Source organism: Bos javanicus, chromosome 25 (assembly GCF_032452875.1).
Source record: "Bos javanicus breed banteng chromosome 25, ARS-OSU_banteng_1.0, whole genome shotgun sequence".
NCBI lineage: Eukaryota > Metazoa > Chordata > Mammalia > Artiodactyla > Bovidae > Bos > Bos javanicus.
This window is the reverse complement of record NC_083892.1, coordinates 41,720,105-41,842,576: the sequence shown is the minus strand read 5'-3', so window position 1 is coordinate 41,842,576 and position 122,472 is coordinate 41,720,105. Positions and strand designations below refer to the sequence as shown.

Genomic DNA, 122,472 nt, shown 5'->3' with positions numbered 1-122,472 from the left:
CGAGAGGTGGGACCTACCGACTGCCCCACCCCCTGAGAGGTGGGGCCTACCGACTTCCCCTCCCAACTAGAGGTGGGGCCTATTACTGTCCCGCCCACTGAGAGGTGGGGCCTAGCGGCTTCCCCGCATACCAAGAGGTGGGTCTTCGGTTGCCCCGCCCACCGAGAGGTGGGGCCTACGGCTGCCCCAGGGTCTGGGCCGGGAGCCGTGAGCCTCCCACCCAGGAGGACCCAGGACCCCCGCCTCCAAGACTGGGAGAGGACTCAGCTCCCGCTGGTGCACTGTCTCCCCAAGTCTCTCCTGAGCTGCCACCTGCCAAGGCCCCGTGGGGGTCCCCCACCTCCCGCCCGGCCCCCACCCGGCTCATGTGCCAGGCACACGGGTATGGTGTCAGAGGGGCATCAGCCACCATCTGACCACAGCCCATCCAGGGCCGTGAGGATGGCAACCATCAGGCGCTGGGGTCAGAAGCCAAACCTGGGGAGCTGCCATCAGCGCGTGCACAGGGGGTCTCCTCTCCGGAACCCTGCCCCCATCATCACGCCCAGGACTCTTCACAGAGCTGGGCAAAAGCCCGGCCCTGGCCCTCCCCCAGCGCCCTCTGCCCCAGGGTGGTCTCCTCTGCAGGGGCTTCACTGCCCCCTGGGCACAGAGCTCGCAGGTGTGGACGGAGAGCCCCCGCAGCCCCTCACTGGTCCCTGAGCCCGGGGTGAGCAGGGGCGCAGGGGATAGGGGGGCTGGACCTCAGCTGGGGCCTCAAGCTTGGCCCCCGCATCAGGAGTATTCAGGGCCTCAGAGACGCACAGCCCTGGCCTGATGTGTTACTCCCAGAGTGTGGAGGCCACTGCATGTACGCTGAGCCCTGCGGGAGGACGGCCCTCCCGCAGGTGACCTCAGGCACTGCAGCGCCACCACCGGCCAGCAGGGGCCGCCACGCCACCACAGTCTGTGCCCCGCGGCCTCCGGAGGGAGAGGCCCTTCCCAACCCCAGCTTGTCACGGGGCGGCCGGCCCCCTCCACACGCCAACCCTGACCCCACCCCCACGACGTGGTAAGCCGGAGCCTGGTAACACGGCCTGGCACCTTCAGAAGACTGTTCCCCTGGTTGATGTTCCTATTGTTTCTATAAAAATGATAGATGCTTGTTATAAACACAAAGAAAAACAGCCACGCGCTGTGCAGCGCGCGGAGACAGCCCTGTTTGCTGAGGGCCGGCTCGGAGCCTACTCTACACGGTCCCGGAAGCTCTCCCAGACCCCGGGGCTCGGGGGGCTGTCCTGCTCTGGGGTCCTGCTGCCGCCACATGCTTCCCAAGGACAGAGAGCAGCCACCTAAGACCCCCGCTCCTCCCGAGGGCCTGGGGCGCGCTGTCCAGGACGCAGGGAGGGCAGAGGCCACGGCTTCTCTGCAGCAGGAGTGAGGTCAACGCGCACAGCCTTCAGTTTCCTTTGAAGGCCGTCTACTGAGTAATGAAAACCACCGCGCACCGCAAAGCGCCGCACACAATCACACGTGAGCCACGCGTGTAAAACAGGCAGGGTTCTGTGTCCCCCGGTTTAAGCAGTTCATGGATATGAAACAAACGAGGTTCTCTGTGTCCCCCGGTTTAAGCAGTTCACGGATATAAAACAAGCAGGGTTCTCTGTTGTGTCCCCTGGTTCTAAGCTGCCCGTGCCTGGGGGGCCCGACGTCATCACGAAGGACCCTCCGGGAGGGAGCTGGGGGCCCCGGGTCAGAGAGAGGACGGGGGAGGAGGCAGTCTGGGAGGGAGAAGCCACCAGTTCAGGACGAAGACGGGCCACAGAGCACAGCGCCTCCAGGAGCTGGGAGAGGAGGAAGTGGACTCTGCCCAGCACCTCCGGAAGGAGCCAGCTCGCAGGAGCTACTGAACATGAGGCCTCCAGTCTGCAGCATGACTGTGTTGTTTAAGCCACCGAGTCCATGCTGATCTGTTAGTGGGGAAGGAACCTAACTTGCTTTTTTTTTAACAAAAGCACTGCCTCCCTAAACAGAGTAAAATGTATTCCACCCACCTGTTTTCCTCCACTCGAGTTTCCAGAGCTGTTACAGGGAGCTGGCTTGCTCCTTAAGGTGGGGGGCCCGGCCCTGCGCCCCCAGCTCCCGTCCCAGGAGCTCCATCAGCATCGCTCTTCAGGAAGGTGGCTGCAGGCCCGGGCTGACGGTGGCCGTCAGGCTGCCCTGACATCATCCTAAGGAAGGCGCTTGGAAGACGTTCTGCCAGTTGTCTCAGGGGCCCTCTAGTAACATCACTGGCTCATCGAGACAAGTACACACAACAAGTAAAAGGCATTCTTTACTTGACAAATGACAGGCAACCAAAAACACCTCACGGGAGCTTCGGCAGGACCAGATGAAGCCTCGTATTCTTAGCAACGGTTGCGGGAGCTGCTGCTCCTCCGTGAGGAGCCCATGGTCCACGTGCGGTGTCCTCCGGCCTGGAGCCCCCTCCCGACGCCACCACAGCTGCATTCTCTGTGGGATTTCCAAATGTGTTTCAAAATGCAAATTCACCCAGTCATACATGTACAAAGTTCAACTACAAAGAAATGAGCACTGAACATTTTTTTAATTCTTTATTTTGAAATAACTCCAGACTTCCAAAAGTTGCAGAAGCAGGCCAGAGTTTGCCCGCTTCTCCCGACGACACCCTGTGTGCACGGACATGATACGCTGTGACCGATCCGCAGCCCCAACCAGCAGCCCTTCGCCCGTCCTCGGGGAGGGCACCGTGGGTCCTCACACCAGGCTTGGCCCTCAGGCCGGGCACATCGGTGTGTCCTCAGAGACGGAGGTGATGCGCTCAGAGAAAACAGCAGTGATGCCTCTTCCTTGGGGCAGATCAGGGCAGGTGCCACGGGCAACATCCCAGAGGTTTCGGCTGTTGGTTGAGTGCTTTCTGGGGCGTCCTCCAGAACAGGCAAACCCGTTCCACCTAACACTGCCCACCCACCTCCAGACACACCGATGCCCGGATGGCCCGTCCTTCCACACGGGCCAGGGCTGGGAGGAGGGCTGTCCCCTTCCTGCGCTGGAATGTTTGCTCCACTCGTGACTCCCTCAGCAGGGACTCCCAGGCAGGAACTGATGCTGTGGCCAAACCCTAACAGTGGTTCCTGCTGCTGCCAACCAGGCCACTGGGAGCCCTGTCGCACGCTCCCGACAAGCCCACCAAGGCTTCGGCAACTCCTTACTGTCTGACACAAGGAGATCCAGGGTCAAACGGACTTTCTGGCCCTGGGTCTTCCTGCTGGAGAGAGGCTCAAATCAGTCAGCCATTAGGCAAGCCCCTCACTGCCAGGGGTCCCCCAGGCCCCCAGGCCCCAGAGCAAAGGGATGTCCGTATGAACACAGATGAGTGCATGCACACGCTTCTGCATACACTTCCGTACATCTGCTTCTCTACCCACGGCCCTCTCCCGCCACGCTGCCTTCTGGGCCCCGAGTTCCCTCTCACACCACCTGCAGGGCCATGCAGGGCACACCGTGGTCTCCCCCAGCCCTTCCTGCAGCCACCCAGGGCCCTGCGTCGGGAATAAGCACAGGTGGCCGGGTCACCCCAAAGCTTTACAATTACAAACAATGCTGCAATGAGTAACCCTGTACATGTGAAACGTCACACTGGATACTTCCATGGCTCGCTTTGGTGATAAAAAGCAAGGGTTTTCATAAACTAGCTGGAAGCGTAGACAGAGACGATGCTGCACAGTGACAAAGCACAGACGGAGCGCCGGGGCTGGACCCCCATAGGGCCAGCGGGGCCAGAGCCCCCAGCAGACGGCCGGCCTTGGAGGGAGCGAGGGCAGGGCCTGAGCGAGCACGGCTGCCCGCAGGACCGAGGAAGGGACGCCATGCAGACAACTGGACGTGGCCGGGGAGGCAAGAGGGCTCCCCACAGCTGGCCTGGGCCACCAGGCAGGAGGGGGTCAGGGCACTCACCTGGGTATTCCTGGCACCCCCTCCCACTGGCCACACCGGGACAAAACTCAGCTGACTGGGGGCCAGGGAGGCAGTCACAGGGCAGGTCCAGGGTCTCCACTGAGGTTCTGAACCTACGACAAGGCGCCCCAGAAACACTGCCCTGGGGTCTGCACCCTGGGGTCTGACAGCACTCGGGCCCACGCTGCCCTGACCCCTCACGGCCAAGAAGCGGGGCTGGCTGTAGCCTTGGCCGCTCCTCAGAGGAAAGGCGCCAGAGGGCGCTGTGTGCCCGCCTGACAAGGGCAGACGGCCCGCTCCTCGGTTACAGCAGATGACTTCTTGAAACTAAACATCTGACTCTACAAGTGTCACCCAATACGGTTCAGAAAGACACGTGGTGTTCAGGCATCACCAGAAAAAAATCAAGAAGTCAGATACGTCAAAAGCCAGTTTCCCCTTCCAGGCTTATCCGCTGTTTTTGTTTTAAAAAAAAAAGGGAAAAAAAAGGAGATGAACAGAGTATATGCTGTGAGTACAAAGAGCAGCCCACTTGCTAGGAACGGCTTCCGGACGCCTACGTCGCTTCTCCGTAATGAGCTGGGCTGAACGCTACCAGCACAGAAAGGACACACACAGCCTGTGACGTGAACCCAGCAGCTCACTGGCGCCCACAGTGCCCTCTCGGTGGGCAGACGCCACCTGGCCCCTCACCTCGCCGGGGGCCCTGCCACCCACGCGAACTTAGGGTAAACCTTCACAAGCCTGAGGGAAACAGGGATCCAAAAGGGACACCGCTTTTCCAAAACCCTTCCGGGAGCTTCAGAAGACGACCCGTGTCCTAGCCTCGAGGCACGTCCACCAGGGAGAGGCGTCTGGCATGGTTCCGAGCGGCATCTCGCGGGCACCCCCACAGTCCCCTTCTGAGCCACGGTACCTATGAACACGCTGCTGGGGCGGCAGGAGTCCGGACGACCCCACACAGCTGCGGGCTTCCCCCTGGCACAGCTCAGTTTTTGTCTGACTTCCCATCAATCAAATCTCCAAATCCCAGCTTTTCCAGGGGTTCCTGTGCCATCAGTTGCCTGAAAGGAAAAGTGAGAGCTGTCAGGGTCCACGCGCCGCTCCCTCCTGGAACAGCACCCTCAGACCTCCACCCTGCCGTGCTCCCGTGTGCAGGCCCCTGGGCCCCTGCCCGCCACACCCACAAACCCAGAGGCTTGGCAACAGCCCTTAGGACAACTTCCCCAGAGTCACAAACACCAGTTCACGGAACCTACCTGGCAACAGATTACACTAACCCCCCAGTCACGGAATGCATGAGACACTCCTGAAACCCGAGGAGGCAAATAACGACGAACTCCCACTACACCTTGTCAGGACACGGTTCTTAGAATCGGCCACTCAGACACAACGTGGTTGACAGGGCCAGGGTCCCCAGGTGACGCCCTGACCCCTAGAATCTGAGTGAGATCTGATTCCAGCGCGGCAGCGGGTTGGTATTAAGGCTGCTGAGGAAACAAGGCTGCCCATCAGCCAACTCAGAGAGACCACCTTGGATTATCCAAGGGGACCCAACCTAATCCCAGGATCCTTAAAATCAGAGACCCTTGGCTGCCTCTGCTCAGAAAGAAAAGATGAAAAGAGACGGGAGGACCTGAAGATGCAGCACTGTGGACCGAGAGGGCAGAGGACGGGCCACAGGCCGAGGACAAGCAGCCCGGGAGCGGCAAGGTCAGGACGGGCCCTCCTGGGGGAAGCGCCTGGGCCGCACCTGGTCAGGCCCGGCGCTTTCCCAGAACCAGATGCTCTACACTCCGCACCAGGTCAGGAGGCCCGGCCGACGTGAGGTCTTGGATCCCACGTGGATTCGCTGTGTCTCTGCTGACCGTGCAAGCCCAATGTTAACAGAAGCTGCCGTGAGGAAGCGGAGCCCCGTCCTCAGCAGCAGACACATCCACTCCAGGCCAACGGGGCCCGTGTGAGCCAACTGACAAATTCTACCGAGGTCCAGTTCTTAAAAAGACGCGTGTGAAGTACACAAAAGTAAGGTGTGGGTATCAGCAAAAAGGAAAAAAGCGGAAGGGAAGAAGCTTTTTAAAAGAGTGATGCAGACGAAAGTGGGCAAGATACGGACCAAGTCAGAAACACATACACCCCTCACAACCAAATGCAGCCTGACCAGCCAGTGATGCCGCCTGAATCGTGGAACCCACAGAGCAGCTGATGCATTCCCATCTGCGGGCCTTCCTCAGAGGCCCAGAGGCGAACAGGAAAAAGATGGCCCTTCTGCGGGCCCTGCCAGGAGGGCCTCTCTCACAGCAGGAGTGGCTCTGGAACCAAAGCAGCTGAACACTCCAGGCATCCCTGTGCCGGCCCAGGGATGACCGACTCAGGGATGGTGACCCCAGCTTTGGGGAGGCACAGGGCAGAGACGAGCTCCAAACTCTGTCACCAAGGCTCAGCAGTGCCGAGAAGAGACTCACTGAGTTCAGTCTCGATTTAAGAGTGAGGGAAGCTGCAGATCCGGCCAACACACCATGTAGAGATGTCAGAGCCGGCCCATCGTTAACCCACAACACCTGTGAGCCTGTGTGCCTCAGAGGCAGGAGAAGGGTGCCACCTGGGCCAAGCACCAAGAAGGCCCATCTCCCTCAAAATCCCGAATGTCTGCAGACCCTCCACACACCTGGGGTCCAAGAAGCACAGCGGAGCTTGCCGGGAGGGGAACATCTGAGTCTGTTAAGGCAATACTGAAAACAGGCCCAGAGTGGACTGCTTTTGGTCAGCCTGTCTTCAGACAAGGCCTCTGACGGCCTGGGTTCCTTCGTGAGCAAACAACGGGCTCAAAAGGCAGAAATGAAAGTTTCCACCCAAGCACACAATAACGGGTTACATGTTTTCCTGATGAAGCTTTACAATGGTACTTCTACAGTAAAATCTCAACGGATCAGTTAGAAGAGTTTTTGTTTTGCTTAAAGGTGGGTCTTGTGAACTCCGGGTGAGACGGGAAGACTCACTTGTCTTTCACCGTTTCTCGGGCCCACTGTCTTGCCTGTCAACACTACAAACGGCTCTGAGCGGACGTCGAACAAAACAGCATGTATTTTTATGTTCTGAGAATGTTTAAAGAAATAAGCTCTGTACCCACAAATCTTTTGACTCAGTCAGCGTTTTTATGATGTACGACTGTGAAACCTGAATGACACATCACACATTTGGAAAGAGAAAACTGTGCGGAATGCAATCACGTCCAAGGCTATCACTGGAGAAAAGGTTCCCACGGCTGCCAACAACTCTGAGTACAACTCATCTCCGAAATGCCTCAATTTCACAGGCAGGCAGCCCTTCGGGTCCAAACACAAGGAGAAGCCAGGCCTGGGTGAGGCCTCCTGGGACAAACATCTCAGCTGGAGACACGGTGGGCGGAGAAGACATAAATCACGGCTGGCAGGTACTTGCCTTTCCATCCTGCACTCCAGATACTCTTTTGATTCATTTCTGCACAAAGCATTTTCAAAATTATTGTCCCGGAGACACTTCATGAATTTCTCTTTAAAGCTTTTACATTCACCTGGAACGAAACAGAAAAGTATTTTCTTTTTAAAGTGAAAACAGGACGTGCCCGCCCAGCAACCTTACAGGCGGCCCTCCTCCTCCTCGGGAAACCAGTTTCCTTCAGAAACACTCTGGAAACACAGGAGAAAAGACTTCCCGGGGGAAGAGCGAGGGCAGGAAAAGGGGGGCGTCCAAGCGGCGGCGCCGGGAGCTCCCCGCCGACGTTGCCCTTTGTCTGGAACCTCTCGGTAAAAGACGGGCATATGAAGAACCACTCGAAACCCATTTTCCAAGCCTTAGCTTCCGCGGAGCTGCGGCGACCAGGAGCGCCCTCCGCTTCCGCACCAGACGCCCGCGGAACCGGGCCGCGGGCCCCACACCGCCGAGGATGCGGCTGCCGGCACGTCGGCCCGACCGCAGGCGCCTCCGTGCCCTCTCGCCGGCCGCTGCTGCCCCGGGCCGCGCCGAGCCTCAGAGGCCCCGCGCGCGCCGCGAGGCACCACCGTCCGGCCCAGCGCTGTGCGGGCCCGGCCGGGCAGTCGGGGCCGCCCGCACTCACCGAAGTGATCGAGCGGGAAGCTGCCCTTGTCCGGGGGACGCGGCTGGAAACTCTTGGACCCGAAGTTCATAGCTGTCGACATGATGGCGGCACCCAGACTCTCCCAGCGCGACGCGCGCCGTACGCAGGACGGCCGGCCGATCGCGGAGCAGGCCCCGCGGGAGCGCCGAGCACGTCGAGCGGCGAGCCACCCCTGATGGGCCTGGACTTGGGGGTACAGGGCCCGCCCTCAGCAGCGAGACCCCGCCCCTCGTACCCAGGCCCCGCCCCCGGGCTCCGAAAGGCCGGGACCCTCAGGCACTTGCTCCGCGGCGGGTTTCTTATTATCCTCGAGGCAACACAATGGCAGAGGGTTCAGCCGTCATCTATTTAGGACGAGGAAACGAAGTTCAGAGAGGGTCAGCAACTTGCCCAAGGACACACAGCTTCAATCCACAAGAAGCCCAGAGGGCAGGTGGACGCTCCTGGAAGGCTGCCCCTGGCAGGGGTGAGGGGGGTCTTTGCATCCCCGTGAGGCTGCAGAGGTCTGGGCAGCTTAGAGCAACAGAAATTCCTCCTCTCACAGTTCTGGGGGCCAGTCATCCGAGAGCCGCGTGTCTGCTCCCTGCTGGTGGATTGCCGGCAACTCTGGGTGCCGCCTGGCTTGTGAACGCATCACCCCCTCTGCCTCACCACGGGGCCTCTCCCTGTGTGTCTGTGTCCACACTTCATCCTTCCATGAGGATGTACCCTTATTGGGTTAGGACCCACCCCCATGACCTCACCTTAGCTAATTACATATGCCGTGACCCTGTTCCCAGAAAGGTCACATTCTAAGGTAGGGGCAGCTAGGACTTAAACATGTGAATCCGGGGACACAATTCAGCAGATAAGATAATTAAATATATTATTTAACTTATTATTGTAAACAGTAAAAACTAAAAACAGCAACAGTGAAAACGGGGAAAGGGCTGGGTCGGGGGCCACCAGCTCCCTGCAGCAGGGCTCCTCCCAACCTTGTACCCTGGGCAGAGCTGATGGAGGTGGGTGGCTGCCCGCCCGCCCTCCACCCGGTTGTGATTCTTCCCTGAGCTCCAACCCCCATTCACGCATCCAGTCCACCCAGGTAGCGGTCCCTGACGCCAGCCACGTGCTGCCAGACCCTAGTCATAAGCACACAGGGGGCTCAGGACCACAGAGTCACCAGCTGGCCCCCTGGACAAGCAGTCTCCCCCCAGGCCCAGCACCACTGCCCCCTGCAATGTCGGGGGCTTGCCCACCAGTCCCAGCAGCACTCCCTCCCCACAGGGCCTGGGTCGGATGCCCCTTCTGCAGAAGGCATCCAGTATGCCCTCAGCCACTCGCAAGGCCCCCCGTGGCGCACTGCACTCCTGAGGCGGGATTCCACCCTGTTTGTCGGGAGCCCGCCCAGAGCTCCACCAAAGTCAGCAGACCAACAGGAGGGCCCCGCAGGGCGGGCCCATGGCGGCGCAGGGAAAGCCCAGCCCTGTCGCCTGGGCCTGGGCTGGCCTGGGGCTCTGGGCCCACAGCAAATGCAGGAGGAAGCTGTGCCTGTTCCTCCATCCGTCATATCAACTGTTGACACCACAGCAGCCAGGGGCCCCGGGGTTACTCATTAATGTTCCAGGGCTGTGAACAATAGAAGCGTTTATTACCTCGAAAATAGCACCTTTCCCTGCGACTAGATCCACCACTTAGTGGTGGGAGGGACAGCTCCTCCCCACCCAGGCTGCCACACCTCTCCTCTCTGTGAGGCGGCCCTGGGAGACCCCTGAAGCCCCGAGGCCCAGTGACCAGGAGGTGTCAGCCTGCCAAGCAGTTATTGCTTCATAGGAGATGTTTAGCAGTTCATTAGATGTTTAGGTCAAAAAGCAGGGAATACTGCTTTTGGAAACCCTCTTACATGCTGGGCTGCTTTACTTGGGCTCACAGTGACTGGCACACAGCAGCTGCTCAGTTAGTATCTTTTGAAGAGGGAATTCCCTGGCAGTCCAGTAGTCAGGATTTGATGTTTTCACTGCCTGGGGCCTGGCTTCGATTCCTGCTTGAGGAACTAAGATCCCATAAGCCATGCAGCATAGCCAAAAATTTAATTAATTAGTTAATTAAAAATATTTGGGGAGACTTCTTTGGTGGCCCAGCGGTTAGGAATCCCCCTGCCAATGCAGGGAACATGGCTTCGATCCCCGGTCGGGAAAGGCTCCACATGCCTTGGAGCCCCTGAGCCCACGCTCGAAAGCCTGAGAACTGCAACTACGGAGGCCGGCGGGGCTACAGCCCTGGACCACAAGGAGCCCCTGAGAGAGGAACACGAGCGCTGCAGCAAAGAGTAAGCCCGCTGCTCACCAGAGGGAGCCCGTGCGTGGGACAGACTTGGTGCGGCCAAAAATAAACTGCGAAATGAAGTTACAAATGATTTTTGAAGAATGAATGCAGTTTTCAGGTATTACTATCTTCATGTCACACATAGAGACACACGGAGGGCAAGCCCCTTGCCCAGGGTTACACAGCCCCTGTATGAGTTTTCTTCCACTGTGTAACGAACAGCCCAGACTCACCACTGTGAAACAGCAGTGATCCACTGTGCTCCGAAACGCGGGGAGAAGGCAGGCTGCGTGGAGACGGCCCCATGGGCTATCAGCTGGGGCCGCCACACCTCAGAATAGAGAAGCCCTTCAGGACTGAGCACGCGTGGCTGGATGCTGGGCCTGGGTCTTGGGGGCCTTGGCTCCCGTCCCTGTGGCCCTCCACCCACCTCCTAGGGCTTCCTCCCAGGATGCTGACTGCGTACTGCACAAAGGATCCCAGAAGCAACAGGTGGAAGCCGTATGGCTTCCATGGTCTACCTCAAAAGTCTCAGAACATTGCCTCCACCACGGGCACTATCCCCTACCCAGATTCAAGGGCACAGTCCCCGGCTTGCCATGGCTGAGGGCCAAGTAGATGGAGAGCTTGGGGGCTGGGAGCTGCCACTGGAAGATGCCATCTCAGCCGAGGAGTAGATGGAGGGGCCAAGTGTGGTGTGTGCAACTCCAGAGCCCTCTAGGGAACAACCTGCACCTCAGGCATCAGGCCAGGTGTGACCTGAGCCCCAGGTGACCCCGGCCACTCGGTTCTGACCACACAGTTCCCAGGCTTCTGCTCGAGCACCAGTACGGGGCTGGCAGAACTGCCCCCTGGACTGCAGCTGGGAGGAGGTGAGCCTCGGTGCAGGCGGTCGCCTGGCCGCCAGGAGCAGACACAGGAACGCCACTTGCCTGACAACCCGCACTCCCCACCCCAGCCCAGAACGCCACCAGCAGACCCAAGGGAGAGGAGAATTCATCGGAGTCCTGATGACGTCACCGGGCCCCTGAATCAACCCTGGCCTGAACCTAGATCTTGCTGGTGTTTTGACGTTAATAAATTCTGCTGTCTAAGCATAGTTTTCAAAAGGCTCTCAGACTAACAGGCACGGAGCACACGGCCGAGCTTTATCTTGCCTGTTAACGAGGGAACAGGATGAGACCGCAAGGCTGCTTCAGAGAGAAACGTGCAAACGCCAACAAGCACATCCAGTCAGAGGAGAGAGCACCGGGCAAGCCCACCGAGCAGGCTCAGGACGCACTAACGTCTGACGGGACAGCAGAGCCGAGCCTCTGGGGCGACCTCCTCCGTGAGACAGAAGTCCTCTGTGTGTTTACGGGGGGTCACCTGCATTTGTCCTGTTCTTGGCCGGCTTGGTGGCCTCTGGGCCCAGTCGATCACAGACCACAAATAGAGAGAACCCCCATTTCCTGGGGGACTAAGTGACGCCCAGCAGGCAGTTAGATGGCGACCCCAAAAAGGACCCGTGTGACCCGTCTGCCGTGTTTCTGGAGTGGGCTGATGTTCTGAACTATCCCAAGGCTCCCAAGGCCTCCCGGGGCTGCCCCCACAACGGACATAGCCCGGGGGCGTGGGAAATGCCACCACCACCCAGTCAGCTCCCGAGGCCAGAGGGCAGGGCACCTGCCGAAGATGGCTCCAGGGGGGTCCTTCCTGCCCCCGCTGGCTTCTGTGGTTCCCGGGTCCTTGGCCTGTGGCCGTGGCCCCCACCCTTGCCTCTGTCACCGAACGAGGGGCAAGGTGACTGGGTTAAAGAGCCGCCCTCCAAAGAGGCCCCCGTTCTGAGGCTCTGGGTGCACGTGAATGTCGGAGGAACATCCTTAGATCCAGCACCCTGCTCCAGCCAGTTTGGGTTTTCCCAGGACCTTCCCCGCGGTGCCCCCCTCACTGGACGGGACACAGGCATAGCAGCAGGTCACTCAGCAGGTCACCCCTGGGGCGCGGACCACTGCGCCACCCAGCTGAGCCCACTCCCAGATGCCAGGGGTGGCTCCGTCAGGATGGGTCTTGAGACGGCCTCCCCGCAGCTCAGTCCAGCTCCGGGGCCACGCCTGCTCCCTGTGCACAGCAGCAGCACCAAGACCTGGCTCCCGCCCAGCAGGCCCCTGGGCACGGGCTTCACCAACCCGGAGCGGAGCCCCCGACAGGGATGCGTGCTCCCCTCCAGTCCCGCAGCCACACTGCGCATCCCATGAGCCTGGGCCCCCGGTGCAGCTCCGCGGCCGTGACCCAGGGCTGCCAGGGCCCCCGCCCCACACCGCCCCTGCAGGTCCGCACAAGCTGTCCCCTCCTCACGAACGCCCGTCCTCCTGAGACCCACACTCCAGCTCCAACGCCCGAGGGGATTTGTGCGCAAAGTCACGGCCACATGCCCCCCGCCCGCCCCCACTGGGCTGCGAGGACTTCAGGATCCCTGTAGCACCCATTCCTGCAGCCCTAGCTCCTAGAGAGCCTGGTAATACACAGGAACTCAATACACACACGCTGAATTAACCACCTGAACTGTCCTGGGCAGACAGGCCCTCAGCCTCTGCACCCGGTAGGGACCTTGGGAACAGCTCCTCAGCCCAAAAGACCCAGAGACTGAGTGGTCAGAGAACAGTTACCCTCCTGGCAGCCCCGGGGCTGTGCATCTGGACAGGCTGCCTTGAGGTAGTGAGCACCCATCACAGCAGGTGTGCAAATGGAGGCTGGGAGGGGAAAGGGCCCACAGGCTGCCTTGGCTCTGGGGTGAGTGTCGGGGCGCAGATGTCACCCAGGCCTGTCCCCGGGCCCAGCGGCGGGGAGGCGGATCCCCCTGCCTTGCGTCGGGGCAGGAGGCCCAGCGCAAGCCCAGCTGCTTCTGGGGCCACAGGCCCTGCGGCCCCTGGGAGCTCAATTCCAAAGGGCGCCTCCTCCCTCCCAGCTGGGCCTCCAGGCTTTGGAGCAGAGTGCAGCCCAGACAGACAGGGCTCATAAACCCAGCACCTGCTGCCCCAGCGACCTTGCCTGCAGGCTGGGCTTCTCTGTGCAGCCAACATGCCCTCACGCCCCCGTCCCGGGGAGGCCAGTGACGTCTGCTCGGGGGCCGGGCTCCAATAGCCCCCAAGGGGCACACCGCCACTCTGGCAAGCTTGCTGTCAGGCTCTGGAGCCCTGGCATTCGGGGCGCTGGCCATGTAGACCTGATGCCCGCCCTGGCCCAGGCACAGAGGTGCTGGATGGACGCAGGCGCTGGTGGGCTTGGGGGGCCACAGGGCTCCCGGGGAGGGAGGCTCAGAGCCTGGGGAGGGTGGGGCCCAAGGCCCTGGACCCCTGGTTCTGGTGGGGAGACGGGACAGAAGCAGATCCTGTGGGGGGCAGATGGTCACCGCGCTGTGTCCTCCCAACAAGGCGAGGGCCAAGGAGGCCCCGAGGGCCCAACTGGACGCCGGTCCCCCGGACGGTCCCCCACCCCCTGGCACAGACTGGCCCCCACGATCCTCGCGCGCCTGTCGCTTTAAGCGCCTGGCTGTCCCTGCAAACTGCTCCTTCCACATTCTCGGGGTGGTGGGGTGGCGGGAGGGTGGGGTGCCGGCACGCCCTCCCGTGAGGCCCAGAAGGTGCAGGGCAGGCAGCACCCGGGAGGGGAGCTGCCCGCCACCCGCCAGACTCATGGCCCTGCTGCTCCTGGCGCTGCTGGCGCTGCTGGCGCTCTGGGGGCTGCTCTGCGCCCGGGCCGGTACCCCAGGCCCAGCCCCCCGCTGGCCCCCGGGGCCACGCCCCCTGCCCCTCGTCGGGAACCTCCACTTGCTGCGGGGGGCACAGCAGGACGAGGCGCTGATGCAGGTGGGTCCACGGGGCTCTGGAGGCCGCCGTCTGCGGGCTGGGGCCAGAGCTGCCAGCAGACAGCAGCAGCTGGCCCTACTCCGCCGTGTGATCCACAGAGACTCACTGCCCACCCCCAGGCCTCAGTCTGCCCATCTGCAGAATGGGCAGGGGAGTGGTGAAGCCAGAGGGGACCGGAGGGGCGTGAGGGACCCCAGAGACCTGGGGGTGGGACAGCGGATGGACCCTGCCTCTCCCCACCAGCTCGGCAAACAGTATGGGCCGGTGTTCACTGTACATCTTGGGCACCAGAAGACGGTGGTGCTGACCGGCTACGAGGCGGTGAAGGAGGCCCTGGTGGGCACCGGGCAGGAGCTGGCTGGCCGGCCCCCCATTGCCATCTTCCAGCTCATCAATGGAGGCGGGGGTAGGTGTGTGCGGGAGGAGGGTGCCCGCATGCGTGGGGCCCGCAGGGCCTGTCCCTCTCTGCGGCACGGGTGAGTGCTCCTGGGAGGCCCAGGGGGGCACCAGGGTGCCCGCCTGGCAGGCCCAGAGCAACGGAGGCAGGGCACACCGACGGGCAGGCCCGGCCAGGCAGCTGGAGGTGGGGGCTGGGGTCTTGGGGGGGCCTGAGGGTCCGCCGGGACCCTGCCCCAGGGCCGCTCACCGTCGGGCATGTGCGGCCCGCAGGCGTCTTCTTCTCCTCAGGCCCACGCTGGCGGGCCGCCCGTCAGCTCACCGTACGTGCCCTCCACGGCCTGGGTGTGGGGAGGGCGCCCGTGGCCAACAAGGTCTTGCAGGAGCTGAGGTGCCTCACGGCGCAGCTGGACAGCTACGAAGGTGAGTGGGGGCCTGGGCGCCTCTGCCCCGCGCGTCCCGCAGCCCTGAAGCCGCTCTCCACCCGCAGGCCGGCCCTTCCCGCTGGCCCTGCTCCGCTGGGCTCCCTCCAACATCACCTTCACGCTCCTCTTCGGCCAACGGTTCGACTACCGGGATCCTGTGTTCCTGTCCCTGCTGGGCCTCGTTGATGAGGTCATGGTCCTCCTGGGGAAGCCGAGTGTGCAGGTGAGAGGTCGATGTTCTGGCCTGGGGGGGGGGGTGCAGGGAGCGAGGTGGCGGCAAGGAGAGGCTCCAAGCTTCACCGGCCACGTGACTCCAGGCCAGTGCCCTGCACTCCTGGAAACCAGGGGAGCCGAGGGCAGCGGTCCCCACCTGCCCACCGTCAAATCAGTAATAGACGCATTGCTCACCAGTGCGGGGCGGGGGGGGGGGGCAGCCCTGGGCGGTTCCTCTCGGAAATGGGGCTTGGTTCCCCCAAGTCCCTGAACCTCCTCCAGGGTCAGGAATCGTGAGGACCGGCTCTGATTTCCAAACCCCACGACTGCGTGCATTTCGTTTTTCCCCAGAACTTAAAAATAAAGGAAGTCAGTCGCGCAGTGGTGTCCGACTCTGTGCGATCTCACGGACTGTAGCCCGCCCGGTCCTCTGTCCGTGGAATTCTCCAGGCAAGAATACTGGAGTGGGTGCCGCTCCCTTGTCCAGGGGATCTTCCTGACCCAGGGATAGAACCCGGGTCGCCTGCATTGCAGGCGGATTCCTCACCAACTGAGCCACTAACTTAAAGCGTTCCTAATTTGTAGGCACCATGACTGGTTTTAACTCTTAACTTGCTCGGGCACGTGTGCCCGGGTGGGGGCGGGGCACGTGTGTCTGGTGGCATGGGGCTCACGCGTACTTTCCAGCCCCATCTCTCCAGGACCTGAGGCCCTGGGCGTGGGGTGGAGGCTGCTGGCTTCGGTCCTGATCCTAGTCACCCGCCGAGGCTGGCGGAACCTCAGACTCAGGAACATCGGACTTCCTGCCGAAAGTACCCTGGCCGAGTCCCACCAGGGGGCCCCAGCAGGCCTGAGGCTGGAGGGTCAGGGGCTCCAGGGAGACAGAATGTCCCGTGGCCTCCCATACCTGCACCCTGAGCGATGGCCAGGTCCCGGGGGACAGCGTGTGCAGAGGGCAGCTGACAACCGTGCCAGTCAGGCTGTGCTGTGACCCCCGGCTCACGGCGTCCTGAGCTGAAGCTTTAAGTTGGCAATTTCCCTTTTTTCGCCCCCGAATAACTCAGCGAAGTTAGTGACTTCCAAGGCAGCGGCCAGCCCTGCCTCCCTCTCCCCCTCTCTGGGGGGTGTGGAGGGGGGGTCATGGTGACAGCCGCCTGCTGTGACTTGCAAGGACCCCGGGTGTGTTACCTGTCAGTTGGCCCCTCCTCCGCGCACCCAGGTGGAGGCTTTCCTCCGCGCCCAAGGGCTGCCGGTCCCACGGGGAGGGAGAGGGAGGGTGGCACCTCTGCCAGGAGCCTGGGGCGCTGCCGGTCCGCACAGGTGGCCTCACCTCCGGGCGGATGGCCCGCCCTCAGCCCTCACCACGCGGCCCTGCCCGCCCCCAGCTCTTCAACCTCTACCCGCGGCTCGGGGCCCTCCTCCAGCTGCACCGGCCGGTCCTGCGCAAGATCGAGGAGGTGCGGGCCATCCTGAGGGCCCTCCTGGAGGCGAGGCGGCACCGCACACCCCCGCGAGGGCCAGAGCAGAGCTACCTGGACGCCCTGATCCAGCAGGGCCAGGTGTGGGGGAGACCCGCCCCCGCCCAAGAGGCCGCGGGAGGGGGGAATCTTGGGGCCCCGCCTCAAGGAGAGGGGCTGGGGATGGAGCCGACCGATCCTGGGCCATGCCTCTCCATCCCCTGGCCGGGCCCCTCTGAACCTCGGTCACCTCACCTGAGAAGCGGGGCGGCTGCGAGGCCGCGTGAGCCCGCGACGTAGGAGGCTCCTGTCTTCGACGACTTTCTCGAGCTGGGGGCTGGCTTCTTGGGGGTTCCATGGAGCCTGCCTCCAGCTGAGCGCGGCCCCGCCCACTTCTGCAGGAGAAAGACCCCGAGGGCCTGTTTACCGAGGCCAACGTGGTGGCCTGTGTCCTGGACATGGTCATGGCCGGCACGGAGACCACGGCCGCCACGCTGCAGTGGGCCGCCCTCCTGATGGGCAAGCACCCGCGCGTGCAGAGTGAGCCGGGGGCGCGTCTCCGCCGGACCCTGGGCGCAGGGGGCGGGGCCGGGGTCGCAGCGGGGCGGGGCCCGGGGCGCAGGGCGGGGCCCCGGCATGCTGGCCGTCTGTCTCGCCCGCAGGCCGTGTGCAGGAGGAGCTGGACCGCGTGCTGGGGCCCGCGCGGCTCCCGCGGCCAGAGGACGTGCACGCCCTGCCCTATACTAACGCCGTTCTGCACGAAGTGCAGCGCTTCATCACGCTGCTGCCCCACGCGCCGCGGTGCGCGGTCGCCAACACCCAGCTGGGCCCCTACCTGCTCCCCAAGGTGCGAGGGCCAGGCCCCGCCGCCCCAGACCCTGCCTCCTCTGCTCTCGGCCGCGGTAGATGGGGCTGGGACGGGGTCGCAGGGACACAGACGCTGAGCAGGGCTTCCCGTGCTCCCGGTCTGCGGAGAGCAGCCAGCCCCGCCGCTCACCTGGCGCCCCCACAGGGCACACCCGTGCTGGCCCTACTGAACTCCGTGCTCCTGGACGAGACGCAGTGGAAGACGCCCCGCCAGTTCAACCCGGGCCACTTCCTGGACGCCAATGGGCGCTTCGTCAAGCGGCCGGCCTTCCTGCCTTTCTCCGCAGGTACTGCAGCCCCTGCCAGCGGTGGCCTGGTCCCCGGGGCCTCGGAGCTCAGGGCCCCGCCCTCGGGGCTTCCCCACGGCCTCCGGGACCCACCGGCGCCCCGTCTCCCCGCAGGCCGCCGCGTCTGCGTGGGGGAGAGCCTGGCCAGGTCGGAGCTGTTCCTCCTGTTCGCGGGCCTCCTGCAGAGGTACCGCCTGCTGCCCCCGCCTGGCCTCAGCGTCGCCGCCCTGGACACCACGCCTGCCCCTGCCTTCACCGCGCGGCCATCCGCTCAGGTGCTGTGCGCCATGCCCAGGCTGCAGGGGCACTGACCGCAGAGGCCTGGGCTGTGTGACACACTCCCAGGGCCCTGGGGTTGGGGTCGGGGGGAAGCTGAGTTGCTCTGGCTTGTGGGTGATGGAGACAGGACGGACGGACAGACACGCAGGCCCTCACCAGCCTCTCTGCAGCCACCACGGGCTGTGTGTCCCGGGCCAGGGAGCCTCATCTGGGCACCGTGGGGGATGGGGTGCCCCCCCCACAGCCCGAGGGCCCCTCCCAGCCTGGCTCTCCTCTCCAGCTCCCAGGCCCCACAGCCCAGGGCAGAGCTGGGTCCCCTCCCGCTCCGCCCCCAGACCCTGGGCATTGCTGCTGCCTCTGTCTACACCAGGTCCCCTGCCAGCCCTCCAGGAACCCCTCAACAGGTGCCACACCCCCACATTCCCACAGGCACCTCGGGCTTCCTGCTGGACCCTCTCCCATATTCCCCTCCCCACTGGCCCTCATCCGGTTCCCCAGCAGGGCCCGCGTCACCAGCCAACACGTGCCAGGCACAGGGGTGTCACCTGCCTGAACTTGGGGTGCAGGGAGATAGCCAGGGCTGCTGGGCCCCATGGCGACGTCCACCCAGAGGCCAACCTCGGACCAGCGTTCCCGGCTTGCTCTGCATTGCACCAGGACCCCTGCAAGCCCTACCCTGTTCTCAGGGCTCCTGGGTGCCCTGTGGGCCATGGGCCAGTCAAGGGAGAGCCGCTGCCCAGAGTGGGTCAGCCAGGCTGGGGTGGGGCGGGTCATAGGAGTCTGCAGGGAGGCCTCCTCTGAGAGCTCCTGACCTACAATCCCCCAGGACCCTCCCCACGAGCCAGCTCTTAATCTCTCAGTGGAGGCCGCACTCTGAGGGTCAAGGGGCAGGGAGCGGCATGCAGGAGGTCAGCTGAGATCACAGCCCTGCTGGCCCAACACCACCTCTGCGAGTGGGACACAGGCAATCAAGGCATGGTTTCCGCCCTCCTGGGGCTCAGAGCTCGCCGACTGAACCGACAGGACCGAGGGAGGCATGGGGTCCTGGTTCCCGGCTGGGGCCATAGGGCCTTCCCGTGCTGAGTGTCGGTGACCACACAGGGAGGCTGCCCTCGGGGCGTGAGCTGGTGAGCAGGACAGGGGCGGGGTGAGGAACTGGGTGACAAGGCGCGTTTACCTCCAGAGGTTCAAATGGAACGACCCAGGACACAGTGGTCAGCACACACATCTTGAGGGGAGAGGCGGGGAGGGAGAAGCTTCCTGAGAATCTGGGCAGGGCTGTGGGCGTCGCGGTGGCAGTGGGCCTGGGGAGGGCAGGGTGGGGGGGTCGCCGAGTCCTTCTCTTCTCTGGATTTGTCTCTTTACTTGGCTGGGTTGGGCTTTCGTTGCCCCACTGACCCCAGGCCAGTGCCCTGTGCTCCTGGAAACCAGGGGAGCCGAGGGCAGCGGTCCCCACCTGCCCGCCGTCAAATCAGTAATAGGCGCACTGCTCACCAGTGCGGGGCGGGGCGGGGAGCCCTGGGCGGTTCCTCTCGGAAATGGGGCTTGGTTCCCCCCAGTCCCTGAACCTCCTCCAGGGTCAGGAATCGTGAGGACCGGCTCTGATTTCCAAACCCCACGACTGCGTGCATCTCGTTTTTCCCCAGAACTTAAAAATAAAGCAAGTCGGGCCCACAGTGGTGTCCGACTCTGTGCGATCTCACGGACTGTAGCCCGCCCGGTCCTCTGTCCGTGGAATTCTCCAGGCAAGAATACTGGAGTGGGTGCCGCTCCCTTGTCCAGGGGATCTTCCTGACCCAGGGATAGAACCCGGGTCGCCTGCATTGCAGGCGGATTCCTCACCAACTGAACCACTAACTTAAAGCGTTCCTAATTTGTAGGCACCATGACTGGTTTTAACTCTTAACTTGCTCGGGCACGCGTGCCCGGGTGGGGGCGGGGCACGTGTGTCTGGTGGCATGGGGCTCACGCGTACTTTCCAGCCCCATCTCTCCAGGACCTGAGGCTCTGGGTGTGAGGCGGAGGCTGCTGGCTTCGGTCCTGATCTTAGTCACCCCCCGAGGCTGGCGGAGCCTCAGACTCAGGAACATCGGACTTCCTGCCGAAAGTACCCTGGCTGAGTCCCACCAGGGGGCCCCAGCAGGCCCCAGGCTGGAGGGTCAGGGGCTCCAGGGAGACAGAATGTCCCGTGGCCTCCCATACCTGCACCCTGAGCGATGGCCAGGTCCCGGGGGACAGCATGTGCAGAGGGCAGCTGACAACCGTGCCAGTCAGGCTGTGCTGTGACCCCCGGCTCACGGCGTCCTGAGCTGAAGCTTTAAGTTGGCAATTTCCCTTTTTTCGCCCCCGAATAACTCAGCGAAGTCAGTGACTTCCAGGGCGGCTTCACTTACAGCTCGCGGGGCCTCCATCCCGTCAGGAGGAAACTTGTGGTGGTGCCCTGACTGCTTCGTCAGTGGCTCCAGCGCTCAAGGGCTTAATTGCTGCGAGGCAGGTGGGCTCTTCGTTCCCCTGGCCAGGGATTGCAGCCTCGTCCCCCGCACTGCGGGGTGGAGGCTTCACCACTGGACCGCCGGGCAGTCCTGTGTCCTCTTCCTGTCGGTCTGAAACACCTAGGCATTGGATTCGGGGCTGAGAGAACATGCCTCGCCCTGGGCACAGCGGAGAGATTGGGGGGTGGTGGGCAGAGGCCCCGGACGTGACTGGGAACCACGGTGACCCCAGGGGTGTCCTTGTGTGGTAGAGTTGGGAACCCCGTTTCTGGGCTGAAGCTCTAGTAGGCATGAATCTTTGTGGGGAACAGGTGGGAGGTCCACCTGTGACCTCCATGCCCCGTGGCCCATCTTGGGGGCTTGGTTCCCAGGGCTCAGAGCACCACAGCTTCGTGTCCTGTCACCTCACCCCCGGCCCCAGCACCATGTCCGCAATCGCTGGACGCCGACCACACCCAAGGGCAGAGCACCAGACCCGGTGGACCAACATCCATCCAACTGTCTGAGGCGGCCCGGCCGCTCCCTGAACACGGGCGCTCCACTGGGGACCAAGGACTGGGCAGTGCTAGGTCCCTGCCGGCGCCTGGAAATGCGGGCTGCAGAGCAGATGTCAGCCCCACGGTCAGAAGCTCCACCCGAGGGGCTCCCCCAGACATCACCCCAGGGAGGCCACAGAGCCCACACTCACGACCCTGGGCAGAAAACAAGTCACATGATGAGCCATGGCCCCCAGGGGCCTGTTTTTATTGAAATACAGCCAGGAGTAGGCACGACGGACCCCAGCCTGGCCGTCAGCGAAGGCAGGCAGGTGGCCAAGCAGAGGCACAGGAGGGACCATCAGATGGAGGAGGGGGCCACGCCCCCACGCGGATGGGCCGCAGCTGACAGGAAAGGCCAGCTCTGACCTCTAGGATAGTCCTGGTAGAAAGATAAGACGTTTCCCACAAAAAGCACCGTCCGTGGGAGCCTGTGGGCCACCAGGTCATTTCAGAGTGACCTCGTTCTACTGTGGAGGAGGTAATTCGTCATCCCCTCTAAAGAGTCCCTGGTCGAGGAATCGAGAGAGAGAGAGGCGGGCCCTCCAGGGCGCGGGGCCCTTGCCCTCGCTGGGGTCCACTGGGCCCAGGTGCCCCCAAGCCACCTGCTAGGAGAGCAGCTGCAGCACCTGCCGGGCGCGCTGGGTCCCCCCGGGAGGCAGGGCGCCAGCACCCGCCTCGTCCAGCTCCCGCATCAGCGCCTCCGCCTTCTGCACCGTCAGCTCGCGGGCGCGGCCCCTGAGCCCCTCCAGGTAGGCCAGCAGGGCGGGGAAGTGCTCGTCAGGGACCTGGAAGGGGCGGGAATGTCATCAGGGCCGGCGGGTGGAGCTCGGAGACACCGGGTGTCCAGGCTCCCAGACGGCGGCCCCATTCCCCGCACAGGCTCTCCTTACGCTCCAGGGGCTGGCAGACGTCGGCCCTCTGAAACGCTGCTAACAGTAGGCAGATCATTTTTAGAGAGAGAACTCTCTTGGGACAAAGAGAATCCAGGAAAAAGCTGACAGCGTTCTGGGGTGGAGATGGATGAGGGTGCCCGGTCTCAGGAAGAGGAAGTTTAGGCTGAGACCCAGGAGTCCTGCTCAGCCCCTTCCAACCCCTAGCCACTGCGCGGCTCTTCTAGAAGCAGGAACAAGGGCGGGGCTGAAACAGGGGCTGGGGTCCACCTGAGAAGCGGCTGGCGCCCCACAGACTTCAGAACTCCTCCATGGAAGTCTCCACCCCGTCCCCTGCACGCAGAGGCGGCCCTCGACGTCGCCACCGGTGGAGCCCCTCATAACCGGGATGACTCTGATGCTCGTCACGGTGGATACGACAGCTCCACAGAAACGGATTACAGCCTGTCCAAATTCGGGGGGGTCTAGGCTGATGCGGAGCTCTCAGTCCACGGCGGGGCTGCGGCGGGGCGGGGAGGTGTCAGGAGACAGAGAGGCTCCGGACAGGGTCACTGAGGGGCAGGGAGCGCGAGACACGCGGCAGCTGCCCCAGCTCAAAGCAGCCCCCAGGCACGCGCCCGTCACTGAAGGAATCAGGGGTCAAGCCACTGTGGACCGGCCACGCCCGGCCCACCATGCCGGGCACACAAGTGCCACGCAGCTGCCCTCTGTGAGCACGCGGGGCCGGGCGGGTCAGGTCAGAGAAGAGACGAGGGCAGGTCCCGGGCCAGCGCGGTTCTGCAGAGATGGCGGGACCGTTGCCTGGTGGATGCCCCATCGTCGGAGATGCGCACCGCAGAGGAGCCGTGGCGGGGCAGAGGGGACCGGACCTCCAAGCACACAGACCGCGGCCTTCCTGGAGTGGCAGCCGCTTCCCGCGCTGGGAGCCCGGAGCCCCATGGCTCAGTCCGGCTGCTGGGCAAAGCCGGCAGCCTTCTGTCCCCGACCCCCAGGGGTCCCTCCCTCTGAGCCCAGTTTCATCTCTGGAAGACGGAGGGCTCAGCAGGGTTCTCCCACGCGGCCTCCATGAGCTCCATGATTCCTTGTCCTCCTAACACAGACAGGCCACGGGAAGGGGAGGACTTCCCCGCCCCTGGAGGGAGGCCGAGCCCAGTGTGGCCCAAGCAGGCGCTGCCAGCCGGTCCTTCCCCTCCATCACGGAGAGGCCTGACCGCACCTCAGCCTCCTGGGTGTGCACCAGCCTCCCCTGGCCCCTGACTGTGTACAGGCCTCCCCACCCCTGGGGGAGGAGCCACACACACCTGATCGCGGTCATACATATGCAGCAACAGCCAGGTCTGCCTCGTCTTCTGGAACCTCCAGTCCTCGCGCTTCTGGGCCCAGCTGGGGAGCAAGGACAGGGCGGCTCAGGTCCCGAAGGGGAAACGCCGGCGGCCTCTCCCTGATGAGGGCCAGGGCGTCTGCAGAGGATCCTGCCAGGGAGGGCAGCCGGGGTGGGGGTGGGGGCGCGGAATCGCAGAGGTGTCCGCCAGGTTTCTGCTCGCCTGCTGGGGGCCCTCGGCCGGGATATCAGGCCCAGGGGGGCACAAGGCCACTTTCAGCTCTGCGTGGCCACTGTTTTATGATTCTAACGGGAATACACTGAATTTAACAAACTCGGTCCTTCTTCTAGACACACGGATGAGGCAGGGTCACCCGGATTACCAGGGGGGCAGGCACAGCCTTCCTGACCTGAAGGATGGGAAAGGGGAGACAGGGAGCAGCCAGGACCCCTCGACCTCGAGGGCCATGCGGGGGTCCCCGTGGCCTTGGATGCGCTCGCCCCCGGGTGACCAGGACACTGGGCAGACCCTAGGCCGACCCAGAGCCCAGGGGAGGCCCGAACGCTGGGACGGAGGCCCCGAGGCGGATGGAGGTCTGGGGCGCGGTGCTGCCCGCTGCGTGGGAGGGGCGGAGGGCGACTCCCTGGCTGCAGGACCCCGTAACGCGTGCACCCGAGACAGGGCCCCGCTCAGCCTTCCGCACCCACAGGGGCGCGCGGGCCCGGCTGCGGCCTAGAAGCGGCCCAAGGAAGGGCCACCAGACCAGGGACTCAGCGGTCCCCCACCATCCCCTCGCACTCCTCTGCTGGCACGACTGGGGGTGGGGGAAGGCCCGTGTGGGCCACCCAGAGGGGGCCCCGCTGCCCTGGGACCTCTCCGATGGTGGTGATCAGGGAGCCACCTCTCATCGTCCACCTGGGCCAGTGGAGGGCCCTCCCCTGCGCTTCCCTCCCAGGGGGACACAGTCACACAGAGACACGCGACTCTCGGGTGGAGGGCAAGGTCCCCGCGGCGTAGCGCCCTCTGGCGGGGCCCCCGTGAGCCGCCTTCCCAGCAGGTCCGCGGGAAGGCTGCCCGCCCTCCCCGCCCGCCAGCCCGCTGGCCGCACCCGCTGTGGGGGCCCAGCCCCTTGCATCCCCCACTCTACAGAGTTCTCCTCCCGGAGGGGTTTGCCTCCTGCTACAGCTGATAGGCCTTTAAGAAAAAGAACACCCACCCTGCCCCCAACCTGTGGTTCCACCCACATTGCGCCCTGGCCCATTCACCTCCCCTGAAAACCTCACTTCCCTCCGCGTCTCAGGGATCCTCCTGAGAAGTCAGAGGGTCTGGGGCTCCACCGGCCCTGTCCCCTCACTGCTGGCGTGGACAAGCAGGGTGTCTGCCCAAAGCAATGCCTCCTCCCTGACGGTCAACTCAATGCCCGTGTGGTCAGCGGGGCCCCAGAGGTGGCTCCAGGGTCTTGGGGCATTGAACTGGCTCCAGATGCCCTGTCCTCAGGGAGCATTGGGCACTGGGCTGGGGCCTTGGGAGTGTGGGGCCCCAAAGAAACCCAGAGGCAGCTCGCAGACACACCAGGGCCACGTGAACATCGCCCCAGTGACCCGGGGCCCCCAGTGGGGTAGGACCTGCAGATGAAGGATCTGTGTGATTGCAGTGAGGTCAGAGGTCAGCAGGGAGGAAGCACTGGCTCTTGTGTGCATGTGGGGGGGGCAGTAAGGGCTGAGCCCGACCTCCCAGAGGGGCTGCCGCCCCGTGAGCAGCCCGCACGAGGATGCTCTTTCTTCCCAGACGAGCAGAGGCCAGTTCAGGTGCCACCCATGGGGCAGGGCCCAGGAGTGAGGAGTCTCCTGCGACCACTGGAAGCTGGTCCTCCAGGGATCGAGGGTGGGTCCACTGCCTGCTCCCTGGGACCACCATCTTCAGAGCTGCCCCCAAGTGCCAGTGGGCCCCGAGTCTGTGGCTGCTGCTGCAGGTGGAAGTGCCTGGATGGGACCAGGTGTAAAGGAGGGGCCCGGTCCCAATGGCACCCTCCACCTTGCAGAGAACAGCCCAGGCCCAGGGTCAGGGAAGGCTGCTCCACCAGGTGGCTCCTGCCCCCTGGGCTCCACACGGTCAAGAGTGGTCACTGCAGGGCGAGGACTGGGGGCTGAAGGTGGATTTCCTACAGGCAGCAAGCAAGTCTCAGTGGGGAGCGTGCCCCCGCCCCGCGAGGAATCCCAGCAGGGCCAAGGCTCCCCGCCGCCACTCTGTGCCCGGCTCTGATGGGCTGGGGGAAGGCAGGCCCCAATCTGTCCAACAGGGGCATGTGAGCCCTGCCCAGGCCCAGGCGGGTCCCCAGGCTCCAGCATTCCCCAAAGGAGGGGAAAAGAAAGGGAAGGAGGGGAGGGGAGCGGAGTTGAACGAAATGGCTGCCCTGCAACTGACTCCCAGGGCTCAGCCCTGTCTAGGGATGGGGAGGATTCTGCCCTATACCAAGCCCCAGGGAGCCTGGGCAAAGCAGCTCCTTCTAAGAAGGCGGCTCCAGAATCCCACTGTCTGCACGGCGCCCTTCCTGGCCGACCTCTGGGTTCACTCTGCACACATGCGCAGGCCTGTCTGCCCTCCCAGACCGCCCCAAGGGCCCCCAGCAGCCCTGCTCCTGAACTGGCTCCAGGCCACCAACCCCAGTTCCTGGCTGGGTGTCCAGGATCCCACGAAAGAACAGTTCCTGGAGGGAAGCGTGCAGTGTGTGTGACGGTGGGGGTGGTAACGATGCTGAGGGTGGGAACACCGAAGGACAGAGATGGCTGACATGGTGGTGACAGGGGTGGTGATGGGGTGACGGGGTGGTGATGGGGTGATGGCCGATGGTGGCACTGAGACGCCACCTCCACCATGTGCCCCTGAGCCTTTCAAGGAAACCCTGAGACCACCATCTTGTCCGGTGCTCGCTTGACCTCGTTTTCTTGATGAGATGCAGGCCCAGCGCCCCGACCCCACTCACCTGCACAGGTACTCCAGGGCCAGAGCGGCCCCTGAGCGCTTGACTGCTGGGCTTGGAGCCGCAGCGATGCCCGCCTCCCGCAGCCGCCTCCGTGCTTCTTTCTTCCGCTCCTTCTTCAGCTTCCTCTCCAGGACCCTCTGCTCCTCCGGGGACGGGGACGCGGACCCCTAAAAGTGCAGGGACCGCCGTGAGGGCGTCGGGAGGGGGCAGCACAGGATCTGGGACCCCCAAGGCCCCTCTGCCCCGGACCTGGGGGAGCTGCACGTGCCTGCAAGGACCGCCCCCCAGGCCTGAGGGCAGCAAGAGGGGCGGGGGCGCCAGGGCTGTGATGCAACCCGCCCCACCCCGCACTGCCGGACCTCCCCGGAAGCTGACTCGGCGACTTCAGTGGGGTGCAGGCTCGGAGCCCTGGGCGCTGCCCCTGCACACCCCCATGTTTAGAGCCTGCACCCCAGAAAGTGAGGCGCAGTGGGGCCTCTGGCAGGCAGGGTCCTCCTAGATGCCAACCCCTGACACCCTTTCTGCTCCCACGCCACACCTGCTCCTTCCGGAATCTTCTAAAACAAGAGAGATGCTCTCCCCAGCTGCTCCCGCCTTCTCCTGGAATCAGCTGGGGTTTACCCGCCTGTGTGGAGCTTCAGGGCTGCACCCTGTAACTCCCGGCAGCCCTGATGTGAGACACGCCGCCCACCGGCACAGGAGGTGCCTTCCCTGGGGTGGGGGCAGGTTCCAGAACAGCCGGAGGACAGGACAGCAGGGCCCCGACCTGGCTGCCCCAGGGCGCGTGCACGCTTTAAGAATCACATCCGTGCCTAAAACACCAACACCAGTCACGGCCAGATTCCTGCTGACGGAATAAAATCAGATTTTTACAACAGCACATTCTTCGCTGGAGTAACACTGGCTTGTAACACTATGTGAGTTCCTGCTTCTGAGGACCCTAAGTTGCTTCAGTAGTGTCTTGACTCTGCAACCCTATGGCCTGTACGCGGCCAGGCTCCTCTGTCCATGGGATTCTTGGGCAAGAGCAATGGAGTGGTCCGCCGTGCCCTCCTCCAGGAGATCTTCCCGACCCAGGGACTCATGCATTGGCAGGTTGGTTCTTTACCACTAGCGCCGCCTGGGAAGCACTCACCACTGGCCCTCTGGCTTCCATCTGCCCCCTGGGATTGACCCTCCTACCGCCCCACCCTACCCCTGCCTCCCCAATCTGTAGCCACCACCCTGCCCTCTGCATCCTCCTGCTTGCCTGCTTGTGTCGCAGATCCCACGTGTGTGAAATCACAGAGATTTATTCCAGCACTATGGGCTCCAGGCCCATCTATGCTGTCGCAGATCCAAAGTGCAGCAGGCTGGGGTCTAGGAGATACCCCCAGGCTCATGGAGAAGCCCACACTGAAGGACACAGGAAGCCTGGCCCCTGAGCCACATAGGGGGCATCACACTGGCCACTGAGCCCCAAGTCCCGGGGAAGGTCCTGGGGACGGGCCAACACTCAGCCCCGAGGGAGGCCAGCAGGTCGGGCAGGTCAGGGAAGGGACAGGAGGAGGTCTCCTAGGACATGGGGGCCCCGGCCACCCATCTGATCTCACGGGGTGCTGGCTGCTGCCCCCAGGCCAGAGGAGACGCCCTCATCAGAGACCTGGCGGGAATGGAGCTGGGTGCCCATCCCCGAGGGCTCGTGGGGAGCCCCATGGGCCCCATGATGGCCCGAGGTGCCGCTGTCCCTATGGAGGGCGCGGGAAGGAGGCTGGCAGGGGACTTGGCCCCCACTGCAGAGCAGCAGCAGGATGTGAGCCAGCATGGATCTGGGAGGGCAGGACATGGACCCAGGCACTCCTGGGAGGCCGGGGCAGTGGGGGGCCTGAAGGGTCCAACTGCTCCTCCATCAGTACACACGGAAGGCTGGCACGCTGCCCACACTCAGGTGGCCAAGGGTCCTGGTTACAAATAGGCTTCTTCCAGCCATTCTTCCCTTCCCTCCACCTCGGGGAGCAGAGTCTTCAGCCACAAGGAGGCTGGCAGGCCCAGCACAGATCCAGGAGGGCAGAGGGGTCTGCTAGCTGGGTCAGGGTCCCTTCTCTGTGGCCCTCCTGCACCCTGATCCCGTGCCACGCTCAGGGGAGGCTTTCCGGAGTTCCGTGTGCATGTGGAGATAGCCAGTCAGTGTAGCTCCCTGGGGCCTCTCAGGTCCCACCATGTGGGGTGCCTGGACCACCTCAGCCTCCCAGACCACACACAGGGGTTCCCACCAGAGCCTGGACCCTCTGTCGGCTCTCGTCCAGAGGCGCTGATGTTTGGGAAGGGGGTAGGGAGTCTGCCTCTCCACCCTGAGGGTCCCGGGTCTGAAGAGGGGCCAAGCAAGGGTCAGCTGGGAAGGCCTGAGTGGGGGTTGTGCTGTGGGCCCTCGCCATGTCATGCTGATGGGTTACACCATGGCTTCGGACTGGCACGGGCCTGGCGGGCTCTTCTTCCTTAGACTCTCAAGAGATTCCAAGCTGCCTGGGCCCGCCTCTGGTCTCAAGCCACCCCCCAGGCCTCACGGTGGGGCTGTGGCCCCACTGGGAGTGGGGGTGAGATCTCTCCAGCAACTCTCAGGAGCTGGGGGGCCCTGGGGTGGGCCGACCCGGTGGGGGGACGGCAGTGCCCATCACCCACATGGGCCCCAGAAGCCTCGTGCTGTAAACAGCACAGCCCAGGGGTCCAGCTCCCCTGCCCCGCCAGCACCCGCAGGTGCCTGGACTCGGCTGGGCCAGCAGGACATGCCCCCCCAAGTGGGATTTCGGGGGGAAGGGGGCTGCTCCTGGCTGACCACCGATATAGGGGCAGGGGAGGCTGGGGTGGGGGCCGGCCAGCTGCAAGGCAGCACCCCCACCCACCAGCCCATAACCCACATGCTGTGTCCCGGTGAAACCTCTCCACCAGCCCATAACCTACATGCTCTGTCTGGATGAAACCTCTCAACCAACCCCACACAATCAGTAAACTGGAAAGGTGTGTTAAAAGTCCTTGTCAGTAACATATGAGCCTGAACCAGGTCTGAGCTGTAAGGCGAGACCTCGCCCCGGTGTGAAGGCTGGGGTCACAGTCACAGTGACCCTGGTGTGTTTGTGTGTGTGGGCGGCAGAGTCCAGTCCTCTGCTCGGCTGTCTGCCCACAGGCCGGACAGCACCCCAAAGGGCACAACTCTCCAGAACTGCTCAGAGCCCGGAGTGCTCCTCAACCACGGGTCTCTCTCTGTCCAACAATCGCCAAGGCCAGGAGCCCTGCCTCCTCTCGCAGAGCTCAGGGCTGCAGGCTGGGGGCCTCCCCAGGCCATACAGCCCACTCTTCCTTCCGGTCTGAAGCCGGGCATCCCGGGCAGGAAGCCCGGTCCCTGTCTGCAGCTCCCAGGGGACACTGCTCCACTCTGAGAACTGAACTTTCACCAGATGCGTTACTGCAATTAAAACTCAAAAGGGTAACTCGCAACGTAGAGGAGGAAATGATAACCCACTTGGGTCCTTGCCTGGAAATCCCGGGGACAGAGGAGCCCGGTGGGCCACAGTCCGCGGGGCCTCACCAAGTCAGACACGACTGAGCGACCGAGCGCTACTCGCAGTAGCCAGTTACTTTCCTTTTCCGAAAATAAAGAACGAGAAAGAGTGTTTCCTACGGTACTTTAATAAAACTTTGTATTTTGAAATTATAAAACCTGGACGGCAACAGACGCCACGAGCCCTCCACCCAGCCTCCCTACACACTCACAGCAGAAACACGGGAGATACAGATATTTCAGTTACCCCTAAAAATACAAAATGCTGGTACAAACCGTTGGGTTCTTTACGGGCTCATTCCCCCAAAGCATGATGCTGAGTGACCTTTGCTGATTCAGAAAGTGCTGTTTGCCCTTCTTTTATTTGCAGTGCCCTGGTTAAAACAATTCCAAACAACTTTAGGAAGCACAGGACGCAGGGCTGCCGTGGGTCCTGGCCCTGCAGAGGCGCTGGTGCTGGCGGGAAGCAGACGCGGGCTCTGGCCTCGAGGAGCGCACGGCCGGACCAAGTGAGCTCCTGGAGGACAGGGACAGCGGCTGCCCCGGCTGGGCGGCCCTCGGAGCTGGGCCCTCCATCCGGACGCTGCAGGGCCTTCAGAGGAGGGAACCAGACCAGATTACAGCACACGGCCTCCCTGCGTCATCAACCCATCCGGCGCAGGAACACGAGGGGACACAGTGAGACGTCCCTGCCCCCCGCCCCACAGCCCCCTACCCCGGGGCCGCTCTCATCGACTGGCAACATGTACAGTGGAAGGAAACGCTAAGACCCAGTCAGCCCCGAACCGGCGAGACGGAGCCCGCACTCAGACCCCGCCAGGCCCAGCCCAAGTCTCCAGCTCTGACACCTCACAGGGCCCTGGGCTCTCCCTAGGAAGGGTGTCCCCTTCCCAAGCCCACCCCTGCCCTCCCAGCCTCTTCTGCACAGGGCTCAGACAGTAAGACAAACACATCAGATCCTCTTTACACACACACACAAATCCTGCACAAGACCAGCTCCTCAGTTAGAGGAACAGGGGAGGGTTTCGGGGGTCTCAACATAGCCATGGACTGACGGCCCTCCCAGACAAGCCAGGGCTCTGGGGAGGGTCTTTCACATTAAACTTTTCAAACCCTGCGGCCTTCGCCGAAAGCAGGACCTGCTCTCCACCTGGGTGGGAGACACTGGCCCTTGTCAGAGACCAGCTTCGGAACCAAGGCTCTGAGCCTGGAGACGCACTCAGCGGGCTGGGGGCACCAGGGATCACAGACTTAACTTTCATTCCGCTTCTCTTGTGACCCAAAAATTAAAATGAACGTTTATGTCCACATGCACGAGAAAAGCCAGAAGACACAGGATACACAGACCAGGGTGCCGAAGCCAGGGAGCCGGTGACCAGCCGGACAAGTCCTTTCAAGGCCCCCAGAGCTTCAGCCTGCATGAGCTGGGGGTGGGGCGGCGGTGGGGGGAGGGACCTCCCAAGGCTGTGCTGGGACCACCTTCTGGTTTCCTCTGGCCAGGAGTGGGGTGGTGGTGGTGTCCCAGCCAGAACAGACTGTGAACCCCAACCCGTGTCCAAGGGGAGGCCTGGTATGAACCCCCTGAGACGGAAACCCTGTTTATAAAGATCAGATTCCATTTCCGGAAACAGAAAATCCTAAAATGCTGCAAATGCTACTTCACTCACTCTACCTTTCCAAAGGCCGTCCATCTGCTCCTGCCCGTGAATGGACAAGGGAGCAAAGCCAGGCTAGAGCTTTGGGGGAGGGCTGGGAGGCAGGACCCCCCGCCCCCCACGCTGGGGAGGAGCCGTGGGGGATGGGGGAGCCCTCCGGGACTTGTCACAGGAGAGCCAAGTGCAACGAAAATGCAAACAAGCCCCCCCTCCGCCCACCGGTCAGCCAGTGGGGGCAGTGAGCAGCATGCCCGCTGGCAGGCACATAGGTGGCAGCACCACCCCGCGAGGCCCAGGGCCTGGACACGGGTCACCTGCTGCACCCAGCACCTGCCCCCCAGGGCGCTGCGTGCAGGCCCACATGGTCCCCGGGGATTCGGCAGAGGTGCCGCAGAGCACACAACACGCAGTGTCGGGAAGACCCCCAGCCCTCCCAGGCAGGGCTGAGGCGAGGCCCCATCGTCAGCTCCAAGTCTGGGGGCAACTCCGCCTCCAGAGGCCACGGGCTCCCCGGTGAGCTGGGCCAGCGAGTCCTCTCACAGGGTTTAGCAGGAGCCGCCTGCGTCCACTGACTCACGGGGGAAACCTGGCTCCTCACCCAGGCTTCAGGGCCTTTTAAGGACAGGAGAGGCTGCCTGCCCCCCTTCCTCCCCCACAGCCCCTCCCAGCTACAGGGGGCAGGCATCCTCATGAACCCCCAAACGTCATCGCTTCCCAGAATCTCGGCTAGGCTTCTAGGCTGATCTCACCCATATCCAGGGAGCACGCCGGCATCAGCCGTCCTCTGCAGGAGCTTTGATGTCCATGCGGTGCACTGCCCCGTGGGCCTTCCTCGGCTTTTAGGAACGAGGATAATGTACAACCCTCCCTGAAACCTTCACTACTGGGAGGCCCACACAGGCTTGCAGCCCCGCTGCCCTCTGCTCAGTCAACAGCCTAACTAACGTGGGCCATCCCAGCTATCGGAAGGCAAAGGTCACCCGGGCTCCACTGCCAGTGTTCAAAGAAGCCGCTGCGCTCCGCTGGCCACGGCTCCGCCCGCCTCTGCCCTACAGAGTCCGCTGCCCTTTCATCTTTGTAGACGTGAGGCCCGCGAGGGGTTCAGGCTGCATTTTGCGTTTAACCTGGAAACACTGTTCCGGCAGAACAGTCAGCACCGGTAGAGCTGGGTGAAACGTCAAGCGTCATTCCCAGCTACTCCCGAAAAATCGGCCAAGTTGTTCCTAGTTTGGCAGCCCTGATCTTGTCGTTTAAAGGAAAACCAGACTCATTTTAAGAAATGCGTACAAGACCTCTTCCCCGCGCAGTCGAGGTGGGCCCGAGCACCAGGTTCCCACTGCGACACTGCTTCCCTCAAAGCAAAGCCCCACGTTTCTGCACAGGATCTTCGATCACGTTTTCGCCCCGCGGCGACCCAGCAGGCTCTGGACAGTCCTCCTCAGCGGCTCCCGAGCCCCGGGCCCTTCGGAGAGAAGCCTGCACGACCAGGGCGGAGTGCGGACCCCTCCACCCGGGCCTCTGGGGGGCCCGGTGGCCCTCCAGGCACCAGAATGAGGACTGTTTGGGGAAAAAGACAAAAGAAAGCACGTTACTACCTCATCACTTCGCTTGTTAAATGTAATTTCCCCCATCACTTCAAAACACTAGGGAACTACTGGCTGGCTTTTTTTCTCACTTTCCAAGAATTCTTGAGTGTAACAATGAATTAAAAAAACGTCACAGAGCCAAGTAACCAGTTACTCATACCCAAGCGATTTCGCAAGCAAAGCGGTAAATGCTCCGGCGGGTTCCGCCCCCAGGCCCTGACATTTAACGCTGCGGGGGCGGGCCTCGCGGGGCCATGGAGGCCTCCGGCTACGGAGGCCCGAGTGCAGGGCCCCACGAGGGGGCAGCCCGGGGGGCGCGGTGCAGACGCCGCCTGCCGGCAGAGCGAGAAGACGCGCGGGGTCCCGGAACTCGCGCGGGGGCAGCGGGCCCTAGGCCTCGGCGGCAGGGGTACGGGCCGAGGCGCAGCTCGGGGCCCGGGCCCGCTCCGCGACGAGCGCGCCCAGGCCGGCTGGGCCTCCGCCCCGAGTCCGCGGTCCGCAGGGCGCCGCCCCCGCCCCGCGGGACGAGCCCCCGAACCCCCCACGGCCCCCTCCCGGCCCCGAGCACTGACCTCCGGCTCCCCGGCCGCCAAGTGTAGCCGAGAGCGCGGCGCCTCCTGGCCGCCGCAGCCCCCGCGCACTGCGCATGTCAGGCCGGCCGGGCTCGGCTGGAACCAGATCCAGCCGGCTGGGCGGTGACGCAGGCGCGGCGGGGCGCGAAGGCGGGGCTGCTGGCGCGTGGGCGGTGACGCAAGCGCGGCGGGGCGCGTGGGCGGGGCCGCGGGCGGGCGGGGCCGGTCTACACCGGCTGGCGAGGCCGAGGGCCACAGGCCCGGAGCAACAGTCTAGAGGCCAGCTCCCCTCAGTGCACAGGGGCCCGGCCCCCTGGCGGGGCGCACAGGGGAGCAGGTAGACCACGCGGTGCAGTCACCTCGGACGCACGCGCGCCGACCACAGGCTGGGTCCTGCCCGCGGACTGGAGCGCCACTTCAGCCCCCAGCTTCAGGGAGGCCTTCTTGCCTCACCCACTGAACTCACCCTGGAGTCCTCTGATCAGTGTCTCGACCCCCACACTGTGAGCTGCCCGGGGGTGGGGATGTGTCTGCCCACCACCGGGACTGACAAAAAGCAGGTGCTCAGTGGAGGCTTGCAGAGTCGATGCATGCAGGAACCCTGCCCCCGAGACAACACCGCAGGCCAGCCTTCCTAGTTGCCCGCGTGCGCTCTGGAGGCGGGGCTGGGTCCAGGGGCTGCTCGGGGACCCCCTGGCCTGAGGACACGCTGGCCCTGGCTGCTGAGGGTGCTGGCAGCCTTTCTTCATTCCCCTCGCTGTGCGCTGGCGGGTGTGGGCTTCCCGCTTTGGGCGTAGGTATCCCAGCTTCCCGGCCTGATAAGGATCTCCAAGGTCCAGAGCCAAGACTGCGTTTTCTGTGCTCTTCCTCTGGGCCGTTTCCTCACCACCCAAGGCGGGTCCACACACAGGCGGGCTCGGTGGTGCCGGTGGGGGCAGGATCACAGAGGGCTAGGCCAGAGCTGGGTCGGGGGAGCAGAACAGAGGACTGGGCTTGCCGCTAGCCCAGCCTTGGTGTTAGGAGGTCTCGCCTCGGTGTTAGGAGGTCTCACCTCTGTGATCCTGTTCAATCCCTGGATGCGTGCATCGGTACTCTCGCTTTATGGAGAAGGAAACTGAGGCTTGGAAATGTAAACCACCAGTTTTCATGATCTCCGATTTCGTGGAATGGACTCCATTTGGGGTCTTCTGCACTTCCTGTGTCAGTCCTCTGACCCGAGAACCCCTGATCTGGTCTCCTCCTCCCATGGGCTTGTCCTGGTGACGCGAATGGGCCACCGTGGGAGACTGGGAAAAGACGAGAACAGAACGGGAAGAGCAGAGAGCTGGCCTGGGGTGGGGAGGAGGAGCTGGCCGAGGACACTGCCCCCGGGGACGTGCGGTCTAGGAGGAGCTGTGTGCCCACCCCTCATCTCGCGCCCCCCGTCACCTCCACGTGCACACAGGTCAAGGGTGTGCTGTGGGCCACGTCTGCCTGCTCCCTGTCCAGCCCCTTCGCAGGCCCTCCTCTGCCCAGGGTCCCTGCAGGGCCTCGCAGAGAGCAGGTGAAACTCATCCCCAGCAGGTGCTCCCGGTCGAGCTGCCCCCGGTTGCCCACCCCGAGCCTGCATCAGACAGCACAGGTGTGGCAACACTCACCACCCCGGGGCTCACTGTAGGAACCCTGAGAGAAAGGGGCCTGTGTGGACCAGGTCCAGCTGGTGGAGTGGGATGGCATGGCCGAGAGGCCTGCCTACCGTGTGACTCTGGCAGAAGCACTGGGTCTACCCTGAGGGTCTACCCTCGAACCACCCCTCCAACTTGGCCCAGCAGATCCCAGCCAGGAAGCAGATCCCAGTCAGGAAGCGTGGGTACACGCAGGCCTGGAAGCATTCCACAAATACTTGTTAAGCAACATCTTCACAGCAGATAGTCTAAGTGCTAAGGTTACTGTGGGGACCAGAACAGATGAAAATGCCTGTTACCTCAGACCAAGCTCCAGTCCCCTAGAACCCCCGTATTATACTCCTACCCACCCCAACCCCCTGTGATGGCACTAGGGGGTGGGGCCTTTGGGGGGATGATCAGATGGTGAGGGTGGGGGCCTCCTGAACATCCGGGATGGGTGCCCTCATGAGAGAGACCCATGGAGCTCCTCCCCGCTCCCCGCCATAAGAGTGAGTACACAGCGAGGAGATCTGGGACGAGAGCCCACCAGACGCCAAACCCACCAGTGCCCTGATCTCGGACCTCCAGCCTCCAGAAGTGTGAGAAATAAACCTGCTATTTCTGAGCCACCCAGCCTATGGTATTCTGTGACGGCCTGAACCAAGACACCTGGCTGCAGGGAGGCTGCACTGGAAGGCTATAACGTTAAGAAGGAAAATTAGGTGCAACAGACAGGGAGCGGGTTTATCTTCGTTCTGTAATTTAAAGCAGTTATAGGAGGACACAGGTCAAGGAAAACGGCGTCAGGAAGGTGACACTCAAGACTCGGAGGTGAGGGCACAGTGTGTGGATATTTGGGGGAGAGGTGGCCCAGGCCAGGGGTGCAGCAAGCCCATATCCTGGCAGGGGTAGCGCACAGGGTCCCACGGGAGGCAGAGGAAAAGTCAGGATGGCTAGGGGCATGGGGAGCGGGGGCAGAACAACTCTGCCAAGCTGGAGTTCTAGAAGCGTGAAGGTGCAACCAAACCCTTCCCTCGAGGCAGTAAGAGTAAGCTTTCAAAACCAGGGTGCCAGTGCCCCAAGATCATGGGGCTCATTCTGAGTCATTAAGGAAAGAATAAACACGTCTGACACAGACATCACCAAGCAGACCATCTGGCTGACCTGACTGCGATTTCCCGGGCACGCCACCTCACTGCCTCCCAGAACCAAGCCCCAGTGGAATCCACAGGAAATGCTATAGGGGGGTTGGAACACCCACCGGGACGCCCACAAGCTTCCACAGGCCTGCGCGGAGGCAGGTGGCGGGTGGGAACTGTGAGTGTGGGTGTGAGGGGAGCCCCAGCCCCTGGTGGGGTAGGGGGAGGGGAGCAGAGTCTGCGAGAGGAGGAAGCAAAGTACTTCTGGAGGCTTCTGTGCAGCCGCCCACTAGCCCTGGCCGTCACTAAAGTGACAAGTGATGGCAGGCTTGACTCCAGAAACCTGTGTCCAAGCCCAGATGGGTCCCTGGAATTCTATGAGACATTTAAAGAAGCGTCAACACCAATTACACAATCTCTTCCAGAAAATGGAAGCAAAGAAACCACTTCCCAATTTGCTCTATGAGGCCAATGTTCCCTTGATACCAAATCAGACAAAAATAGTACCAAAAAAAAAAAAAAAGGGAAAGAAAAATATAGATGAAAATCTCATACATACAAATGCAAAAACTGTATTCGGCAAAATATAAAAAGAATTATACACGGTTACCAAGTGGGGCTTATTCCAGAGAATGCAGGCTGGTTTAATATCCAAGAATCAATCTATAAAGCTAAAGAAGACGGATCACATGACCGTGTCCACTGACACGGGAAAGCACATGACACAGTGCGAAACCCGCTCTTGACGTGCATTCTCAGAAAACCAGTAACGAGGGGAGCTTCCTCGACGTGGCAAGTAACACGCAGACTGGCCCCCTCCCCTGGCAGGCTGGGAACAGGGTGAGGAGACCATTCTTCCTGGCCCTATTCGACACAGCTCTGCAAGTTCTAGCCTGTGCGATAAAGCAAGGAAGTGAAGTCATCAAAGGCGCTCAGACTGGAAAGGAAGAAACACAACTGCCTGTCTACAGGCAGGACGACGGCCAACACGGAGGACCCAAGGAGCCTGAACCTCTTTCTCTCCGCATGTCCTATTACTGCTGCAGGCAGGACGACGGCCAACACGGAGGACCCAAGGAGCCTGAACCTCTTCCTCTCCGCATGTCCTATTACCGCAGCGCCATTTGTCATCAGGACTCTCCACTGAAGCTCCTTTTTCCTCCTTTAACTTACTCTTGCACCTCTGTCAAACATCAAGTTGCTGCTACAGGGTAGCTTCTGGGTCGCTATTCAGATACATATCTCTCCCTCCATCAAACCACGCTGTCACTGCTTTTTTGTTTACCACTAATAAAGATTCATTTGGAAATTTCTAAACCTGCCAGAGTGGCACTTGCCAAGCCTTAGGGGCAACCTTAGGGGCACCATCCTTACCAAGCTCCCAGGGGCCACAACAGGCGCCCGCACCCTTCCCCGTCACCTCCCCCTGCTGCCCATCAAGCATGCACACCCACCCTTCAGACCCTGCCAGAGCACCAGAGGGCACTCTCCCTCTAGGAGGCATTACCCCTGGGCCCAAGAGCCAGGCTGGCGGCCCTCTGGCCTCCTGGATGATGGCAGGCAGAGCTGCTTACGTGGGGTTAGGAAAGAGAATGAGGAGGAACAGGCACCAAGGAGGGCTCCCTGGAAAACCCCAACGTTACCACTGGCCCAAGGAGAGGGAAACCAGCCCAGCGCCGGGCGGGTGGGAACAGCGCTGCACTGCCATGGTCACTGTCAGTCCCCGAGCGCTCACGGCTAATGCACAGAAACACAGCTGACTTTGTACGTTGCCTTGCATCCTGAAATCCAGTGCGCAGCTCAGTGACGGACGGCCGTCCATCCTGGGCAGAAGGAGTGGGGCCAATGCGTGGGCAGCCAGCCTGTACAGATGCCCGGCACCCAGCCTCAGTCCTGAGCCCAAGTTTTCCTGTGCAGGGGAGTCTGCCAGCTCCCCTCCCCCAACCACCTTCATTTCGACAGGTCCTAGGGGGCAAAAACGAAGACCCCCACCCACTGTCCCCTAAGGCCTCAGTCAGGATCCTGGCATGGGGAGGACTGCCTTTCCCACGGGAAGCCAGGCTCTCTCCAGCAGGGTCCTTGTGGGGGCCCACCTACCGGGGGAAGGTCCTCTGGACGCGCAGACGGGAACACCTAAGAGCCAGAGAGGCCCCCCACTCCCACCCGGCCGCCACTAGGTGGTCCTGGGGCTCCTGGGAGGGGCCGTGTCTTCCAGACCTAAGAAGCCACAAAGGCCATGCCAGGGCTGCTGGGCATGCAGGGTGCCCATCAGCCTCAGGCCAGACAGAGCGCAGGGGCCAGGAGCCGCTGCTGACTCCTGGGCGCCCCCAGAGCCTCGGCTCAGCGCCTGCTTCGGGCCAGCCAGGGGCCCCCAGGGGCCGGGCCTGGTCAGCGCACTGACCTGTCAGAGCTGCTCGTCTCCCCACCCAGGTCTTCCCCATGGCTGGCGACCCACTGCCACAAGGACGGCGCTGGGGTGAGAAGCAGGTTACTGTAATGGCAACAGGGCCAAGGGGAGGGTCGGGGATCCAGGGTTCTACAGCAGCTGTGACAGAGGGAGAGGTACAGCGTGGGCCCACCCTCGGCGCTTCCCGTGTTAGGAATGGGGAGATCTGCTTCCAGGGAGGACAGAGAGGTGCCGACAGAGGCCGAATGGGACTGGACTTGGGTGAGGGGGTGGCGGCAGGTCATGCAGACCAGGAGTAGTGAGGCAGCTGCACGGACAGGGGGATGACCCAGGACGGCCACACAGACTCCTCGGGCCCAGCCGTTCACTCACGTTTACCCCAGTCCCTCCAGGCTCCCCCGCCCCGGCTTCCTCATCGAAGTCGACTACAATGACCCAGGCCTGAGCAACAAGACATTACAGCAACAGAGCCACAGAGATGTCAAAACACGTGACCTTTCCATAAGTCACACTCAGAACTAACCGGTGAACTTACACACTCCTTGCCCTTGACTCACACGTCACAGAGAATCACACTTCCCCATCGGTGTGCCATTTCTGAAAAGGTGCATCTTCAAAAGGAAGACCCTCCTGCCTCAACAGAGGGGGTGGCCCTGGCATCAGGTGGCCCTCAAGCCCCTGACCAGCAGCCCGGAGCCCCCGGTGTGCAGCCCCCCATGGTCACTGCTGCTGCAGGACAAGCAGGAGGGCCGGCTGCGCCTCCCATCCCACAGCAGAGCGCCGGGCTGCAGTCTCCCTTCATCCACAGTGTGGCGCACACTCAGGGCACCAGCCTTGTAAGTACGGCCTGTGCGGCTACAATGGCAGAGGCCTGGGGTCTAGGAGCACAGGACGGCTCCTCCCAGGCATCACCAGAAACAGTGGGGAGGCCGACTCCACGTGGTTCTCAAAAGTCAACCCTAGATATGTAGCTGGAAACCCCGGGAGCAGGACCAGCTTCCCGCAGCTCTGCCCCCAGGATGGTGCAGCAGCCCAGGCGTGCCTGAGCCCCAGGAGCAGCAGGCAGCAGGCCACAGAGCTGAGCCCCACGGAGCGCGTTGATATTCCCAGCTACAGAACGCTGATCTGAGCCTGGCTGGAGGGTGGGTCCACTCTGAAGATCTCTGACATGCACAAACTCTGCCAGGAGCCTGCGTGGTGGAGGAAGGAAGTCTTTCTCTGCAGATAAGGCAGTGGGGCGACCCAAGGCTTAGAGGGCCTGCTCTCCCCAGTTAGGATCACAGTTCTGCCAGGTGCAGAGCACCCCTGGCATCCTAGGGTCTCTGGCTTGGAATTCTGGGCTCCAAGGCTTTTCAGAAAAGGAGGTAACAACATTCCTTAATCGCATTGCTAGAAGGATCCAAAGGCCTAAGAAAGCAAAGACCACCTGGCTGCAAATTCTGGCTCTTCTCTGCTGTGTGACCTTGGGCACCCTGCCTAAGTTCTGAGCCTCAGTACGATTTAAAAAGAGGAGAGCACTGTCTTCCATCACAGTAAGGCATGGCTCCTCACTTTAACAACTCTAAGATCAACATGCTTCTTACAATGGACAGCATCAGACTGTTTCCTTGTAATGGTCCATAAAGTTCTGGTATACGCAGCACTGATGGAGTTTCAGACTTGGTGAAACGTGGCTCATACACCTTGAAAGGCTGCTCTGAGGGCGCAGAACAGAAACCTGCGCCGCCGGTCCTCCACAGCTGGCGACCCACTGCCACGAGGACGGCGCTGGGGTGAGAAGCAGGTAATGGCAACAGGGCCAAGGGGAGGGTGGGGGCCCCAGGGTTCTACAAGCGGCTGTGACAGAGGGAGAGGCGATCTGGTCCCCTAGCTGACCCCCAGCTTCCCTCTCTGATCCGTGGTCAGGAAGCTGTCCTGTGAAGCCGGGTAATCTGAGGAGGGGGCCTGAGCCCGGCAGGCAGGACCCTGACGCCACCCAGGGCCAGCCTCAGCCGCGATGCTCATTTCCCTGCTCCGTCAGCCCCTGGTCCCACAGAGAACCTGCGTTAGCGCTGCAACCCGCACACCTGGGTTGTCCAAAACCAATGTTCTTACCGCCGGAGCCAGAACGCGTTGCTAGGAGCAGTTACAGCACAAGCCTTATAGCAGAGGAAACGACCTTGTTCTTGTCGCTTTTCCAACACCTAATTAGAGCAGCAGCTACGGAATTAATTAGGCTGCAAACAGTGCACTGTCTCTTTAAATGGTTTTCCTGTGGCCAGTTGTTTATGAAGAAATTCCTCAAGCCAGGAAGTAAGGGGTGAGCGTGGAGCCAGCAAACACACTTGGGGCAGAGGAGCAGGTGCGCCTGGCAGGCCCCGATTACAACCTTCGAGGGCGGGGTGTCTGTCCCCTGCAGATTAGAGCGCGTCTGACTCAGCGAGCCGGCCCGCCTGCGGACCTCAGCCGAGAGCGCGCCGGACCTTCGGCGGCCCGGGAGGCTGTCGGGGTTGGGGGACTCCGGGCGGGGCCCGGGGCAGGGCGGGTTCAGAGCCAGAGCAGAACCAGAGCAGAGCCTGGGGTGGGCGGGTTCGGGGGCGGGGCCAGGGTGGAGCCCGGGGTGGGCGGGGCGGGGCCAGAGCGGAGCCGGGGCGAGAACGGGGCCCGAGGCGGGCTCGGGGGCGGGGCGGGCGCGGCGCGGTCACGTGTGTACACAGGCCCGCGCGGCGTGCGCGCCGTGAGCCCCGCCGCCTCCCGGAGCCCGGAGCTGCCCGCTCCCGCGGCGACTGCGCGGCCCGCGGCCCAGCGAGCCGGTGAGTGGGCGCCGAACTCGGGGTGGGGGCGGTGGGCACACTCGGGGGCTCGGCCCACGCGGGGAGCGGCGCGGGGACGCGGCGGCCGGGGGCTGGTTCTCCGCTCCGGCTCCCGAGTCCCCTCGGCCCCGCCCGGGCGCTGTCCCCTCCCGTGGCTGCCCTCCAGCCGCGCGGCGCCCGGCCGGCCGGGCCGCTGCCCTGCGGTCATTCACCTGTCCGGGCCGCTGAGAGCCGCTAGCCGCGTAGGCGGCTCGGCAGCACCACAGGCTCCTCACATGTCCTGCGGGGGGCTGACCGCCTGCTTCTGGGTCTCGGTGGCTGTAACTTTCGTCCTTTTTATGATTACAAAATCTTGGGAATTTCTGGAACAGCATTTAAATGGAGATATCAAGTGTCCTAGGACACTTGATAAAAACCCCTGCGCCTGGAGGCTCCTTCAAAACTTGAGAAGGCAGTGCCCCAGCCTCAGAGCGCCCATTGACCTGAGACAAGAAACCTAACACCAAGCTAAGGACAGGAGCACGGTGGCTGGGTTCTCTCAGTGGGGCACTGGTCCCGGCCATCTAACCAAGGTTTGGGGGGACAGAGGGTGAGTCGGGACCTGACAGGCTGTCCCTTCATTGCTGGATGCACACTCGCTTGGCAGCCCCAGGCCACCTGCCAACAACCAGTTCCAAATCTTGGCAGAGCAGCGGCTCCCTCCTCCCCACTGTGTCTGCGGCACCTAGTGAGGCTGGCCTCGAGTCCCCAAGCGGCCAGCAGCCTGCTGGCCAGGCCTCTGCAGAAGCCAGAGTGTGGACACAATAACTGACCACGCTTCTGGGCTGCTCACACATAAGGGGGACCAGACACTCTGCCGTTTCAGCTGGGTCTTCACTGGGGCACCGGTCGCCACTGAGAGGAGACAGAGGCCCTGGCAATAACTATGCCCTGGGGACAGCCACAGGCTCCCTGGCCTGCCGGGTCTGGCGCTCCGAACTGTAACCTCTGGTATCTTGCTAAATGAAGAAAGCCTCTAGAGATAACAGGCTTTTAAACATCATAGCTCCCATCTGGTGCACGCATACTGTGCCGAGTCATGGACAGGAAGCTGGGGCCAGGCCCTGCCCTTGACCACTGCTGTCCTGCCGCCGTGGGGGGCACAGAAACACCCAGAGGAGAGACGAGCCCAGCATTAGTCCTGCATTGACTTGGGGCCCATGGAACTCAAAAGCCCCTGGCAGGTGGGTGACGGGAGAAAGGCACGTATGTCCATTGGGTATGAGTGGTGGGGTTTTAGGCTAGGACGTAGAACTGCTTATCAGTGTTTAGTCACCAAGTCGTATCCCACTCTTTGCGACCCCCTGGCTACAACCTGCCAGGCTCCCTCTGTCCATGGGGTTTCCCAGGCAAGAATCCTGGAGTGGGTATCCATTTCCTTCTCCAGGAGACCTTCTCAACCCAGGGATCAAACCTGCATCTCCTGCCTTGACAGGCAGGTTCTTTACTGCTGAGCCGTCAGGAGAGCCCGCAGTCAGTTCAGTCGCTCAGTCCATCACCAGCTCCAGGATTCACTCAGACTCACGTCCATCGAGTCGGTGGTGCCATCCAGCCATCTCATCCTCTGTCGTCCCCTTCTCCTCCTGCCCCCAATCCCTCCCGGCATCAGTCTTTTCCAGTGAGTCAACTCTTCGCATGAGGTGGCCAAAGTACTGGAGTTTCAGCTTTAGCATCACTAGCCCTAAACCTATTATAATGCTTAAACCTATTATATAGTGAAAGAGGGACAAACCTCCAAGGTCCCTGCCAGCAAATACGCATGCGTGACTCCAGGTGGGACGAGGGGCCAGCCACTTTCCAGGGCCTGAGAGGAAGGCGCTCCTTGGGGAGGCGGCAGCCACACCCTCCAGGCCCTGGGATGTCATCTTGGAACCTCAGCAAACAACTTGCTGCCCACCAGGCCGAGTCCTGGGGGTGGGGCTGCAGCCTCTCTGGCGCTTGGGCGGCAGCAGGTGTCCGTGGGGTCTCACAGGTGCTGCAGAACAGGGGGCCTCAGTGTAAGGCGTAAAAAGTGAATTTTCACTCTAATTTGAGATGCTAAAAATACAGTGCTGTCAAGGGGCAGAGTTCAGGTCCCTACTCCACCCCCCAGGGACCTGTGGACAGAACCCCCTACGAGTAAGCAGCAGGACAGGATGCAAAGGGCCAGGTGTCCTGTGCAGTCCCACAGGGGTCTCCTTCCTCCCACACATGTGGTGGGAGGGCAGAGAGCACACAGGAGTTTCCCAGTTTTAATTAGAGCCAAGGAAGCAACTGTTACTATTAGACCAAGTGTAAGGAGCAAAAATAACTGCTGGTTCCTCCCTTGGAAAGACCCACGGGCAGCGATAAGATCTGCGGCTCTGCTCCCAGTGCTCCCCCAGGTAAGAGCACACCAGTTTCAGGCTGGGCAGGGGCCCAACTGGGTGCCAGCGGAGACGGGTCTGTTCTTAGTCTGTTTTCCCCTGATCGAGAGCACTGGAAGGAGCGGTAACCTCAAAATATTAGTCAGGGGACAATAAGAGAAAAAAGCCAAGGAACTAGTGCTCCACAAGCAGAGGAGAACACGGTCCCGAATCCTTCCAGGGGGAGCCTGGGGCCAGGGGCAGGCCAGGACCCGGCCGGCTGCTCCCCTGCCCGCAGCCCTTCCCCACCGGCGGGTGAGCCCGTTCTCTTCCCGGGAGAACCGGAGACGCCACCTGCTTCACGCTCACTGCTCTCTAATTCAGAATCTTAAAAAGCAACAGGCTACGAAAACCAAGACACCCCAAGTGTATAATGAACCGTTGCTTATCGCAGCCCAGGAAGGCACAGCGTCTGATACCAATCAGTATGCGTAAGCGCTCTACGTTGAAAACCGATGAAAATATCAGCTTTTCCGGAGTGTCTGGCTCCTCTAGCTGGATGTTAATTGTAGCTAGAGCCTCTGCCCATTATTGCAAAAGGAAATAAACACTCAGGAGTCATTTTCAAAGCGTTATGATGGCTCCAGAGCACTCAGTTGAAGTCCAGGCAAAGTATACAGTGGGTCTCCAGGACGTCAGGCAGGCAGGCCGGGCCGGTGCCCACCAGGACACACTGCCGTGGCCTCGGGGCCCTGTGCCCAGCTCCCGGTCTGGGCTCTGCCAGCCCTTCTGCCCAGTGGGTCCTCATGTTTGCCTTGGGGAAAGGCCTTTGAGGCCGTCTCACAGGCTGCGGGACACCGGTCACAGAGCTCCCTCTTTGGGGTGCTCTGGGCAGGCGGGAACAAACAGGGTGCAGTGGGATGAGGTCAGTGACCTTGGAGGGGAGTTAGCTGGTGCTTCAGTTGGGCAGGCTGTGTGCACACAGGGCCGCTGGGGAGCCCCTGCCCATCATGGCCCCCGCCCGCCATTGCTCTGCTGAGCTCCTGGCCCCCCTCTTTCCGTGGAGATCACAGGGCTGTAACCCTGCGTTTGGGCAAGGCTTTTCATTGCCTGTGGACATTCACTTTTGAAGGGTTAGTTTATGCAGTTCTAGGCTTTTTTTTTTTTTTTTTTAAAAAGGCCCAAGGAGAAAAGATGCTGACATCTGGCCTCAAAATACTTCCAGCAGCTAACCCAGGCGTGCGGTCCTTGCCGGCAAGGAATGAAAGACAGGGCGCCTGTAAGCAGGGCGCCATCAGGGAGGACCTGCCCGGACCCCGAGGGGCTGGGAGCCCAGCTCAGCAAGCGCAGCTCCAGAGACTCGCTGTCTGTTCCTACAGCAGCCCTGGGGGCCTGGGGCTGCTGAGCTGTGGCAGGACCCCCCGCCCCCCATCCCCGTGAAAATCTGCCCTTGGCCTGGGGCATCTGCACTCTGCCCTCCCTCCCCCGTCTCCTCTCCCCACACGGCAGCTGGCAGAGTCTGAGGGAGGCAGCACAGCAGCGCAAATGTGTGGGAGGCGAGGACCCGCCGTTCCATGCCCAGCACCAGGGAGGGACGCTCACCCCCTCACTCCGTCCTCCCGACAGCCTGACCGGGGACCCAAGCCAGGCAGCTGTGGGCAGGGCGCCCGGGGAGGCTGGTCCTCAGTCCGCGGCCCGCGGATGGGAGCCCTCACCAGGCAGCGTGCGCCCCTCCCAAGGGGAGGTCTGAGTCGGGCCAGGGGGCACGATCGAGCTGCTTCCCCAGAGGACAAGAGCGTAAGAGCAGGCGGCCCTCAGTGCAGCGGGGCTTAGACACGCGCCCCGTGGCCCAATATCCCCCACGGGCACCCAGCCTGCATGCCACCCCCTCCCTGGGGCCTGCCACCAGCCCCCACCGTGTCCCCTGTCCCCATCACCAAAGCGCGGGGGGTTGAGGGGGCGGGGGCTGCCTCACTGCCGCCCTAGCACCCAGCTCAGAGTCCCGGGCACCGAGCAGAGGCTGGCCCGTTGGCTCATCTGCCCCGTGGCCCAGCCGCCCGCCAGCCCCCTCTCCAGGCCGTGTGCTGCACGGCCCATGTCTGCCCAGCGTGCCGGCTTGGGTCAGCGTGGCCGGCGCCCATGCAGACACCACGGAGGACACGTCGCGTCTCGGGAGCTCCTGGTTAAGTCCAGAGCGGAGCAGGGGCCCCTCCCCGATGCCACAGCAGTGCCGCTAGCCTGCACTCACGTCAGGGTCCACCTGGGAGTCAGGTGCCCTCCCCGGGCGGGGCACCCTCTGCTCTGCCAGGCTGGCCGTGCTCCCCTCTTCAGTCCACTGCTGGCCCTAGGCAGGAACCACCCTGGCGCGAGGCTGTGAAGACATCTCCACTCCCTGGAACAAGACCATCCGGAAGTTGGCCGAGTGGCAGTCACCCGGGGCCAGGCAGGGCCACTGCCCCAGGAGCATGATCAGAGAGAACAGACAGAACTCTCAAAGAGTGGGGGGTGCAAATTACCTTCAGGTCAAGTTAATCCCCTTGGGAGAGACCGGATGTGGTGACCGCCGGACTACCTCGACGACCAAGGAGCAAGCCAGGATGCTGGAGCCCACCAGCCCTCCCACCCCAGGCCACACGACGTCAGGGCTGGGCAGTCCTGCTGCTGGCATTGCTGCGAGACCACGGCCACAGGCCTGCACGTGCCAGGCGCGCCCCTGCTCCGTGGACAAAGGCTGGTTGCAGGCCTGGCTGGGCACGCCCGCCACAGAAGAGGGGTGCCCACGGGTGAGGGTCCGAGAGTGAGGGGATATGTCTTCAGCCAGACGCGCACACCTGTATGTTCCCTGGGCCCGGCAGAGGGGGACAGAAGGCCTGGGGGGAGGCGCGGACCTGGCCGGGCAGAGGCAGGGCTGAGGCTGGGCGGGAGGTCAAGGCCCCCCGACGCCCTGTCGGATGATGGGGCCCCGGACAGCACCTGGTGGGCGCTGCTGTAGGGAGGCGTGGAGGAGGGCCCAGAGGTCCGGGAGGCTCCACCAAGCACGGCAGGAAGGCGGCCACGCCGGCCGGGGCGCCTGCAGGCAGGTCTGCTGGTGGGAGAGGCAGGCGGGGTGCATTAGAGGGCAGGCTGGGAGCCAGGAGGCCCGCGCGGCAGTGCGCAGCTCCGACTGGTGTCATCAGGATGGCCCCAGGGCAGGGCGACAGGACCAGAATGGACAAGGCCGCTGGGCCCCTGGCCCCTCCTGCCCCTGGGGCCCTACTGACGACACCCGTCAGAGCTGCAGCGGGTGACGGGCAGCCACAGGCGGTGTCGTCAGCCCTGCTACGCAGGGACAGTGAGGGCCTGTGGTGCCAGGGGGCAGGGCCCAGCCACTGAGGGCCCACCTGGCCTTGCCTCCCGCCCCTGGGAGGGCCAGGACCACAGAGGGCCCTGCCTGGAATCCTGGTCTCTGGCCACCATCCAACTTCCCCTTTCTCAGGAAGGAAGTGAACAGAGCTGGTAACTGGAAAGACAGCCCAGCCCAGCCTAAGCCAGTGTGGAGGGTGGGGCCACCATTGTTCTCAGGCCCCCTCCTCACGGGGCCTAGTGGGAGGGGAGCCTGTTCCCAGACTCCTGCACTCGCAGAGCCAGAGCACAAAGGGAAGTGGGGTGACTCGGAGGCGGCGGGAAGTGGGGGTGGGGATCCACAGGGGCAGCACAGGGACCCGGACATGGAGGGACACCAGCTAGAGGCCTCGCGCTTTGACCAGCTGCCCCGCAGCCGGGATGGGCAGACAGTCCCAAAGTGACCGCTGCTGACGGCAAGTCTGGGGGTGCTGGGCGCAGCTGCTGCTCCGGGTTCCCAAGAGCCCATGGGCGCCACCCACCCCAGCAAGCATCTCAGTGCCTCGTCCCCTCCACATCGGCAGTCTGCCTCCTGCCCTTCTCACCCGCACCCCCAGGCGTGACACCTAGAGGCGAGGGGCCTCTGGGAAGAACACGGGGACAAAAAGCTAAGACAGGCTGAAAGCAAGGAAACCGCCACCTTTAGTGCGTGAGCTGCATCTGAACTCAGCCGTGTCCTCGCCGCGGAGGCCGACAGGACTCGCACAGAGCTGTCTAGTTTTTGGGCAGGGTTTCCAAATTCTGTGTGTACGAGCTGCCAGGACACAGCAGCTCGGGTGGGTTTTTAATCTAAACTCAGCGCTGACCGCTGAGACACAACAGCCCCTCTCGGGTCAACCAAGCTGGCCATTTAAGCACCTGAGCTCTTGAAAAAAGTTCTGAGCTGATTTGCTCCGCGTGACCGCCTCCCAAGGACTGCGCAGGTCTCCAGCGGGGCAGGGCCCCTGCCAGCACGTCCCCCGCTTCCCTCGGCCCAGGAGCCCGTGGGGCCCTTTCCACTGCCCACCCGACATCGCAGAGGGCCACCCTTCCGTCCTCAGCCTACCCTGGCCGAACCTGCCCTCCAGTGTATGGAGACCCCCAGGAGGGGCAGACGCACCAGGAGACCCCCCTGTCGGGCCTCCGGGGAGCCTGTGGGCAGGGTGCCCTTCCCGTGTGCCGGCCCTTCCCGACACAACCCTCAAGGCTCCGAACTGGCTGTAAACAGGAGGCGCAGCTGCTGCCTGCAGAGGACGGGCACCGCGAGAACCAGGCGCCGGCGCATGCGCACCCACGCCTCGCGGAGGAGCACACCGCGCCGGCAAACAGTACCGGAGAGAGTGGGGACAGCCGGCAGAAGCGGAGGGACTGAGGCCCGGGGCCGGGAGCCGGGCGAGGCGGCCGCGCGAGGGCTGGGTCTCGGGCTGGTCAGGCACCGACAGGATGCTCTGTGGACCAGCGTCCCGGCCCAGCACTGCCCAGGCCTCTGCTCAGCGCGCAGGAGCCCGCTGGCCTTCGGGAGGGAAATGGGCAGCGGATCGGTTAGAAGAGGATGGACAAGGGCTCCGAGGACCCCTCAGGCCCGGCCCTGCCTGGGGCTCCTTCCCACACCCTGGACCCCAGGTCTGGGAGAAGGACCCGAGTCCCTGCGGCGGCTGAGAGTAGATGCCCTCCCTGGAGGTGATGAAGCCGGCAGGCAGCTGGTGCTCAGCAGTCCTGCCCCCGGCCTTCGGCTGCTGCCTCAGTGGCTCGTTAAGATACAGACGCCCCCGCCCCTCGAGGCTCCTGCCTGACCCCTTCGTGTCTGGCGGGGGGAGGTGGGGGGAGTCGCAGGCACACACCCTGTAGGCGGGCGCCTGCTCTGTCGCGATGGCTGGCAAACAATCACCTGGGGAGGTCACATGTCATTCCCCCTGTGCCCCCCACGCTAGGCTCGCTCCCGCGGGATTGGGGCCTGGCCACTTAAGGGCAGGCGGGGCCTCCCTCGCCCCTGGACCTGGGAGGCCAAGATCTGCCCCAGAGGGTTGCTGGCCTCGCTCTGAGAGCAGGAGGCCCAATGAGCTCAGGACACATGGCGTGGAGAGTTCCCCCCCGCGGGACTCGCGTTTCTCAAGAAAGTCTGTCCTTCCCTCACCACCAAGACGCCTCCACCCACCAAGGCCCACCCAGACCTTAGCGCCCGCCTGCCCCGACCCTGCCAGGCCGGGAGGCAGAGGACCGGAAGGACGCCAGGCGCACGTGCACACCACCTCCCACCACCTCCGGCCCCTCCCCAGGGCTCCAGCGGCAGCTGGTCTTCAGGACAGGTGTCCCAGTGCCCTGGCACGGCACACCAGCGCTGCCCAGGTGGCGCGAGGGAGGCGGGTTGCTGGGCACAGACGGCGGTGGGGTGGAGGGCGGTGTCATAGGATTCCGCAGTCAGTGCAGGTAAGGAAGGATGCGCCCAGCAGGGCTGCCGCAGCCTCAGGAAGGCTGAGGTTCCCTCGAGAGGGGCCGCCGGGCCAGGCCTTGGGTCCACCCCCAGGCCCCCAGCTCTCCTCTACAGGCCTTTCTCACGTGGCCCAGGCGCCACAAGGTGGCAGCAGGCGCCTTATGGTTCCAGGGCTGTGGGTTTCCCGGCAAACGGTCAAGGAGGCCCAGCGAGGCTTTTAAAGCCCTCACAGCTTCCAGCGATGACGCCTTCGGCCGCAGAAAACATGCACAGCCCCGTTTCCGCCGGCCTCGGGGCCGGGGGACGGGCTGTGGTCGCCAAGGACTCACGCACTGCTCTTCCCACAGCCCGCCATGTGGAGCTGCCCGCTCAACGGCACGGACGGCGAGGACCCGCTGCCCTGCCTGCACGTCCAGAGAGCGCTGTCCGCGCTGTCGCTGCTCTACCTGCTGGGCGGCGTCCCCCTCGGCCTGGGCTACAACGCGCTTCTGCTGCTGGCCAACCTGCACGACCCAGGCAGCATGACCATGCCCGACGTCTACTTTGCCAACATGGCGGCGGCCGGGCTGCTACTCTGCGCCCTGGCGCCCGCGCACCTGCTGGGCCCTGGCGCAGCTGGCGGAGCCGCCTGGGACTTGGGCAGCGAGGTGCACGTCTCGCTGCTGGTGCTGTTCAACGTGGCGGCGCTAGTGACGCTGTACTCCACGGCCCTGCTGGGCCTGGACTGCTACATCGAGCGCGCGCTGCCGCGCACCTACATGTCCAGCGTCTACAACACCCGGCACGTGTGCGGCTTCGTCTGGGGCGGCGCCCTGCTCGCCGGCTTCTCCTCCCTGCTCTTCCACATCTGCAGCCACGTGGCCGCGCGGCTGGTGGAGTGCTCGCGGATGCGGGACGCGGCGGCGGCCGACGCCATCATGCTGCTCGTCGGCTACCTGGTGCCTGGCCTGGCCGCACTCTATGCGCTCGCGCTCCTGGTGCGGGTCCGCAAGGAGGACACGCCGCTCGACCGGGACGCGGGCCGCCCGGACCCCTCGGCGCACAGGCTGCTGGTGGCCACCACGTGCGCGCAGTTCGGGCTCTGGACGCCCCATTACCTGATGCTCCTGGGGCGCACGGTCCTGGCGGCGCGGGGGAAGCCGCTGGCCGGGCACCACGTGGGGACGCTGCTCCTCGCCAAGGGCCTGTGCAGGCTCCTGGCCTTCGCCAGCAGCGCTGTGGTGCCGCTTCTGTACCGCCACATCGACAGGAACTTCCCCGGCAAGCTGCGGCGGCTGGTGAAGAAGCTGCGCCGTGGGCACCAGAACTGCTCCCCAGACCAAGCAGGGGCGCAGCCGGTGACGGCATAGACGCTGCTCCACGGGCACCGCCGGGGTGGGGCGAGCCGCACTGGCCGGAAGCACAACGCGCAGTGACCAGTCCGGTGCCCGAGGCTTGCTCCCTCCTCCCAGGTCAGGCATCCAGGCGACGATGCTGACTCCAGCCCCCGCTCCCTTGCCCCTGGAGACGAGGCAGAAACGGACGCAGCCCCTTGGAGTTCCCCAGGGGCCCGGTGTGAGGATGAGCTGTGTCCTTGGTGCCCGGCCGCCCTCGGGTGTGCTTGCCTCCCGCACCCACCTTTCAGGTCCGCGCCCGCAACAGCCTGCTTCCCCTCGGCCTCAAACAAAGTAATGAAAACCTAACACCAGTATTTATAACTTTGTACTGTTAAAATACTAGCCCTCCCCCCTTCTGTTTATGAGGAGACGTTTGATAGGAAAGTCAGAAGGTATTAAAATGAAGGAAACGCAAACCCACTCAGGTGGCGAGCCTCGCGGCCACGGGGCAAAACAGGGCTGCAGGCTTCTGGGGACACGCAGGCATGGCGGGAGGGGCCGGATGGGGCGTCTGCGGCCGCCAGGTGTGCCCCTGCTGGCGCTGGTCCAGTGAGGGTCTGTCCTGAATGACTCCCGAAAGTGTGCACAAAAGTTGAGTGTCAATAAGGCGAAGGGAGGAAAATGCTCTTAGGATTTCTAACCCCAAAGCCGACGGGCCTGCCCACAGAAAACACGGATCTGGGCAGGAAGGCTCACGGGGCTGCAGAGCCCACCCGCCACCCTTCGCCCTCTCCCACACCCCGCCTTCTGTCAGTGTCAGCTGTTAGGGACGCCGGGGCGCCTCCCTTTCCACTCCCCATGTCTTCACAAAGAAATCACAGCCCCTCACCCCAACCCTGTTGTGAACCCTAAACGCCCTAAAAGCAAAGGTCTGTTTCTGAAGGCTGCAGTCCCTGTAGGACGTCTTTCAGACAAAAGACATACACGATGCTGGGCGCCGCCCCCGCCCGGCTGCTGCCCTAAACACTCGAGGTGTGCTCACTGACCGCCAGCTGCCCCAGGGCCAAGCTGCTCTTCTCGGCGATGTCTGTTGGGGGAACGGCCCCACGTGGCCCCAGTCTCTTGGGAAGTCAAGCCAAGAGTCAGGTGCGTGCTTTTCTACCTGCAGACTGACTTCCCTCCAGGCTGATGGCCCGTACAGAACTACAGACACGCTGGACTCTGGGGCTGCAGTAAGCCTTGGGGGACGGAGCAGCAGGAATCGGTGGTCTCTGGGCGCTCCTGGCAGTGACGAGCACGGATGCCCACCAGCTGCTCCAGGGCCCCAGGGCCTGGTGGGAGCTCTCCTCAAATTCCCAGGGCCTCAGGCGGATGCCCCCCGCTCCCCCAGCATGTCCCCCCATAGGGATCCCAAGACAGCAGCAGCCGTGCTGAGGGGTGATGGGTGCCCTCCTCAGGGTCCCGGAGCCAGTAGAGAGAAGCGGCTCTCCCCCGCACCAGGGGCTCCTTGGAGGAGGGGAGCCCAGGGCGCAGCTCTCTGTCCACTGCCCCACCCCCAGCCCAGCTGGCTCCCCACAGCGCAGGGGGCCTAAACTCACTTTTTATTTCGCTTTCTCAGTGGCTTTGCTTGAAAGCTGGCTGGTCTCTGGGGACCTCTGGGGGAAGGGTGTCATACGGTAGCAGCCACAGGTTTCTGTCCCGCGTCCACCTCTACTGATGACAGAGGATGAGCCGGGGGCTCAGGTGCAGACCCCGCCACTGCTGCTGCTGCGTCCTGAACCCCCCTCTGCCCTGATCGAGGAGCAAGCCCACCTTCGCCTCAGCCACTGGCACCACAACAATCTACTTCCATGGACGCTGGCTTGACGATCTCGTGCTGAACTTCGGTCACTTCCTGCTGCCCGAGTATGTTTGATTCCTAGTACTCCTGCCACAGTTGCTAAAAAAATTGAATGAATTTTGAACCATTTCAATGAGATCAGGCAGGTTCCGGGTTGTATGGCCGTACATAGACTTGAGGCATTTAGAAGAGAATGAGGAGCTATTTGGAAAATGTCAAGGTAGACCCTGCACTCTGTCCTTTTAAAAAACAAAAACCAAAAACAAAAAAACACAACTCTGTTAGTATGTATATATTTTGACTGCTGTTAGTATGTATATATTTTGACTGTGTGGCATGTGGGATCTTAGTTCCCGACCAGGGATTAAACCCACAGCCCCTGCATTGGAAACACAGAGTCTTAACCACTGGACCACCAGGAAGTCCCTGAATGTGGTTTTAATGATATTATTTTTGTCAACAGACAAACACCTACCTTGCCATGCTTCATTACTCAGGATCCCCAAAGGTGAATTTAACCTTGGGTTTATTTCATGAAGGTTATAAAACTTAATGTAAGAAACTGGGTCTTTTACTAATTGTGGCAAATGTTATCAAGAAGTCAGGACTTCGCTGGTAGCACAGTGGATAGGAATCCTCCTGGCAATGCAGGAGACATGGGTTCGATCCCTGGTCGGGACGATCGCACGTGCTTCGGAGCCCGAGTCCGCGGCCACAACTACTGAGCGCCTGCTCTGCGACCGGCGAGCCGGGATTCCCGAGCCTCGTGCTGCGCCTGCTGAAGCCTGTGCGCCTGCAGCCCGTGCTCAGCGACAAGGGAAGGCCCCACGTGAGGGGCCCGTGCACCGCAACCAGGGAGTGGCCCTGCTCACCAACACTAGGGACAAACCTGTGTGCAGCAGCGAAGGCCCAGCGCAGCCAAGACTTAAATAATTTTTTAATTAAAAAACTCAAACATTTGTTTCTTTATAAAAAGGACCTGACAAAGGACAAACCAGGAATAAGTCATTAAGGTGCTAAATTACAAGTTCTTGAAATTAAAATCAGTTGGGAAATGTGGGGGCCTTCTCATTTCTAACCCATTACATCTGCCCAGATGGCTTGAATTTACTGCAGGTGTGTCTTAGAAACTGGGGAAGAAAACCCACACGTTTGAAGATTAAATTACTTGATACGTATTAGCCAATTTCTGGATTCTAATGTGTGTGTTTCTTGGGGTGTGTCACATGTCAGCTAAACAGCACATAGAGGTATAACAAAACAAGTCTTTCCCCTCATGAGTTAAACAAACTCCAGCCTTTTTGGTTACACCGTGGCTCCTCTGTACTGGTCAGGGCTGACCCTGCACCACGCGGGTCTTAAGTCCGACGCGGATAAACCCCGAGCTGTCCGAGGGCCCATGGTGTGTCCACGGGGCTGGTGGTGGGTGGGTCCCACACACCCGCGGGGGCCAGGGCTCCGGGAGGCGGGTGTCTGCTCACACAGACGTGCCTTCCGTCAACACTGCTCGTGCGGGACACAAAACTGGGCACTTCCTTTCCACGTGTAGGTTTCCCAGCTGTTCCATGGGGGAGGGGGGGGCACTGCCAAACCGCCGGCACCCGCCGCCCCGAGAGCCAAGAGGCAGGAAGCCGATGGGATTCCGATTCCAAGCGGGCTAACGGGCGGCTCAGTGACCGCGGGCGCGGAGCGGGCGTGTTCGCGCGGCGCCCTCCGGTGGCCGCCGCGGCCCTCCACCGGCGCGCAAGGCGGCGGCTGCCAGCGCGCGGCGCCGACTCCCGAGGAGGCCTCGCCGCTCACACGTCCCGTCCAGGGGTTTCCTTCAGAAGCCGAGTTGCGCGGACGCCCTGGCCCAGGATCCTCAGGGCCTCGGAGACCACAGCAAATCCTGCCTTTATAAGACAGGCCCCCAGGGCGGGCCGTGGAGGCGCGCCCGGCATGCACATGCACAGCCCAGGGGCACTGAACCCACAGACGGCGCGGCTCTCAGGAGGCAGCCGGCTCCGCGCGGTCTCTGACCCCCAGTCGCCTCAGTAACGCAGCGCACCGCTCGCTGGGCAGAGGAGCAGAGCCCGTCAGGAAGGCCAGGAAGGCAACCGCGGGCGTTATCCCACCCAGGAGGGGCCTGCAGGGGCCGCGCCCTGTGCACCGCACGGCCCGCCCTGCCGCCTCCGCAGCCCCAGGGCCCGGCCCGCCCGGGGGGTGCAGGGCCGCGTCCCGACCCTCCGACCGCCGCCCTCCGCTCTGCCGCCGCCGTGCAGTTGGACGGGGACACGTGCCTCACCCGGGCCCTCAGCCCCCACAGGGGCCCGCAATGGACACACCTGCAGGCAGCAAGGCCCTAAAAAGCCAGTTCTGCCGGCGGGCACAAAAGGGGCAAGGGGCCAGCCAAGAGCAAAGGGCTAGGCCGCCGGGTGCTCCCCCACGCCAGCAGGCTGGTGGGACAAGCGCTGGGCTCAAGGTTACACCCCCGATTGCTGAGGCCCGTCAGAACACACAGCCGGCGACGGCAGTAGAATCTGAGCTGGCGGAGGCCAAAGGGCAGCGCGGTGACAAAGCACTCGCAGGAGAGGGGGCGCCCCCTATAGGCAAGCAGAGGGGACGCAGAACCACCGGGACAAGCGGACAGCAAAGGTTCGTGCTCAGACACGAGGACTGTCAGACAAAACCCAGAGACAAGAGCCCACGGGAGGGGTGGTGGGTAGCTAGCGCCCACGAAAATATCCGCAGCACTCGGGGGCGCCCCCGGCCGGACACGAGCCTCCCCCGCGCAGACGCGGGTCTGGAAGGAAGCAGGGCAGGCCCCAAGAAGCTGGAGAAGACTCAGCAAGCCGGGACGCCGCCCACCCACGCCCCACACAGACCACCAGCCTTCTAGCCCCAGGAAGCAGTCCTGGTGAGCAGGGCCGGCTTCCTAGACCCTCTCAGGGCTATTTCAGGAGCCGCAGTGGAGAGCCACGCAGGGCCCGGGCTGCCGAAGCCCTCAGGGGATCCTGAGGCTGGACCTTGGCAGCCCTTTTGCAAGGCTGAGGGAGGGGCCCCAGAAGGCCCAGTCCTTGGCCTGAAACTGGCACCAGAATAAGCCAGGCGGGCCGTCTCCTCAGGAAATTCTGAGCCTCACGTGAGAGCCTCCGAGCGAGGGTTCGGGCAGGTGGACCGGTGGACAGCACGTGGGAGGGCACTGGAGGCTTCACACACTGACAACGCTTCCCTGAGAACCGGCCAGCCCGCCCTTAAAAACTCAGCCAAGAAGAGGAAACTCATGTTCAAGTGAAAAACCCACCTGCAGGTTCTGATAGCAGCTCTGCCTCTAGAAAACAAACCCAGAGAGGACCCAACAGCACCCAGCCAGCCGAGCGTCCACACTGGGAGTCCCGCGGGGCACGTCCCCCAGCGGCCAGGATGCCGCGCATCCCAGGAGGGTCGCACTTACAGGGCGGATGCCCTCCGACCACGGACCTCACCGCGGGCACACCGGTGAGGTGTGTTTCACATTGAAACACCAGTGACCCGGCGCCGTCGGGGACTCATAGCTCAGCATGGGGGGGTCAGGCCTGCACCAGCGTGCAGCCAACTCAGTGAAAGTCACTCCGTCGTGCCTGACTCTTTGTGACCCCAGGGACTATACAGTCCATTGGATTCTCCAGGCCAGGATACTGGAGTGGGTAGCTTTTCTCTTCTCCAGGGATTTTCCCAACCCAGGGATGGAACCCAGGTCTCCCGCATTGCAGGTGGATTCTTTAGTAGTCAAGCCATAATGGAAACCCAATACTGGAGTGGGTTGCTTATCTCTTTTCCAGAGGATCTTCCCAACCCAGGAATCAAACCGGGGTCTTCTGCATTGCAGGCGGATTCTTTTACCAGCTGAGCCACAGGGAAGCCCCCTCAGCTGAGTAAATCTATGGAGAAAGTGTGGCCAAGGCGTCTGCCTGCTGGGGCGCCCAACTCCAGAGAGTCATGCCCCTGTCTGCCCGGGTTCTCCTGGGGGGCGGGGCGGGGCAGTGGAGCCCAGGGTGTGAGCGGGTGGGAGTTGGGGGGCGGGGAGTGAACAGGTGGGAGGGGGCGCAGGGAACTGTGGGCGGTTTCCTGAAAGCATCTTAGCGTCTCCTGTTACCCTTCCAAACTCGAAGCCGGGACGCGGAAAGCAGCAGGCCTCGGCTGCCCCATCAGGTCCGAGGCCGGAGCCGGGAGGCGCTGTGCGGCCAGGTTCGGCCGCGTGACAGCCGACAGCCGCAGTCGCGGGGCCCTGCCCACACCACCAGCAGAGACCACGGCAGGCCCCGGGGCCAGAAACACCGACTGCTGTGCGACGACCTGGCCTTGACGTTCACGAGGCCTTTTCTCCGATTTGCCTTAGAGACGGGCCAGCTCGCTTCCTCACAGTCTGGTGGTCCGTCTTAATTCTGGCGTTCCTCAGCACCGGGGCGATCGCTCGTGGCCTTGGCCCAAGGGAGCCAACGGGTGCAGACCACCGGCTCCCACGCGCGGGGTGCAGAGCGGCGTCAGGACGCGGGCGTGGCTCGCTGTGGGCCAGAATAAAGCCAGCACGTCGACGCACACACACACCACGCAAAGTGCACACAGGGCGTCGGCGTCACCCACGCGTGTGCGGGCACGTGTGACAGGCACACGCCAGAGCTACAGACAGCGAGGAGGAGAGCCACGGCAAACCCACGGGCGCAGAGGAGAACGCGGCCTGACGCGCGGCCTGTGGTCACCGCGCGCCTCTGCCCCACCTGCCTTTTGGCCTTCGGTGGAAACAATTTCCAACTTTATTGCCTTCAGTTTCCTCTAAACACACAGCAGTGTTCTCTCCCCACTTAAAGCCTGAGAAGCCGGGACATTTACATGGAAACAAGGTGATTTTCCGGCGGGACGGCCTACGCCTGTGCAGTTATTTAAAGTCCTCCCTCCAGGACTCGAGCAGAGCCCCCACCCCGCAGAGAGGCCGCAGGGTCAGAATTTCTGGGTCCAAAGGCGGTGACGCCCTGCCCCAAGCCACTCGCGCTCCGGCCGCCGGTCCCCAAAGGCAGAGGCCGGGTGAGACCAGCAGGACGCTCGATCGGGCTGGAAACGGACGTGCTCGAGCCCCACCCTGGAAACCTTCCGCGGACCCCTCCCCGGCGCACCCGCGGCAGGGCGGGACTCAAAGGCACTTGTCCATCTGTCCAAACGTCAGCGCGGGGGGCGGGGCAGGAGGTGAAGAGGATGCTGGCGGTGGAGGCCTGGGGGTCCCTGTACCCACCCCGCTCCAGTGCTACCTGGCTTGAATCTTCCCGGGACTCATCACTTCCCAGGCCCGCCCAGCCACCTCGAGAACCGGGTAGGGCCCAGAAGCCTGCCTAACTCAGGGCAGCCCGGCCCTCCCCCGCCCAGCGCGCGCGCACCGCCCTCATCGCGTCCAGGTGCGCGCTCAGCTGTGCAGCTCTGCCCCCGGCAGCGGGTCGGCCGCGCCGCGAGCACTGAGGAAGCGCCCGTTCAAGGCTGGGTGTTCACGGTTACAGACGCTCCCCACGCCTCACAGGAGGCCTGCCCGCAGAATACCGACGGGGCTCGACGGCCTGAGGCCTCACGCGGGGCCGGGCCCTCACACTCAGCAGCGGCAGGAGGGGAGACGCCTACCCATTCGCAGCCACAGGAACACGGGGCCTGTGGCCTGGCAGCCCCAGCTCAGTCCCGATGGTGAGCCCGAAGCCCCGGCCCAGGGGCCCCGGTGAGCTCGGGACACACCGGGTGTCAGGGTATCGTGCTCAGGTCGCAAAGGTGGGGCTGAAGGCTGTGTTCCCGCCAGGAGCGAGCGGCTGTGCGGTAGTGACGCGGCTCGGCTATTTCAGGGCCTGAATTTGTGCTTTATTTATTTAACTCGAGAGGAAATTGTACTTTCTCATGACTCATTTCTCTCAAGATGGCGTCTCCAGCATTTCTAGTGTGGAAACCATCCTGTGTGCAGCTGGCCAAAAATAGGTCTAAGATCAAATCAACCCCATTTATGTTATTGGGCCATCCTTTAACAGGCGAGCCTATCAGAAGCACAGCTGGGAAGAACCCTGAATATCAGGATTTTTCCATAAAAAATTCAACACAGTATTCTGCTGAAAATAGGTGCGTGCCTGCTAAGTTGCTTCAGTCATGTCCAATTCTTTGTGACCCCGTGGACTGTAGCCCGCCAGGCTCCTCTGTCCATGAGATTCTCCAGGCAAGAACACTGGAGTGGGTCACCATGCCCTCCTCCAGGGGATCTTCCCGACCCAGGAATCGAACCCATATCCACTGTATTGGCAGGCGGGTTCTTCAACATTAGCGCCACCTGGGAAGCTGCTGAAATGGGAACCTGTCCTAAAACATACACCTGAAGGATGTCAAGTCAGCATCACTCTAACGCCTTGGAGCTCACTCACAGGATGCAGCGCGCAGCGCGGGGCTGGGAGCCCGCCCGCATCCATACTCCCGCTCCTCAGCAGCCCTCCGATTGGGGGAGGCACGCGCGCCGCCCCCAGGCTCACACTGCAGCAGTCTGCCTCATTTGTCCGTCATCCAAAGACCACTCAGACTTCAGTCATACAGCTTCAAAAAAAATCCCAAAAGATAAAAAAAAAAAAAAAAAAAAGACACCAAGAGGAAGACATGAGATGGGTTAGAATGCAGTGTTGATGAAAACCACGGAACTCACGCCCGCCCGCAGATCCTTGGCCCAGAGCTGCGCACCCAGACGCTGGGGCGGCTCTGCCAGCCTCTCCCAGCCGCCAGCAGGTGGAGCGCGTGCTCGGTCGGCACTGGGACGGGTCAGGAAGAGGGGTCTTACGCAGCAGCTGCAGGACCAGCCCTCCAGGGGCTTCGGAGGAGGCGGGGCCGGGGCGGGGGGGGGGGTGGGCGGTAGCGGGGAAGCTGAGCTGGCTCCTCTCCAGTAGGAAATGCTACCCAGCCTGGAACTCACCTGCCTCCTCACTGCTCGCTGGGTTTGCATTTCTGTCTACAAATATCTTGAGAGATTCGTAGGTTAAATTCTCTATGCATAATTCACACACTATTCTCTAAACTTAGGAAATTTAGTGGTTAGTCTTAAAGGCAGTCTCTTGCTAAAACAAGCAACAATATGTAAACTTCGACAAAGAATAATAGTTATTCTCTGAAAGATAAACAAGACCCACTTACAGTCCCTTCAAAGTTAAAAAGAAAGTTTGTATCAGCAGGTGAAGAAAAGCCAGTCAACTGCAAACTTCCAGGCACACGGCTGGTGGGACCCAGCTCAGTGCCGCAGGGCAAGGAAAAGACCGGCACCAAAGGGGTTACAGGCGGACTTGCGGGAGGCCGAGGCCGCCTATAAAGCCTGTGGCCGCCAGGGGCAAGCCTGGCCGGAGGCGGCGGAGGCGGCGGGCGGCCGAGGGCCGGGCGCTGCGGCTTCCTGCTCCTCCCCGCCCCCCGCTGGAGCCCCGCCAAGGCCCTGACCCCACCCCAAGTCCAGAGTCACTGCTGCTCCCCCGCAGGGAGCCCTCGGGAGGCCGGCTGAGCCCCACTCCCAGGGACGGGGCAGGCCTGCTCAGAGCAACGCACGTCGGGTGGCCAGAGGCGGCACAGGTAAGGGGGTCCCAGGCGCCGGGGTGGACAGGGGCCAGGCGGCTGGGTTGGGCGCGCTCGCCTGGGGTGGTGAACAGCGGCCGGGCCAATGTGGACAATCCGGGCACCCACCCTGGGACTTCAATACGGAGGTTCAGCGGGAAGGTTCTTTTGTATCACAGGACAGCGGGGATGGTGAACGGTTTTTGTCCTCTGACGGCCGGCACTTTCCTTTCTCCTTCAGTGAGGTTGCCCACCAGCCTGAGGTTAATTTAATATGTAGACACATAGCTAATAGATCTCCCTGGAAAAGGAAATGGCAACCCACTCCATCGTTCTTGCCTGGAAAATCCCATGAACAGAGGAGTCTGGCGGGCTACAGTCCACGGGGTCGCAAAGAGTCAGACATGACTGAGCCACTTAGCACAACAGATCTCACAAGAACATGGCTAATTTTTCTAGATCTGGACAAGCGGTGGCAATCTGAAACAAGACAAGGCCCCACTGTTTAACACTCACCTTTCTGTCTGTAAATTCATGGCCAGCTTTCATGAGGAAAGTGTGTCAGCAGTTAAGACTCACGCCGGTCTTTTCTCAAGACTAGCACAGAAACAGGAGCAACAGTCAAGGGTGGACGAGCACTCACTCGGGAAAGAGGAGAGCAGGGAGCACCGGGGAGAGGCCGGGCGTGCCCCACGGGCTCTGCTCGCCTTCAACTTCTGGAGATCAGCCCCAAGCTTCCCAAATTCCCACATTAAAAGAACAAAGCAAATAGTCTAAGCAGCTTGGACAAAGAAATTTAAAAACAAGGGCTTTAAACACTACAGATGGGATCCGAGAACAATGGCGTTTATCTGGTTCAAATTGGGATTACCGACCAAAGAGGAATAGAGAACACAGAACCACCAGTAAGATCCAGTTTATCAACCCCAGAAGCAGAGGTTACTGAGTCTCTTTAAAATAACTGACTCCGGGGTCCTGATTTCTCTTTCCTTTCCTTGTTTTTAATGGTGTTTTCAAGCGCTCGCTCAGGAAGTGTCTGTTGCTTTGGCAACACTTTGGAAACGATTCCCAACCATCTCGCAGGTGAGGCGGAAACTCTCCAGGCCGGGTTGCTAGGGCTCCTCCCTCCCACCCTGCTGCCTGGCCGCCCCCCCCAGCCCGGGATGCCCCGGTACCCCAGGCCCTGCCCAGAGGCTCAGGGAGTACATGAGCAGAGCCCGTGTCCAGCTGGGCGCTGGCGGCCACCAGGGCAGGACTGGCAGAAGCAGAGGTCCGGGAGGGTTTCTCTCCCAGCCTCCAGGTCTCAGTGTTTCTAGGCTGCAAGGAGCAGTAAGGAGATACCTTTGGTTTTACAATAACTGACAAAACAGTAAGACAAATTTTAAATTTTAGGTCCTGAAACAATGACCTTTTTTTTTCATTTCATGTTATGAAAACAAGTTCGTGTTCAGCACCCGAACTCAGGATTGGCCAGAACCACTAGATTCCTTCCACCTGTGCAACTGTAAGAGCAAACCCGGCTGCACCTTTGGCGTGTGCTGGGTCCACTCTCTTCCAGAGAGTCACCTTTCCCCTCTCATCCTCCTAAGGCTCCCCACCAACCCCGACACCCCGCCCCGCTCCCTCCCGAGCCGTCTCTGGCGGGCCTCAGGCCCAGGGCCCTGGAGCCTCGGGAGAACCCGAGTGTTTTCTGCGTGTGACTCCCCTGCTCCAGCTCAGGGCCAGCCACCTTCCAGGCCAAGGGGACACACCCAGCCCGCAAGCGCATGTGCTCTCCCGTGCCGGCGCGCCCTGGTGCCCGCTGACCCTCTGCTCTCGCTTCCCAGGTGCCCCAGAGTGAGGGCGTGGGCTTGGCGCGGACACGGACCACAGCCTCTGGCTGCACAGGTGCCCGGGGACCCACTCTGGCCTCACGGTTGCCTGGCTCACTTCCAGGAGCGCCACCTCTTTCTCAAGATGCATTTCCTGCTCAGCACGGGCTTCTGGGAGACGCATAGCGCATCCTGAGAGGCCAGCCACCTCTGGGGGCCCCGGCTGGACATGGAGCTGCTGCCGGGCGCCTACAACAGCACGGCCGCGGGGCTGGAGCTGCCGGGAGTGCTGGCCAACGGCTCGGCGGCGCTCTCGGAGCGGCAGCAGTACGCCATCGGGCTCTTCCTCTCCTGCCTGTACACCATCTTCCTCTTCCCCATCGGCTTCGTGGGCAACCTGCTCATCCTGGTGGTGAACATCCGCTTCCGGGAGAAGATGACCATCCCTGACCTGTACTTCATCAACCTGGCGGCCGCAGACCTCATCCTGGTGGCGGACTCACTCATCGAGGTGTTCAACCTGGACGAGCAGTACTATGACATCGCCGCGCTCTGCACCTTCATGTCTCTCTTCCTGCAGGTCAACATGTACAGCAGCGTCTTCTTCCTCACCTGGATGAGCTTCGACCGCTACCTGGCCCTGGCCAAGGCCGTGCGCTGCGGCCCGTTCCGCACCAAGCCGCGCGCGCGGCTAAGCTGCGGCCTCATCTGGATGGCCTCCGTGTCCGCCACGCTGGTGCCCTTCACGGCCGTCCACCTGCAGCACAGCGAGGACGCGTGCTTCTGCTTCGCGGACGTGCGGGAGGTGCAGTGGCTGGAGGTCACGCTGGGCTTCCTGCTGCCCTTCGCTGTCATCGGCCTCTGCTACTCGCTCATCGTGCGCGTGCTGGTGAGCGCGCAGCGGCACCGCGGCCTGCGCCCGCGGAGGCAGAAGGCACTGCGCATGATCCTGGCCGTGGTGCTGGTCTTCTTCGTGTGCTGGCTGCCCGAGAACGTCTTCATCAGCGTGCACCTGCTCCGGCGCGTGCCGCCAGGGGCCGCGCCCTGCCAGCGCTCCCCCCGCCACGCCCACCCGCTGGCCGGCCACGTGGTCAACCTGGCCGCCTTCTCCAACAGCTGCCTCAACCCGCTCATCTACAGCTTCCTCGGGGAGACCTTCCGCGACAAGCTGCGGCTCTACCTAGAGCAGAAAACCGGCCTGTCGGCCTTGAACCGCCTCTGCCACGCGGCCCTGAAGGCCGTGGTCCCGGACAGCACGGAGCAGGCCGAGGTGAAGCTCAGCAGCACCGTGTAGGGGCCGCAGGGGTGGACGGCGTGCCCCACGCCGCCCTGGGGCATTGTCCGCCGGCCGCTCCCACAGAGCCGCCCCCTGCCTCTGGCACACGCTGGGCCCAGGGCAGACGGTTCTGAAGCCCCTAAGGAGAGCAGAAAGAAGGGCGCTGGGATGAGGCAGCCCTGTTTCCAGGCGGACGTGCCGTAAACCCGCCATCTCGGGACGGAACTCAGGGCTGAGGTGAGCTGGAGGCGTGGGGCGCGCTCCACCGCGGGTGTGCACCACGGCCCTGCGCCTCCCTCCACACCTGGGGGCACTCTGTGCACAGCATCTCCGCACCTCCTGAAGGGTGGGGCGCGGCAGGCATGTGAAGAGCCTGCCTCTGAGACACGGAGGTGACAGTGGTGACGGAGACAGACCCTGTTTGCTAAAGTACAAGAAAGAAAACCTGAAAGCTCAGCCTTTTGTCAATAAAACTGTCGCCAACGCCTCTGAATTCTCCATCTAACGGGTTCCCTGCGGGGGAGGGGGCACTCAGACTCAGCCGCAGAGCCACCCCTTCCTCACAAGAGAAACACCCTGTGTCAGGGGGCCAGCCCCCTGCCAGACGACGCTGTCTGAGCCCTGGATGCCCCCAGCATGTGGAGGGCACCCCTCGTACGCTGCACACTCCGGGCACCAGGATAAGCTTCTCGGAGGGGCCTTCACGGGAATGCTGGACAACATTGAGGTGACAGGAGATGAGCCCGTTTTAATTCTAACAGTTCTTCACGGGTGCAAACCTCCAAAAAGTGTCTTTGTTCCAAGCAAGTACCTGCATTCACCAGGCGCCTCACTGAGGCTCGCTTCCCCTGTGAACGCCCATCTGAGGAGCTGAGCGCTCGTATCGAGCCCCCAACCCTGGCGAGTCCCCGGTGCAGGAGGAGCCCCGGCGTGGGGTGCTTACCTGCTCTGGTCCCAGCTGGGGGGGTGGGCGGGGGCGGGGAGACAGCGTGTTAGAGAACCAGGCCTGTCCCGGCCCCTCCAGCAAACCCAGGAGGTGCACAGGCAGCCTGGACAGTCTGACGGGCAGGTACAGGCAGAGACTCCGACTTAGCCAAAGGGCTCTTCCCGGACTGGTGCTCTCGAGCCCCTTTTCACCCAAGAGCCTGGTGCTCATACCCGCCCTCTCAGAGCGTTTGTCTGACAGCGGAGGCTGATCTAACCATTCTGGCAGGAGAGGCACAAGATAAAATCAAGGCGTTCGATGGCTTTGCTGTTTCCTGGCACCACTGCTCTCCCAGGCGGAAAGGAGCCCAGCGGCGGGGAGCAGCTGGCACAAAGGCCGGTTCAGCACCCAGTGTGACCTCCCAGAGGCCTGGGGCTCCCTAACCTACCCCCAACCCAGGCCCGCGCCCCTGTGGCAGGAGGGCGGCGCTCATGTCAGTAGAAGCTGGGCTGTGCACCCACCCCATCGGAGGGAAAGCGGGGGACCTAAAGCACCCCCTGGCTGGCCCTTTACCCCATGGGTGTGGGGGAGAAACCCTGAGATGATCCTCAACCATTAGGAATCGAGCACATTAATGAAGCGCTGATTCCCAAGGCAGAGCTGCTGCAGCAGAAGCAGACGTGGCGGGGAAGGAAGGGCGGGCGGAGCAGCCACGGGGGTGGGAACTGGGGCTGGGCTTTGGCCCAGCATCTGTGGTGGCAATGAGCTTGGGGTGTGTGGTGTGCTGTGCATACTGGGTGTGAGCACGGGGTGTGGTGTGATGTGCGTGCTGGGTGTGAGCACGGGGTGTGGTGTGCTGTGCATACTGGGTGTGAGCACGGGGTGTGGTGTGATGTGCGTGCTGGGGGTGAGCACGGGGTGTATGGTGTGATGTGTGTGCTGGGGGTGAGCACGGGGTGTATGGTGTGATGTGTGTGCTGGGTGTGAGCACGGGTGTGTGGTGTGCATGCTGGGTGTGAGCACGGGGTGTGTGGTGTGATGTACATGCTGGGGGTGAGCACGGGGCGTGTGGTGTGGAGTGCATGCTTGGTATGAGCATGGGGTGTGTGGTGTGTGCGTGCTGGGGGTGAGCACAGGGCGTGTGGTGTGCTATGCACACTGGGGGTGAGCACAGGGTGTGTGCTGTGGTGTACACGCTGGGTGTGAGCGCGGGGTGTGTGGTATGCATACTGGGGGTGAGCATAGGGCATGTAGTGTGATGTCATGCTGGGTGTGAGCATGGGGCGTGTGGTGTGCTGTGCCTACTAGGGGTGAGCAGAGAGGGTGTGGTGTGATGTCATGCTGGGTGTGAGCACGGGGTGTGTGGTGTGGTGTGCGTGCTGGGGGTGAGCACGGGGCATATGGTGTGTGCGTGCTGGGTGTGAGCATGGGGTGTGTGCTGTGGTGTACACACGGTGTGAACACAGGGTGTGTGGTGTGGTGTGCGTGTTGGGGGTGAGCACGGGGCGTGTGCTGTGGTATGCACGCTGGGTGTGAGCACAGGGTGTGTGGTATGCGTACTGGGGGTGAGCACAGGGCATGTGGTGTGGTGTGCATGCTGGGGGTGAGCACGGGGCGTGTGGTGTGGAGCACGGGGTGTGTGGTGTGTGCGCGCTGCAGGGGTGTGGTAGAGCACGGGGCGTGTGCTGTGCGTGCTGGGGGTGAGCACGGGGTGTGTGCTGTGCTGTGCACACTGGGGCTGAGCACGGGGCGTGTGGTGTGGAGTGTATGTGCTGGGTGTGGGCACCTGATGGGTGTGGAGTGCATGTGTGTGCGCAGTGTGGGCACCTGAGACAGCAGGGCAGCTGCACAGAAGCGCCTCCGCTCAGGTCTCTAAGGCCTCTGAACACCACATCAAGGACAGTGGAGGGCAGGAGGAAGGCAGAGTCGCTGGCCCAGCCCTGCTCCCCACTGAGTGCCCACCAGCCTCCGGGTCAAGGGCATGTGAGTCCCTGAGCCCACCGTGCCCTGTGGCACGTTCTAAGGCCTGCACCCACCAGCAAGCCCGCAGGGAAGGGCTGTGGGGCCAGAAGACGGGGGAGGGGGGTGTCTCAAGGAAGCAGGGGCACCAGCCATCAGAGCAGGACCCGCCCCAGCACCTCAACACCAGCGCTGAGGCCGACACGGCTCCACGCGGCTGGAGAGCCCAGGAAAGGCCTTTCCGTCCTGGGCGGTCCCCGCGCCTATGGGCCCCACCGCAGCCTCACCTGAAACACCCAATTCGGTGCCGTCAGAGAGCCAGCGGCTCTGAGTGGGTCTGGATTTTGCCATTGTCCAGAGGGCGGGGATCTCATCCAGGAGCAAGGGTTTTACAGGCTAAAGAAACACAGAACAAAAGAGGAGGGAACCCTGACTGCGACTCCAAGCCTCGTCAGTGGGTGAAGTCACTCTAAAACTTATCACGAGATCAGCTGCAAGGGAGTCCTGGAGAGTCCAGTCACCACAACGGCGCCGTCCCCGTCAGCCCAGGGACTGGTCGCGCTGCCACCCGGGAGGCATGTGGGCCCCCACAGGCCCCCCGCCCCAGGAGCCTCGGCTCTCTCATGGAGGGCACGATCAGCTCCCACAGCCAACCAGACAGGAGGTTCAGCCCTGCTCAGAACACTCCCTCTGCAGCTGACGGGACAGTTTTCTCTGCTGACTCCACAGTGCAAACCACCCAGAGAGGAGGAAGACCACGGCGGCCACTGTCTCCACTCACAGGTTTCACCCCCGCCCCGCCACCCACTGAACCCACTTATCCGCGGAGTCAGCAGGAGGGTCGAGCGCCCACACACACAGCTGAGGAAGTCAGTGAGGTTGCCCAGGAGGCCGCCACCCTGCCGGACAGCCTGACAACCTCTGCCTGGAGCAATACCTGCAAAAATCGGCCCCTCAAAAACGGGGAACATCGGGAAGAACAGGCCTTCCAGACCAATGTCCCCAGAAGCCTGAGGGAGCGGAGGAGAGTGACAGAGCGGGATCCGCCAGGGTCCTCGCCAACCCAGGGTCTGGCTGGGAAACGCCCATGAATAGTTTTCCAAAAGCAGTGGTGGGAAGCGGGAGGAGACTTCCCTGGCCGCCCAGTGGTTAAGACTCTGTGCTCCTGATGGGGGCTGGAGGGTCAGGTTCGATCCCTGGTTGGGGAACTATCACCCTGCATGCCTCGTGGCCAAAAAAACAGAAGCAGAAGCACCATCATAACAAATTCAATAAAGACTTAAAAATAAAGTGCTGCTAAGTCGCTTCAGTCGTGTCTGACTCTGTGCGACCCCATAGATGGCAGCCCACCAGGCTCCCCCGTCCCTGGGATTCCCCAGGCAAGAACACTGGAGTGGGTTGCCATTGCCTTCTCCAGTGCATGAAAGTGAAAAGTGAAGTGGAGTCGGACCTCGCGACCCCATGGACTGCAGCCTACCAGGCTCCTCCGTCCATGGGATTCTCCAGGCAAGAGTGCTGGAGTGGGGTGCCATTGCCTTCTCCGAAAAATAAAGTGGTCCCCATCCAAAAAGATCTTAAAAAAAAAAAAGCAGCAGCCGGGGGCCGGGGTTGGGGAGGGAGAACCAGGTCAAGATGCCAAAAGGGACAGCCTTCCGGCCTGAGCGGCCGGGGGAGCCACTGCAGGCGTCCCGGAGCCGTCCCCTCTGCTATGAGAGCCCGCTTCTAGTTCAGGCTCTGTATTGTGGGGGCTCTGTGTCACAGCAGTCAGCCTGTACCCTGACACACGTCTGTCCTTAGCCTTAGTCTGTGTCCTGCGTGCTGAGCCCCGGGTCCTGGCACTGAGACACACACCGCAGACCTAGGAACACCCGTCACGCACTCTGCCCTGCCCTGCAGCAGGTGCAGCCTGGCTCCAGCTGCCTTGCGCCTCCAGGCCAGGAGGGCTGCTGGGTGGAGGTGTCCGACTTTGGTGGCCACCGTGCTCAGCCCTGAAGAACAGGCCGGGCCAGGAAAGGCTTGGGACTCAAAGGCAGAGGCAGAGGTCACTGGGAGCCAAGACCTCAACCCCACTTGCCTTCTAACATGTGGCTTCTGAGCAAAAGCTCAGTGGGTTGACACCTGGAGGCTGGGGCCTCGGGGACGTGCAGGTGCGTCCTGCTGCCTCAGGTGTGCATCTGTGGGACGAGCTCCTCCAAGTTCCTCAAGGCGTGCTCCCCGGGGCGGCCCAGCTCAGACAGTCTGGCCTCGGCCAGGAGCCCTCCGCTGACACCAGACGCCATCTCTGCCCCTCGCAGCGGGAGACGTGAGCCCTGTGCCTGGGAAAACCGTCTTCAAAGCAGCAACTGTTTTCCCAGCTGTGAGCGCTCCGTCCTGGGAGCTCTTTTCATTCCACTGCAAAAATACTTTTGAAAGACTGAACAAATATTGGGCCTCATGTGTCCATTCTGGCATTTCAGACCCAAAATTAGAGAACTTTCTCGAGTGCATTATCTGATGGGCCACTGAGTAACATTCTACAGTTAGGAGTGACCCTTCTGATGGAGCTAGCTTCCTGAAACAAACGTGGCGTCAACTCTCGAGAACAATAAGCCAAGGGGCTCCCACGAGCGGGGACGTGGAGGTGGTCTTGGCAGAGACAACAGGATGGGGTGTTCCCCTGCCCCCACGTTCTGCTCTGCACACACCGGGGGCAGGCGTGGTGACACACCACGTCCCAAACAAGCACCCTTGAGCACAGCTCCCCTGAAGCTTTAAAAACCCCAGTTCACAGATGGCCGGGGGTCATGGTGACGTCCAAGTTCAGGAAGGGACTGCGGCCCCCTCCCAAAGCCCGGGCACGGCAGACCCCAGGAAAGTGGGCCCCGGGCTGAGGGTGGGGGACAGGCCGGGGCCTCCAGGAGCGTGGCACAGGGAGGGGCCCTCCTGAGGCAAGGTAGCCGGTGTGCGTTCTGCACGCCTCACGGCCACAGCGTCCGCATGGGGATGGGAGCGGGCCAGGCCCAGTGGGCCGATAAAGCGGGGGGGCTTTGCCTTTAAAGGTTACATCAAGGGCGATGTCAGAAAGGACAGGATACACAGCCTGTCAGATGCACCTCGGAGGGACCGAGAGGGGAAGCGTAGGGGCAGAAGGGCAGAACTGGGCCCTTTGAAACTTGCCTTGATGATTCTGATGCTGTTTATTCAGAAGGCAGACACAGCAGCCCCTCCTGGGACGAGGGGCTCTGCTCCCCACGTCCTGAGACGCAGGGGTGATGAGGGGGAAGTGGGCCTGCAGGGACGGATGGGGCCAGGCCCTGAGGCGCCTCTGGGCACCAGCGGGTGATCTGGACCCCCCAGGAGAAGCCCCCAGGTCCCTCGAGCCCCTCCGTGTCCCAGGTCTGAGCTGGGGGAGGGGACAGCTCTGGGCCCAGTCTTGGCCACCCGCGGCTGGAGGGGCAGGCAGACGGAGGCTGGAACCTTTTAGGCTCAGGCTGGGTTCTGCTCACACTGCAGGGAGCAGGGCTGGGACCGCGGACGGACCAAAGTCGGGAGCCGTGTGGTCAGTGGGAAAGGCGGCGGATGCACAGGCTGGGCGGGAGTGGCCAGACCCAGGACGCCCTCCACCGCAGGGAAGATGGTGTGGCGGCGGCAGAGAGGCTGCTCTGGGGAGAAGGGAACAGGCCCGGAGGCCAAGCTGCTCACTCAGGCGCCCCCGCGAAGCCCCTCCAGGCAGCCCCCAGCCTGGTCTGCGGGAAGCTGAACCCAGTGAACAGCAGTGGTGAGGAGCCGGGTCTCAGGTACACTGGTCCCGGACACAGGCTGCTGGAGGGGACAGAACAGGCCACGGTCCGGTGCTGGGGCTGGGGATCAGGGTCCTCCAGGTCTTACAGCAAGCGAGCAGCCGGTGCTCACGGGAGAACCCCCTTCCCATACTGACCCGGGCACCAGAGGGCCAGCACACGTCGGGGAGGCTGGGCAGCTGGCCGCAGGGCTGTCTAAGGCTCAAAGCCATACAAATAACTTAGCTGGAAAAATATCTGAACTGTTAGGACAAAGCACTCTCAGCAGAGATGTTTTCTCAAATCTATACGGAGACGGTGAGCTGTGCAACAGAGCCGGTAAAAACACCCAGGCAGCTCGCAAGAAAGAAGCCAGGAGCCGCTCAAGGCAGGAAGCAGAGGAAGTGAAATTGCAACAACCACGCGTGACCTTCTCACCTAATCGCACTAGGAAACCTGGAAGGTGTGGTACCGCCCAGGGCTGGCGTGGCGCCTCACACACGGAAAAGATAGAGCGTCCACGCAGGGCGTCGTACCCACCCCGGTGCCAGCCGCAGTCCCCGTGGGCTGGCACGGCTCCTGCCTGGCTGCTTCTGCATGGTCCTATTTCCTTTTTCTGTTTTATCCATTTGTCCATGTATAACTCAGGAAAAATAATAAACACTGCTTTTTTAAATTACATTTTGCTAAGTTATTTTCTGTTGACCACGAGGAAGCAGAGCTCACACACACAGCTCTGCTGACGGGGCGGCAATTCGAGCTTTAGACACCACGTGGGGATGGCGGGCGTGGGGCTGGGAAGAAGGGCAGAGGGCCCAGGGCTGGGGGCACTGGGCGGCTTCCAGCTCCACCCCAAGGCCCAGAGGCAACAACAGACCGAGAGAGCCCATTCAGAGACGCAGGCCCACAGCTCACAGCCAGCCCAACAGACCGCGGGCCCTGGGCGCAGCCCCGAAGACGTCCTGGAAAAGGGCCCGCAATCACACTGCAGGCGGGGCAAGGGCCGCGTCTAGCGTGGACGCAGCAGATGGCGCTGCCAGCAGGCCAGGAAGGTGCGTCACACACCTGCCCGGCAGTTCCAAGGGTTAATAAAGACAACAGCACTCGTTTCTCCAAGCCTGGAAAGCAAGAGTCCGCCCGCTCCTGGGACAAGTCAGGCCATCCTCATCAACGTGAGCACCGCGAGACAGCAAACGCTGGAAGACGCGGAGAAGCCGGCCCAAGCCCCCCGCCAACGATGGACGACAGGGGCGTGGAGGGGGCAGCAGCCTGGACAGCTGCACATGCGTGACCCACACGACCGGCGGTCACATCCAGGTGTTTCCCCCGAGACAGGAACACGCACTCGTGGATGCTCCCAGCACTGCACCAGTGAAAGCCAGGACTCCAGACAAGCTTCCCTGTGGCCCTGGGAGCCGCTGGTCACAGCAGGGCTGGGTTGTGACACCTGCGGTCACATTGCACAGAAACACACGCATACGCGCGTGCACAGCTGGTGGCGTCTGAGCACGCTCATGGGCGGCACTGACGCCACTCCTGGGTGTGACGCCACAGCCCGTTATCAACAGGGGCACTGGGTACAGAGCACTCGTGCCCCCAGTGTCTGCAGCTTCCGACGCGACCTCAGACGGCTGAGGCACCAGCGCACACTGGTCAGAACGGCTGCCGTCGACAAGTCCAGGAACAGCAAGTGCTGGAGCGGGTGTGGACAAGAGGGAGCCCTCCTACACGGCGGGAGTGTAGCCTGGAGCAGCCCCCACAGAGAACAGCGTGGAGGGTCCTTACACTAAACTCAGAGCTGTGGTTTGATCCAGCAAGTCCACGCCTGGGCGTGTGCCTGGAAAAAACTAATCTGAAAAGATACAGGCACCCCAGTGTCCACTGCAGCGCTGTTCACAGCAGCCAAGACAAGGAGCTGACTTTAACGTCCACCAGAAGATGAACGGACAGAGACGGCGCGGCACGGACACACACGGACACTGCGTCCTCACTCAGGCGCGCCCGGCTCTGCGACCCCACGGGCTGCAGCCCGCCAGGCTCCTCTGTCCATGGGATTCTCCAGGCAAGAATACTGGAGTGGGCTGCCGTTTCCTTCTCCAGGGGACTTTCCCAACCCAGGGATAGAACCTGCACTGGCAGGCATATTCTTTACCACGGGCGCCACAGTGGAATACCACTCAGCCATAAAAGAATGAACGACCCCACTGGCAGTAACACGGCTGGGCCTAGACATCACCGTATCCAGCGAGGTCAGAGAGACAAGCACCACACACATCACTCCCACGCGGGCCTAAAACACGACACAGACTTCGCTGTGAAACAGAGAGACTCACAGACAGAGAGAGCAGACCTGCGGCGCCAAGGGGCTGGCGGGAGGGCCGGCCGGGCTGGGGCCTGCAGGCTCCCACGGGGCTGGACAGACAACAGGACCCCGCTGCACAGGCAGCACGGGAGCCCCAGTCACTGTCCTGCGATAAACCACGATGGGGAAGGAGGGGAGAGGGGAGACATGTGTACGCCCAACTCAGCCACTTCGCTGTAAAGCAGAACTGAATACACTGTAAATGAACCATACCTCAGTAAGATTCAAAAATAAAGAAATCTGCAGTCTACTCTGTCAATACCCCAATAAAGCTGCTTTAAAAAAAGCCTACACACACAGTAAGACACAACCACACCCCCAAGAGAGGCCAAGACTGCAAACGCGGTGGACACGGCAAGCACTGGCGAGCACACAGCACTCGGAGACTCTCCCACGACTGGCAGCCGCACAGACTCGTAACACACGCTTCCGGAGATGCTCCCAGTCCTACGAATCCACCAGGAAAAAGAGAAACAGAGGCCCCTGCACACAGCACATCCAGAACAGCCCCGAACTGGCCACAGTCCAAGTGTCGAGACCTCGGTGTGAAGCGGTCACACAGTGTGCGGTGAGTTCAGGGGCAAGGGGGCCGGGGCAGGGGCCGCCCTCAGGGTCTCTGCCCTCAGGATCCGAGGCCCGCAACCCTCTCAGCTCTGGAAGCCCACGGTTTGCAGCCCCCCGCGGCTGACCACCGAGCGCTCTGTGCTCACAGAGCAGGAGACGAGAACAGTGGGAGAGGGAGCTGCTGCTAAGAAAACAGACCGGCAACCCCTCACCCGCACTTGACAACCACCACAAGTCCGCTGCCAGACCAGTGACGTTTCTTGAGGCAAATACCATTGGTATGAAGTCACTTTACTGAGCAAATTCTCAAGGCCAGGAAGTTCACAGCCTCACTTGATGGTTTTATGAAGCACATGTGGGCTTCATGCCCACAGAATTCCTGTCCGATTCTTCCAAGTTAAAAGGAAGGAGCCAAGAGGCCCCACTTTGCCTCCGTCCCCCCAGGCACACGGGAGGTCACAGGAGCCCGCTGCCCCATCACCGGTCAGCGGGGCCCGTGAGGACACGGGGGCCCGGGCTTGGGGGCGCACGGACCGTGCTCGGAGCACAGGTGGGCCTCCCCACCCCCGACGGCCACGTGGGCAGAGGGCCAGCGGGTCAACACACCACCCACACGGCACTGCCCAGAGCGGGGGTGGGGGTGGGGCGCAGTGCCGCTTCAGTCGGGGACCCCGGTGAGGCCTCTCCCCGCCCCAGCCACCTGGGGACCGTACCCAGGACCCAGCCTCTCCGGCCAGCCCCCTTGTGAGACCAGCAACGCCTCACACCTCTGCCCTGGCACCTCAGGCCCCAAGAACCCAAGGTCAAGGCGCTTCTGTCAATGGAAACAGGCTTTGCAAACATCAAGAACTAGTCTTAGTGAGATAAGAGCAGAGGGCTGGGCTGACAGCCCACAGGGCCCCTGACCCCATCCCCAGGCAGCCTGTCGAGACAGTGGCGCGGGGCGGCCAGCTCAGCTTAGGTGCCCGCGACCCTGGTGGCAGGCCGGTACTGGCTCCAGGGCGACAGCTGCCCTGGGGCGTCTCGCCCCAGCCATGTGGCTCAGTGTCTGCGCTGGTATCTCCCCAGGGTGGGGGAGCCGTGGCCTGGAGACCCCTCACCTCCACGCATGTCATGCTGCCTGGACACGTCCTCCTGCCTGTCAAGCCGGAGCACCGTCTGGAAGGGGCTATCCGCCCAGCTCACAGGGAGAGTTAAGAAGCTATGAGAAGGGCAGATGGACCAACCCCAGGACCCATGACTCAAGCACCACCCTTGAAACAGAAAGACCCGCGAAGCATCTACATCACGAGCCCCTCCAGGAGGACCAGGAAGTGGCTGGGACAGGGCAGGGCAGGGCAGGGCCCCACCCGACAGAAGCAGCCAGCCACATGGCCGGCAGACCCAGCACAGGGGTGGGGGGCACTCGTGGCCATGGGCCCTGCTCCCCTATGCCCTGGGTCAATATGGTGACCTGTGCCGACCGGGACTGAGAAGCGGACGGGCCCAGCTGCAGAGACGCCACGCACTGTGGACCGACACAGCAGGGCAGTGGGGACAGAGAAAGGGACGCGCCAGGGACGGCCCGAGCCAGGTACCCCTGGCCCTGCTGCGGGGCACCCCCCTGGGGACCCTCAGCCCTCCCGGCGGGAGCTCAGGGGCCATGCTGTGGGAAGTGACTGCACAGGCACCCGTGGGTCCCCGGAAGGCACTTTCGGGAGCACAGCAGCTCCTCGGGCTCCCAGCAGGGGCGGGCGGGGCAGTACTTTTCCACAGGCTCCCATCACCCACCCCGTGCAGATGGAGGGGTCCCTCCTTTAAAAAGGCGGGGCCCGGCGGCTCCCCGGCTTCCCACGAGAACCAGAGGCCCAGCGGGTGAAGAAGCATTTTGATGAGCAGAACCAGGATGTGGTCTCATGGAAGCAGCATCCGTCTCCTCAGAGGATGACCCTGGAGACCAGCCCGGAGCCGGGCGGGGCGGGGCGAGGGGCTGCCGGAGACACCCCCTCCCCAGCGCCCCCGGGGCCAACGAGGAAGCTGCAGAGCACGGCCCCACGGGACCGCACTCAGCTGCCGGGAGGGAAACGCCAGCTTCTCCCTGCTTTTGTTTTCCAAATCTTTCAATCAACAAGCACTTAAATAACAAAAAAATGATCACTTTTTAAAAAATCACCTGAATTTAAGGATCCTTATTGGTCTTAGGCAGAACTTGTAAACTGTGCCATACTTAGCGGTAAAGAACCTGTCTGCCAATACAGGAAGTGCAAGAAATGCAGGTTTGATCTCTGGGTGAGAAGATCCCCTGGAGGAGGGCACGGCAACCCACGCCAGTGTTCTTGCCTGGAGAATCCCACGGCGGGCTGCAGTCCACGGGGCCGCAGAGCTGGACGCGACTGAGCGATGTACCACACATGCATATTCACCACAAACCCGGCGGCTCCGCGGTGCTGCTAGGGATGAGCAGCCGGCAAGCAGGGACACCAAGAGCGGGAAATCTCAACACAATCACACGTCACAAGCACGGCAGTGTGGTGCTCATTTCAGAGACTAGAAACAGCAGCACTGTATCCTGGAACAGGCCGGAGAAATCCACGTGTCCTGAGTTTCTGCAGGGATTCGGGGCCGGACCCTGAACGGCAGCTGGAATAGCTGGAAAAGCCCAGTCTCCATCGGGGGTCTGGACACCAAGAAGCACTGAAGAAACTGGGCCCCAGCGGCAGAGAAGGCGAGGACGACAAGGACGGGCCTGGGGACACGGCTGGCCGCGAGCCCAGGCAGGAGCACACACAGGGCCGGGGACGCGGCCCGCCAGCTCAGCACAGCCTGTGGGCACGGGGGCGCCTGGCCAGGTGGGCACCAAGGAGAAGGCAGGAAAGGGGCACCCGGGACGGTGGGTCCCCAGGGCTGGCCTGGCTTTCACCTTGACTCAGGGCAGCGACAGCTGAGACGACCCCGACCCAGGGGTCCCTCCCTCAGCACCTGCGCCTGCCCACCCACCGTGGAGGGGGGCGCGGGCGTGCCTCCCCAGGACACAGAGCTGCCCAGAGGACAGCGCCCTGGGGTCCCGACAGTCCTGCATGAGCCCCGCCCCACACGGCGCTGCCGGCCTCACTGCACACGCAGGCCAGCTGCGCGCCCAGACTTCCAGCCTTGCACACGGCCCAGGCTCGAAACAGAGACAGAGCTGGAGACACAGCTCCCCAGAGTGAGCGAGCCCAGCAAGCCCCCCACCCGCCAGGTTGGGCTTCCATCGCGTTCTCCCAGAAAGACCAGACTAGCCCCACTCAAGTGGCTGATTAAGAGCAGATCCTCACAGGGAGGTCTGACCATGGCCCCAAATCACCCGACACGTCGTGGGGCGGCGCCGACGACGCTGCCCTCCTTGTGGTCCCTGGGCGCTCTCACAGGTGACCCAAGGGCCGGAGGCTGCTCAGGCCCGCCCCCGTAGGCACGTTCACCTGCCACGCGGGCGAGAGAGAGGTGTGTCCATCAACTGTCACTTGCTGTCGAATGACTCCTCAGGACCTGTGACAACTGATGCCGTCTGATCAACAACACACTGGGTCAGAGTCAGCTCGGCACAGAGAAAAGTTACACTCAGAGCCTGGTGGCGGCGGCAGCAGCTTTAGACGAGACACGTTCCTGATCGGATTCAGAACACGTTTAGATGTAACCTCTAAACAAACACAGACCCCCCAGGCCAGGGCCCCTCCCCGTGCGAGGGCCTCAAGGCCCAGCTGCATGCAGCCTCACCACCCGGTACCCCGCCGGGCCACTGGAACCCCATCACACTGGCACCCCCAGCACCCCAAGGTCTAGAGGCTGAAAAGGGCAGCTCTGTGGCTCTAACCTGCAGTTTCCTGCGGCTCTGACCTATCCCATGGCTGTGTCTGCACTGTGCATGTCTGCCGGGGACTGTCCACCCCGACACCAGCCACACGACCACCAAGTGCCCTCCCAGGTCCGGAGACAGGCGAGGCCAGCGTGCCCACCTCACCTACCTCGGCAGGGGCAGTCCCGGTGCCCGGCGGGGCCGCGCATGCCGCTGGCATCTCTACAGCCGACACCTTCTTCAGTTTTTTGCTCTTCTTCTCTGCCACTTCGCTCTCTTTTCTCTTCTGTTTTGCCATCTTGCAACAGACAAACTGTAAAGACACAGGAAATAAAAATTCTCATTAACAGAGAGAACAGGGTGTTATAAAAGAAATACGGAGTTAGTTCAGGAAGTATGGGAAATACGCCGTCATTTTTACAAAGCCAAACCCCCTCTTCATGGCCTGGGGACAGCTTACAGTGTGTCCAGTTTTTCTGAGTGTTTATGTAACACAGCTCCCGTCACGACACGAACGCAGGCTTCTAAGAGTAAACGAAGGGACATCCCTGGTGTGCGGTGGCTGAGACGCCATGCATGCTTCCGCTCTGGGGCACAGGTTTGATCCCTGGTCGGCAAACTAAGAGCCCTCAAGCCATGCAGTGCCACCCCCACCCCCCAAAATAGGAAAAGAAATATCCTTTTTAGTGGCAGGATGCAAATTTTCCAAAACTTGCGAACACTGGTCTATTCGCTAATTAATGACCTTCGCGTCACTCCCGCTTTCTACTGTCAAGGTCAGCTCACACTCCCCCAGGGGAAGCTGCTGCCCCACAGGCTGGCGGCGACCGTCGGGCCTCGGTCACCCGCGGCTGGAGGCGGCCGTCGGGCAGCCCCTCGGGCCTCGGTCACCCGCGGCTGGAGGTGGCCGGACGACTCAGGGTGACCTCCATGGCGGTGGAAGCAGCCCCAACGGGCCTCTGTGAAGGACCAACATGGGTCTGAGAAGGCCTGCTCTGTCTCCTCGAGCGCAGGGCTACCTCAAGCTCCTCGTACGGACAGAAGAACGCCCGTGAACTCCAGAACCAGCTTTCCTTGTGGGACCAGACACTGAGAGAGCGAGGAAGACCACGGAGGTCCAGAGCCTGGAGGAGCGGGGCAGGCGCAGGGAGCACCTCCCACCTGAGGGGCGTCGGCTGCAGGGACCTCCGAGGGGCGGGGTCTAGAAGGCCTTCCACAAGGCCCAGCCCACCCCGGGCCAGACGCAGAAAATGACCTGCTCCTCCCACCCCCACCCCACCTGCTGCCCCTGCAGGTGGTGCCCAACAGGGGCTGGAAACAGGACGGTCTCTGAGCTGCAGCAGCTACGCCGTGAGCATCCTGCCATGCAGGCTACAAGGTGCTGGGGTGGAGGCCTTGGGCAGCTGGTGCAAACCACACACACACAGACACACACACACACAGAGCTGGTGCAAACCACACACACAGACACACATACACACACAGAGCTGGTGCAAACCACACACAGATACACACACACAGATACCCACACACAGAGCTGGTGCAAACCACACACAGAGACACACACACAGACACACATACACACACAGAGCTGGTGCAAACCACACACACAGGCAGACACACACACACAGACACACACACAGACACACAGACACACACAGAGCTGGTGCAAACCACACACAGATACATACACACAGATACACACCCACACACAGAGCTGGTGCAAACCACACACACAGACACACACACAGACACACAGACACACACAGAGCAGGTGCAAACCACACACACAGAAACACACACACGCAGACACACACACACACAGACACACACACACACAGAGCTGGTGCAAACCACACACACACAGACACACACGCAGACACACACACACAGACACACATACACACAGAGCTGGTGCAAACCACACACACACAGACACAAATGCAGACACACACATACACACACACACAGACACACACACACAGAGCTGGTGCAAACCACACATACAGATACACACACACAGATACACACACACAGAGCTGGTGCAAACCACACACACTGACACACACAGACACACACACACACAGACCTGGTGCAAAGCACACACACCACACACACACACACACACACACGCTCCTCCTCACACACTGATCAAGCAGGGATGAGTAGTTCAGCAGAAACCAGGAGAGGGAATCCCTCCCAATAACCGAAGCCCATCAGCAGTGCTACAGACGCAAGTGGGACAGAACGCCAGGACGGTCTAATCACGTGTTTGAGAAAACAACAGGGAAAGCCACACACGGACTCACAGGCAAATGCCTGACGCATACACCAACCTCCACCTTTATACCTGGGGTGGGCTGCAAGGGGCTTTCCCGGACCCCTGCAGCTCAGTTTTATTTTGCTTTTTATCAAGGTTTTACACTTGAAAAACTTCATCTAAAAAAAAAATACCAGTCCTTTAAAACTCTATCTACAAGTCCCACTAGAATCAACTTTTATTCTAACAAACTACAAGAATGTATTTTGTATTATTCATTCTAAACTCACCCCTGGCTTCATTTATATGTGTATCTTTACGTGTGTGTGTGTTATTACATAGACGTGCACGTGACACGTACATCATCTTACACACACGACGCGTACACTGTGTCTCTGTAATAGAGGTACGCTCATTGCGGACATCTACCTGCACGGAACAGACGCAAACCATCGCCTTCTCCCTCGGACACCAGAATACACTTTGGACTCCCGCACGGGGGCTCAAACACGTAACTCACTCATTCCACAAGTGTTTATCGAGGGCTGGTTCTGTGCCAGGCGCTGCTGGAGGCTGAACACAGAGCAAAGAGCAAGGGAAGTAAGAGCCTTGATCGAGAAGCTTCCCTTTGAGTGTGAAGTCCAGGCCCACTGGAGTGAACGAGTCAATGCTTTTACAGAGACAAACGCTGCAAAGAAAGCACAGTGGGTGGGGTGAGCAGGTGCCAGGAAAGGCAGCAGACTCAGATGGCGGCAGGGGCCTCTCTGAGGGGCCACATGGACAGAGGGGGCACTTGCAACATGCCCAGGCCCGGGGCCAGGCGCCACCCGAGGGGCCACCTGCCTGCCCTGCCCCGCCCAAGGCATAAGTCTCACTGCAGACTCAGCGCGGCGCGGATGGACAGATGCCACCAGGATGTCAGCAGGGAGGACGCGCCCAGGTCACCAGCAGCCCCCCGGGCAGGCGCCGCCCCCCGCTGCTGGCCAGTCACTGTCTCCCCACACAGGTGCCGACCAGGTGCAGGGGCTGCTCCAGACTGGACCATGCGGCCCAGAGGACCCGCTCCTGAGCGCGCACGTTCTCATGGAGAGACAAACAGGTCAGGAAACGAGGATGAAGGAAAGGGCTACAGAAAGCGGCGATTACGAAAAGGGTGACTGTAACAGAAAGGACCCAGAAACCACTCTCTCTGAAAAACAGCCAGAGCACCTTAAGATTCCACGTCTGGAGAGGAAAGTGAGAGGTGAACCATGGTACCAAGCTGCACCCACAACCAAGCCAGACAATCAGAGGCCACAGGCGAGAGAACACGGAGCCAGGGCAGCGGGCCCTCTGCCCCCTGGGGCCCACGATGGCTCCAGCACACCAAGAGGATCTCACCCCCGTGCAGTCGAAAACTGCAGGCGCAACGCTCACCCTTATCTTAGGAAAGGACCCCAAGCCAGAGGCTACAAGCTCCAATTAGTGTAAGAAGAAACCTTGAAAGAATGAGACTGTTGACCCAGGGTTTTGAAAAGACAAAGGGCTCTGCCAGCCAATTACCTTGCTGGAGAAGCAAGAGAAGTTTAGCAAATGTTTACACGCCGGTTACCATGTAAGCTACGTTAGATCTGCATTCATTCTGAGCTATCATTAAAAAGCTTAATCACTAAGTCTACTTGCTAAAAATGGGGAGAAAAGTCTTTTCCATACTATATAAAGGTTTCTTTTAATAGTCCCAAGAGATGGTGATGCAGACCTTTGAGACAAGGAATATTTGCTGTAGGAAATGACATTTTCTTACATTTATGGTCAACAAGGGGCCACAATGATTCAGTGGGAAGAACAATCTCTTCCACAAGGGGCACTGGGACTTCTGGACAGCCACATGTAGAATGAAACGGGACCCCTACCTCACGCCATATAGAAATCATTACTCACAATGGATCAAAACCTAAATGTAGAGCGAAAACTACAAAACTCTCAGAAAACACAGAAGTAAAACTTCACGGGTGGCACTACTGGTAAAGACCCCACCGGCCGCTGCAGGAGACGTAAGAGACACAGGTTCGATGACTAGGTCAGGAAGATCCCCGGGAGGAGGGCATGATAACCCATTCCAGTGTTCCTGCCTGGTGGGCTACAGTCCATGGGGTCGAAAAGAATCAGACACGACTAAAGTGACTTAGCACACACACACGCCAAAGTTAACCTTGGATTAGGCAACAGTTTCTTCATCGTGACACCAAAAACACAGCAGAAGAAAAAAGATAAACCGAATGTGTCAGAATTGAAAATTTTGTGCTATAAATGATGTCAGCCAGAAAGTAAAAAGACAACCAACAGAACTGAAGATGTTTGCAATTCATATCTGACAAGAGACTTGTATCCAGAATGAATGAAAAACTCATAACTCCATAAAAAAGGCTGACAACCCACTTTAAAAATGGACAAAGGACTGGAACAGATAATTCCCCAAAGAAGAGACACAACTGGACAGGGAGCCATGAAGGAGCTCAGCACTGGTCCTCATTAGGGAAGCCCAAATCCAAAGACAGCCCTCATAAGCACGACGCCGGCCGGCATCAGACGACCCGGGAGTGTTGGCGATGATGAGAGACCGGCCCGCGCCACTGCTGGTGCACAGAACGCGGCGTGGCCACTCTGTGGGGCAGCCTGCCGGTGCCTCAAAAGTCACACAGTCACAGGGCCCAGGACGACATACAGACAGACGTAATCCGGGAAACGAGCAGACCCACGTGAACTCTGAACACAGCTGTCCACAGCGCCAAGTCACAGTATCCGTAACGGGGAAGCGACCGAGATGGCCCATTAACTGGCGGATGAGCTATGATTCAGCAGAACAGAAGCACGGACACCCGCTCCATGGACGAAGCGTGAAAGGCTCGTGGGCAGGAAGCCTGTCGTGGAAAACCAGACGGCGTAATTCTGTGCACGTGAAGTGTCCAGAGTAAGCAAATGACAGAGAGACTGACGGGGGCTCGGGGCTGGGCGAGGGGCACAGCGGGGGTGAACACTGATACCAGGCTTCGTCCGGAGAAGAAACATGTCCTAAAATCAGCCTGTGGTAATGGTCGCACACCCTGGGAATATACTTTAAAAAACCTGCTAATCCCAAGTTATTTGCTGTAAGTGAAAAGACATAAAGCCTCAGTGCTATCTGTAGGGGAATAAAGAAGACATAAGAAAGCCTTCCTCAGCAATCAATGCAAAGAAATAGAGGAAAACAACAGAATGGGAAAGACTAGAGATCTCTTTAAGAAAATTAGAGATATCAACAGAACGTTTCATGCAAAGATGGGCTCGATAAAGGACAGAAATGGTATGGACCTAACAGAAGCAGAAGATATTAAGAAGAGGTGACAAGAATACACAGAAGAACTGTACAGAAAAGATCTTCACAGCCAAGATAATCACAATGGTGTGATCACTCACCTAGAGCCAGATATCCTAGAATGTGAAGTCAAGTGGGCCTTAGAAAGCATCACTACGAACAAAGCTAGTGGAGGTGATAGAATTCCAGTTGAGCTATTTCAAATCCTGAAAGATGATGCTGTGAAAGTGCTGCACTCAATATGCCAGCAAATTTGGAACACTCAGCAGTGGCCACGGGACTGGAGAAGGTCAGTTTTCATTCCAATCCCAAAGAAAGGCAATGCCAAAGAATGCTCAAACTACTGCACAATTGCACTCATCTCACACGCTAGTAAAGTAATGCTCAAAATTCTCCAAGCCAGGCTTCAGCAATATCTGAACCGTGAACTTCCAGATGTTCAAGCTGGTTTTTGAAAAGGCAGAGGAACCAGAGATCAAATTGCCAACATTAGCTGGATCATGGAAAAAGCAAGACAGTTCCGGAAAAACATCTATTTCTGCTTTATTGACTATGCCAAAGCCTTTGACTGTGTGGATCACAGTAAACTGTGGGAAATTCTTCAACAGATGGGAATACCAGACCACCTGACCTGCCTCTTGAGAAACCTATATGCAGGTCAGGAAGCAACAGTTAGACTGGACATGGAACAACAGACTGCTTCCAAATAGGAAAAGGAGTACGTCAAGGCTGTATATTGTCACCCTGCTTATTTAACTTATATGCAGAGTACATCATGAGAAACGCTGGGCTGGAAGAAGCACAAGCTGGAATCAAAATTGCCGGAAGAAATGTCAATCACCTCAGATATGCAGACGACAGAAAGTCATCTTACGGCAGAAAGTGAAGAGGAACTAAAAAGCCTCTTGATGACAGTGAAAGTGGAGAGTGAAAACGATGGCTTAGAGCTCAACATTCAGAAAACGAAGATCATGGCATCTGGTCCCACCACTTCATGGGAAATAGATGGGGAAACAGCGTCAGACTTTATTTATTTGGGCTCCAAAATCACTGCAGACGGTGACTGCAGCCATGAAATTAAAAGACGCTTACTCCTTGGAAGGAAAGTTATGACCAACCTAGATAGCATATTCCAAAGCAGAGACATTACTTTACCAACAAAGGTCCGTCTAGTCAAGGCTATGGTTTTTCCTGTGGTCATGTATGGATGTGAGAGTTGGACTGTGAAGAAGGCTGAGCGCCGAAGAATTGATGCTTTTGAACTATGGTGTTGGAGAAGACTCTTGAGAGTCCCTTGGACTGCAAGGTGATCCAATCAGTCCATTCTAAAGGACATCAGACCTGGGATTTCTTTGGAAGGAATGATGCTGAAGCTGAAACTCCAGTGATTTGGCCACCTCATGCAAAGAGTTGACTCATTGGAAAAGACTCTGATGCTGGCAGGGATTGGGGGCAGGAGGAGAAAGGGACGACAGAGGATGAGATGGCTGGATGGCATCACTGATTCGATGGACGTGAGTCTGAGTGAACTCCGGGAGTTGGTGATGGACAAGGAGGCCTGGCGTGCTGCGATTCATGGGGTCACAAAGAGTCAGACACGACTGAGTGACTGAACTGAAATGAAGGGGAAAACCCGTCTCCCACTCCACCACGCCAGCAAACATTTCTGCAGCGTCAAGGGTGCTCCTCGCATCTCCCGCCAGGTGGGACCTCCTGGCCCTGACTCTGTCCACCAACTGTCACGGGTGGCCTGGTGTTGCTATGCCACTGCGCCAAGACCCTTCACGGGTGGCCTGGCTGTGCTGTGCCACCTCGCCAGGACCCTTCGCGGGTGGCCTGGCGGCGCTGTGCCACCACGCCAAGGTCCTTCGTGGGTGGCCTGGCGGCGCCGTGCCACCGCGCCAGGACCCTGCATTGTGTGTTCTCTCCTTACAGGCCTTTCTGCAAAACTCCCCGTGACTCGGGTTAATTTCTACGAGCAACACCAATGTAAGATGTCCTGTACCTGGTGGTGGGGAGGGTCTGGGCGGGGGGGCGGTGTTAAAGCTGATCGTCCTTGTGGTCACCACTAAAACCAGCGCTGACGCAGAGCTCCCCACGTGCTGGGTCCCGCTCCAGGTGCTTCACGCGTGTGGAGCCCTGTCGCCCTGTGCCCGCAGGACAGGCGTGTGAGGACGCTGAGGCGCGCCTCTCAGGGGAGATCAACAGGCCTGGCCGACAATCAGTGAGTCCACAGAAGAAGAAAGGCACCCAGCCTGCCCACCCTGCAGAAAATCCAGGAGAAGCAAGGGGAGCCGGCACCGCTTGCCTCTGAGCAGCAGCTGCCTCCGGTTTATGCGAAGGCCCAGGACCACCGAGTTGCTGGGCCATACGCACACATCACTGACTTAATCTGACAGATTAAATGTCTTTTACAAAGATTTTTAAAATTATATTACTCAGTGTTAGCTGGAGGATGATGAAAAGGACATGAACCACGCCCTGCGGATGGGGAGTAAATTGGTACAGCCATCCTCAAGGTAATTTGATCATCTTTGGCAACATTTAATCAAATGCTTTGGCCCAGTAATTCCACGTAAAAGAACTTACCCTAATGAAATAATCATGGACAGAGATTTATATAAGGATGAGAATGACCCGACATAAAGGATGATACCACCTCCAACACTAAAAAGCAGACAACACGGTAAGTGTCCAACGGCAGACTATGAACCGGATGATGCTGGCAGCCACGGAACTCGCCCGCGATCCGCTGCTTCCTCCCTCGAGGGGTGCTCACCACACAACACAGAGTGGAAGGACGGGCCACAAACCAGAGTGTGCACAACACGACCCTCATCCATGAGAACCACTGTGCACAGATGTGCACAAAAGAGAAAAACAGAACGTAATATGTTCAGACAGTAGCACTTTAGGGGATAGAATTAAAAGACTTATTTTTCCTTTTTTTTTCCCAGCGATTTCTACAATAAAAGAAAAGAGATTTGGGGGAATTCCCTGGTGACCCACTGGTTAGCACTCTGCACTTTCGCTGCTGAGGGTCCGGGTTCAATCTCTGGTCAGAGAAAAAATCCCACAAGACACTCGGAGTAGCCAAAAAAAAAAAAAAAAGACATTTTAAGATATCAGCTCAAAAGTGTTTAGTGAAACAAGCAAATAGCCCACCAACAGAAGGCGATAAGCCAGGTCAGACCAACAGGAGGCAGACGGCGAAGCGCTGGTGGGCCGTGGTCACCCACGAGACAGGGCAGTGACAACAGGCTGAGGCCGCCCGGCTGCGCCGAAGAGAAGACCCAGGGGCCTGGAAAAATAAACCCGCCTCAAGGCAAAACCCTTTTCAAGATCTGCAAGCATCACTCATAGCCCCCGACGTCCCGCTTGCCTGGCGCATCTAAGTCACCTCTGATGGGAGCCGGCAGACCCAGGGAGGTCCCTGGGATGGATCCACAGGAACCAGCGCCCAGAGCCCCAGCTCCTGCAGCCAGGACACGGCCATGCTCCCACCCACCTGACCCGGACCATGCCAAGCCCCGCTAGGACGAACAGCCTCCAGCTTCTGCTCCCTGAAACCACTCCCCTGCTCCTGTGACCTAAAGCCTGTAACTGAGCATCCCCCCTGCGAGCCCACCTCGCCTCTCGCCAGGACCTCTGGGTGCCCTGGGGCTCAGGGACCCTCTAGCCTCGCAGGACCTGCAGTCCACTGCCTCAACACATCCCTACACGTGCTAAGGCCCCTCGCCCCTCTCGTGCCCGCTCCTACCTCATTACAATCGTGCCTCTCTAGACACACTCAGCTCCCTGCCCAGTGAACCCCAACTCCAGTTCCTGCTGCTGCCTGGCCAGAGACGTCCCAGGACCAAGCCGATCGGTCTCCCGTTACATTCGAAACACCCGCCCCCAAGGATGCCCAGCAAAGCCTGCTTCCTGACTGCAGCCAGGCACCCAGATGACCAGTTCATCCTCTCAACTCACTGGCTCTCAGTCCTCCAACCCACCCTCCCCTCCTCTGCTGATTCCCGATGGCTCACTGAGCTTACAGAAGTTCCACACGGACTCTCTCTTCTCCCTTCTACAGTGGAGAACCTGAGCCTCTACAGGCTCTGACTCCAGGGGCCTCCGTGGCACTAAGCAATTCCCTCCCCCATGGGCTGACCTTCTCTCTTCTAGAGTCAACGACGAGGTCTCACATCTGAAAACTCTGATTCCACACGCTCCCCACCCTGTTTCTGCTGTTTTCTACAAGAAAACCCTCAGGAGCTCCCCACCGGCAGCGCTGCTTTCTTCTCCCAGCCACTCCCTCATCGGGCGGCTGCCTGGCTTGGCCAGAGGCTCTAACTGAGACCAGTAATGACACCCGTCTGCTAAGAGCCTCTCCCGACCAAACTGGCCAGCCTCCTCTGAGCCCTCCCTTCATCGGGCCTCAACTTGGGCCTGTAAAGACTTGAAAACAGTTTCTAGCAGCTCAGGGCCACATCTTTACAATGACTATGGGCTATGTTGTGCTTAGTCACTCAGTCGTGTCTGACTCTTTGCAACCCCACGGACTGTAGCCCGCCAGTCTCCTCTGCCCATGGAATTCTCCAGGCAAGAACACTGGAGTGGGTTGCCTTTCCCTTCTCCAGGTGATCTTCCCCACCCAGGGATCGAAGCTAGGTCTCCCGCACTGCAGGCAGATTCTTACCAGCTGGGCCACCAGTGACTACTTACAGTGACTCTGCCCCCCTGACAAGCTCCTGCCTGAGAAAACTGGAGGCTACCAACATCTGAAGGCAGGACCTGTGTGTGGGGGGAGCGGGAGGGCAGGCGTCTGCTCACTGCAATTCTCCAGCTCCATGCCTCTCTTCCGGGTGCCGCCTCTGCACCCCCCACCCTCCCTTTAAAACACCCTCTCCCTGCACAAATCCAAGACGAGTTCAGTTCGCAGGACTTCCGCCTGTGCAGTAGTTATCGTCGATTAAAATGGGGCCTCATCGATTAGGCCAAGTCCAGCACAGCTTTGTTCGACCCTGACTGCAGGCACCAGACCTCACAGCAGCATCTGCCACACACCTGCCCCTCTTCCCAACGGCCCTTTCCTCCCCGTTCCCCACCCCCGCCCCCGCCTCCCCCACACTCTCTGGCCTTCCTCCCACCTCTTCACCTCCCTGTCCGAGGATGCACGAGGGCACCTGGCTCAGGCCTCCTTTCTTCTCTACTGAGTCTCACTCCCCTCATCTCACCTAGCCCTGCGGCTTTAAATACCAGCCGGGGGCTGATGACGCCCACGCTTCTCACTGAGCCGCACTACCACGCTGTCAACCTTGTGGATCACCGACACACACACTGTCTCACAGGAGACGTGTCAAATCCACACTGCCCATCACCCTCCGCAAACCTGATCTCCCTGGCAAGGTCTGTCCCCCCAAAGGCCATCCGATAAAATGAAGATTTCAGCTCAAGCCAAAAACCCTGGTGTCACCCACAGATCCTCTTTCGCAAACACCCGGCCGTCCCACGGTGAACGCCGCTGACCCCATTCCCGAAGCACACCCAGAAGTGGACCTGCGCCGCCCCTCCTCCCGGATCATTCAAAAGTCTCCGACCGTTCTCCGCCCCTGCCCCTCCAGGCCGTTTCCGACGCCGCCTTCGGCAGGGTGCGTGAAATACCTAGGCCGGGTTCGGCCCACCTCCGCTGGGACCCTCCCCGGGGCTTGCCTCCCCTCCTCGGCCCCGCGCCCCGCCCCACGTCTCCCCGCCGCGTCGCGCGCCATCGCAAGCACCGTCACAAGCACCGGCGTCCCACCCACCTCAGGCGACCTCCCTGGCTCTGGGCTATTTCTGACTAGAGCCGCGCGGACACGCGGGACTCACCAGGGGGCTGAGGGGACCCCAGGCCGGCGCCCTGGTCCCCGCGCCCTCGGCAGGCCGCCGAAAGGAAGACGGCCAGGTCCCCCGCGCATTCCCAACGGCCGCGGAGGCCCCGCGCCCACGCGGGGACCCCCCCCACCCACCCACTCAGCGCGCCACACTCGCCTACCTGCGCGTGGCCGTCGACGCCGGCTTCCGGCAGACGCGACGCCCAGGTAACGCGGTCCCACCCCCGGGGCGGCGCCGCCTATTGGTCGAGGGATGCCTCCGTCTCCCCTCTGGCCAATGGAGCGGGGCGGCCGCGTGGGGTGGGGCGGGGCCGATGGCGTCACTGTTGGGCGCCGGGAGCCGCCGGTTGCCCGGCAACCCTCCGCGTTCCGGTTTCGCGGGTGGCGCCCGCCGGTTCCCCAGCTCAAAGCGGATAGCGCAGGTCGGTCCACGAGAATTAGTCTTAAGCTGTCACTTAAAGAGTGGGCGCAGGATTGCGAGGTTATCCCCTACCCTCGCCCCGGGGCCTGGTCTCCTGGGATCTGCCATGCCCGGGTTTTGGGAAGGGGCTACAGTCACTTCCTGAACTTGGCCGTCATCTTGACCGGCCCCCCCCCCCCCCCCCGCCCCGGCCGTGTGTGAACTGGGGGTTTTGAAACTTAAGGGAGCTTTGCTCGAGGGTGCTTGTTCGGGATGTGGTGTGTCACCGCGCCCGATGTGTCCACAGAGCAGAACGTGGGGCAGGGGAACACCCCGTCCTGTCATCTCTGCTGAGACCACCTCCACTTCCCCGCTCACAGCGTTGCGCCTGCTCGCGAAGTTGCCGGTGCAGCGGTGTGTCTGCAGACACCTGTAAACCCAGGTTAGGTCCCTGGAGAGAGGATAAACGTGGACGCGGGCCCAACCGCCCAGGCGTCTGAAGTCTGAGGCGGCGCTATGCCGATGAAACCACGAGTTAAACTATTTTTCGGCTCTTAGAAATATTGAACTGTCTCGCCCACCGCTGGTTGGGAGGATTTATAAGCTGGGGACAGTGAGATGGGGACAGCTGGACGGGGTTGTGCCATCAAGGGAGCTTCCTGGGGTGGAAGATAGGGCAGCAAGCCAGGACTTTCTAGTTTCACTCTCTACGGACAACTAACTTGTTTCTAATTGTATAAGACACCTTGCTTGCCTCTCACGCACATAAGGAGACTGGGCCACCGGTAAGCATGTTCAAATTTTACCGACCTCAGGAAGAACCATTCTGTTTTCAAGCTACTTCAACTGGCTTCACGATCACTGAAAAATGAAGTTCTCATTCACATACAAGCTTAAACAATATAGAGTATAAAATACAAATATGGTTATCGTGTATTGTAACCCAAAAGGACCCTATGGAGCCTTTCTGGAAGGGAAGAGACTCCACCCACTTACCCACTCCGTGTCCTCCACGGGCTTCTGTCTGTAGAAAAGCCTCAGCCTCCTAGGCCTTTCAGCGAGCAGGACCCTACAGGACCTTCCCAGTACAGGACTCCCCCGTTCCATGTCCACTGCCTCCACTTTGTCTGTAGAAAACTTTAAAAATGAATAATCTGAGAAGTCAGAAAATGCAGAAAGGAAAACATTCAAGCAAGATGAAATAATGGCCGTTAAACACAGTCGAGGACCCTTAGTGCCCTCAAGAGCTCTAGGTGATGTTCTGAGCCATGTCCTTTTAGCTGTTCTGTAGCTGCTGAAAGCCCTGGCAGTTGAGGGCATCAAGCTGTGTGCTGCCCACAAGCATGCAGACCCCCACTGGTTGGGGTACTGACGATGCTGAGTCCTGGTTATGTCACCACCAACCAATTAGAATACTGTCCACGAGCTGATCACGCACCCCACAACCCTCTCCCTCAATGTTTTTATCAACCTTTCCCGAGAGCCTTCAGGAATGCAGGTCTTTTGAGCACCAGCTGCCGGGACTCCTTGCTCGGCACCTGCAGCAATCGCTGCGTTTTCCTTCACTGCGACCCAGTGTCAGCAGATCGGCTTTACTGCCGCCCGAAGCAGTAGAGCTTGGTTTGGAAACAGGGAGAGGTGATTTCCAGAAAGCCTCCCACTGAAAATAGCTGAAAAAATGATTAAAAAAAAAACATATATACAAAACAAAACATACATATATATATAGAGAGAGATGACATGAGGCCAATAAAGGGGAAGAGGGGAAACCTAGAGAAGTAAGCCTTTCAGTTAGGACCGTTTTTCACTCAATTCCGGAAGAAAACAGCTGGAAAGGCTGAGAAGGTGAACAAAGATTTCGTCAGCTTTGCAGGCTTAGGGCTGCCAAGAGGAAGGATTCTTGTAAGCGTCCCACCTTTGGGTTGAATCCTGAAAGGCTACACTATAGGCGTGAATATACAGAGCCCAGCTCTTTCAGGCAGTGCATAAAATCCACCTGGACTCCATCTCAGTTTCTGAAACTGCATTTAAGTGATTCGGGATTCATTGCTGGTGCCACTTGTGGGCTGAAAGAAGAAAAGGTCAAGTTTAGAAGACCACCAAGTCTCACACCCCAAACTGTAATTGCTCATATAGCATGACCGCTAGTCAACAGAAAATAGCTACATACACAGGAGACAAACAACGGGATAGAAAACCAAGAAAAATCAGCACCGTCAGCGTGCACTGGGCTGCTGACACACCCGCCCAAAAGAGCCTCGTGGATCTGAAAATGGACTGCTCCAGCCGCTGCCGGACCAGGCTGACTCTGCCGGAAGCACAGCTAGCCAAAATGCTGAAGTCTGCAGGACATCAGCCAAGTAAGGAGACGGAAGAACAAAGCGTAGCTCCACGTCCGCGGAGGCAAGGGGCCCAGAGTACTCACAGGATAAGCAGCGGGGCGGCCTGAGGTCGGGTGGGCGGGGAGTGCAGGGAGGTGGGGAAAGCTGGGATGGTCTCGGTCCATGAAGGTGGTAACCTCGCCACAGGCCTCTGCATGTTCAAAAGTGGAGGCACTTAGAGACTAAGGGTGAAGTTCTCAGCTCTGATGTCAAAGGTCGTGGAGAGGAGATTCGTGCTTGCCCCCTGGAGGCTCGGAAGTCCTGTCCACTCTTAACCAGCTCAGCTGGAACCCGGCCCAGCTGACTCCAAGCTCCTGGGGAACAACTCAGGTGAGCATCTCGTCATCCAGGCCCCGTGAGGCCTCGAGAAAGAGAAAGTCTTAAAACGACTTTGATTAATGGTGCAGGTGAAATGGATCTGGCCCAGGGTCCCACAGTCACGGGCTGACACGGTGCCCCGGCGGGCTCAGCCTCAACTGCGCTTCTGCCGTGCCCACAGTGCGTCTGGAGCTGCTCAGCCGGGCGTGTGATCCTCAGGTCTTCCGAGTTTCGTGACCCAAGTGCAGGACCATCTGTGCTACAAATTGACCTCTTCCTTTGGGCCCCACTCAAAACCAGCGACTTCCACGTCACCCTGTAAATGAGTGACGGCCAAGTTAAACGTGGCCCACGCCGCCTCCCAGCGCAAGGGGACCGAGCGACAGCAGCAAAGCGGCTCCATCGTGGCCCCTCCGGTGGTGGGCTGTTTCTGCACAGCACCATTTCTGTGCAGTTTTCAACAGCACTGTTTCAACACAATTCTGCAGCTGAAAACTGCACACATTTATGATCTCACAGTATCTGCACGGTGGGCACATGGGTGTGACTTAGCTCCATGCTTGGCCTCAGGGGCTCCCACAGGCCGGGCCGAGGTGGCACCAGGGCTGGAGTCTCACGGGAAGGCTCGCTGGGGCACGGTCACTTCCGAGCTCACTCACCTGGCCGCTGGGAGGACTGAAGACCAACCGCCTGCACGCACCCCCACCGCGGCCCCCGGTCCCCTCACAGCCCCTCCCCGCTCCCCTCCGCTCTTCCACAGCACCCGCTCCCCTTGCGCAGCACACCGCGGTGGCTGACTGCAGCCTTGCAGTGAAATAAAGCAGTAAGTCAGCACTTACCCTCAGACGTTCACACTCAACCAAGTGGGAAGGTCAGACTCATCTCCCTCCCGCCGCCTTTGCGACACCCCCGTCTCAGGACAGCTGCAGGGCTGGGCCCACGTCCACAGTCCTCGCTGTGCAGCTTCAAACCTGGAAAACGGAGACCGCTTCAGAAACTCTCTTCAGAACACACCTTCCAGACTAGGCCGTGGCATTGAGCAAACAATGAATGTGGAAGCCTGATCAAGAACAAACATGGATACTGAGGGGGAAGGGGTGGGCAAGGACTGGGAGATGGGGACTGACATGCAGGCACCATCAACACGATGCACGACACCCGTGACTGATGGCAACCTCCTGGGCAGCGCGGGAAGTGCTACTGAGGGCGCCGTGGTAACCCACCTGGGAAGGAATCCAAAACAGAGGCTGTATGTGTGCACACAGCCGCCCACTTTGCTGTGCAGTAGAAACACAACACTGTAAAGCAGGTAAAGCCAACAGAAATTAGTTTAAAAATACACTTACAAAACCCCAATCCCCCTGAACACGGATGACCTGCGAGACTGACTTGGGGCTGGTGGACTGGTCGTGCCCCTCCTGTGCCCGACGCGGCTGCCCGCAGGAAAGAGGTCTAGTCGCCCGCTCCCTGGTTCTCAGAGGCCCTCTGGTGACACCTTGTGGGCACGTCTGATACTGCAGCCTTGCACCAGCTTGGCCGCCAGGACTGGTCACTGGACACGGAGCACTGGGCAGGCAGCCTGGCCCTGCGTGCTGCTCGTAACGCAGAGGCAGGACAACAGCGGCAGGGAGGGTGTGGCTGCACGTGCTGAAGACCCCAGGCGGCGGGAGAACACACTCAGCTGCCCCAAGGCTCTCCCTTCCCCCACATGGGCCAGACCCTCTCGAGAGACACGTGGAGTTGCTGAGGCCAGCCTGACCCTCCTCCTGCAGCCGGGCGGTGGTGTGCCCAGTACCGGGCACGGAGGCCCAGGTAGAGCCTGCACACCTGGCGAGCCCTGTGCCTCGGGCACCTCTGAGGCTGAGCGCCAGCCTTGCCCCATCCCAGATGGCTGCCACTCACAGGTGAAGGAACCACGGCCAAGATCACAGCGCGCTCGAGGTCACTCCGAGCAGCTGAGGCAGTGAGCACAGCCTTCTCTCAAAGATGCACGCAGACCTGCGACACTTAGAAAGCGGCACTCGGACCTCTCGACATCAGCGCTTCCTACAAAACTTAAAATGCTTCTATGGCGTCCCCATCCTTTGGGACGCAGTCATAGAACTCTCGACATCAGTGCTTCCTACAAAAACTTAAAATGCACTTGTGGCTTCCCCATCCTGTGGGACGCGGTCGTGTCCACAAGGAATTCTCAGAACTAACGCTCAACTCTGCTCATCAAGGCAGACCCGCTGACAACACCATGTTTTCACCACATTAGAACACTGAGCCCATGAAACAGCTGATGGCGGTGTAGGGAAACCGATGGGGAGGAAATTGGTGTGACTTCCTGGATGCCAACCTGGGACCTCTCACCGATCTCTGAAACACGCCCCCCAGCACAGCAACGCTCCCTAAGGAGCAAAGCATGAGGGCAGCAACATGCCCAGGTCCCGGGGGACGTTGACCTCTGTCAACAGCGGCAGGGACTGCCCGGCGACAACTGCCGTCCTGACCTTCGCCCTCTGCACCATCGCAACGTCTCTTCACACGGGGCCTTCAAGAAAACGCTAACTTCTCAGAAAGGTCTTAAATACACGTAAACATTCCACGTTTAAGCTGAGAAACACGAGTGCACTCATGTGAGTTGGTGATCACTGATAGTGCAGCACATTTTTGTCCTTTAGTTTGGATGATCAAGAACAGTGCTAATGGAAGCATGACGCAAGCCTCACCTACCTTTAAAATTCCCAGTAGCCACAATTAAAACACAGAACAAAACCAAGTAAAATTCACTTTAACACTTTATTTAACCCATTATATCCAAAACAGTATTTCAACCTGTAAATATTTGTAACGAGATTTTTTTCTTTTTTGGTATTATCTTCAAAACCCAGCTCTACAGAGCCTCAGTTTGGACATTAACCTCTCCTGAGAAAGACGTGATCTGTGTATAGATGTCATAAAACTTGCAGCTGAGAAGATACACACTCAAGCTCCCGACATCAACCCTTCTTCCTCACGCCGGCTGCTGCTGCTGCTCAGTCGCTTCAGTCATGTCCGACTCTGTGCGACCCCACAGACGGCAGCCCACCAGGCTCCCCCGTCCCGCTAGTGACCGCGGAGTAGAGCCGGACCCCAGGAAGCGCTCCTCGCACGTGGCCCCGAGCCCCACGGCATCAGGACTCGGGCAGGGCAGGGGCTGCACTCCTCACAGGCCCCCGGGCCATCCTGGCACACCTGGAGAGCCAGCGGCCTAGACCTGCCACTGCTAACCAGAGGAGGGCCACAGACAGCAGCATCACCCGCCTGCAGACGGGCACCCAGCACACCGCCCTCCATCGTACCGAGGCTCTGAACCCAGCAGACAAAGGGTAACCGTGTGGGAGCGTGCCCTGTGGGTTACACTGGGGACCCAACCGGACAGCATTTCTCTTCCTCCAGTTTCCTGGTGCCCGAGGTCCCAGGAGACGAGGGCTCTCCTGGCGTCACCTCAACGCCTGCAGTCAGAGGGTCACGGCTGTCCTCTCAGTGGAGCAGGAGCGGGGAGCAGGGGCCACCTGGACAAGGACCCCAACGGGAGGCGGCGCCCCTCCACTAGGCTCGGAGGGCCAACCACAGGAGCCACATGGGAAGACGTCGTGTGACCCGCTGCGGGTGGTTTGAGTGACGGAAGCCCCGTGACTGACACCCAGGCCAGAGCTGCTCGCGTGGGAAGCAGGGGCCTGCTAGAGCATAAAGTGCAGGTAGCGCAAGAGAACAGGCCAGTCTGGGCAGGATCAGTCACACCATCACTTTACTTTGAACCTGAAAGAGAAGAAAACAGCTCGTTTTTAAGTCTGTCTGGATTAACTGGAAGTGGGTGGTCACGTACAAAACATCCACCACCCACAGGGCCACAGACCCCAGCGGTGAGGCGTCTCTCGGGGTCGCCCGGGGCTGAGGAGCCTGCAGGCTGGCGCACACCCCGCCCCCGTCTGGCCGGGACCGGGCGCAGAGCCCCAGAGGCCAGGCAGGAGCCGCACCGTGAGCGCTCAGCGTGGCCGTCCCCCCGACCTGTCCCGGGCCATACCTGAAGTGCCGGGCCAGCCAGCTGCCCAGCCCCTCGCGGGAAGCCCCCGACGGCCTGGGTTCCAAGCTCCTGTGGGGAAGGCTCAGGTCAGCGTTCCACCAACTCCTCATCTCTAGCACGGAGGCCACATGCACAGGGATGAGGGGACCCTCCGCCTGGTTCAGGCAGACGCCACGAGAGACGGTCACAGGAGGCGGCAGGGGACTCCCACTCCTCCTGCAGCACGTGGGGCGGATGGTCCACGTTCCCGAGGGGGCTCTTCCTGGCTGCCAGCCAGCAGAGGGGCTGGGCTGCCATCAGGAGGCGGCCGGAGTGTGGCAACCCAGGCCCATGGGGAGGGCGGGCGGCTGGTGGTGTGTGAAGCTGGGCTCACAGTGCAGGGAGGGGGTCACTGTCTGGCCGCACAGACTGCTGGGCTGCCAAGGGAACACTTGGAGACCACCGCACAGAGAGAACGCCACGGGAGGCAGAGATCAGGGTGATGTGTCCGCAGGCCGGGGGCCCCAGGGAGACGGGGATCACCCTCCACGAAGGGGGCTCCTGGGCAGACCCTCCCCGTGGCCCCGAAAAGGAGCCCGCACCCGCCCCCTGCACCATGAGCACAGCTTCTAGCTTCAGAACTAGGGTCCCAGCAGACGACTAGATTCCAGCTTCAATTCTGAGTCCACTTTTAATTTAGATCATATTCATCCAAACCCCACAGTGAATATTCCAGCCCTACAGCCGAGCGTGGGACTCAATTCCAGGTCCAGGTGGTCCCAACGCGTAGGGTGAGTGAGGCCGTCCTCACCCGGCTAAGCTGCCGGGGGGGCCCCTGCGGGTGCAGCCGTGGTCCAGAGGGTGTCTGTGCTGGAGGCAGAAGCTGCCGCGGCACTCCTCACACGCCACCCGCAGCATCTCTCTCCTCCTGCAGCCCTCCCTGGAGCAGCGGAACGTAAACACCTGCGGAAGCACAAGTCACTTCAGTGTCCCAACCGCCTCGCTGAGCGATCACTCAGCAAGCCCCGAATAAGACCCTTAACCCTCAAACCAGAAACAGTTCTTAGCTCAACAGTATGCAGGCGCCAAGCTTTCACTGAGATTTGTCAGGTAAACAATACTAACTAAGCACGCAGAAAACTTTTAACAGACGACAAATACAAAGCCAGGACTTCGTGCTGGGGACTCGTGGGATGCCTGGGGATGCTCCCAGTGAGAAATGAGATGGGGGTGGGGCAGACGGGTCACGGGGAGAGGCCACGCAGCGCGAGGGGAGCCAGCAGGGCCCCGGGGCCAGCAGGGGCTGCGCTCCATCGGGGGGCCTCTGGGTGACGTAAGCTGCCAGGCACTCCCAACTGTGCAGGTGCAACGGACGAGGCAGGGCCAGCGGCCGGGGGCGGCCCTCCGCCGAGGCAAGCAGTGGCTGAGCACAGGGGGCAGCAAGGAGCAGCCGGCGGGACCGAGCAGGGGCCGCGGGTGTGGGGGCTGGGGGCACGGGGCGGAGGGGAGGCCCGACCAGAGGGCCTGGGGCGGAGGCTCAGGGCAGGCTTCGCCTTCTCCTGTTCCAGGCTGTCAATCGATTTTGTCCTGCACTGAGCGCAGGAAGCAGGGAGCGGCTGGAGCACATGGAGATGGACACGGACCAGAAACCAGAACCCGCGGCTCCAGTCGGCCGAGGACCGGAGACCAGAACCCGCGGCTGCAGACGGTGACTCAGCCTCACAGGAGTGGGGCGTGGAGTCGTGCTGGAGGCCGAGAGAGGGGGCCACACGGCCCGCATCCCAGAGGACCACCTGGGTTGGCCCGGGGAGCACGCAGCTCGGGGACGTGCAGGAGGCCGGAGAGCCTCCCCTCTGAGGGCGGGACAGGCTGCCACGCACTGTCTGCTGAGGGCCTCGGCCAGCCCGGGGCTCCTCAGACATGGAGGTGATCACCGGTGGCGGCTCAGACTCCGCCTGAAGTTCTACAGTGACCACCAAGAGATGTTCTGAAAAGGGATTAACGCAAAACTGCAAAAGATGAACGGGAACAGCCCCGACTTTAGGGAAAGCTCACGGACATGCAGGACGCACTCAGCAGACGTGAAACCCTGCGAGCCAGTGTGGAGGCTTGGGGGGGGGGCGGGTGGCCAGGAGGCAGCTGTGCCTCCGGGAGACCCCCTCCCCACAGCAGAGCTGCCCTGACCGCCGTGAGCCTGAGACTGACCAGGACCCAGGACCGAGCACCCACACGGGGGACACAGAGAAGGGAACTTAGGGGAGAACAGGCCAGCCCAGCAGGGCCAGCAAGGAGGAGTGCGGTCCAGAGTGGGTGCGGGCCCAGGGCTCCCAGTCTGTGAGGCTCAGCCAGCGTGAGGCTGCCACACGGGACAAGGAGGGCGGTTGCTCACGGGCACCCCCGAGCAGCAGCAGAAGCGGGAAAACCGCCAGCGCCCACGAGCGCCAGGAACACCGCTGGAGCAAGGGCGCCAGGGCCCCGCAGCAGCCCCACGGGACAGGCGCCCGCGGCACACAGGCTGCGCTCAGCCTGCGGGGAAGGCAGGCGGCCCCGTGCCCGCTGTGGACGGACAGACGCACACTGGGGTCTGCATGTCATCAGTACATGCTACGCTGTTTCCTGGGGAGCTCAGGAAAAAAGCGCACAAAGGCAGGGATTCCTAAAAACCGCGCTAACTTTCCACCTTCGGAGAAACAGTAAGACTCTTGTAACGAGAGCAAATCCTAACGTAGACCCTGATATTGAGGAAATACGCTTGTAGAACTGTGGAAACCCACGCCGCTCACAATCCAGGAAAAACAATTGTTCAGTCGCTCAGTCGTGTCCAACTCCTTGCGACCCGTGGACCACAGCACGCCAGGCCTCCCTGTCCTTCAACAATCGTTAGGGTTTAACGTCTCCCTGGAGGAGGAAGCGGCACCCGCAGCCCTGCCTCACCTTCGCCGTCTCCTGCCCAGGGGGACGCCGACAGTCTCCATCCATGTGCGCACCGACCACCACATCAGGGATCTCCCCCCGTTTCACTGGGACGGGGCTGTTACAGAGTGGGCACACCGGGACCCGGACATCCTAAAGCAACAAACGTAAGATGACAGGGCTGATCAGGAACCAAAGCTCAGGCACACAACGAAAGGCCCGCGGCACCGCCACACGGGGTCGCCCTCACAGGAGGACCCCAGGGGAGCCAACGCACCACGGACTATCACCCGCCCGCAGAGACGACCCGAGGAGAGCCGGTGAGGCCACCCAGGAGGGAAGCGGGCGGGCAGTCTGGATAGCCAGTCTTGGGATGGCAGGGCCATCTGTCCAGCACCAGGAGTGAGCGGAGAAGCTGCCCTGATGCCTGCAAGGCGGGCGGGGCTGCCGGGAGCAAATGCCGGTGGAGAGGAGCCCCGGCCACGCCTGCCAGCGGCCCTCCTGATGCTCACGGGGCTTCCGCCCTGCCCACACGGGCAGGCGTGGTCACCCGCCAAGCCCAGGACGGGGGCTCTGGAAGGATGCAGCAGGCGCCCAGCGGAGCGCCTAGCACCGTTAGCATCCCTCAGGGCAGGCTGAGCTGGCTTCACGCAGGAGCGCTCTGAGGTGACGCTGACGTGGGCGGGTGACAGGTAACCCCCAAGTGCCTGGGAGTGGAGCTGGAACGCCACCCAGGGGCGCTCCCGCAGCTGGCCCGTGGGCGAGTTAAGAAGCAAGCAACGCTGAGTCATCTCTAGGCAGACTCACCCCATCCAGGGCAACAGGAAGGTCAAGTCAACAAAACCACAGCTTTGCCTGATCCTTGGTGCTGGGCGAACATGAGTCACCCTCCCCCGCCCCCATGAATCAGTGAGGGCCCAGACCACAGCGGACACTGGGCAAAGCCTGAAATGCATCATCTGCACCTCTGAACTGCCGCCATGGGGAGCCCGTAGAGTGCTGGCCAAAGACCTCAGAAAACCGCTCTCGGAAGCACCCGAAACAAGTGAGCTCAGGCTGGGACCTCCTGAAACGTCAACAACCCAGGTCTCACACCTCTGGGCTTAGGCAGGTCTGCTTCCCTCAGTCACAGTCCAGTTTCCACCAGGTCCCGTCTGAATCACTGAGGCAGGAGGCCAAGGCTGCGAAGTGACTCCGAAATAGAGTGTGCACAGTTCCCCCCAAATGGATCCCCCGTCAAGCCCTGCACTGGGAAGGGCCCAGGAAGACAGAGCAGTTTTCCCTTGGTGTGTTAAGGAACTAAATGTTCTAACATGTTAAGTAAGCTTTGAAGGTCTGGCTACAACGACTGATTCCAGGAACCCCCGAGAATAATCTGTGGTTTTCGAGCTGCGCAGCCCGAGCTTCCTGGGACGGTGGACGCTCCTCCCTGCCCTGTCCGCACATGGTCACCGAGGGCCGGAAACGAGGCTGGTGTGACTGAGCAATAGGCCTTCACGGCTCCTTTCACTCCAGCTGAGCTTCCGCTACGTGTGGCTCGCGTCCACTACCTCGGGCAGCGCGGCTTTGGAGAGGGAGGATCAGAATCTTCAGAAAGAAGTATGATCGATTACCTTGGTGAATGCAAGGGGACACTTATGTGCAGCATAGGTAAAATGATCTTTACAGAAATCTTGTTTACACGCATCACATTTTAACGGAAGGAAATCTAAAACAAAAAACAAAAAACAGTAGAGTGCTTTAAAGACTAGAAAGAATCATACATCGTTATTAAACAAGTATTTACCTTCCCTGAGTTCATATAACGCCTACCAAACATCCTCGAGGTGTCACAAGAGAATAAAATAATCGGGATCCGTGACCTCCACAATGCCAGCAGCACTGCGGAACCGGTACAGCTGCCCTTTCCAGAGAGATCCCAGCTCAGGTGGCACCTGAGTGTTTAAGCAGCGCTCTTCCGTCTACCCAGTGCGGGCAGCCAGCCTCCTACCTGGCTCTACAGAACCTCAACCTCAGGCCAGCATCTCATCACTGAAGAGCCACAAAGGCCAAGACCCAAAGAACATCAGCCAACGAAGACAACGGCCAGTTCTCCCAGCAAGCAGATGACAAAACGCCCAATTTCTGCTGAGGTTCTCTTAAAAGTGCTTACCTAGCTGCTTGCATGTTTTTTCTGAACAGTGCTTCCCCAAATCAGGGAACTCCATTGTGAGAACGTGTCCAAAACACAGACGGCAGAGCGAAACGTGACCTGAGAGAATTAGAAAAACTTAGGAGAAAAGCAACGACGGCCTGAATTTCATTCACCAGGATTTATACCGTACCGCTGATCAAAGTAAACACACACTGTAGACGCCCAAGTCAGCTGGGCTCCCACAGGGGACTAAAGCCTCCCAACTCCTGTCTTGTAGCAAAAAGAAAATAGGCGTCTTCGGATAAGTACCAGCTCCTTCAGAATTAACCCCATTAAAAGACAGGGTGTTTTTCAGTCCTTCTAATTTCTAGTTTATGAAGCTCAACCCGAATTTAGGTTTTCATTAATCCATATTTTGATTCATATTGATAAGCACGTCTCATATTCAATTTGCACAGTTGCCAAAGAAAGTTACAGCCTTGGTGAACTTTAAATCCCAATTTCATCTACTGAATATACTTGTTGACATAAACTAAACTCCGTTACCAGGTGCTAAATCACATTAATTAACTGCACTAACCCGGAGAGATTCGACTCAGTCCCCTCTTGCTCTCTAACTCCCTGATGCATTGAGTCTTACTTAGAATTTACTCCTTAATGACCATCAACCTGGAGTTGACCGGGGGAAGGGCAAGAAGTTAACTCACCAGTGGAAAACAGGTGTAGAAACGGCGAGGCCACTGCACTTGAGAAAGCTGCAGTCAGTCCCCGGGACGCCTCACAGGCTCCCCTCCCATCAGGCACCCACTCTCGGACTCTGGTCCCTCCCAGAGTCCACGTCCCCAGGGCCTTCTCCGGGCTCGCCCGGCAGCTCTCTCCGCTCCCGGGGGTGTCCGCGGTGCCTGGGACACTCTGGCCACGGCTCACGCCCGCTCCTGCCCTCAGGCCTCGGGTTAGAGCGTCACGAACACCCGCCTCACCCCGCCCGCCCCTCGTTTCCTCTTCTGGAGTTCCTTCCCCAGGACCCGCTCGCTCGGCTTCCCCCTGCAGCTTCGCACGCGCCTCTGGGCTCCAGGGGTCAGCGACACCGAGCGGGTGTGCGGGAACCGCTCCATCGAGGACCGACCAGAGACCCACCTCAGTCCCGCCGTGGTCGCGCTGTTGGCGCTGCGTCCGTGGAGCAAGAGCCCCGGTGTGCTGGGACACGGGCGCCCTGCCGTCCGAGGTCTGCGGCCGGACCCCCGGCCGGCCCCTGCAAGACGCCCAGGCAGCCGCCGAGGAGAGTGGAAGGCGGCGGAGGCCGAGAGCTTGAGCCTCCCGTCCGCCGTCGGCCGCGGCGAACGAGGCCAAGGGACGCGGAGACCAGAACCCGAGCGACGACCGCGGCCCGCCCGAACCCACCGAGGAGCAGCATCGCGGCGCCCGGCCTCCGGGCCATTTATCCGCAGCCGCCAGGCCCGAGCGCTCCCGCCGTCCGGGCGTTCCCGGCGCGCCCCCGATACGTCACGCCTGCCGGGCCAATCGCGCCCTGCCGCAGCGAGGCGTTCCCGGCGCGCGCCGACACGTCACCGCGGGCCGACCAATCGCGCCCTCTGATGCCCGCCCACACCTCGCCTTTTCTCGAACGGTCGCGGGGCTTCTCGGACCTGCCGAGTCACGGCCCGGCGCGTCCGCGGGGGCGCACTGGGCGCGGCGGGGCGTTTCCCCGCGCGGGGCGCCCGAGCCGCAGAGCTGTCCGTATGGGCGGCGGCGAGAGCAGCTAGGCGCTGATTTTGGAGTCAGAGGTGAACTTGAGCAAGAGGGCAAGTTCACAGACGGGGAGACCACAGGGTGGCCTGCCCGCGCGTTTCTCCGTGTGCGCCGTCTCCCCAGCCTTGCTCTGGGCCACTGGAGAGCCTGCACCTGTCGCCGTGGCGCCCCGTCACCCCACTCCTGTCGCCCGCTTGTTTTCCCTCCGTGACCGCTCCGGCCACTCAGGCGCGGAATCGGTGGCGACCCCACGTTAAGGTCCCACGCGCACACCCCGCTTGGCTTTTTGTCGTGTCTGTTTCCTCTCTACTCCAGGAGCTCATCTGCTGTTACACTGTCAGTCTCGTCCTGTCCCCAGCGGGTTTTATTAAAAGTCACAGACCCTCGTTAGTATAACGTGACTCTCAGGACTGGCAGGTCCCGTTTCCTTGGTGGTGACCACAGGATGGTGCCGCGCTCATCACCAGCGCAGGATCGCACCCCATCCTACCCAGGGAGATGTTCATTTTGACTACCCAGGCCTCACGTTTGCCAAGTTTCTCCACTTTTTCATTTGTGAACAATTTCCCTTGTCCATTTAGTTTTTAAGGAAGAATCAGAATTCACCTCAACTTCAGGGAAGGTCTGGAGAAGACGTGAGTGGACACCTGAGGGTGTAACAGGTGAGCGTCTGGCCCATCTCAGCCCTTCCTGGCCCTGATCTGGCCAAGACCACACCACACTATCCTGAAAACAAGGCCATCAAGTCAGGTTTCAGATGCAGCTGTTTGGTCATTAACTGAACACCTGCATTGCTAAAAAGAGATGCTGGGCTTCCCTGGTGGCTCAGTGGGGAAGAATCCACCTGCCGATGGAGGAGACGTGGGTTCCATCCGTGGTCCGGGAAGATCTCACTGCGCGGAGCCACTAAGCCCGTGTGCCACAACGATTGAGCCTGGGCTCTACTGAGCCCATGTGCCACAGCGACTGGAGCCCACACGCCCTAGAGCCTGTGCTCGCAATAAGAGAAGCCGCTGCGATGAGAGGCCTGCACTCCACAGTGGAGAGCAGCCCCGGTCACTGCAGCTGGAGCAGGCCAGGCACTGCAATGAAGACCCAGTGCAGCCAAAAATAAAGTTTTTTTTTTTTTAAATACAGATGCCACCAAGTGTAGTTAGGTGACCACTGTACACCTGAGTTAGTCACACATCACAATTAAGGGCTTCCTGAGGTGTCCTCTGAGAGTCAGCTGGGGACAAAGGGCCTTGAGTGCTGTGACAACGGCGGATGGGAGGGGAGGCAGACCTCAGAGCCCGAGTCAGCAGCCCTTCAGAAGTTCGAGTGCGTGTCTAGACACACTGCCGTCTATCAAGGGAGCAGCGTCCTTTGCCGCCAGCTCTCTGTTGTGGCCCCTGTTTTACCTGCAGAGACAGGTGCAGAGCTGACAAGGGACACTCAGGAGGAGCCAGGATTCAGACTCACCTCGGAGTCCACATTCCTGACCCCCTTGTGCTGCCTGCACCGGCTGGGGGTGAGGATGGAGGGGCGGCTGGGAGCCGGGTCATCAGGACCCCGAGGGCCATGAAAAGATTTCAGACTTTTATTTTGAGTACAGAGAGGTAGTGCTGAAAACTTTTAAACAAGACCTTGAGGGGTGGGCAGGGAACACTTATAAAATATATATTTTATGCAACTGAATGAAAAATAATTTCAACTTTCTTGATTTTCTAAAATTGAACTCCACTTTTCTTTGGAGCCCCAGACGCCTGCCCCAGGCAGACACGTGTCCTTTCCCATCACTGAGTGTCCAGTCTGTTGAGATCCAGTTCCTCTCGTGACCTCCGTCATTTCAAGGCTTCTTCCTGTAACCCCTCATTCTTGTCTCCTTCAGTGGCACCGGGGTTCGGGGAAGCATGGCTGACCCCATGGCAGTGCAGGGAGGGGAAGCCTGGCCACAGCCTCTGGTCACGTGCGAGTGCCCCCTGCTGGCATCAGGACTTCTGTCGTGATCAGGAGTTCATGTCAGCCTGTCCTGATCCCGGGTTTCGGGTTCAGTGACCCTCTCTGCCCTCCACACTGGGGTGTGTGGGGCTGGGGAGCGCCTGTAGCTTATGTGCGGGGTAGGGGGGGCGTGGCTCTAGGGCACCAGTTGAGGCCCTGTCCTGCCTGGCCACACCCCAGGCGTCCTGCACCGCGGTCTCCCTGCACCAGCGCAGAGGTCGGGTGGGAGAGCAAGCGTGGAGCCCGCTTGCCTTCAGGTTATCCCCCTCCTCGCCAGCCGTGTACCGTCTGAGGGCTGCAGTTTGTGCAGGGGGTTGGTTCTCAGGGATCCAGGCAGCAGCACAGGTTCCGTGTCCTCCCTGTTGAAGCTCCAAGAGACTTCTCAGGTGGTCCAGTGGTTGGGAACCTGCCTGCCAATGCAGGGACGTGGGATTCGATCCCTGGTCCGGGAGGATCCCACATGCCGCAGGGCAACCAAGTCTGTGTGCCGTGGCTGCTGAGCCCGTGGGCCCGGAGTCTGTGCCCCACAGCAAGAGGAGCCGCCACGAGAGGATCCTCTGTGCGCCTCGGCTACTGAGCCCGCGGGCCCGGAGCCTGTGCCCCACAGCAGGAGGAGCCGCCACGAGAGGATCCTCCGTGCGCCGTGGCTACTGAGCCCATGGGCCCGGAGCCTGTGCCCCACAGCAAGAGGAGCCGCCACGAGAGGATCCTCTGTGCGCCTCGGCTGCTGAGCCCGCGGGCCCGGAACAAAGACCCAGTGCAGCCAAGACAGACTGCGAAGAGAAAGGAAAGCTCAGCAGGCCTCCCCGGCCCTGGCAGTCGCGCTCTCCTTGCGCCGCGGGCGTTTCTCTCGCGTCATTGCCTTTGCTTTCTTGCTCTACAGGTGAATCTCACAACCTTGGCTTCATGATTCCCTTTCTTCTGCTTGAAAGCCTCTCTGTTAAGACTGTGGCTTGCTACGAGCTCTTAAAAGATTAGGTTAAAACTTAAATCTGAACAACAACTTTAAAAAACATATTTTGTGTTTTTATTTTTGGCCGTGTCGGGTCTTCGTTTGAGTAGCGGCTTCTCGTGGCTAGACAGGTGCTTTCATGGAGCGTGACTGTCACCCCAAATGACGGTGGAAGGCGTCTCGGTGAGGGAGGAGAGGAAACCCTGGCGCCGTGCGTGCCGTGCGCCTTGCACTTGGAAGCGCGCGTGCGGCCGCAGTTTGTGGAAGACAGACTGGTGGAGGAGAGGCTGCAGCAGAAGCTGGAGGGCAGCTACGAGGCTGTGGCTGAGGCCCAGGGGACTGAGATGACAGTGACCACGGACGCCTTGCAAACGCAGGGCTTTACCCGCCTCCGCCACTCCCCTCGTAGGCAGGGCGTGAGCGTGTGGTCCAGGGGAGGGGCTCCTGGAAAAGATTCCTCCCTATTGAAAGAGATACTCATCAGGACATAGCCCGCTGCTAGATGATGTTTTTGTGGTGCTTGAAAGTAGCCTTCTCACTAATTTGTAGGGCAAAGCTTAAGGACCGAGCCAAGCACTGGGGGCGGCCTAGCAAAAGGCGGAGAGCCCGGGTCGATGGTTACGTTGTTGAGCCGACGGTCAGTTTCCTGGCCTCAGGACAACAGTGTACATCCTCATTCTGCAAGGTGCTGCTCGCTTTTTTTTTTTTTGGAGCCAAAGCGTTCTGACACATGGAATCAGTCTAGGATATATCCACTATGCTGTGGGCAAGAGAGAAAAGTTGGCACATAAGCACGTGGGTATGTGAATCTGGAACCCCGAGAAGACGTCGGCCTAGAAAAAGAAGGCTGGAAATCATCAGTGTAAAGATGGCCATTAAACCCACAAGTGCGGGCTGCCTCAGGAAAGGACACACGTGGAGGAGAGGGCCAGGCGCCCAGTGTCTACAGATTGGAGGGAGACACAGGCCAGGCTGAAAAGGAGCGAGAGGGAGGAGCCAGGGAGGGGGAGGGTCCGGGAGGGCCCGTGGGTCGCAGGCCTCTCACGCGCTGTGACACACCGCCCCTGCTGCCCTCAGAGGACGGGGCGGGGGGCGAAGGGCAGGGGCATGCATGGCATCGGGAGGAGGCCTCGGGGCACAGGCCGGAGAAGCCTTTGTGCCTGAGGAGGCAGCAAGACCTGCTGCCCCGCCCGCCTGCCCGTCCAGCTGCTCACACGGGCAACTCTGGGCCGCCCGTTTCCCTCAGGACACGATCTCCTTGGCCGGGCACGCAGTCAACGTGATCCTGACGTTTATAATTCATATCCTCAGCAAATATCGATGGGATGCCTGCTGTGTGCACAGCATCCTGTTTGGCCTCAAGAAAATAAAAGATTCACCTGGGTCCCTGTCCCTTCCCAGGGGCTTAGAGTCAGGATCTTGGAGGAAAAAAGCTCCCCCACTCCACCCCGAGACAACGGGGCATCAAGTGTAGACACTGTGCTTGTGAGCGTGCAGGCCAGAGGCTATAATCACTGGGGTTCAGAGGACACTCTCCCAGAGCCAGCCTGGGGAAGTGCGGCCGGGTGTCTAGGAAAGCCTCACGGGGGAGGTGGGGCCCGCGGGGAGGGCAGGCTCCCGCAGGACCTGAAGGCGGGCAGCGGGCTGGGGGCAGGGAGGGCTGCCCACACCAAGGCTGTGTCAGCAGGACTCATGACTGTGGGCGACAGGAACCCCCTCAAAACGGGGGCTCCCCAAAGGAGAGCGTCTTGGCTCCTGCTTGGAGATGTGCCGGGGTCCGGGAACTCAGATGGGCCGTCTGCTTTGTGAGGTGGGTGGGGCTGCTAGGGGAAGGAGCGCCAGCCCCCCAGCGTCTGAGACAGAGGCGGGGGCATGCTGATGTGCTCTCATGGGTGACACTCGAGGTGACGAATGTGATGCTGAGACGCTTCTGAGAGTGAAAACGGGCTGCTGCTGGTAATTCTGTTGGGACAGCAGGCACATGCAGGGACTCCGTCAGCAAAAGCGGGAGACAAGGTCACCCTAGTCATGTACGTGTGGGGCTGCTCCCACCGCGGCAGACACCCCCCAGGCTCACACACAGTGGGAAGAGGCCCTCCCCAGAAAGGCAGGGCTCTCTCAGTCCGGAATGCACATGTGCATCTGCCTATCACACCCTTGGGCAAGAGATGGGGACGACCGTAACCCGAGGGAGGCCACTCTGCCAGCAGGAGCCTGTCCTACTCCACAGCAAGCGGGAAGCAGCTGCATGCAGCAGAGGTGACCTCACATCTTCTCCTCCCATCCCGTAATTTTGAGATGCGATATCATCTCACTTAGGAGACCCCTCTGATCCTGGAATCTGGGTCACGTGACTCCTGCCTGCTCCAGCCTCTGACAATAAGCCCGAGCAAGCGCTTCAGTTCCAATATCCTCCGTGTATTGTCAGAAGGACCCCCTGGCAGAGTGCTTTGTTCACTGCCTGGCAAGTCCGGGCTGAGTGGCTGCTGGGTGGTAACTGTGCAGGTAAAGTTCTGTCTGTGCCTGGAGGCCTGGAGGTGCAGATGCAACGTTAGAAGAGATGATGCAGTGAGAATGGGCTGAAAACACCCATGTAAGGACTTTTCCTTTTCCACATTTAAATTTTTTTCTTTTCTAAACATGTAAACACAAACAATGGTTATAAATATCTATAATTATAAGCCTTTAAAAAAGACGTGAGGTATTTCTTTTCAATTATTTATTTGACCGTCGGGTCTTAGTTCCTGCACACAACGTCTTCCTTGTGTCCTGCAAGGTCTTCGGTTGTGACACATGGACCCTCTAGGGGCGCGCCAGCTACGGAGCGCGTGGACTCAGTACTTGTGACGCATGGACCCTGCAGGGGCGCGCCGGCTCCAGAGCGCGGGGGCTCGGTGGTTGCGGCTCTGGGCCTTAGTTGCTCTGCAGCACAGGGCACCTCAGTTCTCTGACCAGGGGTAGAACCTGCGTCCCCTGCACTGCAAGGTTTGCAAGGTGGATTCCAAACCACGGGAGCAGCAGGGAAGTCCCTCTTTTCCTTTTCTTTTTGTGAGGACATTTCAGGCCTCCTTTCAGAGTCAGTCCTCCACTGACTGAGCGGCCAAGGCTGTGCGTGATCCCCCTTCACCCTAGGGGTCCCATCCTCTGGGGTCTGTGGTCGCTCACATGATGGGAGTAGATCAAAATGCTCCTCCTCCCAGCGAGACAAGTCTTTGGCCCAGTCCCGCTCCCCGCAGACCCTGCCGTGGGCTGTGTGTGTCTCCTCACTCACTGCCCATGGAAGACAGGCAGGGGAGCCCCCAGTACACCTGGAAGGACACCTGGAACCCAGACGGACCTGCAGTTCCTTTAGCGGCGTTACCAACCCTCCTCCCCTGGTTTCCAGACGTGCGGGTCTGGGGAAGCCGTGGGGGGCTCGGGGTCCTCTGAGCTGTCTGCACAACATTCCCGGGATCTGAAATGATTTCAGTGCGAAAAGGTGAAAATGAAGCTGTGTCTGTCTGCAGATAACAAAGCTTCTGCTCTTTTTGCAAGCCTGCCTGTTGAAAAGGCACCCGATTGCTGTATCCTGAGCAGAACAGGAGGGGCAGCCGCCCTCTCTGCTGGGTGGGAAGTGAAACTTTTCCCTCATGACTTCTGGGGGGACAGGAAAGCACCTTGTGAACTGCACTAACCCGAAGCTCCACCGTGCTGCAACCTTTGTTGCAGCTAAAACATCTTGATCGCAAATCTAGACGAGCACTTTTGTTCTCTGATGCTTCTGCAAAAAAAAAAAAAAAACACTTCAAAAAGATTCATAGAAAGGACTTATAAGTATGGGCGTGCATGCTAAGTCGCTTCAGTTGAGTCTGACTCTTTGCAACCCTGTGGACTGTAGGCCACCAGGCTCCTCCATCCATGAGATTCTCCAGGCAGGAATACTAGAGTGGGTTAGCCATTTCCTTATCCGGGGGATCTTCCCAACCCAGGGATCAAACCTGCGTCTCTTGTATCTCCTGCATTGGCAGGTGGGTTTTTTACCACTATTGACACTTGGGAAACCCTTTTGACAAGTACAAATTTCCGATAACTTTCAGATCATATCGCTGAACTGGGTAAGAAATTAAAGAATTCTAATGGAAAACCTGATGGCTTCATAAAACTGTTACCAGAAGATTAAAATCAAGAATTAGTCACATAGGACTGAAGTGATTAATATGGTCATAACCTTTTGATGTTTGTGTGAAATATTTACTGGGTTTTAATCTATGTTTCCCAGCTGTAAGAAAACCCTTCCCCTCAAGATAATTGTGACTTAAGGCAATTTGGTAAGTTGTACCTTTGTAAGTAGAGTTGACACGTTTTCTTTCTAAATATTTCTTGCTCATTTTCTTGGGTGCACCAGGTCTCCGCTGCTGGGAGATCTAGTCCCCGGGCCAGAGACTGAACCCCGGCCCCTGCCCTGGGAGCATAGTCTCAGCTACTGGACTGCTAGGGAAGTCCCAACAGTTCATTTAAGAAACAGGAAATCGGGGGAGTTTCCTGGCAGTCCAGGGGTTAAGACTCGCGCGTTCACTGCCATGGCCCAGGTTCAGCCCCTGGTCGGGGCACCAAGATCCCACAGGCCTCGAGGCGCAGCCAAACAAGAGCCGAATGCTGTCTCCTCGGAGACTGGTCAGGCGATGCACAGCACACACTCTAGAGGGCGGGGGGCCGAAGGGGCCGAGAAAATGTTCATTTCTATCGTATTACACAACAGTGACTTCACTAATTTACCCTTTCTGTCATTAATCTTTCAGTAGAAAACATAAAGTGATCAGTTAAAAAATTTTTTTAATTTTACTTCTCTGACCAGGATTCCCCCAATTTTCCATTTCTTAAATCACTACTGGGGCTTCCCTGGTGGTTCAGTAGCTATGACTCCATGCTCCCAGTGCAAGGGCCCGGGTTCGATCCCCGGTCAGAAAACTAGATCCCACATGCCACAGTGAGGATCCCAGTTGCCACAACTCAGACCCAGTGTGGCCAAATAATTAAATATTTGTTTAAAACCTATTGATTAATTTATCACTGACAGTTGATAGCATTCCTGTATCAACAGTGTTCTTGGTTTTTAACTGCTGCTCTGATCTGAGCTGCCTCCAGTCCCTCCAGCCTCGGGATCCCTGGCCTGAAATCCACAAGAACTCAGGGCACAGTCCAGGGCCGACAGCAGCAACGATGCAAAGCCACCCTTTCGTCTCCCCCGTGTTGGTTCCTGAGGGGGTTCTGAGTCACTGGCGACCAGCCTGGCTTCCCATGACGCAGCATTCCTTCCCAGGCTGGCCCCTCGGCTGGCCCCAAATCGCCGCCTGAAATATTAAAGCTGCCTGTACCCTGGCAGCTCTGTTCTGAAGACGGGGTGGAGTGTGTGTGGCGGCTGGCTGCTCTGTTTGTTCATTATTTGAATCCATGCATACTGGCTGGGACTGCAACACTGTTTCTTTAATCCACAAACATTAGCCTGAAATTGAGAGGGACCGTTTCCCACTGCAGCCTAGAGGAAAAGGAGGGTTCTCCTTTGTTCTGGTTGCCATGCCTCAGGGAGGTCTGTGCCTCACCCTTTAGTCTAGGGGGTGTTCAGGCCACCCAGCCAGGGGTCTGATGAAGACTCGGTCGAACAGCATGCTTTGCTGGGTGCTGTTGTGGGGGGAGCATATGATTTGTTTGTAAGCTTCAGGGAGAGTGAAAACGTGCACACTAAACCATAGAAAGAGGGCTTCCCTGGTGGCCCAGTGGTGAAGAAGCCGCCTTGCAATGCAGGAGACACGGGTTCGATCCCTGATCCGGGAAGATCCCACAAACCGCAGAGCAGCTAAGCCCGTGAGCCTGTGCTCTGGAGCCCGGGAACCACAACTTCTGAGGCTGGTGTGCCCCAGAGCCCCTGCTCTGCGACAAGAGAAGCCCGTGCAGCAGAGAAGACCCAGCACAGCCAAAAGTGAAAACATAATTTTTTTTAAAGGAGTCCAACCCAGAGCAGCGCCTGGGCAGACAGTGAACGACACAAAGCCAGTGACCTGGCTGGGAATCCTCCAGGGGAGCACGTCCCTGGCTGGAGCCGTCCCAGGAGCTGCCATGGGAGCCGGGGCGGGCCTTGGAGAGGGCCACAGGACGCTGATGAAGGTGCAGGGAAGGGGGGGGTCACTGCTGCGGATGCACGTGGGCGGCGGGAGAGTGGGGGACCCTCCCAGGGAGCCCCTCCTCTCAGGCAACACTCCTGCGGCAGAGCTCAGCCACGCCAGCGGTCAGTGGCCGCTGCCTGCGGGTCCGTCTGCCCCGGTGTCACAGGGCGTGAGGGGAAGCTTTCATGGTCTGGGATCTGAAGGGAGGTCCCAGCCCTCAAGGTCTTCCCCAGAGGGACTCGGGTTCAAACCCCGTGCCACTTACACTCGCAGACTTTGTCCTTCGAGATCAGGGATCGTCCTGCCTATTGCTGACGGCCAAGCCCGCACCGAGCCGAATTGCGTCGATGTGGCCGTTTCATGACGCTGTGATGCGGTTGGGAGTTCTGCCAGAGGGGGAGAAGCCATGAGGCTAGGGCGAGCGCGTGTGCTCGGGAGGCGGAGGGGAAGCAGGTGCGGACCCCCTGGGCAGCAGCCCCTGCCAGCCCCAAGCCCCAGAAGCACCAGCAAACCCCAGACATTCCTTTGGAAAGAGCTCCTGTGCTTCTCTGCCAGCAGCTGAAGCTGTAAACACACACTGATCGTAGCGGTTAATTGCCAGGCCGTTCCTCCATCGTCAGGGCAGGCGATGGGCCTCCGGACAGGCCCGCGGGCCCCATGGCTGCCACGGACCCTCCTCTGAGGCGCCACGGGGGGCCTGTGTCAGTGGCTCGGGCAGTGGTGCCGAGGCTCTGCTGCCGGAAAGGCGAACCCCACCAGGAACACGTGTGCAGCCCCTTCCGGAGGTCAGCGGGCAGCCTCTCTGAGGAGGCATGGGGTCGGGGCCCCGTGGGGAGCGGATGCCTCCAGCTCAGTGGCAGGAGGGAGCCCGTGCCGGCAGCCCCAAGTGCCCCACCTCGAGCCCCCGGCCGCCAAGCCGCTCTGCTCCTAGAGGTGGATGCCACCTGGGGGGACCATGTGGGACCTGCGTCTGAGCCCTCCTCCCGCGGCCTGCCCATGTGCCTCTGCACAGATCTTGACCTGACCCTCCAGTCTCCTTCCCGGCCCCTAAGAGCACGGCCACGTCACTGACTTCTGCCCGGGGCCACTGTCCTTCACCCCGTGGATGACGGCGACCCCAAAGACAGCTATGGTGTCTGAGGCTCCAGCCACGGGGAGCTCTGCCCACCTTTCCAGACCACCCATGGTCCCCCAAAGCTTACCACGGTTAGGGGTTGTCTTTTTAAATTACAGATTTCATTTTCCAACACAGTTTTAGGCTCCCCCTCCCCTGGTACAATTTCCCCGATTATTACCATCTGGCCTTGGCAAGGTGGATTTGCTACAATTGATGATCCAATATCTATACACCAGTATTCACTAAGACCCATAGTTTATGTTCAAGCTCTCTCCCTGTGTGGCTCGGTTCTGTGGGTTTTAACAAAGAGGACAACCTCTTGTGTTCACCAGTGCGTTATCATTCTGAGCTGCTTCACTGCCCAGAAGCCCTGTGCTCACCTGTTCATCCTTCCTGCCAAGCACTGTTTCAGGGTCTCCATGGCTCCGCCTTCTCCGGAGGGCCATGGAGTTGGAGTCACATGGTCTGTAGCCTTTTCAGACTGGCTTCTCCCCTCAGCGACGTGCATTCAGGGCTCCTCCAGTCTGACGGCTCATTACTTCTCAGCGTTGAATGACATTCCACTGTTTGCATGGACCACGGTTTGCTTCTCCATCCCCTGCTGAAGGATGCCTGGGTTACTTTCGGGTTTTGCAGTAACGACTAGAGCGGCTGTGAATGTTCACGTGCAGGCGTCCGTGTGGGCAGGTGTTGTCCGTTCCGGTGGGTCGAGTGGTGGGTGTACATTTGCTTCTGTGGGGAGACCACCCGCCCCTTCCCCCAGCACGGCTGCCGCTCCTGCTGCTCCCTGTCGTCCCCAGCGTCTGGTGCTGCCCGTGTAGATCTCCACCTTCCTGAGAGGTGTGCAGGGGTATCTCGTGGTCATTTGAGCTTTCACTTCCCTAAACATGTGCCGTGAGCATCTCATCACACACTCACTTGCCGCAGGCGTGTCTGCGTGGTGAAGTCCGCTCAGATCTTCCACCTGGCTTTAAGTTGGGCTTGCTGCCTTCCGGTTGCTCTTTAGGAATTCTGCGTGGGTGCAAGTTCTCTATCATCATTACTATTTATTCCTGGCTGTGCGGGGCTGCTCCCTTGTGAAGCGCGGGCTCCAGGGCACAGGGCTCAGTGGCTGTGGTGCACGGGCTTAGTTGCTCCAAGGCATGTGGGATCCCCCAGACTGGGGGCTGAACCCACGTCCCCTTCATTGGCAGGTGGGTTCTTTACCACTGAGCTACCAGGGAAGCCTTTGCATGCAAATTCCTTATCAGACGATACTGCTTCCTGAACATCTTCTCCTGGCCTGTGACTTGTCTTTTCATCCCTTTAGTATGTTTTTTACAGAGCTGCTGCTGCTGCTGCTAAGTCACTTCAGTCGTGTACGACTCTGTGCGACCCCATAGACGGCAACCCACCAGGCTCCCCCATCCCTGGGATTCTCCAGGCAAGAACACTGGAGTGGGTTGCCATTTCCTTCTGCGTTTTTTACAGAGCACGTGTTTTTAATTTTAATAAAGCCCAATGTATCAATATTTTCATTCATAGGTCAGGTTTTTGGTGTTGTATTTAAACGTCATCGCCAACAAAAATAGACATAGATAAACAGAACAGAATAGAGAGCCCAGAAATAACTCACCTACGGGCAATTAATCTTCGACAAAAGAGAGAAGAATATACAATGGAGAAAAGATAGTCTCTTCAGCAAGCAGTGTTAGGAAAGCTTGACAGCTACATTATCAATGAAGTTAGAACACACCCTCTCTCCATACATAAAAATAAACTCAAAATGGCTTAAAGATCTAAATATAAGACACGACGTCACAAAACTCCTGGAAGAGAATACAGGTAAACACCTGTGGACATGAAACCAGAGTAGTGTTTCCTCAGATCCGCCTCCCAGGGCACAAGAAACAAGAGCAGGGGTGCCCTGGGGGTCCCGTAGCTGAGACTCTGCCCTTCCACTGCACAAGGCTCGGGTTCAATCCCCGGTCCGGAACTAAGATCTCCCAAACCACGACGTGGCCGAAAAAGGAAGAAGAAAGAAAAGTCCACAAACAACAAGCGCTGAGAAGGTGTAGAGAAAAGGGAGCCTCCTACACGCCAATGGGCCTGCACCTGCTGCGGCCACTCTGGAGAACAGTATGAAGTGTCCCTAAAAGCTAAGACTAGAGCCACCCTATGATCCAGCAGCTCCTGTCCTGGGCGTGTGTCAGGAGAAAAGCCATAACTGCAAAGGGCACACACACCCGTGCTCATAGCAGCCTTACTCACAACGGCCAAGACGCGGAAGCAGCCTCAATGTCCACAGTCAGTACAGGTGGAAGGATAAAGAAGACGTGGTGTACACACATATGCGTTCCTCAGCCACATACAAGAATGAAATAATGCCTCTTGCAGCAACATAGAGGACCTAGAGGTTATCACACTAAGCGAACTAAGTCAGAATGAGAAAGACAAATGTATGGTATTGCTCATATGCGGAATCCAAAAAAAACACCCCAAATGACTTTATTTACAAAACAGACACAGACACACGGACACAGCACACAGACACGGCTCCCAGAGGCGCAACGAGGCCGGGGGAGAGTCACACACACACGCGCGGCCACACGCAGACGGACAGACAGCGCGCACTTGCCGTGCACACACACACGTGCGGCCATACGCAGACAGACAGACAGACAGCGAGCACTCGCCGTGCACACACGCACGCGCGGCCATACGCAGACAGACAGACGAGCACTCGCTGTACACATACACACACGTGGCCATACGCAGACAGACAGCGAGCACTCGCCATGCACACACACACGTGCAGCCATATGCAGACAGACAGCGAGCACTCACCGTGCACACACACGTGCGGTCACACGCAGACAGACGAGTACTCGCCGTGCACACACACACACGCGGGCATACGCAGACAGACAGACAGCGAGCACTCGCCGTGCACACACACACACGCGGCCATACGCAGACAGACAGACAGCGAGCACTCACCGTGCACACACACATGTGCGGCCATACGCAGACAGACAACGAGCACTCGCTGTGCACACACACACACGCGGCCATATGCACAGACAGCGAGCACTCGCTGTCCACACACACACACGCGGGCATACGCAGACAGACAGCGAGCACTCGCCGTGCACACACACACGTGCGGCCATATGCAGACAGACAGCGAGCACTCACCGTGCACACACACACACGCGGCCATACGCAGACAGACAGACAGCGAGCACTCGCTGTGCAGCGCGGGCAGCCATAGTCCGCGCCTGATAATAAAACAACGGAAGAGAGTCTGGAGCTGTGCGCCTGAAAGCAACACAGCATTGTGAATCCACTCTGCTTAAAATACAGTAACACTCCATCATCACCAGACCAGAGTCATTAGATTTTTCTCTTCTATTCTAGAAGTTTCTAGTGTTGCATTTTACAATTACGTGCTTTTAAGTGCTGATTGACTTTGCTCATTTTGTGAAAGGCATAAAGCCTATGCCTAGATTCTTATTTTTTTTTAATGTGGATATCCAACTGTTCCAGCTGCATTTGTTGAGAAGACCATTCCCACCATTAAATTGCCTTCACTCCTTTGTCAAAGGCCAGCTGACTATACTTGTCTGGGGCTGTTTTGGGTGCTTGTTCTGCTCCATTGCCCTATTTGTCTAATGTTGCTAATGCCATCCTGTCATGATTACTGGAGCTTTGCAGTGAGTCTTGAAGGCAGACAGCATTAAGAACTGGAACAGCTGTCTCACTGGACACGCCGGGGATGCTCAGAGTTCAACCCACGACCTTCAGTGCAAGGTCTTCATCACCACCCACACTGCAGGTCATCTGGCTCCAAAGGACCATTTTCTTTTTAAAATCTTTATTTATTTGGCTGAGCTGGGCTTCCCAGGTGGCGCTAGTGGTAAAGAACCCATCTGTCAATGCAGAGGACATAGGAGATGCAGTTTTGATCTCTGGGTCCGCAAGATCCCTTGGAAAAGGGAAAGGCAACCCAATCCAATATTCCTGCCTGGAGAATCCCATGGACAGAGGAGCCTGGTGGGCTACAGTCCGCGGGGTCACGAAGAGTTGGACAGGACACGACTGAATCGACACAGCATGCATGGGTCTTTGTTGTGGCATGTGGAATTGCGATCTAGTTATCTGGCCAGGGGTTGAACCCAGGCCCCCTGCATTGTGAACTCAGAGTCTCAGACACTGGTTTACAGGTGAGGCTGGAGCCTGTGTGGTTCGCCCAGACCACCTGCTGTTAGAAGAACTTTAAAGACAATAACAAAATGTGAACACCCTTACCTGCACCGTGAAGGGTGTAGCAGTGGAGAACTGAGAAGTAATTTTTACTTAAAAATATTAACCTAGCAATTAGGGTAGGAATTGTGATTTCTTGCCCAAGGAGAGAAAGTGAAAGGGAGGAGAAAATACAGAAGAGTTACCCAAAGGGCTCTCTGCTGCTAAGCTGGTCTCGGGACCTCTGTTTGCAAGGATACCTTCTTGCCTGGCATTCAGTTAGACTTGATCGTACTGTCAATAATCAAACTGTCAGGAAAAGATTAGAATTGCTTAATCAAGTAAGGACAAAGGCTAGGAGTTGAACTGTCCATATGTCAATAGAAATAGAAGCAAGGATTAGAAATTAGTGGATGGCTTAAACTGATATTTTTAGAATCCCACTTGAGAGGGATAAGGATTCTAAAAACAGGAAAATGGTAAATGCTTTGTAAGTCAGTAAAGGCTCACAGCCAGTTTCATGTCCTTTGTAAAGAAACTGTTACGTATGACTTGGGAGGATTTAGCTGTGAAATTGCTTGAGAGCCGGAATTTGATCTGAGACAGGCAGCCTAGATTTATGGGAGGAGACACGCCCGCAGTTGTGATGGAGATTTTAAAAGATGTTGTACTCACAGCAGAAGATGAGGCTGCTTTGTGCAGCCTGCCTCTGTGAAGAATCTGGTAATGCTCTGTTTAAAGATTTATTCTGAAGGTGAGAAGTGGGAAAAAACACGAGAAGCAATATCGAGTCTCCAGAACCCAGCGTCTTCATGCGGACGCTCACGCCTGCCTCACTGGCGGCAAAGTCGAGACGACTCGTTCATTGTCCCCCTCGCCGCGCACGGAGCCTCGCCTGGAGCAGGGCCTTGCTCGTGGATTAATACGTGCACAGGCTGACGGATGACCTCCGTGTCACCAACACCTGTTTAAGCAGGAAGTCTAAGCAGTGAGGAATGAGTCCTACGTGTTGCTAAAACCAGCCTCCTTCCCCTTCCTTTTTTATTTTTTATCACTGGCTGTGCTGAGTCTTCATTGCTGGCACGGGCTCTCTCGAGTTGCGACGAGCAGGGGCTACTCACTAGTTTACAGGTGAGGCTGTTTACAGGTGAGGCTGCACCGCTTGGGCTTCTCGTTGCGTTGGCTCTTCTTGTCGCGAAGAACCGGCTCTCGGGTGCATGGGCTTCAGTACTTGTGGGTCCTGGGCCCTGGGGCACAGGCTCAGGAGCTGTGGCGCATGGGCTTAGCTGCTCCGCGGCATGTGGCATCTTCCCGGATCAGAGGTCAAACTCGTGTCTCCTGCATTGGCAGGCGCATTCTTTACCACTGAGCCACCAGGGAGGCCCCCTTCCCCTTCCTCTTCACTGGAAAGAGCAAGCGTCTCTTCCCGTGAAGGGAGCCAGCTCCAGAGCCCCTGGGGAGGCCTCTCCCTGAGGACGAGATGCCTGGTGAATGCCCCCTGAGCAGACAGAGGCGCTGATGGGCAATGGGAGGCGTGATCAAAGGCGCAAAGAGAAAAGGAAAAAACAGACCAATTGGACTTCACAAAAATTAACAAAATTTTGTGCACCAAAAGACAGTATCAGCAAACTAAAAAGGCAACTCAGAGAACGGGAGAAATGTTTGCAAACCACATATCTGATAAGGGATTAATATCTGAGATATATAGAGGACTAAAACTCAACAAGAAAAAAAACAAACGACCTGATTTTAGAATGGGCAAAGGACCTGAATAGACATTTCTCTAAAGAAAATATACGAGTGGCCCATAGTGCATGAAAAGATGCTCGAATCACTCATCATTAAGGCGACACAAACGGAAACTACAGTGAGCTCACACCTCACGCCTATCAGAATGGTTACTATTTCCAAAGGAAAAAGAATGGGACTTCCCTCATGGCCCAGTGGTTAGGACTCAGGGCCTTCATTGCTGGCTCCTGGGTTTGAGCCTTGGTCAGAAATTAAGATCCTGCAAGCTGCAGATAAAAAAAAAAAAAAAAGATGCTGTGTGCTGCAACGAACATCCAAGACCCCGAGGGCCACCACCAAGAGCTGTGCCGCCAAATACTAAACAGACACTTCTGTGTGCCGCGTGCCAAGTCGCGTCACTCGTGTCCGTTTTTCTTTAACTATAAACTAATAAAATTTAAAATAAAAATTTAAAAACAGCTCAGTTGAAATACGTCACATGCCATGCAATCCACCTGTTTAAAGTGTGTAATTTAAAATGTGTAACTCAATGATTTTTAGTATATTCACAAGGTTGTACAACTGTCACCACTAATTCCATAACACCTTATTATTTCAAAAAGAAACCCCCTCCCATGGAGGACCGACCACATCCTCCAGCCCTGGGCAGCCATGGTCCAGGTAACTGGAGTCACACAGCGCAGTCATGCAGCCCTTTGGCTTCTTTGATGAGGCGGCGTGTCGCCCACGTTCCCCCACGTAGCTCCTGCCCGTACTTTCCTTCTTCCGCACGTTGCCGTGTGGTTCCGGACGCCGTCTTTTACCCAGCTCGGCTCAACTCTCACCTCCCCGGGTACTTTTCAGACTTAAAAGCGCCAAAATCCGGGGGTCCCATGCAGGACTACGTTGCTGTTGCAGACACCGACACTGGCGGGCTGCTGGCGACCCGCCCTCTCAATAAACCACAGAGACTAAACGCCTTACTCCCTTAGACACACATCCCTCGTTTCCGTTTACTAAGGATGCTGCTCCCCTTGACTTGCTCCTGGACGACGCCGGGGACCCCTGCACGTCGCGCCTGTCTCACTCCTGCCACCTTGTGGTCAGAGGGAGGCATGACACCAATTTGAACAGGACCCGACCCAAGAAGCCAAGTCGGGTCAGGCTCTGTTCTGCGGTAAGCACAGGACTTTCTTTGCCTCTTCGCCAGAGCGTGGCCGACCCCCTGTCGCTGAGGGTATCTCAAGGCCCAGGGCTGGGCTTTCTACGCACTTGGGTCACATACAGACCAGGCTAGTCATCGGACACACCCACCTGCGGTTTACAATCAGAGCTGCCAGCGCCCCATTTCGGCCTGTAGAATAAGAATCTCCCGGGTTGCGATTGTGTTTTAAGAATCCCAGGGTAAGGACCATCGCGCTGACCGGGAACCCCGGCTCACATCTGTTGTGCCTGCTCCTGCCTGCCCAGCACGTGTGAATACACTAGGGTGGGAGTGGACGAGTGAGTGGCTGAATACAGTAAAGGCCTTTATCAAGCTGTTCTTTAAATTGGCATGAAATGCACATACCAACGGAGAAGGCAATGGCACCCCACTCCAGTACTCTTGCCTGGAAAATCCCATGGACGGAGGAGCCTGGTGGGCTGCAGTCCATGGGGTCTCTGAGGGTCAGACACGACTGAGCGACTTTACTTTCACTTTTCACTTTCATGCATTGGAGAAGGAAATGGCAACCTACTCCAGTGTTCTTGCCTGGAGAATCCCAGGGATGGGGGAGCCTGGTGGGCTGCCGTCTATGGGGTCACACAGAGTCGGACACGACTGAAGTGACTTAGCAGTAGCAGCAGCAGCACATACCAAAATCAACATTTTAAGGAGAGCAATTCGGGGCTTTTAGCACACTAACAATGGTACGCACCCACCACTTTTACCTGGCGGCTCCAAAACATTTCCGTCACCCCAAAAGGAGACCCCCACCATTCCAGGCACTCCCCATTGCACCCCCCCATCCCACCCGCAGCCCCTGGCACTTCCTTCTGCCTCTTGATTCGCCTGTTCTGGACGTTTGTCAGAGATGGAATCCCACACCGAGTGTCCCTCTGCCGGGCTTCTCTCACCGAGCGCCGTGTTTCTGAGGTTCGCAGGCCCCGCAGCTGTCTCAGCGCTTCGCCCCTTTCCGTGGAGGAGCTGCGTTCCACTCTGTGGATGAGCCTCATGAGTCTACCGGTCCGTCGGTGGCCGGGACCACTTTGCACACAGACTCTTCTTCACAGTTGGCTGATGGGGGACTTGCCACCCGCTCTGCACTTTGCACAATGGACTTGGGGGCGCACCCAAGGGGCCCCTCCTCGCGACACTGTGTCTTTGAGACCGGATGGGGCTGCCTTGTTGTCCGTACTGGGTCCCCCGTGCCAGCCCTCTGCAGCCCCGGCCGGGTCGTGAGGTGCTGCTCTGGCCGCACCCTTCTTGGCTGTTCTCTCACCCCTGTGCGGGCATGATGGGTGGGTGCCCCGAGCCGCGCGATCGCGGACTCGCGGGGAGCAGATGCAGGTCCGTGCAGATGTGAACTCTCCTTGTAGTTGCAGAAGTCGCCGCCGAGGTCGTGAGGAGCCCTCGGAGCACGACCTTCATCTCCGGCTCCCTCCTGCCACCCACCGGCGTGGTGCCCTTTGCCGAGGTGACCCCGCGAGGGCAGTGTTATCAGCCTGGAACCCCCACAGCCCTGCGGTCAGGGGGCTTACTCTGCCTGCTGTCCTCAGCCCCACACAGCCGGCCAGCTGGGCAGGAGGCCCCAGAGCCAGCAGCAAGCCCGGCAGATACACAGGAGCCCTGGGCCGGGGCAGAGGCAGTCCAGGTCTCGGGGCTGGGGTCGCGGGTGGGTGAGCCAGTCAGGTGGGGCAGGAACAAGATGGAGGGACCAGACGCTTGGGGGGCCATCAGAGACCCCAGGGGGGGCCCCGAGTTCTCGGGGAGACGCTGGTGCTCCCGTGGGCCTGCGGTCCCTTCAGCCTGCTGTGGCGCTGCCTCGACCCTGTCTGTGGTCAGGTGCCCTGACCTTCAGAGGTCAGCCGGCGCTCCTGCTGTGTCTGGTTGCCTCCTCGGAGACCCTCCTTTTTCCTCTGACACTTTATGTTTCAGTCTGTAATTTCCTTCTTTAGAATCACCTTCCCCAAATTAAGTCACCCAAATTCCCGAGTAAGCTGAAAAGCCATTTTTCTTGCAAATCTTATATGGAGATAATTTAATATAAGGCATAAACTAATAAACTAAAGACCATATATTAGAGCAGTAGCACAGTAAAAATCAAGCCACTGTAAGAGACAGATGAACAGTGTTTTAGCCAAGGGAAAAAGAAAACGAAGTAGAAACAAGATGTAAGTTATATTCTGTGCATAAATAATTTTAAAGAGAAATAGTAAAGATGACTTCTGTAACTTTAATGTATTTGGGGAGACATTATTTAATTGCAGTAAAATAAGAGGTGGGAAGTCTGGCTAAGGTTTTGCAGGATCAGGATTATGTGAGTTTCCTGAGATGAGAGGAGGGTGAGTATTGTTTTATAGGATATTTAAGATTCTGGAAGTGAAAGTATGAGTCGCTTCAGCCACATCCAACTCTTTGCGACCCCGTGGACTGCAGCCCACCAGGCTCCTCTGTCCATGGGCTTCTCCAGGCAAGAATACTGGAGTGGGTTGCCATTTCCTCCTCCAGGGGATCTTCCTGACCCAGGGACTGAACCCATATCTCCTGCATTGCAGGTGGATTCTTCAGTATCTGAGCCTCCAGAAAGATACACAAAATTTCTCTTCATTTGAGTGCCACCGACTTCAGCTGGCAATGGCACCCCACTCCAGTACTCTTGCCTGGAAAATCCCATGGATGGAGAAGCCTGGTAGGCTGCAGACCATGGGGTCT

General features: G+C 59.9%; 7 protein-coding genes across 28 annotated transcripts; 3 read left to right on the top strand and 4 right to left on the bottom strand.

The window, feature by feature from the left end:
• Window positions 1-2,294: 2,294 nt before the first annotated feature.
• Window positions 2,295-12,564, bottom strand: LOC133238846 (cytochrome c oxidase assembly protein COX19). 3 transcript variants are annotated; one of them, XR_009733655.1, is made up of 4 exons: window positions 8,054-12,564; window positions 7,399-7,510; window positions 4,874-5,021; window positions 2,295-2,493 (listed from the first exon to the last, which is right to left on the bottom strand). XR_009733655.1 is itself a non-coding variant. In XM_061402446.1 (3 exons), the coding sequence occupies exons 1-3, from the start codon at window positions 8,133-8,135 to the stop codon at window positions 4,946-4,948; spliced, it is 270 nt and encodes an 89-aa protein (XP_061258430.1). In that variant the 5' UTR covers window positions 8,136-12,564; the 3' UTR covers window positions 2,569-4,945. The 3 variants fall into 3 exon arrangements, 1 of the variants encoding a protein (XP_061258430.1); XR_009733654.1 differs by lacking the exon at window positions 2,295-2,493 and adding an exon at window positions 2,569-4,411; XM_061402446.1 differs by lacking the exon at window positions 2,295-2,493 and having other exon boundaries at window positions 2,569-5,021.
• LOC133238841 (uncharacterized) lies at window positions 9,684-14,054 on the bottom strand. Its single transcript, XM_061402419.1, has 2 exons — window positions 10,612-14,054; window positions 9,684-10,446 (listed from the first exon to the last, which is right to left on the bottom strand). The coding sequence occupies exon 1, from the start codon at window positions 14,052-14,054 to the stop codon at window positions 13,023-13,025; it is 1,032 nt and encodes a 343-aa protein (XP_061258403.1). The 3' UTR covers window positions 9,684-10,446; window positions 10,612-13,022.
• LOC133238848 (cytochrome P450 2W1) lies at window positions 14,053-18,190 on the top strand. The gene is made up of 9 exons (XM_061402447.1): window positions 14,053-14,226; window positions 14,470-14,632; window positions 14,896-15,045; window positions 15,113-15,270; window positions 16,646-16,819; window positions 17,119-17,257; window positions 17,380-17,564; window positions 17,730-17,871; window positions 17,986-18,190. Exons 1-9 carry the CDS (start codon window positions 14,053-14,055, stop codon window positions 18,180-18,182), a joined length of 1,482 nt encoding a protein of 493 aa, XP_061258431.1. The 3' UTR covers window positions 18,183-18,190.
• Window positions 18,191-21,355: 3,165 nt separating this feature from the next.
• On the bottom strand, window positions 21,356-92,271 carry C25H7orf50 (chromosome 25 C7orf50 homolog). Of its 14 annotated transcripts, none has more exons than XM_061402432.1 (6): window positions 88,098-88,243; window positions 77,211-77,354; window positions 66,834-66,942; window positions 26,377-26,543; window positions 23,373-23,454; window positions 21,874-22,570 (listed from the first exon to the last, which is right to left on the bottom strand). In XM_061402432.1, the coding sequence occupies exons 3-6, from the start codon at window positions 66,918-66,920 to the stop codon at window positions 22,370-22,372; spliced, it is 537 nt and encodes a 178-aa protein (XP_061258416.1). In that variant the 5' UTR covers window positions 66,921-66,942; window positions 77,211-77,354; window positions 88,098-88,243; the 3' UTR covers window positions 21,874-22,369. The 14 variants fall into 14 exon arrangements, 13 of the variants coding, with proteins under 13 accessions (XP_061258405.1, XP_061258415.1, XP_061258416.1 ...); XR_009733653.1 differs by lacking the exons at window positions 66,834-66,942; window positions 88,098-88,243 and adding an exon at window positions 89,887-89,909 and having other exon boundaries at window positions 21,880-21,966; window positions 22,072-22,570; XM_061402421.1 differs by lacking the exons at window positions 66,834-66,942; window positions 88,098-88,243 and adding an exon at window positions 89,887-92,271 and having other exon boundaries at window positions 21,356-21,966.
• Window positions 41,604-51,552, top strand: GPR146 (G protein-coupled receptor 146). Of its 4 annotated transcripts, none has more exons than XM_061402409.1 (2): window positions 41,604-41,708; window positions 50,210-51,552. In XM_061402409.1, exon 2 carries the CDS (start codon window positions 50,216-50,218, stop codon window positions 51,209-51,211), a length of 996 nt encoding a protein of 331 aa, XP_061258393.1. In that variant the 5' UTR covers window positions 41,604-41,708; window positions 50,210-50,215; the 3' UTR covers window positions 51,212-51,552. The 4 variants fall into 4 exon arrangements, with proteins under 4 accessions (XP_061258393.1, XP_061258391.1, XP_061258392.1 ...); XM_061402407.1 differs by lacking the exon at window positions 41,604-41,708 and adding an exon at window positions 43,726-44,110; XM_061402408.1 differs by lacking the exon at window positions 41,604-41,708 and adding an exon at window positions 48,860-49,054.
• Window positions 60,374-64,150, top strand: GPER1 (G protein-coupled estrogen receptor 1). Its single transcript, XM_061402418.1, has 4 exons — window positions 60,374-60,593; window positions 61,594-61,658; window positions 62,027-62,079; window positions 62,402-64,150. Exon 4 carries the CDS (start codon window positions 62,616-62,618, stop codon window positions 63,678-63,680), a length of 1,065 nt encoding a protein of 354 aa, XP_061258402.1. The 5' UTR covers window positions 60,374-60,593; window positions 61,594-61,658; window positions 62,027-62,079; window positions 62,402-62,615; the 3' UTR covers window positions 63,681-64,150.
• A 2,083-nt stretch (window positions 92,272-94,354) lies between the features above and the next one.
• On the bottom strand, window positions 94,355-101,895 carry ZFAND2A (zinc finger AN1-type containing 2A). Of its 4 annotated transcripts, none has more exons than XM_061402443.1 (8): window positions 101,804-101,895; window positions 101,374-101,406; window positions 100,685-100,783; window positions 100,146-100,240; window positions 98,554-98,685; window positions 96,431-96,582; window positions 95,641-95,709; window positions 94,355-95,375 (listed from the first exon to the last, which is right to left on the bottom strand). In XM_061402443.1, the coding sequence occupies exons 3-8, from the start codon at window positions 100,737-100,739 to the stop codon at window positions 95,360-95,362; spliced, it is 519 nt and encodes a 172-aa protein (XP_061258427.1). In that variant the 5' UTR covers window positions 100,740-100,783; window positions 101,374-101,406; window positions 101,804-101,895; the 3' UTR covers window positions 94,355-95,359. The 4 variants fall into 4 exon arrangements, with proteins under 4 accessions (XP_061258427.1, XP_061258429.1, XP_061258428.1 ...); XM_061402445.1 differs by having other exon boundaries at window positions 101,374-101,411; window positions 101,804-101,887; XM_061402444.1 differs by lacking the exon at window positions 101,374-101,406 and having other exon boundaries at window positions 101,804-101,891.
• Between the last annotated feature and the right edge of the window lie 20,577 nt (window positions 101,896-122,472).

Bases quoted from the DNA above. Each gene is read 5' to 3' on its own strand.
- GPER1 (XM_061402418.1), top strand. From the start codon at position 62,616: ATGGAGCTGCTGCCGGGCGCCTACAACAGCACGGCCGCGGGGCTGGAG.
- LOC133238846 (XM_061402446.1), bottom strand. From the start codon at position 8,135: ATGTCGACAGCTATGAACTTCGGGTCCAAGAGTTTCCAGCCGCGTCCC. The intron at 7,511-8,053 runs GTGAGTGCGGGC...GTTTCGTTCCAG, and splicing joins CTTCCCGCTCGATCACTTCG to GTGAATGTAAAAGCTTTAAA. The intron at 5,022-7,398 runs GCAAGTACCTGC...TTTTCCTTTCAG, and splicing joins CTGGAGTGCAGGATGGAAAG to GCAACTGATGGCACAGGAAC.
- ZFAND2A (XM_061402442.1), bottom strand. From the start codon at position 97,541: ATGTCTGAGGAGCCCCGGGCTGGCCGAGGCCCTCAGCAGACAGTGCGT. The intron at 96,583-97,172 runs GCGAAGCCTGCC...GTGCTTCCGCAG, and splicing joins ACAGCCTGGAACAGGAGAAG to GTGTTTACGTTCCGCTGCTC. The intron at 95,710-96,430 runs GTGAGGACGGCC...CCTTCCCCACAG, and splicing joins CCCCCCGGCAGCTTAGCCGG to GAGCTTGGAACCCAGGCCGT.
- LOC133238841 (XM_061402419.1), bottom strand. From the start codon at position 14,054: ATGAGTCTGGCGGGTGGCGGGCAGCTCCCCTCCCGGGTGCTGCCTGCC.
- GPR146 (XM_061402406.1), top strand. From the start codon at position 49,301: ATGGCTGGCAAACAATCACCTGGGGAGGTCACATGTCATTCCCCCTGT. The intron at 49,859-50,209 runs GTAAGGAAGGAT...CTCTTCCCACAG, and splicing joins GGATTCCGCAGTCAGTGCAG to CCCGCCATGTGGAGCTGCCC.
- C25H7orf50 (XM_061402421.1), bottom strand. From the start codon at position 90,210: ATGCCCTCAACTGCCAGGGCTTTCAGCAGCTACAGAACAGCTAAAAGG. The intron at 26,544-77,210 runs GTAGGTGAGGTG...CTGCACTTTTAG, and splicing joins CCGGGACTGCCCCTGCCGAG to GGGTCCGCGTCCCCGTCCCC. The intron at 23,455-26,376 runs GTGAGTGGGGTC...CTTGCTCCCCAG, and splicing joins GCCCTGGAGTACCTGTGCAG to CTGGGCCCAGAAGCGCGAGG.
- LOC133238848 (XM_061402447.1), top strand. From the start codon at position 14,053: ATGGCCCTGCTGCTCCTGGCGCTGCTGGCGCTGCTGGCGCTCTGGGGG. The intron at 14,227-14,469 runs GTGGGTCCACGG...TCTCCCCACCAG, and splicing joins AGGACGAGGCGCTGATGCAG to CTCGGCAAACAGTATGGGCC. The intron at 16,820-17,118 runs GTGTGGGGGAGA...CCACTTCTGCAG, and splicing joins CCCTGATCCAGCAGGGCCAG to GAGAAAGACCCCGAGGGCCT.